Below are 144,179 nucleotides of genomic sequence, written 5' to 3'. Positions count from 1 at the left end.
CTGGTGTGTGTGTTTTTTTTTACTGCGCACGTGCAGGGAGAGATGCAGAGACACTGAAGGGGAGGAAGGTACGTGCGTGTGTGCGAGTGCGCGCAGAGGACGTGCACGGCGGGTGTGCACGCGCGGTGGGCGGATGCACACGGCAGGCGTGCGGAGACAGGCCTAGCTCATTTTTAAACGGGCTAAGGTCACTAGTACTGTTATAATCTTGTAAGCTAGACACATACCCAGAATTGCTGTTATATAGCACACCTACAGTATGGCTCCTTCATTTCAGTCCAACCTACAGACAGCTGATCTGCGTGGTTTATGCTGTTTCGACCTTCATCGGTGCTAGGGATGGCCAATGGCATGTAAATAATTCTGAGTTAATGCAAATTGCCATGCTAATTTTATGCAACTTAAAAACTCACTATTTGCATCTTATTGATTATCCATAATCCATGCAAGGTATACATTGAATGTAACTCTAAGTATTGAGCTTGTAAACTGATGTTTCAGGGCATCAATGGTGACACAGAGCCACCAGGAATAAACCATAAAGAGAACCCCGACCTGCAACACAAGAGAGATACTAACTTAGGAATTGGGAAGCCTCTGCATCCGCCTTGCCGCCACTCACTGGGACCCTCTGGAAGTTCGTGGCCGCGCTCCTCTTTGTGCACAAGTACAGCTGTCGTGTGCAGTAGTGCGGAGCTCATGGATGACCTGCTCCGGCTTACTGTATAGGCATGGCCGTACCCATGCAGGTGCAGTACAGTGGCACTCGTACATGCGGGAAGCATGCACACTATAACATATCCGACAAGCTCTTGTCAGTTATGTTCCGGGCAGGGGTGTAACTAGAGGGGAACAGCCCCTGTGATCGCAGGGGGGGAGGGGGGCAGAGCTGTAAGGGGCTCCAACCAGTGCTGTGGAGTCGGAGTCGAGGAGCCGGAGCAGTTTTGGGTACCTGGAGTGGCCGTTGGAGTCTGAGTCGGTGGTTTCATAAACTGAGGAGTTGGGAGTCGGATGATTTTTGTACCAAATCCTTAGTTCTGGTAAGTATTAGACTAAGGTGTCTGAGTCGAGGAGTCAGAGCCATTTTAGGTACCTGGAGTCAGAGTCGGTGGTGTCAAAAAGTTGGAGTTGCAGTCGGATGATTTTTGTAACCACTCCAACGCCCTGGCTCCAACTACTAACCTTCCCTTCCTCCAGTATAGGGGACTACATTTCAGATCAGGTTTTTGTGGCTACACTTGTTATGGGTGTGAAGATCATGAAGGCTACACTTTTTTAATGACCCTTGTGAGATGGGCCCCAGGCCCGTGAAGGTCACCAATGGGAGGCAAGGAAAGGGGAGTGAACATTTGAGGGCCCTATCAAAGTTTTGCTGGGGGAAGTTCCATTAATTAGGCACAGGTTCAGGGTCTGCGTGTGGCAATGGTGGGGGCAAGGAGGACACTGGAAGCCTCTGCAGGATTCAGAGGCTTTCCTCTTCGTAGTTAGGTACCTATCTTTATTTCCTAGTTCCTCTCAGGTACACTTCTCACCTGAAAGTATTGCAAAGTCCAGATTTGCCTTCCTAGAACAGAATCTCTGAACAAGAACTCTGCGGTGGTTTTTAATAGAGGATGTTAAGTGGCTTTGACCAGCTACAAAAACAAAACAAAAATCTTTTTAACGCTACTTGTAAAATGTCTAATTAAATGCAAAATATCATGTAGGGCAGCCACCAGTTATCTGGGAGTTCCACATATCAGACAATCCCGAAGCCTCCCTCAGCAGATCAGGACAAGCCGTACGCGTATATTATCACACCATGCTGAGGTCTGAGAAATAACGAGTTGTGGGAGTCAAAAGCATCAGAAGAACGTGGAATCACACTCCCACTGCAATTATAAAATAATTTTAAAATAACTTTTAATTACAGGCGCTGGCGGGGCTCCATAACTGATCTGCTTTGTTGGTGCCTAAGTGTGCTTGACACATCCAGATCGGAAGCTGGTACAAACTGAACACAGTTGCTCTGTATTATACCTAGCTTGGTGATATCGAATGAGGGCTACTTCTCTTCCTTCGTTACATTGTAGGACTAAGGGTGGCATAGTTACATGAGCATAGAGCAGAAATGTGTTATCTTGAATGTTTGTTGTTCTGTGAATAACATGATCGCCAGTCTGCACATGTGTTGTGATGTGATGGAAGTGCTGCTGTTAGTGTTCTCAGTCTTTGCATTGGTGGCTTCGGAAACGAGCATGTATTCTGCACGTAGGCAGAGCAAGCATCTGGGTACACACACAAAAAGCAGCCTTTCCTCATCCGCTGATTAATAATTTCAGTACTAAACTTAACGCAACACGGCGTAACAAACTGGGAGTTCAAAAAGCCATAGCTTTATTAGAGTATCGTAACAATGCTTTTTTTGTTTTGTTGTTTACCCAGAACTCAAGAAAAATCAAACAAAACCTCAGTTAAGGCGATACTTACCTAGAGACACCTACGCCGCTCCCGAGTTTGCCGCATGATGTCACGTACGCTCCGTCGTCTCTCCGCCTCCCCTCCTAGCAGCAGAGCATGATGTCAGCTACAAAGCTGACACGCGTCTGTACAGGCTGGCCCAGAGATGTTGCCCAAGGGGATTGGTCCCAATCCCTGACGGGCAACACGAGTCAAATGTGTGTATGCACATTAACCCACTGCTTGCAGGATTTGTATTAAACTCTATGTCCAGTCTCCATTGCAGTTCATACTCCTTTTGACACGTGCATTATGCAACTGACCACTGTGAACCCAGCCTAACGCTAACCGCTGCTTTGCAATAATTCCCACCAATCACTTCTGTCAGATCATTCTCTAAATCTATTCTATGCCAATACTTTCACCTAGCATTATTCAAAAACCCTACGCTGACCGAACACTCTCAAAGACCCAGGAGGCACCATTACTCCCAAACATTCACTTGCTTTCCGATCCCTAAAACATTTTTATACAGTCACACTGATAATATCACTTCGACTAAGTGTCCGAATAAACAGGAACATTTTTTTGAGTACTGCCTATATCTTCTATCTACTTACCACTACAATCTGTCTATCCGCTATATGACTATATACCATTGCACCAGCAGGCATACTTTTGTTTAGTAGAAGCAAATGCTCACTCCCAGACAGCACTCTGCCACTTAAAGCGGACCCAAACCAAACATTTTTTTAATTCAAAATACTTAGTTGCACCACTCTCACACATGCAAAGATAAATAAACACTCCTTCAAGCCTATGAGCATTTCAGTGCCTGCTTTTCACCCTTCTCTTTTCATAACTAGGGTTAAACAGGTGGCAGCCATTAGCAATTCCTCCTTTGCTGGACACCATCTACTCCATCAGTTTGCCGGATTCTGTCCTGGCAATTTGAAAGGAAGGGAGGGGTTTCTCCAATAAATGTAAAATATTTGATATTTGTCATCATGCAGCTGAAAAAAGGCTGCTATTTATTATTATAATTTAGAAAATAGATTTCATTTCTGAAATCTTGTATTTTTAATTTGGGTCCACTTTAAATTGGTCTGCACACAGCTTGTCAGCACAACTTGCACTGGTGTCTGTAGAACCAAATCTATCAGAAGCTGCAAAGATTCAGCCATAGACAGGAGACAGAGTTCAGCCGCACATAATCGTAAATTACGTGACCAGCAGGGGGCACTCAGGGGCAAACCCAGGATTTTCAAGGGGGGTTCAGGAAAGGTTCCCTCAGCCCCGCACAATACATTATAATAATATGGTAGGATATCATGCTGGGTACACATAAATCACATAATGCTATTTCCGGTCCAACTGCCAGGATCTGACAATTACTTCCTAAATATCCGATCTCTTCCCAGTTCGACAACGGGATAGATCAGAAGCAGTTTGGATATAGGTAATAATGAGGACAGCTGACATTGGTAATGAATGGGAAAGTGAAACATTCACACAGCAGAACACAGCGCTGTGCTCATACCTGACTCTGTTAAGTTCCACAAAGCTGCACCGTGCTCTGTACACACACTGCTGCTCCATGCTCTGTGCACACGCTGCTGCTCCATGCTCTGTACACACACTGCTGCTCCATGCTCTGTACACACACTGCTGCTCCATGCTCTGTACACACACTGCTGCTCCATGCTCTGTACACATGCTGCTGCTCCATGCTCTGTACACACACTGCTGCTCCATGCTCTGTACCCCCACTGCTGCTCCATGCTCTGTACACACACTGCTGCTCCATGCTCTGTACACACAATGCTGCTCCATGCTCTGTACACACACTGCTGCTTCATGCTCTGTACACACACTAGTGCTTCATGCTCTGTACCCACACTGCTGCTCCATGCTCTGTACACACACTGCTGCTCCGTGCTCTGTGCACACGCTGCTGCTCCATGCTCTGTACACACACTGCTGCTCCATGCTCTGTACACACACTGCTGCTCCGTGCTCTGTACACACAATGCTGCTCCATGCTCTGTACACACCCTGCTGCTCCATGCTCTGTACACACACTGCTGCTCCATGCTCTGTGCACACGCTGCTGCTCCATGCTCTGTACACACACTGCTGCTCCATGCTCTGTACACACACTGCTGCTCCATGCTCTGTACACACACTGCTGCTCCATGCTCTGTACACATGCTGCTGCTCAATGCTCTGTACACACACTGCTGCTCCATGCTCTGTACCCCCACTGCTGCTCCATGCTCTGTACACACACTGCTGCTCCATGCTCTGTAAAGACAATGCTGCTCCATGCTCTGTACACACACTGCTGCTTCATGCTCTGTACACACACTAGTGCTTCATGCTCTGTACCCACACTGCTGCTCCATGCTCTGTACACACACTGCTGCTCCGTGCTCTGTACACACAATGCTGCTCCATGCTCTGTACACACCCTGCTGCTCCATGCTCTGTACACACCCTGCTGCTCCATGCTCTGTACACACCCTGCTGCTCCATGCTCTGTACACACCCTGCTGCTCCATGCTCTGTACACACGCTGCTGCTCCATCCAAAATCAATTGTAGATTGGAAGGGAGGGAGCAGTGCTGTGAGCTGCAGGATGCCTGCAGATATTCTGGTGTCTCAACTTGTGCCTGTCCCCAGACACTGCACTGGTCCTGGTCTGAGGGGGGATTCTGGGTAGCTGTAATCCCCCTGTGTTTGCCTATGGCACTGCATGCAGGTAACCTTCTCACGCCCCCCTCCTTATCACTGACCTGCGCACTAGGAGCTGCAAAAATGAAATTTTGCACATGACAGGTGAGGGCCCCGGGCACTGCCACCATTCGGGAACCCCAACCCCTTACGCAACACCATACATTTGTTTAGTAGCAATAATGCTGTAAACATTCTTGTATAATGCACATAAGAACAAAAGTGAAAAACACAATTGTAAACTGACTTTTACCTTGTGTATCAGTTTTATTTTCTTACATGATGTAATAAGTATAATATAATGTCAGCAACCAATACAAAAGTAGTAACACTGCTGCATGTTCTATGAACAGCATGGAGTCCCCGCTCTGCTGAACATCGAGCTGCTCAGAGCTATTGATTGGGTACATTACCACTTACCACAGAGTCAGTGTGACTGCACATAAGGTCAAGGGGAACACCGTGTTTACTGCCAGCCTCCTACATTAATGGGAGTAGGACAGGTCGGCTCTCCATAGAATTGATTATCTTTCAGCCATGGGTCTTTCTGCCAGATACTAATTGGTCTTCCTGCTTTTTACTTATTGAGATAGACAAGATGTCAGACGTTTGAAAGTGATGCCATCCTAATATAATTTATTAATGCATGTCCCAGCAGGAGGCTTAAGAATTCTAGACAATTTCAGAGAGCGACTTTCTACCCTATCTAATTCTTCAACCGCAACCTGTCTCTGGCTACAAAGTGTTGTCTAAGGGACTTTCTTAAAGAATACAGAAAGCAAGTCTAATGTACTCTCTGCAGAAGGCTGCCCAGCGCAGTGACGGTACTCAATGCAGGAGTCAGTTAAGCACAGTGATTGTACTCTCAGCAGGAGACTGCCCAGCACAGTGATTGTACTCTCTGTAGGAGTCTGTCCAGCACAGTTATTGCACTCACAGCAGAAATCTGTCCAGCACAGTGATTGTACTCCCTGCAGCAGTCTGTCCAGCACAGTGATTGTACCCTCTGCATGAGTCTGTCCAGCACAGTAATTGTTCTCTCTGCAGGTGTCTGTAGAGCATAATGATTGTATTCTCTGCAGGAGTCTGTCCAACACAGTGGTTAACTCACTGCAGGAGTCTGTCCAGCACAGTAATTGTATTCACTGCAGGAGTCTGTCCAGCACAGTAATTATACTCACTGCAGAAAACTGTCCAGCACAGTGACTGTACTTCCTTCAGTAGTTTGCCCAGCACAGTGAATGTACTCACTGCAGGAGTCTGTCCAGCACAGTAATTATACTCACTGCAGAAAACTGTCCAGCACAGTGACTGTACTTCCTGCAGTAGTTTGCCCAGCACAGTGAATGTACTCACTGCAGGAGTCTGCCCAGTCAGCGATTGTACTTCCTGCAGGAGTTTGCGCAGCACACTGATTGTACTATCTGCATGAGTCTGTCCAGCACAGTGATTGTACTATCTGCATGAGTCTGTCCAGCACAGTGATTGTACTCACTGCATAAATCTGTCCAGCACAGTGATTGTACTCACTGCAGAAATCTGTCCAGCACAGTGATTGTACTCTCTGCATGAGTCTGTCCAGCACAGTGATTGTACTCCATGCAGGAGTCTGCCCAGCACAGTGATTGTACTCCCTGCATAAATCTGTCCAGCACAGTTATTGTACTCTCTGCATGAGTCTGTCCAGCACAGGGAATGTACTCACTGCCTAAATCTGTCCAGCACAGTGATTGTACTCACTGCATGAGTCTGTCCAGCACAGTGATTGTACTCCCTGCAGGAGTCTGTCCAGAACAGTGATTGTACTCACTGCAGGAGTCTGTCCAGCACAGTGATTGTACTCCCTGCAGAAGTCTGCCCAGCACAGTGATTGTATTCACTGCAGGAATGTGTCCAGAACAGTGATTGTACACTCTGCAGGAGTCTGTCCAGCACAGTGTTTGTACACTCTGCAGGAGTCTGTCCAGCACAGTGATTGTACTCTTTGTAGGAGTCTGTCCAGCATAGGGATTGTACTCAGTGCCTAAATCTGTCCAGCACAGTGATTGTACTATCTGCATGAGTCTGTCCAGCACAGTGACTGTACTCACTGCAGAAATCTGTCCAGCACAGTGATTGTACTCCCTGCAGGAGTCTGTGCAGCACAGTGATTGTACACTCTGCAGGAGTCTGTCCAGCTCAGTGATTGTACACTCTGCAGGAGTCTGTCCAGCACAGTGATTGTACACTCTGCAGGAGTCTGTCCAGCACAGTGATTGTACACTCTGCAGGAGTCTGTCCAGCACAGTGATTGTACACTCTGCAGGAGTCTGTCCAGCACAGTGATTGTACACTCTGCAGGAGTCTGTCCAGCACAGTGATTGTACACTCTGCAGGAGTCTGACAAGCACAGTGATTGCACACTCTGCAGGAGTCTGTCCAGCACAGTGATTGTATTCACTGCTGGAGTCTGTCCAGCACAGTGATTGTTTTTTTTTGTAGGAGTCTGTCCAGCATAGGGATTGTACTCACTGCCTAAATCTTTCCAGCACAGTGATTGTACTCTCTACAGGAGTCTGTCCAGCACAGTGATTGTATTCTCTACAGGAGTCTGTCCAGCACAGTGATTGTATTCTCTACAGGAGTCTGTCCAGCACAGTGATTGTACACTCTGCAGGAGTCTGTCCAGCACAGTGATTGTACTCTTTGCATGAGTCTGTCCAGTACAGTGATTGTACTCTCTGCATGAGTCTGTCCAGTACAGTGATTGTACTCACTGCATACATCTGTCCAGCACAGTGATTGTACTCTCTGCATGAGTCTGTCCAGTACAGTGATTGTACTCACTGCATAAATCTGTCCAGCACAGTGATTGTACTCACTGCAGAAATCTGTCCAGCACAGTGATTGTACTTCCTGCAGGAGTCTGTCCAGCACAGTGATTGTACTCCATGCATGAGTCTGTCCAGTAGAGTGATTGTACTCACTGCATACATCTGTCCAGCACAGTGATTGTACTCTCTGCATGAGTCTTTTCAGCACAGTGATTGTACTCTCTGCATGAGTCTGTCCAGCACAGTGATTGTACTCTCTGCATGAGTCTTACCAGCACAGTGATTGTACTCTTTGTAGGAGTCTGTCCAGCATAGGGATTGTACTCACTGCCTAAATCTGTCCAGCACAGTGATTGTACTCTCTGCATGAGTCTGTCCAGCACAGTGATTGTACTCCATGCAGGAGTCTGCCCAGCACAGTGATTGTACTCTATGCATGAGTCTGTCCAGTACAGTGATTGTACACTCTGCAGGAGTCTGTTCAGCACAGTGATTGTACTCTATGCAGGAGTCTGTCCAGCACAGTGATTGTACTCTATGCATGAGTCTGCCAAGTACAGTGATTGTACTCTATGCATGAGTCTGTCCAGTACAGTGATTGTACCCCATGCATGAGTCTGTCCAGTACAGTGATTGTACACTCTGCAGGAGTCTGACCAGCACAGTGATTGTACACACTGCAGGAGTCTGTCCAGCACAGTGATTGTATTCACTGCTGGAGTCTGTCCAGCACAGTGATTGCAGTGGCGTACCTAGGGCATTTGGCACCCAGTGCTGGGTATTAAAAGACACCCCCTCCCCTAAAAAAAGGGCGTGGCCACAACCTGCGGCATGCTTCTCAGCAAAAATGGGCGTGGTCATGACCGGATGAGGGCGGGGCTAACTGTAATTTAAAGTATTAGCTAGTATAGTTGCCCCAGTATAGCTAGTATAGTTGCCCCCAGTATAGCTAGTAGTTTCAGAAGATCTAAGAGAGGGAGGAGCGCTCTAAGTGCGTTAACCAGGTAGGACTTTATTTGCGCATAACAAGTGAATACTTACAGAAAGTGGTATTAAAAAGCGCTTATCTGCGGGTGGGCCACCCGCTCTACCCCTCTGCGGCAGGCTGCACTGTTATGCGCAAATAAAGTCCTACCTGGTTAACGCACTTAGAGCGCTCCTCCCTCTCTTAGATCTTCTTGCACATACACCCTGATTTGGAGCAGCACATCGTGTGGTTACCTGGTCCTGGACCATTGACACATTTGGATCTGACTGGTTTGGAGGTCCAGAGTTTGAGCGCAAGGAACACACTTTTTTAGCTAGTAGTTTCCCCCAGTATAGCTGCCCCCAGTGAAGCTAGTATAGTTGCCCCCAGTGAAACTAGTTGCCCCAATGAAGTTAGTATAGTTGCCCCCAGTATAGCTAACTTAGTTGCCCCCAGTATAGCTAGTATAGCTGCCCCCAGTATAGCTAGTATAGCTGCCCCCAGTATAGCTAGTATAGCTGCCCCCAGTATAGCTAGTATAGCTGCCCACAGTATAGCTAGTTTAGCTGCCCCCAGTATAGCTAGTTTAGTTGCCCCCAGTATAGCTGGTATAATTGCCCCCAGTATAGCTGGCCTGGTATAGCTGCACCCCAGTATAGCTAGTTAGTTGCCCTAGTATAGCTAGTTTAGTTGCCCCAGTATAGCTAGTTTAGTTGCCCCCAGTATAGGTAGTTTAGTTGCCCCCAGTATAGCTAGTATAGCTGCCCCAGTATAGTTGCCCCCAGTATAGCTGCCCCCAGTATAGCTGGTATAGTTGCCCCCAGTATAGCTGGTATAGTTTTCCCCAGTATAGCTAGTTTAGTTGCCCCCAGTATAGTTGCCCCCAGTATAGCTGCCCCCAGTATAGCTGGTATAGTTGCCCCCAGTATAGATGCCCCAGGAGGGGGAAGCAGTGCTAGAAGGAGGGGCAGTGGCGGCAGCGGTGGGGAGGGGGGAAATATCCCCCCCTCCCTCACCTGGGACCCCTCCTTCTGCCTCTCTACCCCTCCATAGAGTAGCGGTGGCAACTGCGGGCTCGGCGGCGGGGAGACATGCACAGAATTACTCACCACTTTTGCGTTCCAAGTACCGGCAGCGTCATGTCGTCACAGATCTCCACCTTTAAAGCCGCCCACTTTGCTTCCTGATTAGCGGAAGCACAGTGGGCGGCATTGAAGGCGGAGATCTGTGACGACATGACGCTGTCGGCACTTAGAACGTGGAAGTGGTGAGTAATTCTGTGCATGTCTCCCCGCCGCCGAGCCCGCACTTGCCACCGCTACTCTATGGAGGGGTAGAGAGGCAGAAGGAGGGGTCCCAGGTGAGGGAGGGGGGGGGGATATTTCCCCCCTCCCCACCGCTGCCGCCACTGCCCCTCCTTCTAGCGTGCTTCCCCCCTCCTGCTCTGCTGCTGTGGGGGGTCGTGGCGACACCCCCCTAGCAGTCTGTCACCCGGTGCGCCACGCCCCCCTGCGCACTACAGTAGGAACCCCACTGAGTGATTGTACTCTTTGTAGGAGTCTATCCAGCATAGGGATTGTACTCACTGCCTAAATCTGTCCAGCACAGTGATTGTACTCTCTACAGGAGTCTGTCCAGCACAGCGATTGTACACTCTACAGGACTCTGTCCAGCACAGTGATTGTACTCTATGCATGAGTCTGTCCAGTACAGTGATTATACACTCTACAGGAGTCTGTCCAGCACAGCGATTGTACACTCTACAGGACTCTGTCCAGTACAGTGATTGTACTCTATGCATGAGTCTGTCCAGTACAGTGATTGTACACTCTGCAGGAGTCTGTCCAGCACAGTGATTGCACTCCATGCAGGAGTCTGACCAGCACAGTGATTGTACTATATGCATGAGTCTGTCCAGTACAGTGATTGTACTCACTGCATACATCTGTCCAGCACAGTGATTGTACTCTCTGCATGAGTCTGTTCAGCACAGTGATTGTACTCTCTGCATGAGTCTGTCCAGCACAGTGATTGTACTCCATGCAGGAGTCTGCCCAGCACAGTGATTGTACTTTATGCATGACTCTGTCCAGTATAGTGATTGTACTCCATGCATGAGTCTGTCTAGTACAGTGATTGTACTCACTGCATGAGTCTGTTCAGCACAGTGATTGTACTCTCTGCATGAGTCTGCCCAGCACAGTGATTGTACTCCATGCAGGAGTCTGCCCAGCACAGTGATTGTACTCTATGCATGAGTCTGTCCAGTACAGTGATTGTACACTCTGCAGGAGTCTGTCCAGCACAGTGATTGTACTCCATGCATGAGTCTGTCCAGCACAGTGATTGTACTCTCTACAGGAGTCTGTCCAGCACAGCGATTGTACACTCTACAGGACTCTGTCCAGTACAGTGATTGTACTCTATGCATGAGTCTGTCCAGTACAGTGATTGTACACTCTGCAGGAGTCTGTCCAGCACAGTGATTGCACTCCATGCAGGAGTCTGACCAGCACAGTGATTGTACTATATGCATGAGTCTGTCCAGTACAGTGATTGTACTCACTGCATACATCTGTCCAGCACAGTGATTGTACTCTCTGCATGAGTCTGTTCAGCACAGTGATTGTACTCTCTGCATGAGTCTGTCCAGCACAGTGATTGTACTCCATGCAGGAGTCTGCCCAGCACAGTGATTGTACTTTATGCATGACTCTGTCCAGTATAGTGATTGTACTCCATGCATGAGTCTGTCTAGTACAGTGATTGTACTCACTGCATGAGTCTGTTCAGCACAGTGATTGTACTCTCTGCATGAGTCTGCCCAGCACAGTGATTGTACTCCATGCAGGAGTCTGCCCAGCACAGTGATTGTACTCTATGCATGAGTCTGTCCAGTACAGTGATTGTACTCCATGCAGGAGTCTGCCCAGCACAGTGATTGTACTCCATGCATGAGTCTGTCCAGTACAGTGATTGTACTCTATGCATGAGTCTGCCCAGCACAGTGATTGTACTCTCTGCATGACTCTGTCCAGCACAGTGATTGTACTCCATGCAGGAGTCTGCCCAGCACAGTGATTGTACTCTATGCATGAGTCTGTCCAGTACAGTGATTGCACTCCATGCATGAGTCTGTTCAGTACAGTGATTGTACTCACTGCATACATCTGCCCAGCACAGTGATTGTACTCTCTGCATGAGTCTGTTCAGCACAGTGATTGTACTCTCTGCATGAGTCTGCCCAGCACAGTGATTGTACTCCATGCAGGAGTCTGCCTAGCACAGTGATTGTACTCCATGCATGAGTCTGTCCAGTACAGTGATTGTACTCACTGTATACATCTGTCCAGTACAGTGATTGCACTCCATGCATGAGTCTGTCCAGTACAGTGATTGTACTCCATGCAGGAGTCTGCCCAGCACAGTGATTGTACTCACTGCATACATCTGTCCAGTACAGTGATTGCACTCCATGCATGAGTCTGTCCAGTACAGTGATTGTACTCACTGCATGAGTCTGTTCAGCACAGTGATTGTACTCTCTGCATGAGTCTGCCCAGCACAGTGATTGTACTCCATGCAGGAGTCTGCCCAGCACAGTGATTGTACTCTATGCATGAGTCTGTCCAGTACAGTGATTGTACTCCATGCAGGAGTCTGCCCAGCACAGTGATTGTACTCCATGCATGAGTCTGTCCAGTACAGTGATTGTACTCTATGCATGAGTCTGCCCAGCACAGTGATTGTACTCCATGCATGAGTCTGTCCAGTACAGTGATTGTACTCCCTGCAGGAGTCTGTCTAGCACAGTGATTGTACTCACTGCATAAATCTGTCCAGCACAATGATTGTACTCACTGCATGAGTCTGTCCAGCACAGTTATTGTACTCTCTACAGGAGTCTGTCCAACACAGTGATTATACTCAATAACTGCAGCATGTCTGACCGATTAATGCGACCAATTTCGTCCCGTTTTTCTTCCAATTCGAATTTAATATCCAAATCAGATGGTCGAACAGTCGGCTGATGTATGGCCAGCCTAAGTCAACCAAGTTGGCCAAGTAGCTCAGAGAAGCTCATTTGGTTAGATAACAACTCAAGTGTTTTAACTCTTCCTGTACTAGAAAACATCATGAGACCTTTTTTTTTTATTGCTGCTAAAGGTGGCCATACATCATGCCCGACCGACAATGCAACCATTTTAGCTTCAGATTTGCTTTAAGGTAAGTTATGGCAGGACAGGTTGCTTGCTAGGCTGGCCACTGAAGAAAATTAGAATGGCAGTGAGGCTGGTATTTGTTTAGCTCCAATACAATAAAACTTGCTCTCTGAGTGGAGTTTTGGGGTTAAACAAGCATTCACAGGAACACAACCCCACCGGTCTCCTGGCTTTTTCCTTTTTCTCTTACCTTTAAAAAGCTTCAGCCTTTCTATTTTGACAGAATAGCTAATTTTAGGAAGGCTAAGCAGTAAGGTGATAGTTATCTACTCTCCAGTTCTCTGTAGCATACTGGCTGTGGTACCACAGCGGAAGTACAAGTCTCAGATTGCGGTGAGAAGCTAACTGGATGCTATTGATCCATGTGAAAAGTGTTACTTAGAGATTTCCTGTTGCTCAGCTGTGCTCGCCTTCAGTAAGTTACCTCACCCAAAATCTATATCCCCCTATGGACCATGTTGTGGATGCACTGATGCTTTTTTTTGTAATCTCACATTATTCCGTCCTGAATTTTATTTTATTTAAAATCTTTCAGATGTTTAACACAGACCTTTTCTTTCTAGGTCACTTTAAATAGCTGTGAAATAAATTGTGAAATGTTCTGCTCCCTGAAATTGCTACACACAGCTGGTGGTTCAAGCACACAAATAACTATGCTGTGTCTTCCTTTTTTTCTATCTCTCTTTCTCTGCCTGAAAGAGTTAAACATCAGGAATATAAGTGACAGTTGCTGTCCAGTCTGGACCTATAGCCTCACTGATAAGAAATTACAACCATAAAACACTTTCATAGCAGAAAATGGCTTCTGAGAGCAGGAAATAGATAAAAAGGTCAATAGTATTTGTATGGTATAGTTCATAAATTTTAGCTCTAATATACTTCAATGAATGTATAATTGAGCAGAGACAATGAAACAGTAAAAACTAAAAAGTAGATTTAAATATAAAATAAAACTGGGATATCAACAAAAGTCATTTTTAGAAGAAGGAGGATAGATACAAGTGTTTTTATCATCAGAAAAATCATCATCATCATCATCATTTATTTTCACCTGGTTTCCTTTAAAGCGGGCCTAAACTCAGAACTACCTCTCTGCTCTAAAAGATAAGCAACAGCATAAGAACCGTTAAAGAAAAACATTACTTTGTTACAGCTTGCAGAACTCCTGCAATAAATCTGCAGTGTGTCTACTTCTTGCTTTTATGGAAGCAGAGAAAAGGTTAACAATCTTTGTTTACATATTAGCTGTGTGTCTGCTGAGGACTGCAGAATTCCTGAGCTGACACAGCTGAGAAATCATATAACACTTGTGATTACTTATTATTATTTTTTATTTATATAGCGCCAACATATTCCGCAGCGCTTTACAAAGCACAATAAGACAAGGGGAACATAGATACACTAACAAAATGTACAACAGAGTTTCAAGCAGCACAAATATTGTGACAAAACCAGTAAACATTAAGAGGAGGACCCTGCCCTTGCGAGCTTACAATCTAATGGGTAGTGGGTGACATACTAGGTAAGGGGGTGGAGGATGGAGGAGGCAGTGACCTTTTGCCTCTGATTACATTGTGTCAGATAAGTAAATAAAGGCTATAGAATGTTATAGGCTTGTCTGAAAAGGTGTGTTTTAAGAGTGCGTTTGAAGATGTCCAGGTTTGGAGCATGACGTACAGGCTGTGGAAGAGAGTTCCAGATAAGGGATGATGCCCGTGTAAAGTCTTGGATGCGAGCATGAGAGGAGGGGGAATTAGGCAGGCTCTTCTCTCTAAAAACACACAGGCTGCATTTCTCTCGGTTTTCCTTGTGTCCTCTGCAAGAGTTCAGGTCTACCTTAAGTACACCAGTTTTTTGATAGGCAGTACAGCAGCCATTAAAAAAGATCATGTTGTGATAAGCGTGCACTTGGCTTAATACACAATCATCTCATGGATGTTTCCAAATTATTTTATGCAATTCTACTTTGCCAAATTTTACCATGTTATATTTAGTACCATTAGTATCAATATCTACCGTTTAGCACCAATATTTACAGTACACTACAATTTAATTCCATCCTTTCCATGATTTTTAATTCCAAAATGAATAGTGTATTTGGCATGGTTCTACACTGCCCCCTCCAACAGGTTGTGCTTCAGACAACTGCCTTGTTTGCCTACACCTAACAGTCTTATCTATGTAAATTGCAGAATGCCAGTGCATCTGATCCTTGTAAAACTGCCTCTCTTTTTTTCAGGAGGTGTGTGAAGGAATGGGAGGAACCTCACGACAGTGTCTTGTATTGCATGCAGAGTGATGGGAACCACATGATTGCCACTGGTTCCTCTCACTATGGAGTGGTGAGATTGTGGGACAAGAGAATGAGCCACTGTTTACAGGTACATGTACAGCTCCTTGTACTATATACTTTACTTTATAATGCATGATGCAGTAAATTCCACTTTCATTAAAAAAACAAAAACCCTATATACATTTATTAGGATCGCGAAGGTAATTCTATTAAAACATGTTTCCATTTCAGTTTGCATGGCATCTCTACTCTAGTTTGAGTACGAACTGCACAGAAATCCCCATCTTGCTGCATGAGTTATGAATTGTACAGGTCAGGAGTTCATCTGAACTAATCCATTGATTGGCAGATGGACGTTCCAAAGCCTAATGACAGTTTCTGTTAGAAACACTGGGTCGGATTTATCAAATCCAGTGCAAAAAGAATTGGAGCAAATTTGGTGCAAAGCATGCAAAAGTGAAGCAATTGTGCAGAGCGGCCAATCACATTTCTTGATCTGGGCATCTGCTTAATTTTTGCATCAATTTTACTCCAGGAAAACATGTATGCAAGCTGAAACAATGTTTGTTATTACATACTATTATATTATTTATTATATACAGTTATTATATACAGTTAAGCTGAAGCAATTGCATTTTTTGGTACAAAAGTAGACTTTTGCTTTAAAGCACATCTGACCCCAGGCAAAGTTACTTACAGGGAACCTAAACTGGGAAGCATATGGATTTTTCCTTTTAAAATAATACCAGTTGCCCAACTATCCTACTGATCCTGTGTCTCTAATACTTTTAGCCACAGCCCCTCAACAAGCATGCAGATCAGGTGCTCTGACTGAAGTCAGGCTGGATTAGCTGCATGCTTGTTTCAGGGTGTGATTCAGCCACTACAGCAGCCTTAAGGTGGCCACACACCATACAATTTTTTAAATATCTGTTCAATTTAAGAATTGCAATCAATTTTTCTGACTGATTGTAACATTTCAAAAATATGACCAATGTACCACACACCTATGTTCAATTTTTTCCTCAATTATGATAAAAATGATTGGATACTCTGACAAAATTGTTAGGGTGTGTATATTAATAAATTGGCAATCTAACACACACCATACAATCTTTAGAAAGATTGAAGAAAAATATCTGGCATTCCGGATTGATACAAATCGAAGAAAACGGGAAATCCGATCAGATTTTTCAGTCGAATGAAAAAAAAGCTTTCGATTTTTTCAGGAGATCCGATCGTTTTTATCGAATTACTGTAAAATCGGATCATTTTATTGTATCGTGTGGTCCTGGCAAAGCAACAAATGGATGGGGGTAGCCTCCCTAGGATCCAGAGGCTTCCCCATCCTGAGGTAAGTATCCCCCGAGGTTTTTGTTTTAATTACAGATCCTAGCACACAGGTATGTTCATGCTGGATCCTCATACCTCTGTGCATTATCTGTTCCTCTCCTCATTCCCCCTGGTCCATGCAATCACTCCTCCGCCACTTACATTTTGAGACAGGAAGAGGCCGGCTTGCTATGATGTTCCCTCCCATTCCCCTCTCTTCCCCGCCCCATACATGCCAACATGAACAGACTTCTGTGCTTGCTTTAGGTAAGAATGTCCTCATATCGGGTATCCTTTAATGTGAAATCCTCTGTATTTTTATACATATAAGGCAAATACAGAGGGTAAAACTTGCAGATAGCACAAAGAGCTGGGTTTCTGCCCTACCTACTGTGTGCCTACTGTGCTGAATGAGCTCTGCTCTGCATCAGTGCTCCTCCCACAGAGTTTTCTGCTGTAGAGGTCACAGCCAAGGATAAACATAACACATATTCCAAACAGATTTTGAAGAGACATACTTAGAAAATTAAACAGTTTCATATTTAAAGTGCTGATGTAGAGGCCTTTAACAAATTTTGTATGAGCTTTGATGCCTGTCATAACTTTTTTCCCGCTTTTTTTCTTATTCTAGTCCTACTCCTTGTCTTCTCCAACAAGCAGCCCAGTGTATTGCCTCCATTTTAATACATCTCGACTGTATGCTGCCTTGGCCACCTCACTTCAAGTTTTGGACTTCACTGTCTCCAGCCAGCAGTTCAGACCCTTATAGCCGTTCATGTCATTGTATTGCACAAAATCACATGGGGCCCTTTTATTCTATATTAGACATCCCACTTTTAAAGAAAAGTAAAATGGGAAGATGAGGATTTCTTTAGAATGTAAAAATGACCTTATATTATATTGCACAAGAGATGTTTAAGGATGAACAGGTTATAAAACCAAATAAAATGTCACTTTCTTTCTGGATGTATTTAAATTACAAAAATTGTACTGATTGAAAAATGCTGTAAAAGTGAGCCCACCTTTATGTAGTGTATCTGAGGGAGGGGTCATGTGGTGATGTTATCACTCTCTGCTCAGGTCCACAAGCATGCAAAGGGCGTGTCTGAAACCTCACTTGAGGCACATACAAGCTGTGAAAAAAGTCTCCAGGCTGATGACGGCAGCCACAATTGAAAGGCATATTTATGGCATATTTTTGCCTGGATTTTAATTTTAAAATCATGTACATCCTTTATATAATGTATTCAGTTTTAGCATTTTCCTGAAACATGCATAAATGTATACAGGCCAGACCATTTAGGACCACTAAGGCAAAAATAATTAAATTTTAGAAGCAAATTAAACATATATACAAGATAAAACAGAGAAACCGAGAGCACAGTATAGTGTAGTACGTATTGGAAACCGGAGAAGAAAATGACAAGTTAAGTATTATACTCACAAACATGGGTTACCGCATAGGCAACCACTGTATAGGCAGGTGGGGAGATTAGACCTGTCCACACTCAGGATTAAGATGTCGCTCTCTGAAGTAGAAGAAGAGGGTGTATCACCCTTCCACCAGGGTGGATAATTTTGATCATAAGATGTACAGAGGCGCCAAAAGGATAAAAGTATGCTAAAAGGTTAAAATATTCGGGTGGCGGTGGTGGACCGGTCACTCCAAAAAGGACACAACGTTGTCACTTGAGCTAAAGACAATTTAATCAAATACTCCACGAACAATTCGCAACGCGTTTCACGGGCACAGTCCCGCTTCATCAGGCAATAAACATACGGAGTATCACACTGCTACAGGTCCCATACACGCTTGGCACCTCTTTAGCATACTTTTATCCTTTTGGCGCCTCTGTACATCTTATGATACATACAAGATGGTTTTGTCTTACACAGTTCTGAGCCAAGTTAAAGGGAACCTGAGGTGACAGGGATATGGATGCCGCTATATTTATTTCCTGTTAAACAATACCAGTTGCCTGGCAGTCCTCCTGATCCTGTGTCTCTAAAACATTTAGCCATAGACCCAGAACAAGCATGCAGCAGATTAGGTACTCTGACTCAGCTGACACAGGTTTTACTGGATTAGCTATAAGGTGCATACACACCCACTACTAAGGAACGACTGGTCCGAGACACAGGATCAGGAGGACTGCCAAGCAACTGGTGAGCTGAGCGGATCGTTCAGAAACCATGTTATCAGTCTGCCGACCGACTGTTCACACGCTCTACTGTCGCTGGAACGCCCGCCTAGCCGGAGGGTCTTACAGACCCGTCGTGCCTTATAGTAGTGCGTGTGTACGCACCTATATGTTTGTTTCAGAGTTTTGACTCAGACATTACTTATGCCAGAAGATCAACAGGGCTGGCAAGCAAATGGCATTGTTTACAAGGAAATAAATATGGCAGCCTCCATTTCCCTCTCACCTCGGGTTCCCTTTAAAGTGTACACGAACCAAAGCTCAGGTACAAAATGACATACTCCTCTTCATGCAGCATGGCCATGTGAGCCAGAGCCGTGGGCTTTTGTGCTATTGCGCATGCATGGATGGGCTCGCGCAGCTACTGCGTGGCCACACTGCACGAAGAGTAGCTGTGTGACCCCGATGTGGAGGGGGCTGCGCTCAGCAACAGGGGCAATTGGACCACCGAAGGAATACTCCATAAGATCCTGAAGCTTCCCTCTCTTCAAGTCCGTATCCTATTTTGAACCCGAGCTTCAGCTCGAGATTGCTTTAGGGCTACAACCCACTGAGCATTCATAACGCTAGCGATTTCCCTAAATGCTCAGCTAATGTTAATGGATGGGCCAAATTGCACTGGAGAGATTGCGATTAGCAAAATCGCTAACGCAGGACATGCAGCATTTTTTGAGCGTTAGCGTTTGTGTTGGCGTTTCTGCAAAGTAAAGTATATAAACGCTGGCATAATCGCTCATGAATCGCTATACAGAACAATTTGCTACCGTTTTTAAATTACTGCACACTGTAAAAACATTTTTAATTAATTGAAAGGACCAATCAGAATTAAAAACGCTTATTGCAAATCGCTACACAATCGCTGGCAAAAAGCTTACACTTTTTAAAATCGTCAGAAACGGCTCATGTAATCGCTTACAAAACGCTGATTAAAAATGCTGCGATGGCGATAACGATTTGCGCTTTGTAATGGGTTCCAGGCCTCAAAGAGGTCCCTGTGAGGAGCTGCCACTTACTACATGTGCTGGTAATCTGCTGGTTAATCAACTAGCTAATGGACTGAGGACTATTACATTTCCTCATAGGAGAAGTTCAATGCCAGACTCATTTACCTCCTTTAAAAATCCTGCAAGGCAGTGACATAAGAGCTTAAATGTGGCCTATACTTGTTAGACATATACAGCCTGTATGTATGTGTGAATATATTTGAAGGTTTGCCTTTTTTTGCCACGATGGTCGATTAATCCCTGTATAATGCTCCAGCCGTATGTCTACATCCTAAATAAAATATTTGAGTGTTTCTACCTCTCTAAAGCTACCTAGATTTTTGAAGATCGGGTGTTCATCATGCAGTCATATAACAATTGAGGCATTTTATAACAGCAAATATTTCTCAGGCAAATAAGACTGTTTCACCTTAAACCCTTATTGGCTATTTAGGCTGCATTTGATCTGACTGATGATCATGTTGTATATAGTCATTCATCCGTATTGGCCAATGTTCCTCATACCTGTACTTACGGGGGACTAGCAAGGCGAGTTTCTTGCTCAGTGATCACTGAGGACAGTTGTGATAAATATGGGTTATCAAGTGTATACCGCTTGTTCACACATCAAAAAATGGGAAAGCAGTGTAGGACTTTTGCGGTGAGTAGAATGAGAAACCGATTAAAGCAAACCTGATGTCAATTTAAAAAAAAAAGTAAGACAGTAGAGGAAAAGGTTCTCCAGAGGCATCCGTGTTCTTCCATGACATTTTCATCCTAGCATAGCAGCCACGCTCTCCTCCGTGTATGAGCACAGCCCCGCTGCACAGGTGCCAGTAGAGTTTGCGTCTGTGCAATAGCACAGAGCCGCCCAAGCATGGAAGAAGAAGCAGTGCATGAGCTGATCTGCACTACTGCGCAGGAGTGAGCTGTACTTTGCGCAGCGTAGCCGCACTCATACACCGAGGGAAGCACGGCTGCAAGCAATGTTTGACATTAATGTTGAATATTGTAAAGAGGGTCCCAGCTAGAGTTGATCATCCATGAGATGCACATACTTCTGAGTTTATGCAACTTTATGTATATTTTTATGCAACTATATGCAGATTGAAAATGGGCCAATCAAGTCCTACCCAGGTTTAAATTAATTGGTCCAATTTCAAGTGTTGATTTGCATAAAAAATTATACATTTGCATAATCTCATAAGTATTTGTATATCATTGATCATCCCTAGTCCCAGCACAGGAACAGAGGGGTGTAGGAATATCAGAGAAGCCTCTGGATGATCCTGAGCATTTCCTCTACTGAGGTATGTTTTTTTTTTTGTCTTTAAATGCTTGCTGCAGGTACCTTTTAAGGTGAAATTGTTGAGGTAGTAGCGTGAGCTCCTTCAGCTTTGCACCCAGCCATTTTGGTAAAGTCAGGTGGGGAGAGGAGATAACAGTGAGTCCCCTAGGCTCCACCAGGCCTGGCTCTGAGTAGAATGGGTCTTTTTAGCACTGCATCTGGAAGAGCTTTTGTTGTTGCCCAAAGCAACCAATAATATTCTACCTTTATAATGCACTGTGCGAAAATAACTGAGTGTCTTGTAGGCTTTCGTGGACAAGGACAGGTCTCCCTTCAGACACTTTGATATGTCCCACTGTTCTGAATCCTTACTGTAAAACTGTCACAGCATTTAAAGGGCAGGTACATTCAAACTTTTAGTGTGTTAAGTCCTATGTCAGAGCATTGATAATATTATTAATTTAAACATTATGGGCCCGATCCAATTCACTTTTTCTCCAAGTTTTCTCCTAGGTGATATTTTTATCAATAACATGCCTTTTAACCACTTAACCTCGCAGGCTATTTTACCGTTCCTGCCAAGAGCCATTTTCATCTGTCAGGGCTCGTTCCATTCATTTGACCATAACATTCTCAATGCTTATCACACCTAAATTATCTATATATTGTTGTTTTTTTGCCACACATTAGGCTTTTTGTAGGCAATACTTGTTTTCAGTAATTACTTTATTTTCTATGCATTTTATAGTGAAAAACAGGGGAAAAAATAATCTCCTAGTAGAAACTTAGAAGGAAAGGTGAAGTGGATTAGGCCCTTTATTTCTTATTAACCACTTTTTTATTTTTCTCATTTTCCTAAAAGTATTTCTACAAAAAATGTAATAATAATACCCCGCATACGATTGATTCTAGTACAGTTTTTTTTTACTTTTGGATTTTTAAAGGGAACCCAAGGTGAGAGGGATGTGGAAGCTGACATATTTATTTCATTGTAAAACATCCCAGCTGCCTGGCAGAGCTGCTGAACCTCTGCCTCTAATACTTTTAGCCATAGACCCTGAACAAGCATGCAGCAAATCAGGTACTTTAACTAAGCAGACTGAAGTTTTACTGGATTAGCCATATGCTTGTCAACAGGGCTGCCAGGTTCCATTTTAAGGGAACCTGAGGTCAGAGGGATAAGGAGGCTGCTATATTTATTTCCTTTTAAACAATACTAGTTGCCTGGCAGTCCTCCTGATCCTGTGTCTCTTAATACTTTTAGCCATAGACCCTGATCAAGCATATGTAGATCAGGTACTCTGACTCAGCTGACTCAGGTTTTACTGGATTAGCCATATGCTTGTTCCAGAGTTTTTACTAAGACACTACTTATGTCAGAAGATCAGCAGGGCTGCCAGGCAACTGGCATTGTTTACAAGGAAATAAATATGGCTGCCTCCATATCCCTCTCACCTCTGGTTCCCGTTAAGGGCCCATTTCCACTATCGCGGTTTACGCCGTGATTCCGCAGTGTTTCCCTGCACATGAATCGCATGGGGAAACTCTGCCATAGGGGATAACGGCGCCGCAGCCGATTCGCTTGCGGGAGCGATTCGGCCGGAACCCCCCGCCGAATTCGCGGCGGAGGCTGTGAATCCCATAGCCGTGCATGGCACGGCTCATGGGATTCGACTGCGATACCGCCCACCCGCTCAGTGCCGGCGTGCGTCTGCGAGACGCACGCCGCACTAGTGGAAACGAGCCCTTAACTGTGTCTTGTGTCCTAATCTGGAGCATTCCTTTACTTGCTGTTCAGATGGGAAGTGTTGAAATATCTCCAAAAATGTGTGTCCGTAATAAAAGCTTTCCTACCAACTAAAAAAATAAAATCTTCCTCCGCAGAAGCCCACCAAAAATGTTCTGATTATATGTTTAGCAATGCTTGTGACACTGACAGTTTCATCCAAAAATCCTTGTTTACCCGTGTGGTGCCTCCTACAGACATTAGCCTAGGCCAGTGTTTTCCATTTGTATGCTCAAGTTCCTGCAGTAGAGCATGCTTTGCAGGTAGCTTCACAGATGAACTTTTCAACATGGATTTACGCCACCTGTGGTATTAGTGATCCACAAAGCATGTTGGTGTGACTTGAGGCCAGGTTTGGGAAAGATTGGCCCAAGCAATGTGGCATTGTCTCTGTCTTCTTAAAGCGGATCCAAGATGAAAAACTAACTATAACAAGTAACTTGTCTATATATATCTTATCTAAAGTTTAGATAGTTTACACAGCAAATCTAGCTGCAAACAGCTTTAATGGAAAATTATTATTTCTTCCTGTGGTACAATGACAGCAGCCATGTTGTTTGTAAGCATCAGACAGAGGCAGGCTTATCTGTATCTTCAGCACTCAGCCTGTGAAAAAAACGAATCCCCCCTCCTCCCCTCTGCCTCTGAAATCAATGGCTAGTAACACCTCCTCCTCCTGCCCAGACTGAGCTCCCATGAGCCCTTGCTACTGCCAAGGCTCTCTGAAAACCTGTGGGCGTGGTTTATTTAATTTATAGGGAATTAGAGTATTAAAACAAAACAAAAAAGTATTTGGCTTGAGGAATGCCCTATAAATAATAGGAAAGGAACACAATTATGCAATGAGTAAAAGTTCACCTCGGATCCACTTTAAGGTAGTATGGGTAAGGCTCATTTCCCCACTTTCGAGAGTCCATTCGGCTCAGAGCGATGCAGACTGGTTCAGTGTCTGCTCTGCTCCATTTTCTCATCACTTTCGCAGAAGATGCATTTACACCTTAGGTCTTTAACCCTTTCTGGACCAGCACCCTCTGCCCCCTTAAGGACCAGAGGGTGCTGGTCCAGCAAACCACCGCTTCCCGACGAATCGCTGCAAGATACCATCGCTCCCGCCGGACACACCGCTCTGTCCCCGCCGCAGGCTGCTCTCTCTGCCGTCGCTATGACGGCAGAGCGCTGTGCGCCGGTCAGGTGCCGCTTTCATTGGCTCCTGACCCTGTCATTCCATGTAAGCCAATGGGAACGGCTTACATGAATGACAGGGCCAGGAGCCAATGAAAACGGCTCCTGTCCGGCTCACAGTGCTCTGCCGTCATAGAGGCGGCAGGGCATCACATTGCAGCGGGGGCAGAGCGGACCAAGCGACGGGGACGGGCGGGGGCACGCGCTCAATGGGACATAGAGCTTACGTCCGGTCAGGACCGCAGCACCCCCTGCCCACCGTAGATTTATACTCGCTCGGTCCGCAGGTAGTTAAGGAAAACCTATAGGCTATCTGTAAAAAGCTATTTTTAACACTAGATCCCTTTGCATGTCCGTCGCCGGGCTGCAGAAAACGTACCGAATGGGTACGCCTTCTTTATAAGTGGAACCGAGCCTTACTACCATTATCACTGCCTCCAAAGTGAACCTGTATTGTTCCAAAGTGCCAATAATGAGGAGACCTTTTTTCCCTGCATGGGATGAATCAACAGTGAGCAAGTAAATAAAAAAAAGCAGCCACTGACTGATTGGTACCGTAGAAAATATGGCCCAATTTATCTATGTGGCAGGCCACACATCTACGTAGCCCAGGAACTCTGAAAATGAACGAACACAAAACCAGTGTATAGCTATATAGGTGGCCAAGATCAAAAAGTAAACAAATTTAGCACAGTTACGAATGCTAAATTTGTTTTTGTAGCTATACTTGTGAAGATCCTGATGGCCACACTTGTTTTATGACCCTTGTGAGATGGGCCCCAAGACCATGAAGGGCTTCAAAGGGAGGAAAGGGAAGGGGTGTGAACATTGGGGGGTGGGCCCATCAAAGTTTAGATGGGAGGGCCCAATAATTGTAGTTACGCCACTGACATTACCCCTTTGCCTGGCTTGTGTTCTGTGGAAAAAGACAAAAATGTACGAGACTAAAGAAAGGAACTACTGTAAATTCTCCAAGTATGTGATTATGGGTGCATATGACCAAATATCTTCTATGTGAACTGACTGAACCTAAGAAAGACTTAAGAAAACCTAAGAAAATGTTCTTCTCGTATGTTTATGCAGAATCCACCACCATCAGTGTGATGACATCAAATAAAAACACAGTAAAACATTAGTGACCGAAGTCTCGATACATAGGTGCTGTACAAATTCATTGTTTCATTATACTTGTCCTAAATTAAATTCACATTGATTGTAATATACAATGCATTCTATGTGTTTCCTGCATATTTTCTAGAACATTTATCCTACTTCTAAGAGATGTTTAATTTTTAAGAGAATCTGTTAAGAAAAAAAACTCTGCTATTTAAAGCCAGCTGTACTTATTTTCATACACATTAAAAAAAATATGTCTTTGCATGAAAAGTGTCAGTAGATTTTCTTTTGTTGTTTGCTGTTGGTGTATTGGAGAATTATCTATCATTTAATTCATATAGACTGGAAATGTCAGTTATTTGTCTTGGAAAGTGAACAGTGGATTGTGTACAACCAAAAGATCTCTAGGTGGCAACAACTTACTAACACAGTGAATGGACCGCTTGACTATATGGGGTAAAACCTCATCTGGTCAAGCGGTCCATCCACTGTTGATGCAGTGAACAAATTAAAGCGGGCCCAAACCAAACATTTTTTTTAATTCAAAATATTTAGTTGCACCACTCTGACACATACAAAGATAAATAAACACTCCTTCAAGCCTATGAGCATTTCAGTGAATGCTTTTCACCCTTCTCTTTTCACAACTAGGGTTATAGAGGTGGCAGCCATTAGCAATTCCTCCTTTGCCGGACACCTCCTACTCCACCAGTTTGCCGGATTCTGTCCCGGCAATATGAAAGGAAGGGAGGGGTTCCTCCAATAAATGTAAAATATTTAATATTTGTCATCATGCAGCTGAAAAAAGGCTGCTATTTATTATTATAATTTAGAAAATAGATTTTATTTCTGAAATCTTGTATTTTTAATTTGGGTCCGCAGATTTTACATAGTGGTGGAACATATATATGCACAACTAAATATACATTTGAAATAGATGTACAGTATGTATACTTTTTCCAGTGCATTTATATTCTTGTAAATCCAGTCTTTTCATTCACGCAACCCTTCTGCAATGCATAACCAAATGACAACACTATTGCTATCTGCACCTGCACACTGAAGCATCCTGCATGCCTTTCTGGATCATTGGAGAGTATATCCGAATTTCAATGGTGCTGGTCAATTTTGTGATGAACAGGCAGATGACATAAGAAGCAGCAAAGTAGATATAAAAAGCAGTATTGTCGCAGCCATGCACAGATGTGACATGATGCATGTTGGGGTTTTATTGCCAGCGAGTAACGCTTACACAAGTCAGATTACAAATGATGTCAGAAGACTGCATCTTAAAGAGGAACTTTAATCCAGGATTGAACTTCATCCCTATCAGTAGCCGATATCCCCTTTCTCACAATAAATCTTTTATTTTTCTTGAATAGATAATCAGGGACATCTTTATTGTTGATATAGTGGTAAAACCCCTCCCACAGTGTGATGTCAGGACCATGGTCCTGACAGTTTACTATATAACCTTGTTGCATTGTGGGAAATAACCTCTGTTTCCAGTTGCCAAGCAAACCCTATCTCCCCCTGCAGAACGTTTGTTTACTGAGAGTTCTATGCACAGAGATCACCTGGCAGTACTAAAGATGTTGCCACCTGTGATCCATTTCAGAATGTAAATCGGGGAGAGGAAGGATTTTACAATGGGCAAACACTGACTAAATGAATTATAAATTACTATTGTAAACAATAAGCAATTTTATCAATGATGTTATTTTCACTACAGTTCCTCTTTAAAGAGGAACTTTAACCAAAGAACTTTATTCCAGTCAATAGCTGATACTCCCTTTTCCACGAGAAATCTTTTACCTTTTTCTCGAATAGATCAGGGGGGTCTGTATGGCTGATATTGTGGTGAAACCCCTCCCACAGTGTGATGTCATGACCATGGTCAGTGTGCTGTCTGTGAACCTCATTGCATTGTGGGAAATAATGTCTTTTTCCAACTGCCAAGCGAGCAATATCTCCCTCTGTGCATAGAGCTCTCAGTAACAAACATTTCGCACAGATCGCATGGCAGAACTAAAGCTGTCACCACCAGTGGTAAATTTTAGCATGTGTATCAGGGAGAGGAAAGATTTTACAATAGGCAAACACTGATTAAAGACACAGAAATGAATATTGTAAAAAAATGAGCTATTTTATTTTCACCACAGTTCCTCTTTTATTGCACCAAAAGGCGCTCATGACCAGCAAACAGGATTCTAAACTGCTCAACAAGTGCACAGTTCAGCTGTCCGTCTGAAAGAGGCCTTAGGCCCAATTTACACTTGAGCGTTTTGCCGGCGATTTTGGCAAAACGCTCAAACGCTAGCACTTTTGAAAGCGCTAGTGTAATAAAACCCTGTAGACCAGTTCTTTCTTGGGCGATTTGCGCTAATCACCGCAAATCGCCCAACGCAAACGCGTAGCCTGCACCATATTCAGGCGATTGCCCGGCGATCGCGTTTCAGTGCTATAGAAGCACTAAATGCGATCGCGGAGAAATCGCTGCACTGTCCAGTGATTTTTCCGCGTGAAATCACTGCCACAAAACGCCAGCAAAAATCGCCGGGCGTTTTGCGCTTCTAAGTGTGAATGGGGCCTTAGGTAACAAAACTCGGGGGGTATTTCAGCTGCAAATGAACACTCCCAGTCAATAGATCCAGAGATGAGGCCAGGCTGGATTTTACCAGCCAGTAGCTGTTGTTCCCCTGAGATGGTATGTCTAAAGTGCATGCTGAGTACAGAGACCTTAAAAACGCTTGTGTTCTTGAACTGAGTTAGGAGTCAGGTGAGTGGAGAGTCTGTGCAGACATGAAACCAATACTGTAACTTAAACATTTGTGCATAAAAGGTGTAAATTCAAATGCTTGCACTTATGGTACACTACTCCATACCATACCCACCCTACTTGTTTTATATTTATATATATTTGTTATGTATATAATTTTTTTTTTGCGGGTGTTCATATTTGCTGTATATTAATGTTATTCCTACTAAATGCCCAGTTCATTATAGCAGCATAAGATCGCACACCATGCGTGATTCCTATGATGGGAGATGTGCATTGAGGGCCCGTTTCCACTTGTGCGAATCTGCATGCATTTTCTGCATGTAGATTCGCATAACCAATAAAAGTGGATGGGCCTGTTTTCACTTGCCAGAAATCCTGTGCGGTTTTGTGTGCAGGAAAAATCTGCACCGTGAATTTTACCGCAAATTCGCGGGCGTTTTCGCATAAAATCAATGTAACAGCACACAGGCACTGATATGGTTAAATTCGCATACTTACTAACGTATGCGAAAACGCCCGTGAATGTGGTAAAATTTGCATCCGCGTGCGATTTCCTTTTAGCGTTTTCCGCTACTTATTTGCACCGCACAAGTGGAAACGAGCCCTGACGCACGCAATAAATGTGACAAATCATATGCGGAACCCCTGGCATTTTTCATGGACACAAGTGTGGTCCCAGCCTTGGTCATTTCAACACCTGCACTAATCTATTGACTGGCAGCAAATGTTGTCATGTCTGTCTCCGTTTGTGTTATGGCCCGTACTCACGGGCTGCAAATGTTGCCTGTCGCCAGCACACATGAGCGTGTGGGCGACAGGCCGGCGACAGCTCCTCGCCAGGTCCCTCCGCGTACACACGCGGAAGAGGGACCAGCGGCGAGGCGGAAGCTGTCGCCGACGTTCCTCCTCCCTCCGCCGGAAGCTCCATATACTTTAATAGAGGTTGCTGTCGCTAGTCCGCGTACTCACGCGAACTAGCGACAGTTGCGGCGGATGTGCGGCGGCGACTGTCGCCATGCGATTGAAACTTTCAATTGCATCGCGACATGAGCGACGGGCGACAGTTCGGGGTGCGCGTGCGTGCAACGGCCCATACTCACGGGCGACCTGTCGCCGCAACACGCGCGCGCCGCGTGTTGAGGCGACAAAAGTCCCTCGTGAGTATGGGCCATTAGATACACTGTGGAATGTGTGTTTTATATGCAAAACATGGTAAGCAAGCTGAATATAATGTTTGCCATTAATCCTTGTACCATATGGAGCTGAAATGAAATTTTTTCTCATCAAATAGGTAATTTCCCTTCACATCAGTCTCTGCCAGAAACCCAACAGCTATTGTGATGAAGAGGCAGACACAGCTGTGCAACATGAGATGCCAGAGCTGTACTAACCTACTAGTCTATGGGTTGCTCTTTTTTTTATATTTCTGTTGGTAAAACATTATTGTTCACACTATGTCATCGCAACAGACAATATCATCACAGCGCAGATGCAATAATATTCTTATGGGGCTATTTCAGTGATTGCGGTGCAGCGGGTTCCGTCGGCATAATGTACTGCATGCAGGGTGATGTGTGTTTACACTTCCAATGAGTTTAATGGTACTATGGTTACACCGCCCTGTTGGCAGGCGATCCCATCGCCATGTATCCTTCCTAATTATTATTATTATTTATTGTAGTTATAAAGCGCCATCATATTACGCAGTGCTGGACATTAATTTAGGTTACAGACAATATTTAGGGGTGACAAACAGCAATATGACAATACAGGAATACAAGAAAACCAGATCACACACCACAGTATGAGTACAAGGTAATGCTTAGTCAGTCACTGGAGGGGAGCATGGAGATTAGGCAAGTTAGGTTCACTCAAATGCATAGCATGGTTTCACAGTAATGGAGGTGCATGATCAGGTAGGACACAAAAGGAGGAGGACCCTGCCCAAAGGCTTACAATCTAGAGGGAGAGGTAGGGACACGAGAGGTAAGGGACCAGAGTTCAGCTGTGGGTTTAGAGCAATTGTGAGGGGTAGTAGGCCAGAGTGAAAAGGTGAGTTTTGAGGGCCTTCTTAAGGGTGTTGAAGGAGGGGCTGCCATAATGGGTGGAGGTAGGGAGTTCCATAGTGTTGGAGCGGCTCTTGAGAAGTCTTGGAGGCGTGCATGGGACTGGGTGATGCAGAGGACGGTCAGGCGAAGTTCATTGGAGGAGCGGAGTGAGCGGCTTGGTGTGTATCTCTGAGTAAGATTAGAAATGTAGGTTGGACAGGTTTTGTGGACGGATTTGTAGGTCAGACACAATATCTTGAATCTGATTCTGGACTGGATATGAAGCCAGTGGAGGGATTCACAGAGGGGAGCTGCCCTGGTGGAGCGATCGGAGCAGTGGATAATTCTGGCTGCCGCATTCATGATGGACTGCAGTGGGGCTATTCGGGTCATAGGGAGACCAGACAGAAGGGCATTGCAGTAGTTGAGGCGGGAAATTATGAGGGCATGGATGAGGAGTTTGGTGGTGGCAGAGGTCAGGAAAGGGTGAATCTTACAGATGTTACGAAGGTGGAAGTTGCAGGGCTTTGTGAGGTTTTGGATGTGGGGAGTGAAGAAGAGTGCGGAGTCCAGGGTGACACTCAGACAGCGGGCTTGAGAGGTAGGGCGAATGGTAGTGTGGTTAACAGTGACCTGCACATCTAGGAGGTCCAAGGATGACCGGGGTGGAAAGATCCTAAATTCCGTTTTGTCTAGATTTAGTTTAAGGAACCTAGCGGACATCCAGGAGGAGATGGCAGATAGGCAGAAGGAGACCCTTGTCCATGGTAGTGCTGGATATGTCAGGGGTGTGGAGGTAGATTTCGATGTCATCTGCATACAGATGATAGTTAAAACCCATGGAGGAGATAACCTTGCCAATGGAGGATGTGTATAGGGAAAACAGTAGGGGGCCAAGGACCAAGCCTTGGGGGACTCCCATTGAGAGTTGGTTGGGGGTGGACGAGGACTCATTGAAGGAGGTCATGAAGGAGCGGTTGGAGAGGTAGGATGAAAGCCAGGTCAGGGCGAGACCGTAAATGCCCATGGATTGGAGGGACTGAAGGAGTAGGGGATGATCTACTGTATCAAAAGCTGCTGAAAGGTGAAGGAGGAGGAGAATGGAGTATTTACCTTCAGCTTTAGCGAAGGCAAGGTCATTGACTACTTTGGTGAGAGCCGTTTCGGTTGAGTGGGCAGGCCGAAATCCAGATTGCAGTGGGTCTAGTAGTGAGTTGGCATTGAGGTACTGGGTCAGGCGTTTGTGAACCAGACGCTCAAGGAGTTTTGAGGCGAAGGGGAGGAGGGAGATCGGGCGGTAGTTGGAGGGTAGCGAGTGGTCGAGGGAGGGTTTCTTGAGCAGGGGCAGTACTGTGGCCTGCTTGAAGTCTGAGGGGAAGGTGCCTGTGGATAGGGATAGGTTACACAGGGTAGTGAGGACTGGGGCCAGATCCATGAAGTGAGGCTAAAGTAGATCAGAAGGGATAGGGTCAAGGGGGGAGGTAGTGGTATGGGAAGTCTGCAGTAGGTGGTTGACTTCCTCAGTGGTAGTAGGAGTGAAGGAGGTGAGGGGAGGATAGGGTGGAGGAGGAGTTGGTTGTGAGCGGGTAGGAGGTGAAGATTGGATATTTCCTGATGGATGGAGACTATTTTGTTGGTGAAGTGGGTGGCTAAATCTGTGGCAGAGAGGGAGGAAACAGAAGGTGTGGGGGGGGGGGGGGTGTTAAGCAGGGAGTTGAAGGTGCCAAAAAGACGGCAGGGATTGGAAGCTTGTTCTCCGATGAGCTTGGTAAAGTGCATGGGCAGTGTGGAACTGCAGCAGGTTAGTCTTGTACTGTAAGAAATTCTGGTTTAGTCGAGTTTTCCTCCATTTTCGTTCAGTGGCACGTGTTTCCCTATGGAGGTTGCAAGTATGGGTAGTGCGCCAGGGCTGGGGGTTAGGGGGTCGGTTGCGGCGGAATATTGGTGGAGCAGCTTTCTCTAGGGCTGATGAGAGAGTTTGGTGATACTGAGCTGCAGCAAGATTAGGACAGGTTAGGGTGGGGAGAGTGGAGGAGAGGCCATGGAGGGAGTCAGCAAGGATGCTATGGTTGAGCTTGCGTAGGTCTCGCTGCCATCGACCAGGTGGGTGGGCGGGTAGTTTGGAGGTGCCTTTTGTGAGGAGGTTGAAGGTGAGAAGGTAATGGTCTGAGGGTGGAAATGGTGCGATGTCGAGGTCTGCAATGGTGGTGGATTTAGTGAATATAAGGTCGAGAGTGTGACGTGCAGTGTGAGTGGGGGCGTTGGTGTGTTGTACTAGGCCATGTGAGTTGGCTATAGTGAGTAGCCGGGTCACAACAGAGTTCTTGGGTTCATTGATGGGAATATTGAAATCCCTGAGGATGATGGTGGGGAGGTCAGAGAAGAGGATGTGTGGGAGCCAGGAGGCAAGGTTGTCGAGAAATTGTCGTGTGGAGCCCGGAGGGCGGTATAAGACTGCAACAATGGCTGGGAGGGGATTGTAGAAGCGGATAGTGTGGGCCTCAAATGATGTGAATTGTAGGGAGGAAGGTGGAGTGAGGACACGGAATGTGCAGGATGGGGAGAGGAGCAGACCCACCCCTCCCCTTGGCCTGTTGACTGGTCTGAGTGTGTGACTGAGGTGAAGCCCCCCGTAGGAGAGGGCAGCCTCTGCGGCAGAGTCAGAGGGGGTGAGTCATGTCTCAGTGAGTGCGAGGATGGTGAGGGATTTGGAGAGGAAGAGGTCGTGGACCGCTGTAAGTTTATTGCGGATGGATCTGGCATTCCAGAGACCACAGGGTAGGGGGAGCATGTGTTTGTGAGTGGAATGGATGGAAATAAGGTTGGGGCGAGGATGGATGTTGAGGTTATTTGTGGACAGAGAGCTGTGAAGTGGGTCAGCAGGGGATGCTTGTCTGGCAGCAGGCTGTGGCCCAGGGTTAGGTGATATATCACCAGCAGCAAGTAAGAGTAGGAGGGAGAGAGTAAGCAAATGTGAATAGGATTGAAATGTTTGTGAGGTTTTTGAGCTGCTGGAGGGAGAGAGAGATTTCAGGAGAGCTAACAGTTCATGAGAAGCTGAGTAAGGTGAGGAAAGCAGAGCAGGTGAAATGAATATGGAGTGTGGTACATTGGGAGGATGCATATTGCAATGCAACTTGTAGATGTTTGCAGACAGGCAGAACATAAGAAAAAGTGCAGTAAACATGGTAAGTGTCAATGATTATCAGCAGGAAATTTCCAACCCCTAAACAGTTTATATGAGTATGCAGTTAGTGCAAGCAAACCTGTGTACATAAACAGTCTACTTGGTTGTGCAACATATGTCCAGCAGTGGCATTTTAAGCAACAGCATTGGAGGCAGTTCTGGATGCAGAGTAGTCGCAGGGCCGTATCTCTTAAGAGGCACCCGTGGGCCGGTGCCATGGGCGGCCCCTCGGGGGGGGGCAATCTAATGCCAATTCATTTTATTTTTTTATTATTATTTTTTTATTAAAAAAAAAAAATTAAAAAAAGTGACCTTATTTTCCCAGGGGGGGGGGGGGGGGGGATATGGGTGCCGGCTGAGAGCGCGCACACAATGAGGGGAACCTGCTCCCCCCCTCCAGCAGAGTGGTTATATATCTCCTACCTAACTGGGGGACCCCTATATACCTACTACCTAAACTGGGGGACACCTATATATCTACTTCCTAAACTGGGGGACACCTATATACCTACTACCTAAACTGGGGGACACCTATATAAATACTACCTAAACTGGGGGACACTTATATATCTACTTCCTAAACTGGGGGACACCTATATGCCTATTACCTAAACTGGGAGACACCTACTACCTAAACTGGGGGACACCTACATACTGACTTCCTAAACTGGGGGACACACATATCTATCTATCTATCTATCTATCTATCTATATATATATATATATATATATATATACTACCTAAACTGGGGGGACACCTATATACCTTTTTCCTAAACTGGGGGACACCTATATACCTACTACCTAAACGTTGCGATTAATTTCTGGTGAAATGCTGCCCACTGTACGATTATTTTGTAATGAAATGCTGCCCAGGGTGCGATTATTTTCTGGTGAAATGTTAGCCAGGGTGCGATTATTTTGTGGTAAAATGCTGCCCACTGTACGATTATTATCTGGTAAAATGATGCACTCATTGCGATTATTCTCTAATGAAATGCTGCACTCATTGCGATTATTCTCTGGTGAAATGGTGCACTCATTGCGATTATTCTCTGGTGAAATGCTGCCCACTGTATGATTATTATCTGGTGCATGTTGCTGAAATGTTGCACTCATTGCCTTTATTTTCTGCTGGAATGATGCACTCATTGCATTTATTTTCTGGTGAAATGTTGCCCACATTGCGATTATTTTATGGTGAAATATTGCTGCATTACGATTTTATGGTGAAATACTGCCCCATTCCAATTATTTTATAGTGAAACGCTGCCCCATTACGATTATTTGGCACCTATGGGGGGGCCCCATCCAAATTTTTGCAAGGGGGCCCAGTGATTTCTAGTTACGCCCCTGACTACTACCTAAACTGGGGATACCTATAGACTTGGCTATCTATACTGGGGACACCTATAGTATGTCTATATTGGGGACACCTATAGACCTGGCTACTTTATACTGATACTAATTATTTAGCGCCAACATATTACGCAGCGCTGTACAGAGTATGTATTGTCTTGTCACTAACTGTCTCACAGGGGGGCTCACAATCTAATCCCTACCATAGTCATATGTGTATGTATGTATCGTAGTCTAGGGCCAATTTTTAGGGGGAAGTCAATTAACTTATCTGTATCGTATGGTATTGGGATGTGGGAGGAAACCAGAGTGTCTGAAGGAAACCCACACAGACAAAGGGAGAACATACAAACTCCTTGCAGATGTTGACCTGGCTGGGATTCAAACCGGGAACCCAGCGCTGCAATGCGAGAGCGCTAACCACTACGCCACCATGCTGCCATACTACTGTACTACATTGTACTGCCATCTTCAGCAGTACTTCACAGAGTATGTAGTCATGTCACTGACGATCCTCTGAGGAGCTTACAATCTAATCCTGCCATAGTCTATTGTCCTACCATATTATTCTGTAGTTATATAGCATCCTCGACTCAAACTCCGACTCCACAGCTCTGCTGGCATCTTCTGCAGCACTTTGCAGAGAACATAGTCATGTAACTGACTTTTCTCAGGGGCGCTCACATTCTAATACCTACCACTATTTTGTGCGAGAGAACACTGGCTAATGTGTGTTTTTTTGGGGGAACATTTCCTACTTGCTTTTTTAGGGTCACTTTACTCATACCCGGGGAGAAAACATGGCCCCACAGACTTTGAGCTGCACTCTTACTAGGAATTTTGAATTGGCCACACCCACTGTAGGTTATGGACACGCCCACGGCATTCTGTGGCCACGCCCATATTTTCGCCACGACGCAACTCCCTCCCATGGGGGGGGGGGGGCGCCATAGGTTTGGGGTGCCTAGGGGAGCCCAAACCCTAAATACAGCCCTGAGTAGTCGTTTCCAGCAGAGTCCTTTGGCTGTTGAATCCTGTTTGAATTCCTGGGTGAATTCTTGGTAAGTTGTTGCAAACACTTTGTAATAAATAGCACTTAGGAAATAAATGGCACCTAATGACCTAGGCCACAACTGACCTTCTTGCAGCGTTTAAATAGGTATGATAGCTGCCATGGCTGAAATGGAAGTGATTCTAAATTAGAAATTGAGAAAACATTTCAGCTAGGGATGGGAGTGGCTACCAAAAAACAGGTCTGTAATAAATAATTGGTGGTCACTGGGCTGGAACACAAGGATTCACAGGATGTAATATGGGAATTTACAAACATTCCTGAACGACTTAAATTTATATTAACCTCCTCAGCGGTAACCCCGTGCTGGACACTCGGTAAGCCGCGCAGGAGGATTTCTAAGGCCCCGCTGGGCCGATTTGCATAATTTTTTTTTTTTATACTCGCAGCTAGCACTTTTCCAGCTGCGTGTTACTTACAATCGCCGCCGCCCCGCGCCGATTCACCGCTAACCGCCGCATCAGAGGGTGCCCCGCCCGAGATCCGTGCGCTGCCTGGCCAATCAGTGCCAGGCTGCGCTGAGGGGTGGATGGGGACTCCCTCTGACGTCACGACGTCGGTGACGTCATCGCGCCCGGCGCCATGGCGACGGGGGAAGCCCTCATGGAAATCCCGTTCAGAACAGGATTTCCGGATGGGCATACGCGCCGGCGGCGATTGGTGCATACGGGGGGACGTCGCAGGGAGGGGGGGGGAAGCATGTAGCTAGCTCTAGGCTAGCTACTTGCTAAAAAAAAAAAAAAAAAGGTTAAAAAAACCCTCCCGCGGCCGCAAGGCCACGGGAATCATGCCACCAGGGAGGTTAAACAATCTTAGTAGCAATGTATGCAGCAAGCGTACCAATTAAACGTGAAGATAATGATTGCAGTCACAAATTGTAAGGCAGACTTTTGCAAGGAAGCAGCAAACGTACAATGTGAAAGGAATCAAAGATTACTACATCTCCCTGTAATGAATTCATGTGGTAGCATGCAGCAAAGGGGGCAATAGCCCCAGGCCCCCAGCATCCACAGGGGCCCCCAAGTGGGCGCTAGTCTACTTTAGGGCAGAGTTCCCCAACCCTGTCCTCAAGGCCCACCAACAGTACATGTTTTGCAGAAAACCACAAACATGCACAGGTGAGGTAATTCGCATCTCAGCAGTGCTCATTAACTACCTCTGTGGATTTCCACAAAACATGCACTGTTGGTGGGCCTTGAGTACAGGGTTGGGGGACACTACTTTAGGGGACCCAGCAGGAAACCTCAAAGGGAAATTCTGCTAAAGTAATAGGATGGACAGCACCCTCTTGAACAGCTAGGTTTGTGATATGTTGTCGTAAACTACAACCACAATATTTGGCCAATCGCAATGCTTTGTGCTCTAAGAGGGTGCTGTGATTGGAGAACCGTTCCCTATGAGGTTTCCTGCTGGGTCCCCTAAAGTAGACTTGCCCCCCCCCCCCCAAGTGTCCCCATAACCCCACTAAATGATGTTGCCAATTCCCCCCTGCACTCTCCCTCTTACCACTGCAGCAATATGGAGGCAGTGTAGACAGGCACACATTCACCTTGTCCAAGTTCAGGGGGCCCCCAGGTTATCTTTGCTCCTGGGCTTAATTGTTGGTGGAACCAGCCCTGACAGCACACATTGATGGCTTCCTAACCTTCACATTGCAATCCCTGTAAAAACAGGAATGCAACGGAGGGGAAAAGTCAGATTGTATGTTATGCGAGCATTGCATGGCATACAGCATAGTCCCCAACCGTCCCGTTTTCTTCGGGACTGACCCGATTTGGGAGGGCTCTACCGCTATCCCGCTATGACCCCCCAGTGTCCCGGCTGGCTGAGGGGTCAGATGCAGGGGCGGACTGTTTGCGCAGGAAGGGAGGCAGCCAGTGAAAGGGAGCTGGTGGCAAAGCGGCGGAGAAGGGGGGAAGTCCCCCCCCCCTTCCCTTACCTTGGGGCTCCCTTTCCTGGTTCTCCCTTCCGGATTTATGCGTCTCCGATGGCGCAGAGGCTGACAGCGGGTGGGGAGGACTTACCGCTGTTTCCAGCCACTACCTACCCTTTGTAGACTCTCTGTAATCTCTAATATCTCCCCGTCTGGAAGTGAATGTGGGTGAATTTTAAACAGATCCAGAGATGAGCTTTCTAAAAACAGGATACCGCTGACAGGGCCAAGTAGATTTAGACTCAAGATCCATCATGTACCTTCGTAGACGTTTGTCAGAAAAGGTCAGCTGCATGGGAACAAGCAGTCACCTGAAACAGGAGCTAATCACATCACCTTTGAATAAAGACAGTTTGCCGACGTAAAAAGAGACTTGTTGCCTCCTTTATCTTAGCTGAGCTTGTCACATGACTTAAACTGAACTGCATGTTTAGATGCCTGGCCTCTTTAGCTTTGGGGCAATATAAACATTGTAAGAAAGATTAATTTCAGGTATTTTGGTGTTTTTTAGCGAGGTGTTTAATGCATTAGGGCCAGCGTGTTGCCATTGTGTCAGCCAAAGCCGTGCTGTAGACTAAAGCCTTTTGTGCAGACAGTCAAGAGTTGGTCACCCATCGCGTCGTTTGTCAGTCTTGCCATCAAGATATTTGGGGATTCTGTTCCCTGTGAATGTAGATGCATTGCTTAATGGTCTGCTGCTCACCAGAGGATTTTTTTTTGGACACATAAGAAAAAAGAAAGCATATAGTGGATAGAAATGGGACAGCATTGAACAGAGATCAAAGGATGGCACATATCTCATAGAAAGGAATGGAGTGCTAATTGGCAAACAAAAATGCAACACTCTGACATTCTTTAAATTCAGGCAGTGGGAAACAACATATTCTTCGCGTCACGGTAAAGTGTTGATTCTTTTGGCAATGTTAATTTAATAATAGACCTCTTCTTTTCTTTTTTTTTTACTTCTCAGACAGCCATTGAATTTAGTTTGGGATCAGCCAATCATGTCCCCAGCTTTGTAAATGCCGCAACCTGAGTTGGGCAATGGCAGTTTCCATTATCCTTGTGAGTGGTGCTTTCAGTTGTGGCTTTGATCTTGGTGTAGGAAACAAATTGACCTGACACCCTGTAAAAGACCTCATTCACAATATATGCATAGCGTAATGTGCACATCGCAACAAACAATTCATCGTAGCCCAGTCAATGAGCATGTTCTCTGCATATTTCTGTGTGCATTATCCAGACATTGGCGTTAGGCAGTGCATCAGGAAAATGGAATACATTACAATGCAAATCTATGCACCTGCCCACTGAAAACCAAGGGCAGTGTGCTTGTATGTGCAGTACTATTGCAATATTACAAAAGACAACACACGTTCATGACTTTAACCCATCCTTGCCACACCCCTCTCAGCCCTGCTCACATCATCGCCTGGTCTTTGCACCAGTACTGAGTATAGGCAGAGATTACATGGGGAGAGAACAGTCTTCCCTGATCTACTGTTTCTGACAAATGAATGTGCACTCATCCATCAAAGGCATAAACAGGTTGCATGGTGCATAGTACTAGATGGATGTGGCAGATACGTAGTCTTATGCAAGATGTGGTCTGGTTTACTAAACTCTGAGCTTGCTACTATCTCTGTTCCATAATGTGCATAATACTGCACCAACTTGAAATTATTTGCATCTCATTGACCATCCCTACTAGGGAAGCAATCCCCATCAGCTAGCCAAGATTCCTTCACTCTGTAATCCAGGGGCCTTTTCTCTGGTGTTTCCTCAGTAGGGATGGCCAATGAGATGCAAAAATTCCAAGTTTATACAGGATTATGCAAAATTTAGCAGATTGACCCATTTTCAAGCTGCATACATTTGCATACAAAATTTACATAAACCTGCATCAACTCAGAACAATTTGTATCTCATTAACCCTCCCTATTTAGGGTAGGCACACACTAGGCAGAATCGCATATGCATTTTCCATAGCACATAGTGGAAAATACATATGTGATTCTGCCTAGTGTGTTCCTACCCTCATTCATCTGCAGCTGCTGTCTCACCTCCCCATCCTCTTGCAGACAGAGGTGGAGTAAACTTCAGCCAGTACACTACTATCTGCATGGCGGTGGTTTCATTCGAACACTAGGAATCCAGTGCAGGAGATTTGGGCGCAGCCGGCGCCACCATAGACCATAATAGGAATTACAGGTATAGCAGCGCTCAGTGAGTAACTTCAGCGCAGTCAGAAGACTGAGCTGAAGTTACTTTTAAAACACTGTAATTTGGCCGCCAGCAATAGTGGGAAGCCGAATTACATCATTCCCTACCATCCATGGACCTGGAGGGGGAAAAGTAATTAACGCCGCCGGGACTTGTGCAGCAGCAGGATAAGTCATTTATCGGCTGTCTCCTGTGCCCAAGTCTCCCGGCACCGATTTCTCTTGTACGCGTTTTTATTTGGCACTCTGTTTTCTTCCACAGGCCAAAGCCTAGAAAGTTGCTGACGGAAGTTGTTTAATTTAATCTGTAATGTTCAATGGTAACCTCCAGCAATGTATCAATCCATAATAATATGATTATATATATATATATATATATATATATATATATATATATATATAGTGTTTAACACTTTACTACTCTAAGCTAGTACCTATTCAGTAAGGAGACCTTGGGCAATATTCCCTAACACTGCTACTGCCTACTGAGCATGCCCTGGTGGCTGCAGCTCTGGCATATTGAGTCCACCAGGAGAAAAATTCAATATAAATGTTCAGTGTCTTGTCTTGCCTTTTTTGTGCTTATTTTTCTTGCTTTGTGGCAACATTGTTGAGCCTGGGAGAGAGCGAGGGGGAATGGGGACTTTGAATGATATTATAGTCCTGTAATAAAGCAGCTCACAGTCTAGCAGTATGAGGGATATACAAGAGCTTAGCACTGTCACACTTGTAATAGAGAGTGCTGTGGTTCACCTGCTGCTCTGTATGTCTCTCAGAGTGCATCGCCCAGCTCACCAGCACTGCTACAAGCTACCGACAGTTTCACAGATAACAGCCTAGATTTTCACTCTATTAGGCCTGGAACTATAGGACACAAATAGGAAAATAAATCCTGGTGAGTCATCTAAAGTCTTGTTCCAAAACATTTTTCTTGCCTCCTGCTTGTCCACAGATCATCATCAATCTGCCCTGGCCTATAAGGATGGTCTGTTCAATGTCATCATAATCTGCAATCCATATTTTATGTAAATTGTGATCCGTTAAGTTTTCCTGGCAGCAACTCTACAAATGTTTAATCCATTCCCATACAACCACCCCTCGGCCCACCACCTTTTAGCAGTTCATGGCATCCATTAACAGGCAAAATTATACTTAAGTTCTGTTTTTAACCCTGTCTGAACTAGGGATGGTCGATGAGATGCAAAGAATTCCATGCTGATGCAGGAATATGCAAATTTTGTATGCAGCTTGAAAACAGACCAATTGAATTCTACCTAGGCTAGTTTAGGGGACCAAGCAGGACACCAGGGAAATTCTGGTGATGTGATTGGGTGGACAGCACCCTCTTAAACTTTTAGGTTTTAGATTGGTTGTAGGGCCACACTTTTCGGTCAATCACTACCCTTTATGCTGTAGAGAGTGCAGTGATTGGAGAACTGTTCCCTATAAGGTTTCCTGCTGGGTCCCCTAAACTAGACTAGCGCTAGATTTTATTGGTGCATTTTCAAGCTGCATACATTTCCATTATCCCACATTAACTCTGATTTTTTTTTGCATCTCTTTGATCATCTTTAGTTTTAACTTGGAGTTTTTTCACTGTTCTTTACTAGGGATGATCAATGAGATGCAAATTTATCTATGTAAATTATGTGCAGCTTGAAAATGAATCAATCATAATAACCTGCCCCTCCCTCCTTTTTATGGTTAGGTGCTCCCAGGTCACATTTGCATGCAAGTTCCCAGATCTTTGGGTCATTTTAAACTAAGCTTATGGTGGGGACCTGAAAGAAGCCTGCATGAGGCATCCCTGCTAACATGCATTGCAACATGTGGATCTGATGTGTCTCTCTTAAAGAGAGTCTGAAGCGAGAATAAATCTCGCTTCAGACGTCATATATAGCAGGGGCACGTGTGCCCCTGCTAAACCGCCGCTATCTCGCGGCTTAACGGGGGTCCCTGATCCCCCAAATCCTCTCCGTAATGCAGGGGAGTGCTTCCTGGTTGGGGCAGGGCTAACCGCCGCAGCCCTGCCCCACGCGCGTCTGTCAGCGCGTATCTCCGCCTCTCCCCCGCCCCTCTCAGTCTTCCTTCACTGAGAGGGGCGGGGGAGAGGCCGCGATGCGCGGCTGATAGACGCGAATGGAGGCAGGGCTGCAGCCGTTAGCCCTGCCTCCAGGAGCGACCAAGCCAGAGACCAAGTGTCGCAGTGGGGGGTTTGGGGGTGAAGGGACCCCGTTTAGCAAATACAGAACACCTCCACAGTACAGAACCATCTATTGGTTGCATACAGTCACAGTAGGTTACCTAAATAACCACCAGTAAACAATGGGCTCTATTCACAATCACAAATGCGGTAAGAGATTTTCTACCGCTATAATACCGCCAGTGATAATTTCCGCATGCGGGAACAATGCGTGAAAAAATTGGGGAAACATGCGTAATTACATAGTAAACATGCTGAAACCATGCGTAAAAAAGTGGCATAAAAAAAAACTTGTAAAAAAATTAAGTCCAGCAAACATGGCTCCAGACTCCATTTAAGTCAGTGGGAAGCAAAATATATCATCAAATACTTGTAGGTGATATAAAATTGGTAGTTAAGCCAGAAATAATACGCCCCTTTTTGTTTATGAATCTCGTTTTTTTGCGGGAATTACCGTCTTTTGCTAATTTTTACCGCACTTTTTACACATGCGGGTACACAATGCGTAATTTTATACATGCGGTAAATAATCATGCGTAAAATTTTGTGAATGTCAAAATGGTCTTATTTCAGTCAGGAATTTACCGCAAGTGCATTTCCGCATGCGGAAAATGATTGTGAATAGAGCCCAATGTGGTCCCAATGGTTAAGGAGGTTTTATAGAGTAATGCCTGGTACACACATTCAATTTTGATTGTCCAATTTTACCACCTCCATGAAGTATGAGCGTTTACTTACACACTCATAGGGGTTGATTCATGCGGTAATGCTGAAACCAGCTGACTTTACCGAGCACTTAGCAAAATGTCAATTCATAAAAGCAGTTAAAAAAAAATTCCCGAGCAGTGAGGTAAATTACCGCCTTGTGCGGTTAACACCTCCAGCACGTCAGTAAATGTCAATTCATAAAGATTAGAGCAGGCGGTAATGGCACACCACAAAGAATATCACCTGCTTTGAAGAGGTGATAAGAGAGCGATAAGAGCGCGATAAGAGCAAAGTTAATGGAGAAGCAGTGAGATCTTCCCAGGCAGCAGCAGCGAGAGCGGAACAAACAAGGCTTCCCTGGAATACCACAGGCTGTGTGATTAACCTCTTGTGTTCCTGCTTTTAAGATGTGTATTTCACATCAGAGAGCCTGGCATGTGTAAAGTTTCTTGAAGTTCTTCTAAGCTGTGGCAATTAAATAAATTGTTAAGAACGACTAATAGATTCAGCGCAGATCCAGGGCAAACAGAGGCAGTATAACAAAACATGTACATCTAAAGGGAAGTTGGGAATGCCTCTTAATGCTGTATCTGTACGGAGAACAAGAATGTAACAAAACTCTTCTCATTACCGACAGTTTACTTCGTTCAAACACCTCACTTCTATCGCAGCTGTGAAGATTTTTATGAATTAGCACACAAAACTCTAAAATACCGAATGCAGTATTTTCCCGACAAGATTTGTTACCGCAAAGCCTATTATGAGTTAACCCCAATGTATTAAAAATCTGTTGATCCTCATATTACATAGAGGTGATTAAATTGGCCAATCAAAATTGAAACTATGTACCAGGCTTAAAGGGACTCTGAGCAGTGCAGAAACTATGTACCAGGCTTAAAGGGACTCCGAGCAGTGCAGAAACTATGTACCAGGCTTAAGACTCAGGCCTAAATCATAGAATGTTTCCAGCTCTTACTTAATTCTGCATTGGACATATTCGTAATATGTTGGCGCTTTATAAATACAATTAATAAATAATAAATTGAAATTCATCCCAGTTAGTAGCCGATACCCCCTTTCCCACAAGAATTCTTTCCCATTTCAAATATACAGTGGGATGCAAAAGTTTGGGCAACCTTGTTAATTGTCATTATTTTCCTGTATAAATCGTTGGTTGTTACGATAAAATGTTAGTTAAATATATCATATAGGAGACACACACATTGATATTTGAGAAGTGAAATGAAGTTTATTGGATTTACAGAAAGTGTGCAATAATTGTTTAAACAAAATTAGGCAGGTGCATAAATAAAAAAAAAATAAAATCAATATTTAGTAGATTCTCCTTCTCCAGAAATTACAGCCTCTAAACACTTCCTGTAGGTTCCAATGAGAGTCTGGATTCTGGTTGAAGGTTTTTTGGACCATTCCTCTTTACAAAACCTCTCTAGTTCATTCAGGTTTCATGGCTTCCGAGCATGGACAGTTCTCTTTAACTCACACCACAGATTTTCAATTATATTCAGGTATGGGGACTGAGATGGCCATTCCAGAACATTGTACTTGTTCCTCTGCATGAATGCCTTAGTGGATTTTGAGCAGTGTTTAGGGTCATTGTCTTGTCGAAAGATCCAGCCCCGGCACAGCTTCAGCTTTGTCACCGATTCCTGGACATTGGTCTCCAGAATCTGCTGATACTGAGTGCAATCCATGCATCCCTCAACTTTGACAAGGTTCCCCAGTCCCTGCACTGGCCACACAGCCACACAGCGTGATGGAACCACCACCATATTTTACTGTAGGTAGCAGGTGTTTTTCTTGGAATGCTGTGTTGGTTTTCCTCCATGCATAATGCCACATGTTATACCCAAATAACTAAATTTTAGTTTCATCAGTCCACAGCACCTTATTCCAAAATGAAGCTGGCTTGTCCAAATGTGCTTTAGCATAACTAAAGCAGCTCTGTTTGTGCTGTGGGCCGAGAAAAGGCTCCCTCTGCATCACTCTCGCATACAGCATCTCCTTGCGTAAAGTGTGCCAAATGGTTGAACGATGCACAGTGACTCCACCTGCAGCAATAAGATGTAGTAGGTCTTTGGTGCTGGTCTGTGAATTGACTCTGACTGTTCTCACCATTCATAGCTTCTGTCTATCCGAGATTTTTCTTGGTCCGCCACTTCGCGCCTTAGCTTGAACTGAGTCCGTGGTCTTCCCTTTCCTTTATATGCTCCTAACTATGGAAACAAGACAGCTGAAATCTCTGAGACAGCTTTCTGTATCCTTCCCCTAAACCATGATGGTGAACAATCTTTGTCTTCAAGGTAAAGGGGGAAGAGGCGCCCGGAGCAGATAAAATACGTTAAATACAAATAAAAAAAAAAAAAAAAAAATCAGGCGAGGCGCCTTATTTGTGGCTACAAGCACTATTAGGCACTGCTATTTGGCCTGAGGAAGTGGGTATGCACCCACGAAACGCGTTGCCAGTGCAATAAAATTCTATTAATACGTGAATTTGCCTTCATTGACATAAGCCAACTCACTTTTTTCATTTTATTTGTTTTTAACGTATTTTATCTGCTCCGGGCGCCTCTTCTCCCTTTACCTTGTGCCTTCACCCTCCTTTTGGAGGGGGATCAACCCTCTTTGACCAGTTAGGTCATTTGAGGTTTGCTTTTTATTAAGAGTGCGACCATCACCAGCTCCGTCTGGTCACCCGAGTGGAGTTGGGGTTAGACATCTCCACCTGCTTCTAGTGGTCGGTTGCCCTTCTGCAACCCACCTTTGTAGAGTAGAATACATTCGCATATTTTACATACTTCTGGTACTGTGACATACGGCACTATTTGGGCTCCTGTTGTCTCTGTTTTCTTTCTGCAGGGTGCAATTTTTATTATCCCTACTTTTTGTCCAATCTTTGTCTTCAGGTCATTTGAGAGAGTTGTTTTGAGACCCCCATGTTGCTACTCTTCAGAGAAAATTAAAATAGAAAGGGAACTTATAATTGACCCCCTTAAATACTCTCGAATAATTTGATTCACCTGTGTACATAGGTCAGGGGTCACTGAGCTTACCAAGCCAATTTGAGTTCCAATAATTAGTTCTAAAGGTTTTGGAATCAATAAAATGACAGTGCCCAAATTTATGCACATGCCTAATTTTATTTAAACAATTATTGTGCACTTTCTGTAAAATTAATAAACTTCATTTCACTTCTCAAATATCACTGTGTGCGTCTCCAATGTGATATATTTATCTGACATTTTTTATCATAACAGCCAACGATTTATACAGGAAAATCATGACGTTTAATAAGGCTGCCCAAACTTTTGCATCCCACTGTATGTATGTATATAATATTTTCTTTTTTAAAAAGCCTATCACATTGTAAGGGGGTGTGGTTATAGGTAATGGCAGTTGGTGCTGTCTAGGTTTTTTTCTTGTCTGCCAGTAGTAAAGACGATGACTTGCAGGCTCAATGTAGATTAAACAACATGAACAAATTACATGGTGAATATTAATCATTTCTTGAAGATTTTTTTTTTTAACTTATCACTTTGCAATGTTTTGAGTCATCACACTGTGGGAGGGGTTTCACCACAATATCAGCCATACAGATATCCATGATGATCTATTTGACAAAAGATAAAGATTTCATGTGAGAAATGGGGTACCGGCTACTGATTGGGATAAATCTTTAAGGTCGCATTTCCACTAAGTGCAAATCTTCGCTATGTGAATTTGCACGCACACTAATGCCATTTCAATGGATTTTTATAATCCGCTCCGATGATGAAAAAAGTCTGTTAGCTGCAGATTTTTCGCACCGCGCATTGTTCGCATGTAATGAAAGTCAGGCAGGGGGTCACTCTTGCTTAAAATTGCATACCTCTTTGCAATGCAAAAGTGCACATAATGCTTCTATATGCACGATCACAATGCACTGGGAGCAATGTGCGATTTTTCCCTCAGTGGTCCCGCATGGAAATGCAAATTTTCGTATCAGTTTTCCCCTCTAACATGCTTCTTTCTGATTAGTCACAATAATGTCATGTTGCTATGGCAACTAAAAATAAATAAAATGTGTAAACTTGCATTCAAAACATGCATAAATAAAGGCATGCTTTCACCCACACACTTGGAGATCTAGACCTTCGCTCACCGCTATTCAGCAGCACTGATGGGAGTGCAGGTTGTTGTAGTACACAAACCTGTCAGACTCATGTCACTGGATCGACTGAAGACACCACAGTTATGCATGCCACACTTCCTCTTTGCAGCATCCTTAAAAGCCAGTCAGTCGACTGACTACAGATCCTCATAGACCACCAGCAGGCTGTAAACTGCAAGTGTGGTGTATAGGTCTGTAATGGTCAGGAGATGCTACCAGACAAGAGTATAGCTCCACAAGCCTGCACTCCCTTCCATCTGTGCTGCCAGGTAACAGTGGGTGGAGTTCTTCTGTAACAAAGAACCTGTGTGTTCTTAGGGGAATCGCAGGCTATTTAAAGATACCTTTCTGAAGCCTAAAGCAGGTGAAAACAGCTTTTTAATGCCTAATCCACGCAGTGGACAAGAAGGTTAAAATGACTTTCTTTCACTATGCAACAAAACCCAAGCACAGGTGAAGGGATTCTAAATAAAGACATACACTACGTTTGCGTTTTATTGTTTAATACAAAACTTCAGGCATAAATAACTAACGCTTTTCCTTTTTGCATCACACGTCATTGGGTTTTGCACTCCACGTCACCTTCTGAGTTGGTCTTCATGGATTTTAATTCCTTCAGTAGGTCTTCTTCTACTAGAAGGATTTCCTTTGGTTTTTCATACTTTATAAAGAAAAGAGAAGAGTTACTTAAATGTTTAACTCCATATGATATACTCATAGAATTTATTTCACATTGAAAGAAGTACAATTCAGTCATCACTGTGTTCCCAGTTTACTATGGCTGGAGAACAATAGGTAATGAGAGAGAAATTAAGTCATGCAACAAATTGACTGCTATTGGGTGAGGTATCGCACCTAATTTGGACCGTCATGAATTTATTGAAAGAAAGTTCTTGAATAGCAGAAACTTCAACTCGTTAACTGTTTAGTCACCACCATTATGTTCTGATATACAGGTGAAACACGAAAAATTAGAATAATATGCAAAAGTTCATTTATTTCTGTTAGGGCTGGTGCACACCGAGAGCGCTTCTGAGCACTTTTATAAACGCTAACCCTTTGAAAAGCGCTTGGCTAATGTATTTAAATGGGATGGATCACACCAGAGCATGTGATTTTCTCCCAAACACAAAACGTGAGGCTGCAGCATTTCTGCTGATTTCTAAGGCGATTCAGCCTCAATGGAAAGTGATAGATCAAAGTGTTTTACAAGCGTTTGTTACAGAAGTTACAGCTTCTACTGTAACAAAAATAAAAGCTACACTAAAATGCACTACACTAAAATGCTCCAAAAATCGCTAGGCATGATTAGAAAATCGCTCTACACATGCCTAGAATCAACAAGAAAAATCACTTCAAAAAGCGTTTGAGTGTTTGTAATTACGCTAGTGCTTTTTGATGTGCACTGGCCCTAACTCTGAACCAGACTGAAGACTCAGGAACCCTTTTCAGGTGTTTTGGATGAAATAAGCTGATAAAGAGTCTGACACTTTGATGCCCAGGATATTGAACCTCTTCACAATATTCTAATGGTCTGAGATTTTGATGTTGGGGTTCTCATAAGCTGTAAATCATAATTGTCAAAATTATAACAAAGGCATGAAAATATCTCGCTTTGCGTGTATAGACTCCATTTCATATATTAGTGTCACCCTTTAAGTTGACTTACTGAAATAAATGAATTTTTGCACAATATTCTAATTTTTCAAGTTTCAACTGACGGCTATGCGTAGATTTAACTCAGCTGGTTTTGGCACAAAACAACTGCTGATAGTCTGGCAGTTTGGGTACTCCACATTTTCCAGCAGTCTTAGGGCTCAAATCCACTAGCAGCCTTTGTAACCGCTAGTAATTTGTAAAGCTCTTGCGAATGTAATGCTATGGGGGATTTTTAGAAAATCACATCGCTCAAGTGGGATCACACCCATAGCATTACATTAGCAAGAGCTTTTCAAACCACAATCGCTTAGTAACATACTGCTAGTGGGTTCTAGGCCTTACTGTTGCTTCTGCTCTGTCAATCAACTAAGCATAACACGCTTAGCAATGTGTAGCTTGAATCTTCAAATCAGACCCCAAATTTAAAAACTTTCTGACACCTAGGCACTGTGGTAGGGGTGGCTAGTACACCCTCTAGAAAAAAAAAAAAGGACACAGGAGACAAAAGAACGGAAGCCCAGTAGTGCAATATGTAAATGATCACAATGAATTTGAATAGAAATACTACTCACAAAAGAGGGTTGCATGGGGCAACCGACCACAAGAAGCAGGTGGAGACAATGAACCAGACTCCACTCGGGGTTGTCCTGACCAGGACCTAGAACTGGTCGCTCTCTTTGGAAAAACAAGGGGACAGGTGTCCACTGCGGTGGAACCCACCAGTGGTCTGTCACCATCCCTCGGACAAGGAATGTACGGGGGTATACTAAGCACAATTGGGGGAAAGAGGCGCCCTGGTTGGATAAAAGCGTCTAAAAACAGCTAAAAAGGAGGAAGTGGGCAGGGTCAGGTGATCAATTCTGTGCTCCCAGCTTCTCCCCAACTACCTCATGTGGTTAATGATGGAATCGGGGGAGGGTTTGGGGCAGCAACTAGACACCTGGTCTGTCCACTAAAATGTAATTGTCATCTCAACTGGAAAAGGAACTACAGGACCCAGGCAGCAAGTTACTTTCAGTAAATTAATTGCAAAAATACAGGTGTGCAAGTTTACTGTGATATGCATTGATAAAACTGCAGGATGAACTTGAGCTTTAAGTTTAGTTAGTGTATGCCTTCAGACAGGATATAACCAGATTCAGTACCTACCGTTATAATTAAGGTGTTATTTGCATGGGCAAAACTTAAAGCATTATCGTCCAGCTCCAGCTGACATCGATCGAGGTCAGGAATGGTAAACTTTTTATAATACCTGCAACAGTATTAGAAGAGGTGGTGAGATCCAGCAAACATCATGAAAGTTGAACAGGCAGCAGTGTAATTAGTGACAAGATACATGTATCACCCACGGCTTCTCCACAAGACTAAACAGTAATCTGTGCTGGGACCGGTTGCTCCCGCACATTTGTGGTATCAGATATTTTAGACAGCTGACAGGTCTGTGAAGTCTCAAGCAGGAGGGAGGGGGGAGTGGTCGTGTGGCAGGAATGAGTACATAGTGATATAGCATTATACACAGGAGAGCAGGCAGCACAGCAGGAGGAAAAGGCAGACTGATGCCAGTTACATAGTCCTACTGTGGAAATACTGAAACTGGGACTTGTGACAACTTTGGTGAAAGCCACCCTAAAGTCAAGCACACATACGATAATTGTCGCCCTTTGGAATAGGGAAATGATCCGTAGGGCAAATTCAGGGAATGATGCTGTACAGACACATCCCTAGCCTTGAGACTAGTGATGTGTTCCGTTGCTATGGAGGGGGGCAGAGCAATGATAATCATAACCGATTGGCTTCCATCGGTCATGGGGAATGAAAATAAAATTGTGATTGGTCGTGCTTGGGCATTAGAAGCCATTAAAAATCTGACAGGATGGATCTGTAAGGCCAGGATCACACTTAGCAGAATTGCATGAGTTTTCCAATATGTTCTATGGGGAAAACTCATACAATTCTGCTAAGTGTGAATGGTATCATCCTGATTCAAAACTTCTTGCTTTTACTGGTGGCTAACTGGTACAATACCCTACTGCTACTTTCATATTGTACTTACAGATATATGTATGTAAGCAATCACTTATACTGCAGTACTGGTGCTACTTTGCACAGGAAAAAAAATACATATTAAAAAAAGCTAAAACCAAAAAAGGAGTCAAAATTCAGCGTAAATAAGCATGGATAAAGGCATTACGCACACACACTCCGCAAAAGGCATCCATTTAGCAAGAAAAAAAAAAGACAAATATGAAAGTATGCAAAGAGGGCTTACCCAGAGTTCCAGCAAGGTACAAGTAACAACTGACACCAGTGACAAAGCTGGTAGATCGGGCACGGGAGTGGTCATGACATGAATCATGTATACTTATAGACTGCTTACCACCCTTTTTTGATTTTTGTTTTTATTTATTTGAAGGATACGTCCCTAATAAAATTCTTCAGGATCAGAATAAAATGCAGTTCAATGTAGATGAAAATATGTAAAGCGGTCTTGCTCTGAGTTTCAGCAAGGTACAAGACACGACTGACACCTCTGACGAAGTGGAAAGGTCTGCGATACATGTGAGGTGGGCACTGGAGCGGCTGTGACTTGTCCCTTGCTGGAATTCGGGGTACGTCCTCTGCATATTATCATACTATTTGTATACTCAAGTTTTTTTTTATTATTTACTTGCTACATGGATGTCTTCTTCCAAGTGTGTGTACTTATTAAAGCATACTGAGGTTTCTAAAGACAAGTAGGTGACAAGACATAACCTTCCAATATTCCCAGAGGTTTTGGTATTAATAGGAGATAATTTGGCTATGCATTACATACAAGGAGGAAATAATGCACCTAGCGTGAAACTACAAGACATTCCTTAGAATGCACAGGAACCAATGCAGCCTCCCATCTGACAGAAATGTACACCCAGAGTTACCATATATAGCTGAAGTGACTTAAGAATGAAAGAGTGGAGAATGGGTGCAGAATGTGCTCTGACAGAGATTAAAGTCTTCTGTGATGTAGCTTCTTTTGGTATTTGGCAAAGGTGGCAGACGTGGATAATAAGGGAGATGTCAAAGGTTAAACAGCAGAGATTAGATGAACACAAAGACATGTTAAAGAAGTGTTAACTCCTCAATGATAGATAAAAAAAAAAAAAAAAAAAAGACTATACAAAACAGGGAACTCTGCTTGGGACAGGGAGGAACTGAGCAAGTAATCCAATGAATGAGTGTCTCTTACGAAATAATATATCCTATACATTGTTCCAACTGATAACGTGCAGCACAGTAGAGGTGCCGGGACATGCTCACATCCTCATGCTCAACCATTCTGTATAAGACCTGGCTTATTCTACTTTTAAAACGTGTTCCAGCAAGAGTGTAAAAGACTAAAGCCGCTTAATGGCAGAGCCCTGAGATACAAGGCTGCTGCTTCGCACTCCTGATAGGCAGGTTACATGACAGAGAGTGGAAACTAACAAGTGTAGGCTGTAAGAGATAGATACTTTATTTTTCATTTAACATGGTATTCTAGAATCAGACAGTTGGGCCCAAATGCAATTACAGTAACTCCCCTGAGTTTTCGCTTAGAAGAGAATTTTTCATATTCTTTTTAAGATAAATTTTCAGCACCCTGCAATTCACAAAGTACCGAAAGCAGGTGAAAAAGTACCATCAAGCTTATTTTGAGCACTTTCTGGCTTGCTGGTGGTTTCAAATGCATTCTATTGATAAGATGTGGACTTATCACCTGGGAGAAAACTCAGGAGAAAGTGAATTGTACATGGGCCTTTGTCTGATTTGCAGAAAAGAACAATGCTAAATTGTGGGGAACAGCGAAAACACAGGAGGTTGAGTTCACATTTGCTGTCGTTGCAACTTATCTATAAAGCATGGATAGGCTGTACTACTCCCGAGGTCTGCTGCACTTAGCAGAGGATGTGTCAGAGTGTGTGTGTTGTGTTTCATTGCTCTGAGAGACTTTGGGCCTTAAAAATATCTACCGACTGCATATTTGACCTGAGATATGCTCTGTTTAACATGTGTGTGTAAGAGGTGAAAGCTCTGGAAAACTATACATACACTTTAATATTTGAATGCCCCATACAAAACAGCGCCAAATTGCTGCACCGCAGCCTAATAAAAGTCTTAGGGGGAAGTTCATACTTCCCACGATGTAGTACACTGCGCCGGAAGTGCAATTTAACGCTTGCACATACCTACATTACCGCGTGGCTCCAGTGAATCTTGCGGGAATCAGCCTTGTGATGTTGCCTTGCCACCCCCCGCTGCTACCCTCTAATGTTTTATGTTCCCACCCCCACCCACCCCCGAGTACCCATGCAGTTATACTTTACCTGCCGCTGTCTGAGCGGAGTGTCCTCATACTTCCATATTTGCGCCCCCACGTTGAGGACGGCATTGTAACGGATGTGCTGTCACACGCCCCACAAGCTATATGCCGGTAGTCACGTGGGGCCTGACTGTGAAAACAGAGCTCGGACACTCAGCTCGGTTAGTGGGACAGGTAAAGTAGAACTGCACCCCACAATACTGGGGGAGGGTGGCGAACAGAACACATTAGTTGGGACTGTGGCCTGAGGTTTCTGCCACGTTCGTCATTCGTGATTATTGCACGCCTTCACCGCCGCACACCCAATCGAGCAGGTCAGTCTGAGATTTTTCAGCATGTCAGATCAATCCATGCAACCAACTTCCACCCAAAATTGGTTGAATTGTCAATCGGGCATGCTTTTGGTGGCACCGATTTTCCTCAGATAAAATAATTATCGAATTTGATGGTCGATCAGCCACTAAGTCTATAGATATATGGCCACCTTTAGCCATAGACCCTAAACAAGCATGCAGATCAGGGGTTTCTGACTGAAATTTGACTAGATTAGCTGCTTGCTTGTTTTAGGTGTGTGATTCAGACACTGCTGCATCCAAAGAGATCAGCAGGATGCCAGGCAACTGGTATTGTTAAAAAGGAATAAGGCAGCCTCCATGTGTGTATTTCAGGTGTACTATAAGTGAAAGGGAAATCCCTAGTGAACTGTGACAGGAAAGGCAGGGATATATTTACAATATTATTCACTGACTTGTGACAAGTTAGAGTAGCGCCAGCTTAATGAATGGACAAAATAGAGTCCCAACAGCAAATAAATGGTAGGGGTAGTCTCCAATCATATGCCGTGTGAAAAGAATAGATTTCATTGGGCATTTAATGGTCCAAAAACCTCTCACCAAAATATAATTGTGCACCTTGACTAAAGATCACCATAAGAAGTCTGGTAGCGCTATTAGGCACCGACTCATTTCTAAAATCATTTTGTACAAGTATAAGTAATTGTATTCATTGTTATTTTCACTGCAGTTCCTCTTTAAATCTGTTAGGTAGCAATGTGGAGTATAGCAAACTGCAGTTATCTTTTTCAATATTTATACAGTACTTCTACACGGGCCTGTTCTATACATTTGACTTTTTTTTTCTTATTTTTTGTTATTTGTTTATTGTTTGCTTTTTTAAATAGAGAAAATTAATTTTGCTAATGGTTTTATGTTCACTAACCTAGCTTTCCCCAGAGCTGTCACCTGGATTAGCGTAGGAAAGAATTCAGTGCTGTTGTTGCAGTTTTTATCAGAATGTCTGTGGAATGACAATGTGTTAATGTGACTTATCTCCTTCAATGCTGGTTGTGTGTGAGCCTCTCCAAGAGCGCCCTCTGTTGGTCCACAACACATCCTGAACTTGTGCAGAGCAGCTAGACCAAGAAAATGCAAACACGACATGTGAATATATTTTAATGAGGATTTGTAAAACAGGAATGCTGAAAGGGGTTCTGTGGAGAGGTTAAATAAACAAAAAACGACACTTACCTGGGCCTTCTATCAGCCCCCTGCAGCTGTCATATCCTGCGCCTTCCTCCTACGATCCTCTGTTCGCCGCCGCCGGTCCCGGTCTAATCAGGCGTCTCATTAGACTGCAGCTGCACAGCCGTGCGCGTCATCGGGAGCTTACTGCGCAAGCGCAGAACAAGAAAACGGCATACTGCACCTGCGCAGTAAGCTTCCGATGACGCACAGGAGCGAGCATTATTAGTCTTGATAGACGAATATTAGACCGGGACGGGCGGCGGGGAATGGAGGATCGTAGAGGATGCGTGGGAAATGACAGCTGCAGGGGGGGGGGAGGCAATAGAAGCCCCAGGTAAGTGTCAGTTTTTGTTTATTTAACCTCTCCACAGAACCCCTTTTATTGTGGGACCTATGACTGCATTACGAGAAAATGGCAATTATATTTTCTAATGAGTAGCAGTAGGGTATTTTCTAATGAGCTGAACTTCTCATACCACTCTAGTGGTGGTCAAAAAATTCTGCTAGCGTGCAAAAAAAAAAAAAAAGTGCTTGCGTGCAAAACCCTAATGTACCAGGGAGGTAATTACATTTAGCCAATCAAAGCCTCATGCTGTGTACATAAAATCTAACACCATATAAAAAGGTATACTTACAGTATTTCTACCTGACAAAAAAAAAAAAAGGTAGAAAAAGGCTGCTACCATGCCATGATGTCTGGCTTATGCAATTCTCAGGCCATATACACAGGTGCTGAGAACTGCATTTGTATATGTGCTGAGAACTGCATTTGTATATGGGCTGAGAACTGCATAAGCTTAGTCAGTGCATTTGCAGGAGGCAGGAGTCTTTTGTCCACCCACATACAGGACAGGGGTTGCTTGGTGAAGAGCACTTGCGCTATATTTACCTATGTGAGAAACAAGCATGCGGCTAATCTTGTCAGAGGTCTTGTCCATGGTCTAGGGCTAAAAGCATTACAGGCAGAGGATAGCCAGGCAACTGGTATTGCTTAAAAGGAAATAAATATGGTAGCCTCCATATACCTCTCACTTTAGGTTCCTTTTAACTATGGGGGTTTCTCCCTAACCCTTCATCTGTATGCGGTCCTCCATCTTCTCCAGAAAGACCCGTATCTGTGGCAGTTTGGGGCACCCATGGCAGTAACGCGCACCTCCAGCCACCTCACTGCATGCCGAGAGATGTAGTGTCCTCCCCTCCCAACACTAGGAACCTCTCTTAGGAGGAGGTTTGGTTTATAAACAGTATAATCTCATAATTAACTCTGATATAGTAAATAACTCTGATATAGTACTACTACAACTTTGCAATCACCAATAAAAGTATTATCACAGTCCTCCCATGGGATTGTACGCACTCACAGGTGTTTCTTTCCTTATTAGCAATGATGCTCCTGGTAGCGTGTGGAGCGCAGTACAGGTTACTTTCACTTGCAGTGCAGATCAGAGCAAGCCTGCTCGCTGCAAAACTGAGGAAAGTGGAGAGTAGAGTGCTAAGTCCTGCCCACAGAGGTATCTGAGCCATTCGTATTACAGACGAGAGTGGCTTCTGATTGGCTGCATTTTGAAGAGAGGCTTCATGATTGACTCAAGTGTGAGCAGAAAGTTTTGCAGGACATGTGCTGCAAGTTCCACCCACGGAGGTAATGGAGCCACTTACAGGAAGCGAGTGGCTGCCACTATTCAGTGATGGCTGTAATTTAAGGAGCCTGGATACTATACCAGCAACTTATCCACCCTTAGGTATACTTTACATTTGAGGTACACATTTGGTGGACTTCAAGATTCTGTACCTCAAAAGGGAGGACAGAGCTGGTCCTTTGCAGCAGAGAATGTACCAGGGCATGCTGGGCCATTTCTAGGACAATTTCTGATATAGTAAACCACTTTTCCAGGTCCCTTTGAGTTGACTATAAGGAGATTATACTGTATTTTTAATAAATCACTGCTCAGATCCAGTTAGTATGAAAACTGGTGGTCTCTCAACAGGAGCAGCAATATAAAAAAAAAAAAAAAAAAAAAAAAAAATTGTATTTGTAAAGTCTTGCCTTTACAAACATGCGGCTCTTTCTCCTAACACAATCTGTACAACCTTCAGTTACTGAACTGAGACATGCTGAGTCCAACAGGAGAAAAAAAAGCTCTAGAACGTGTGTTGCAGTAATACTAGCTAAATATAAAGCACATTTATTGCGCCTTTTAATGAATAGGTTACTGGATTAAATGGTATTTATGATTCCCTCGAGTTTAGGCTTAAACTGACTCAGTGAAATTGGTCTACCCACTGAGTGACTCACTTCCACCCTGGCATTCATCTAGTCCAGCTATTCTGTTAGACCAGTGTTTCCCAACCTTTTCCGGCCCGGGGAACACTGTCTGACCAAATTTTTCTCCGGGGAACGGCGCGCGCGCGGTGGGGGCGATGCGGCCCCCGGTTGTTTGCGCGACCTAGTGGACAGTGCCGCTATGGGGGGGGGGGGGCTGGGGTGCGGCTGCATAGCTGGCATAGTTGCCCCAGTGTAGGGAGTTTAGTTGCCTCAGTATAGTGCCCCAGTATAGCCAGTATAGTGCCCCAGTATAGCCAGTATAGTACCCCAGTATAGCCCCCCAGTATAGCCAGTATTGTGCCCCAGTATAGCTAGTATAGTGCCCCAGAATACTGCCCCAGTATAGCCAGTTTAGTGCCCCAGTATAGTGCCCCAGTATAGCCAGTATAGTGCCCCAGTATAGCCCCCCAGTATAGCTAGTATAGTGCCCCAGTATAGCCAGAATAGTGCCCCAGTATAGCTAGAATAGTGCCCCAGTATAGCCAGTTTAGTGCCCCAGTATAGTGCCCCAGTATAGCCAGTATAGTGCCCCAGTATAGCCCCCCAGTATAGCTAGTATAGTGCCCCAGTATAGCCAGTATAGTGCCCCAGTATAGCCAGTATAGTACCCCAGTATAGCCCCCCCAGTATAGCCAGTATTGTGCCCCAGTATAGCTAGTATAGTGCCCCAGAATAGTGCCCCAGTATAGCCAGTTTAGTGCCCCAGTATAGTGCCCCAGTATAGCCAGTATAGTGCCCCAGTATAGCCCCCCAGTATAGCTAGTATAGTGCCCAAGTATAGCCAGAATAGTGCCCCAGTATAGCTAGAATAGTGCCCCAGTATAGCCAGTTTAGTGCCCCAGTATAGTGCCCCAGGATAGCCAGTATAGTACCCCAGAATAGTGCCCCAGTATAGCCAGTTTAGTGCCTCCCGCCCGACCCCGCGGCCGCCACTGTTATTACCTTGTTAACAGCGGCCGCTCTCCCCTCTCCGGCGCGTGTATATTCAAGCAGCGTATCTCCGGCTGCTCTGTGTGATGCACTGATGCGGAAGAAAGGAGGGCAGCGGCTTCCTGTAACGGCGATATGTATCGCCGTTACTATGGTAACCGAGCCCTGCCTCCTTCCGCATCAGTGCATCACACAGAGCAGCCGGAGATACGCTGCTAGCATATACATGGTCTGGAGAGGGGAGAGCGGCCGCTGCTAAGGTAATAACAGCGGCGGCCGCAGGGACGGGCGGGAGGGGGGATAAGAGCACGGCACACCAGGCAACGTTCCGCGGCACACTAGTGTGCCGCGGAACAGCGGTTGGGAAACACTGTGTTAGACAAACTCCTGATGGGCCAGAGTCTTATTTACTATAACCGGAGGCTGGGAATATGCAGCCAGTGTGTTCCTACGTTCAGCGCCTTGTGATGCAAGAAGGCAGGTGAAGGAGGCACTGAGCACAAGGTCTTCAGCGCATTAACCATTTTAATGCTGCTTCCTAAACTCACGCCTAAACTGTGCTGGAGCAGCAGGTGCTGAAATGACACACCATTCATGCAATCTGTTATTCCTGTTTCAGTGCCAGGTGGCTTCAGGACTGGAAAAGTTTGGCACCGATTTCCTCAATAGGGGATGATGTGGAGCATTTTGTTACTTTCATAGTGGTGCTCAGGGCTGTGGGTTCGGTACAAAAATCATCCAACTCCGACTCCTCAGTTAATGAAACCACCGCCTCCAACTCCAGGTACCAAGTAATCGGTAAGTAATGTACCGATTCATGTTTTTTACTGGACGTCTCGCTGCGGCCAAATGTTTCAAAAGTGAGTTAATTAAATTAAGCCGGCAGCAATGCAACAGATGAAGCCGCCAGCTTCGGCTCCCTCTCCTCCCCCTGCCTCTCTCCTATACAATACTGGCAGCCGGGGGACATGCGTGTCACCCCAGAGTCGTTCGTCGCGGCAGGGAATCCTACCGTTCGTTCTTGCAGAGTGGGTGCTGGCAGAAGCAATGTCTGCAGCCTCCCTGCTCTGCTTGTTTCTCGGGGCCTCGGCTGCCAGTGTTCTATAGGAGAGAGGCAGGGGGAGGAGAGGAGGCAGAGCTGAAGCCGGCGGCTTCATCTGTTACATTGCTGCCGGCTGCATTTACGTATATACTGGCGTATAAGACGACTTTTTAACCCCTAAAAATCTTCTGAAAAGTCGGGGGTCGTCTTATACGCCGGATGTCAGTCAGGAGGGTGCCGGATGCCAGGCAGAGTTGTAAATACCGTACTTATGGTGCAGTCCCCTGGTTAATAGATCGCATTCTCCGCCTAATTGCTCCTTGCGAGCAGCCGCTCGCACGGGTGCAGTGCCTCTTCCGGGGTCACCTGACTGGTGATGCGTGCGCTCCACTGATGACGCTCATAGAAGAGATTGCCGGGCTCTTCCATGAGCGTCATCAGTGGAGCGCACACATCACCAGTCAGGTGACCCCGGATGAGGCACTGCACCCGTGCGAGCGGCTGCTCGCAAGGAGCAATTAGGCGGAGAATGCGATCTATTAACCAGGGGACTGCACCATAAGTACGGTATTTACAACTCTGCCTGGCACATGCTCGCTCACAGACAGGGGTAGTCTTATACGGCGAGTATACCCCAAACTGTATATTGTAAGAGGAAAAGTTGGGGGGTCGTCTTATACGCCCAGTCGCCTTATACGCCAGTATATACGGTAACTCACTTTTGATACATTTGGCCGCAGCGAGACGGCCAGTAAAAACATGAATCAGTACATTACTTAGCTCAGTTGCGCCCGGCTCACGGAATAGTACCCAAATTAGTAAGGGAATTCGATTTTAAGTGGGGTAACTTGGAGGCGGTGGTGGTGGGGGGTATGATTTAATTTTGGAGAGGAGTGTGGGGTTATGGTGGATGGGGTGGAAACTAACTGGTACAATGCATTGAACTCTGCAGTGTGCTAGTAGATCCAGTGCCAGAAATATTGGTGGCCAAGCTGAATATATCCACACTATGCAAAGTACACTGAAGCACAAGTGGAAATGTGCATACAATACAGCTATGTGGAATGAGGCTGGAGTAGCTTTGTAAGCAGCCTGTGCTCAGGTAAAGTAAACCTTTAAACGCAATAGATATGAGGGGTTATCGTAAAGTTTTAAAGTTATGGTATGTTGATGACATTTTTGTCCTTGTCATCATTGGTCCCTGAGTGCATGATGTTGAGAAAATCAGCTCATTGTATCCTTTATTTCTTTTACAGATTATGCCAGAAATGACTAGAGTGAGAAATGGTAAATCCAGAGGCTTGCAGCATGATAAAGTCCCTGCATTTGAAGGGTGATAGTGGCCGGCAAATCCACGACGAGATGATAGCAGTTTGTGGAAATGGAGGCGAAAAAAGGAAATTCCAAAGTGGTCACATGTCCCTCACAGATGGGTCAAGTAGGGATGGCCCAGCATTGGAGAACTCATGGAGAAGCACATGATCAGTTTGATCAGCTGATAAAGTTCTAAGGCTCTGATTTGCTGGTTATGATCATGTGTTAAACCAGGAAGTCATCACAGCAAATCAGAGGCTTACAAATCTATCAGCTGATCAAACTGATCACATGCTTCCCCATGAGTTCTCCAAGGCTGGGCCATCTCTAGTCAAGACCTGGAAGACCATCACGAATGGACGATGCAGCCACAGTGAAGAAAGTGGAGGGCTAAATCCTGGAAGACAGAATAACAACCATCCAAATGATCATGAGTGAAACTGGCCTCAGTTATGATACTGTGTGGAAAATGATTCATGATGTCCTGCACATGTCTGCACGCTGGGTTCCATGTTTGCTAACCCTTTTTCAGAAACAAACATGGCGTGGCCCCTCAAGACAGAGGTTGCTGCAGCTGGAACAGGATAAAGAGGATTTTTTTGGCCCAGGTACAGTGATGTAACTACAAACCATGGGGACCCCCAAGCAAAAAGAAAAAAAAATATTTGATGGTGCTCCTGTGTTCCCACCTCTTCCCTACCACTGGAGACCCTCATAGCCTGAGGCCCATGTGGACATCATAATCTTTAAATACACAAGTGTAGCCACAAAAACACCTGACCTGAAGGATGGACCCCTTTATCAGAGAGAGAGAAGTAGAAGTTGGGTCCCCCTTACAGCTCTGGGCCCCGCTGCGGTCGCAAGGACTGCTGCCCTGTAGTTATGCCCCTGACCAAGTACTATTACACTTCAAATGCAAGAAATGTATCGCGCTGCTAGTCTCACTCTTTTCATCTCATGCTTTAGTTACATTTGACACAATCTGTAAAAGAAATAAAGGATACAATTACCTGATTTTCTCAACATCATGCACTTACGGACCAATGATGACACCGACAAAGCAGAAACTTTTTTGTTTTAATCCTTCAGTTAAGATTCCCTTTAATATACCACAATTACTTCTAGGCCTTGTATGCCGAGATAAGCAAGTTGGGTGCCACTGACCCAGTTGAGGCTGCAATCTTTAATTACAAAAGTGCAAACAATTCTTGAAAAAAAAATTCAGTTCAGGTTTGTTGGTTGGCTAATGGAATTCTGACTGGAGATGCGTTAGGATATACGGCCTATAGTTTGCCCACTTACTTTTTATTGCTAGTCCGTACAATGCAGCAGCGCTCAGTCTTGTTCACAGTTACACTGTACACATCTTTTGGGTACGGTAGATTGCGGATTCTCCACTGAAAACTTGTTTTGGTGTCCTTCCTCATAAATACAGGCTGGAAAAACAAAAGCATAGATCTATGAATTAAAAAAAAAAAAAATGGAACCTTGTTAAAGCCAATAGGAGCAGCTTAATGAGAGGAGGGGCAGGAACAATTTATAACGCTCGCGATCCTTGCACTAATAGCATAACTCGCGGTATATGCTTTTTGTATTAGGCCCACTGACACGTAGGATTTGGGTATTCGTTCTTTAACTGCTTCCGGACCGTGGTAATTTAAATCTACATCTTTATGGCTGCTCACTCCTGCTAGGGCGTAGATTTCAATTACCGCACAGAGCGTAGCCGCCACTCATGCCAATCTCTCCCTTGCCGCAGTCCCCTCGTTCTGTCGGCTCTATGACAGCAGAGCTCTGTGAGCCAGTCAGAGGCGATTTCATTGGCTCCTGACTCCATAATTACTGTGAGCCAATCCGATCATAATGACTGCAGAGCTAGGGGCATGCAGCGATGGGTAAGCAGTGTGACCAACGAGAGCAGCGGATCCATGCAGCGATTCGTCGGTAAGCCCCATTTTTTGGTACCAGCAGTCTCAGGTCCTTAAGTGCAAGTGGTTAACCTCTCTAGCGTTCTGGACGAGCTGAGCTCGTCCAGAGACGCCGGAGGTCACCGCTTAGGCCCTGCTGGGCCGATTTGAATACATTTTTTTTTTCAAACACGCAGCTAGCACTTTGCTAGCTGCGATCGCCACCGATCCACCGCTACCCAACGCAAAAGAGGGGCCCCCCCTGCAGACTCCGTGCGCAGCCTGGCCAATCAGTGCCAGGCAGCGCTGAGGGGTGGATCGGGACTCCCTATGACGTCACAATGTCATTACGTTCGTCGCCATGGCGATGGGGAAAGCCCTGAAGGAAATCCCGTTCAGAACGGGATTTCCTGATAGGCATAGGCGCCGGCGGCGATTGGAAGGCTGGGTGGGAATCGGAAGGGAAGGGGGTATCATGTAGCTAGCGCTAGGCTAGCTACATGATTAAAAAAAAAAAAAAATTAGGTTTAAAAAAAAAAAAAAAAAACCATGCGCAGCCGTGCGGCTGCGCATAATCAAAATGCCAGGGAGGTTAAGCAGCAAGACAATACAGAACGTTTATTTACAATAAGGTTTTCATTGCTCATTACTACGGTTATCACCGTGCCAAAAAAAACATTAAATTTATCTATCAGACAGAAAATCTTAATCGATTGGGGCAGCAGATGACTGAATTTCATGGTTAAATCTTTAGAAATTCTGTTTGCAGTGTGTAGAGGGATTTGATCCCTTGTCCCTTGTTTTAAGTCAAAACATATTGCACCCCCCCCCCCCCCCCCCCCCCCCACACACACACACACACACACACACACACACACACACACACTTAATTGCTGATGCTCCCCAACACAGCTGGACTTAGCTGGCAGAATTTAAGATGTGGTTTGTATATGGACTATCTGCACAAGAGCCACAACTAAACACACAAACTTATCTCAGTGGTGACTGAGGACCTGTTTAAGGAATTACCCTATAAAAGAAAAGGTCTTAAAGCAAACCTGAAGTGAAATGATGAGATAAAATACACATATAATACTAGCACTACTAAGCAATGATCTGAAGTCCCTCTCTGTGTTCCAGTGTAGCAACAACAAAAACCTTGGGTTGTTATTTATGCTAGAGAGCTTGTCAAATTCAGTCTGGTTTCGTGAACTGTAAAAATAAGCTTAAAGGCTGATATCTGTCAGAGGAAATGCAGATAAAAAGGTTTTACTGCAGGAAAGTTCAATGGGTAATTACTATATCTCTGTGTGGATTCTAAACCGCAGCTCTGAAAGTCTGATACAATCTTAAAAATAAAGGTATAAAACTGAAAATAAAAATATAAGAGGCTCTTTTCTATACTACTAATGTTCTATTTATCATCCACACTACCAATGCAATTTATTAGCTCACAAGTTTATTATCACTTCACGTTCACTTTACATAGCAATAAACCCGATGTAGCTCATAGTCGTGCGGAATACATACATTTGAACTGTTTTCTTTTAGGAAGTCAGTTTGTAGCACACCGACCACTGGTGCTTGAGTTTCTCCAACTTCAATCTCCCACTGACCACCTGCCCCCAAGGTGGACTTCTGTCTCCACTTCCTCACTGGAAACAGAGGTGATTGAATATAGTTAATGACGTTTAGGTGTAGGACGACTCACGGAGAAGAATGTGATCAGTTTGATCAGCTGATAAATTAGTAAGGCTTATGAAGCAAAGAGAAAGAAAGTCATTTTATTCTGTCTTAATAAAGACCACAAAAGACCAAAACGCATAGAAAATGTATCAACACAACAAAATCTCAATACAAGTTAGTGACTCAGATTCTAGGTTGCAACCAAAGAAGTGATCGCAGCTCTGTTGAAGTCATCCTCTCTGAACTCCAAACTAGTCACATGCAGAATTTGCTATGCACAGTGTTTTGACAAGACAAAGGCAATCCTAGATGATTTTCTTAAGAAATTTGAGAGAACCTGGAATCCCCTGTACACTTCCTACCTTCATTGGGCTCTCAAGGACATCTGGAGTACTTAGTGATGATGGTTGGGCCGGGACTGATTAAAATGTTGGACCACAATCTTCCAATAGCTGGATCGTGTACTGGTTAAGGGCTTTACCTCTGATACAGGAGACCTAGGTTTGGATCTTGGCTCTTCCTAGTCAGTAATTCTGCACCTATTCAGTGAGGAAACCTTGAGCAAAACCCCCTGACACTGTTACTGCCTATAGTGGCTGCAGTTCTGGCCGCCAGGAGAAAAGTGTGATACAAATGTTCTGTGTCTTGTCTGTTACCCTCACCTACTATTCTTTTTTCCTTCTTTCATATTCTTCTCAATGCTCTCCTCTCTCTCTGTTTAAGATGGAAGCGGACCACCTCCCTTCCCTCTACAGATCCATGTGAAGGAACTGCCCCTTGGGGTACTGGAAATTTCCCATGTTACATAGTTACTTTGGTTGAAAAAAGACATATGTCCATCGAGTTCAACCAGAGAACAAAGTACAACTCCAGCCTGCTCCCTCACATATCCCTGTTGATCCAGATGAAGGCGAAAAAACCCTTACAAGGCATGGTCCAATTAGCCCCAAAAGGGAAAAAAAATTCCTTCCCGACTCCAGATGGCAATCAGATAAAATCCCTGGATCAACATCATTAGGCATTACCTAGTAATTGTAGCCATGGATGTCTTTCCAAGCAAGGAAAGCATCTAAGCCCCCTTTAAAAGCAGGTATAGAGTTTGCCATAACGTCTTCCTGTGGCAATGCATTCCACATGTTAATCACTCTTACTGTAAACACCTTTTTCCTCAATAAATGGCTAAAACGTTTTTTCCTCCATGCGCAGATCATGTCCTCTAGTCCTTTGAGAAGGCCTAGGGACAAAAAGCTCATCCGCCAAACTATTTTATTGCCCTCTGATGTATTTATACAGGTTAATTAGATCCCCTCTAAGGCGTCTTTTCTCTAGACTAAATAAACCCAGTTTATCTAACCTTTCTTGGTAAGTGAGACCTTCCATCCCACGTATCAATTTTGTTCCTCTTCTCTGCACCTGCTCTAAAACTGCAATATCTTTTTTGTAATGTGGTGCCCAGAACTGAATTCCATATTCCAGATGTGGCCTTTCTAGAGAGTTAAACGGGCAATATTATGCTAGCATCTCGAGTTTTTATTTCCCTTTTAATGCATCCCAAAATTTTGTTAGCTTTAGCTGCAGCGGCTTGACATTGAGTATGATTATTTAACTTGTTGTCGATGAATACTCCTAAGTCCTTCTCCAAGTTTGATGTCCCCAACTTTATCCCATTTATTTTGTATGGTGCTAGACCATTAGTACGACCAAAATGCATGACTTTACATGTTTCAACATTGAATTTCATCTGCCATGTATGTGCCCATATAGCCATCCTATCCAGATCCTGTTGCAATATGACACTATCTTCCTGAGAGTTGATGATTCTGCACAATTTTGTATCATCTGCAAAAATAGCAACATTGCTCACTACTGAATCTACTAGGTCATTAATAAATAAATTGAAGAGCACTGGACCCAGTACAGACCCCTGTGGGACCCCACTGCTAACAGTCACCCATTTTGAGTATGATCCATTGACTACAACTCTTTGTTTTCTGTCCATTAGCCAGTTCCCTATCCATGAACACAGACTCTTCCCCAGTCCTTGCATCCTCAACTTTCAGACTTTTGTGGGGAACAGTGTCGGAGGCCTTTGCAAAGTCCAAGTATATCACATCTGCAGCATTCCCAATATCCACATTAGCGTTCACTACCTCATAAAAGCTGAGCATGTTAGTCAAACAGGACCTGTCTTTAGTAAACCCATGTTGATGCTGAGAAAAAGGGGTTCATCTATAACTGAACTTGATTCCGTTAGGACCCGAGGATGCATGCCATCCAGGCCAGGTGCCTTGTCTATTTTTAATTTATTTAGTCTTGCCTTCACTTCTTCCTGCGTTAAGTATTTAATATTACAATTGGAAGATTGAGACTCTTCTGCATCTGTCATTTGCAACAGTGCTGTTTCCTTTGTGAAGACAGAAGCAAAGAAAGCATTTAATAACTCTGCCTTACCTTGGTCATCCACCATTGAGTTCCCACCCTTTTTCATGTGTTTATACAGACTTGCTTTTCATTGGAGGTTTGAAAGACGAGGTTGGGGGAGGATGATGGCTGCAGAGGCTGCTGCCCCTGTAGTTGCCCCCTGCGGAGGAGAGGTATATTCCACAGGTGTGTGTGTGTGTGTGTGTGTGTGTGTGTGTGTGTGTGTGTGTGTGTGTGTGTGTGGGGGGGGGGGGGTACAGGTAGAATTTTAGCCATTTGTTACTATTGGTACATGTGTTTTATAATGAAAATGTCTTATGTGGCCTTAAGAAATTCTAATGGACAATTAAATATCTTTTTTGTGAATTTCCTTCAGAGTGAAACACACTCTAAAGCCATGAACGGTATACATACTAGTCTGAACTCATCCCTTTAAATACGGACACAATAATTATACAGGTCTTGTGGTTAGTTAGATGCAGTTTAGGCACTGATTATGTGCAAGCAGCCCCAGAGCATGCATACCTTAGATGTGTGAGTAAATAAAGGGTTGATTTGGCAACCCTGACCAGCATGTGTACAGCTGGACGACGCCTGCAAAAGGTCTTGCATGCCAGATCTTTAGCAATCTCTGCAGCCCAAGCACCGCATTGCATTGCATTTTTCTCCCTGCACACTGCTTGTCGTCCCTCCACCCCCCACCGGCATAACAGACATGTCACTAGCCAGGAGGCTGATGACGCATCTGCCCAACGTCAGCAATGGTTTGTCACCTGGCAGGGATCAATACATGATGCTTCAGGCAACAGAGATACCATGAAGATTTCCCCATGTGTACAGGGCTGAAGATTATGTTCAGGTAAAGGCCTTCACTTTCCTTACCCAGCAGTTCATGTTTCTTGTGGTCATACTCCTCAACCATTTCCTTGCCATCTGAAAACAGGTAGTGCACTTTTCTTCTGCCTAAATAAATAAAAAGAAAATGTTGAGGAGAGATTCTGCATTTTAATAATGTTAGCAATAACTACATGACTTTATGACTCTAAGGCAGGCATGGGCAAATTTGGCCCTCCAGCTGTTAAGTAACTACAAGTCCCACAATGCTTTGCAGGAGTCTTACAGCCACAGTCATGACTCAAAGGCAAATGCATTGTGGGACTTGTAGTTCCTTAACAACTGGAGGGCCAAGTTTGCTCATGCCTGCTCTAAGGCAACTGGGTACCCTGTAACACTACTCTCACAAGCCCAGCCCACAAAGCCACATCCAATCCACATCTTGCCCTGACAGCTGGATTGTATGGCTCTGTACAATTAAAGTACGGGTGGGATAAAACAATTGTTCTGGATAAACTAAAGGAAACACTTCCCACACCACACGTGTCTGTGTCTCTAGACCAGGAAGCCGGTACCAGACCCCTGCAGGGACACCACTCCTGCACGCCAATGCACTGTAAGAGACGGCACACAACAGGCTTCTTCAAGTAGACTGAATTAACAGCATACAGAGCAGACAAAGGCACACAACATGTTTCGGGCATAGCCCTTCCTCAGGTGAGGAAGGGCTACGCCCAAAACATGTTATGTGCCTTTATTTGCTCTGTATGCTGTTATACAGTCTACTTGAAGAAGTCTGTTGTGTGCCTGTTCTAGATAAACCCCTGATTTACAATGTTATAAAGAAGGGGTGTCAAACTCAACTACAAAGTGGACTGAAATTGAAAACTGGGACCAAGTTGTGGGCCAACCTCAATGTCTAGCGACCCCCTCCCTCCCTTATAAAGTTTTCTGGTGTCTAATGGCCCCCTTCCCAGTGTACATGTAACTAAGGCACCGGGAAATGTGGGCGCAGGGTAAAGCCGAAAAACGGCTCAACCTGCTCCTGCAAAAGTCCTGGTGGTATTAATAATTATTCCCCCTCCAGGCTGCCGTGGACTGTGGAATAAGACATAATTCGTCTGGCAGCTATTGCTGGTGGCTGAATTCAGCTGTTTTTTAAAGTACTTTGGGCTCCGTATTTTGACAGCCCCAAATTATAGCATATATAGATAGATATAGCAATAATTCATATTACAGCGCCCGGTGGGCCCAAATTTCTAGCGTCATTTTTGCCCATCTCTCTCCCCTCCCTCCCCTATACTGTTCCCTGTCGTCTAGTTTCTCTCATCCCTACCCAAATACAGTTTCCTGGTGTCTAATGCCTCCCCCTATAGAGTTCCCTGGTGTCTAGCGGCCCCCTCCCTTATAAAGTTCCCTAGTGTATAATGCGCCACCCCCGTACAGTTCCCTGGTGTCTAAGGGCCCTCCCTTATACAGTTCCCTAGTGTCTAATGCCACCTCCCTCCTGCATACAGTTACCTGGTGTTGAATGCCACCTCCCTCTATAAAGTTCCCTGGTATTTAGTGGTCCTCCCTCCTCTATAGTTACTTGGTGTATAGTGGCCCCCTCCATCCCCTATAAAGTTCACTGGTGTCTAGTGATCCCTCTCCCTCCCCTATACAGTTCCCTGGTGTCTTGTGCTTTCCCCTCCCCCCTCCAAATGGATTCCTTGGCGTTCTAGTATTCACTTCCAATATAGCTTGCTTGGTGGTCTAGAGTGGGCCAAACATAGTACCAAGTGGGGAAACCACTTGGGGGCCAAATTTGATGGCTCTGTGGGCCACAACAAGCCAAAAACCACGAATAGTGGAAGATAGGGACAAAAAGAGGAACTATCCTTACAAACAAAGCCAGGCACAATGTTGTAAAGATAGAGATTTGGGTTCAAAAGGGAATATAAATCCATCATGGATATAATTGTGATTGATAACATCAACTTAAAAGGACACCAATACCGTGAGGAACATGGAGGCTACCATATTTATTTCCTTATAAACCATATCAGTTTCCCGGTCGACCTGCAGATCTCTTTGGCTGCAGAAGTGTCTGAATCACACACCTAAAACAAGCAAGCAGCTAATCTAGTCAAACTTCAGTCGGAAACACCTGATCTGCATGCTTGTTTAGGGTCTATGGCTAAAGGTGGCCATATATCTATAGACTTAGTGGCTGATCGACCATCAAATTCGATAATCATTTAATCTGAAGAAAATCTGTGCCACCACAAGCATGCCCGATTGACAATTCAACCAATTTTGGATGGATGCTGGTTGCATGTATCGATCGGACATGCTGAAAAATCTCAGATCGACATGCGCGGCGGTGAAGGCGTGCGATAATCACGAATTACGAACGTGGCAGAAACCTCAGGCCACTGTCCCAACGAATGTGTTCTGTTCGCCACCCTCCCCCAGCGCCCCGTGCAGTTATACTTTACCTGTCACACTAACCGTGCTCAGAGCGTACCTGTTGTTCCATCGCTAGTGATTTGAGCACAGGGAGTGTATGAAATTAATGTACCTAATGATTACCTAGTTTCACCCTCAGAATCGTAATTTGGGGTCCAGCTATTGGTGGCACCAGAATTATAGCGGGGGAACAAGTACACGACTCATGTAGCTATAGCATTACAGGTATAGCAGCGCCCACATCAGGCACTGCGCGGCAGCCAGCGACCACCAACATCACCTGCTTCATGTTCAGGGTCTATGGCTAAAAGTATTAGAGGTAGAGTATCAGAAGGTCAACCTGGCAACTGGAATTGTTTAACAAGAAATAAATATGACCACTTCCATATCCTTCTTAGTTCAGGTATCCTTTAAGCAGGACAGGGAAAGCAATTGCATCATTTCAGACAGAAGAGAAGGATTTGGTTTCAGAAGACAAACTGTCCATTAAGAGCAGGACCGATGGGAACTATACTTTCAGTTTAGGACTGTCCCTCAAGGCTGTAGCAGTTGGAAAATAGGACAACAGCAGCAACTCAAAACAAAAAGGGCTACATGGGTCAAGGGCAGATGGAGCAACGTCATCAGCACAAGCATAAGACCAAGGGCTCGAAATAAGGCATATTCCTCCAGAACATGAGCAGCAGAAAACAAATCCATCTCTTGTGATGGGCTATGGGAATCTTCTGGGTTGTCTCCCCCAGACGGCAGGTGGAAGCAGCATGGCGTGTGGTTACAGCCTGGGCGAAAGTCACATTACCGTCCTGCAGGATACAGGTCTTCTTAGACGCCTTCAAGCTCTCCAGCCAGTGCTGCACCGCCATCTTGCCAGGACCACTTTGCAATCTCTCGTTACTACGGCAACCCGCTCGTTACCATAACAACACATGCACCGGCCGCTGCTATGACAACCCGAGCCGCACTAGGGCTCCACCTAGTTATATACGGCACTGACCCTCCCTAGCAGCCAGCCAGAGTGCCCAGCCAATAATAAGATGCTGCCCAGCGTGGACTGCAAAAACATCCGGGTCAACCGGAAGCGGCTGTGACTCATGTAAATCCGGGCTGTGTGGGGCAGTAAGTAGTCTAGCTGATAATAGAATTGAATGTTTGAGGAGGTGCTGAAATCAGTCAACCATTCTTCCTCCCCACTTCTGATCCCGTTTGCACGAAACTGTCAGGGGGAAAGGGGATGCTGGGACTGGCTGCACTGCAGCTGCACATTTCCCTTCTGCCCCTCTTCTGCATGTATATTACTCTGTACTTCCTCCCTCAGCTGCCCCTCTTCTGCACGCATATTCCTCTATATTTCCTATCTCAGCTGCCCCACTTCTGCACACAGATACCTCTATCCTAACAGCCTCAGCTGCCCCTCCTGTGCACCCAGATGCCTCTTTCCTTCCTGCCTCAGCTGCTCCTCTCCTGCCCCAGTTTCCTCTGTTCTTCCTGCTTTGGCTGTCCCTCTTCTATATCCAGATCCCTCCATCTTTGCCTCAGTTGCTCCTCTCCTGCACCCAGGTCCTTTTTCTCCTTCTTGCATCAGCTGTCCTTCTGCACTCAGATGCTCCTGTCATATCTGCCTCAGCTGCCCCTTCTCTTATTTCTGCCTTATCTGTCTTTCTGCAACCAGATTCCTCTGTTCTTCTTGTCTCAGCTATAACTCTGTATAAGTACAACTGTACAGCGATAACTGTTGTGTTGATGAATAAATACATGCACTAGTCAAAAAAGTTTGATTTCTCTTGCGCTCGATAAAGTGAGAGGGATATGGAGACTGACCTATCTATTTCCTTTTAAACAATGCAGATTGCCTGGCTGTCCTGCTGATTACCTGCCTCTAATATTTTCAGCCATAGACCCTGAACAAGCATGCAGAGCTGATGTTTCTGTTTGCAGTTTGACTGGATTACCCACTTGTTTAAGATGTTTGATTCAGACACTACTGATGCCAGAAACATCAACAGGAATGCCAGGTAATTGGTATTGTTCAAAATGAAATGTGGCAGTATCCATATACCTCTCACATCAGGTGTCCTTTAGAAGGTGTTTCAGTTTGATAAAGATTTGCAGCCAATGACTTATTAGTTTAGGACACCTCACATGAGTGATGAAGTCGTTGTCTGAACACAGTTTAACTTCTTAGCGGCAAGCCGCCACATTCATAGTCCTTCTTGAGCCTCTTAATGGCTCCAAGACGTTGTAATGTGTGGTTTACCCCCACCGCCATGCGTGCCTGCCTGCAACTTGTTCCCGTCGGGACACGTTGCCCATCTGTCTTCCAAATCTGCCATTCTTCCATTAGCAGTATACACGCCACTGTCGTGGTGCATGTGTGACGCCACACATTCACGATATGTGCTATGCGCCAGCGGCGTGTATACTGCTAATGGAAGAGCAGCGGATTCCAAATACAGGTGAGCCCCGTGAAACAGAACAGGTAGTGTATAAATGTACATTTACAGTGGCTTGCAAAAGTATTCGGCCCCAATGAACTTTTCCACATTTTGTCACATTACTGCCACAAACATGAATCAATTTTATTGGAATTCCATGTGAAAGACCAATACAAAGTGGTGTACACATGAGAAGTGGAACAAAAATCCTGCATGATTACAAACATTTTTCACAATTCAATAACTGCAAAGTGGTGTGTGCATAATTATTCAGCCCCCTGAGTCAACACTTTGTAGAACCACCTTTTGCTGCAATTACAGCTGCCAGTCTTTTAGGGAATGTCTCTACCAGCTTTGCACATCTAGAGACTGAAATCCTTGCCCATTCTTCTTTGCAAAACAGCTCCAGCTCAGTCAGATTAGATGGAGAGTGTTTGTGAACAGCAGTTTTCAGATCTTGCCACAAATTCTCGATTGGATTTAGATCTGGACTTTGACTGGGCCATTCTAACACATGAATATGTTTTGTTTTAAACCATTCCATTGTTTCCCTGGCTTTATGTTTAGGGTCATTGTCCTGCTGGAAGGTGAACCTCCGCCCCACTCTCAAGTCTTTTGCAAACTCCAAGAGGTTTTCTTCCAAGTTTGCCCTGTATTTGGCTCCATCCATCTTCCCATCAACTCTGACCAGCTTCCCTGACCCTGCTGAAGAGAAGCATCCCCTGAGCATGATGCTGCCACCACCATATTTGACAGTGGAGATGGTGCATTCTGAGTGATGTGCAGTGTTAGTTTTCCGCCACACATAGCGTTTTGCATTTTGGCCAAAAAAGTTCCATTTTGGTCTCATCTGACCAGAGCACCTTCTTCCACATGTTTGCTGTGTCCCCACATGGCTTGTGGCAAACTGCAAACAAAACTTCTTATGCTTTTCTGTTCACAATGGCTTTCTTGCCACTCTTCCATAAAGGCCAACTTTGTGCAGTGCACGACTAATAGTTGTCCTATCGACAGATTCCCCCACCTGAGCTGTAGATCTCTGCAGCTCGTCCAGAGTCACCATGGGTCTCTTGACTGCATTTCTGATCAGCGCTCTCCTTGTTTGGCCTGTGAGTTTAGGTGGACGGCCTTGTCTTGGTAGGTTTACAGTTGTGCCATACTCCTTCCATTTCTGAATGATCGCTTGAACAGTGCTCCGTGGGATGTTCAAGGCTTTGGAAATCTTTTTGTAGCCTAAGCCTGCTTTAAATTTCTCAATAACTTTATCCCTGACCTGTCTGGTGTGTTCTTTGGACTTCATGGTGTTGTTGCTCCTAATATTATCTTAGACAACCTCTAAAGCCATCATAGAACAGTTGTATTTGTACTGACATTAGATTACACACAGGTGCACTCTATTTAGTCATTAGCACTCATCAGGCAATGTCTATGGTCAACTGACTGCACTCAGACCAAAGGGGGCTGAATAATTACGCACACCACACTTTGCAGTTATTTATTTGTAAAAAATGTTTGGAATCATGTAGGATTTGCGTTCCAATTCTCACGTGTACACCACTTTCTATTGGTCTTTCACATGGAATTCCAATAAAATTGATTGTGGCAGTAATATGACAAAATGTGGAAAACTTCAAGGGGGCCGAATACTTTTGCTAGCCACTGTATACACTGGGGGAACAGCGCCAGAGATTTAATCGCTCCTCCTGATGTCGCTCGTCGTTACCGCCGTGCACCCGATCAACCATAACGGCACATCTTGCAGCATGTCTGATCGAAAGCCCTTTAGGCATGCTAATGGCCTTTTCACAGGCATGCTAAGACTTGGCACGCTTTTGTACCCCTGGTATGGTAAAGTATTCGGCCCCCTTGAAGTTTTCCACATTTTGTCATATTACTGCCACAATCAATTTTATTGGAATTCCATGTGAAAGACCAATAGAAAGTGGTGTACACGTGAGAATTGGAACGCAAATCCTACATGATTCCAAACATTTTTTACAAATAAATAACTGCAAAGTGTGGTGTGCGTAATTATTCAGCCCCCTTTGGTCTGAGTGCAGTCAGTTGACCATAGACATTGCCTGATGAGTGCTAATGACTAAATAGAGTGCAACTGTGTGTAATCTAATGTCAGTACAAATACAACTGCTATATGATGGCCTGAGAGGTTGTCTAAGATAATATTAGGAGCAACAACACCATGAAGTCCAAAGAACACACCAGACAGGTCAGGGATAAAGTTATTGAGAAATTTAAAGCAGGCTTAGGCTACAAAAAGATTTCCAAAACCTTGAACATCCCACGGAGCACTGTTCAAGCGATCATTCTGAAATGGAAGGAGTATGGCACAACTGTAAACTTACCAAGACAAGGCCGTCCACCTAAACTCACAGGCCAAACAAGGAGAGCACTGATCAGAAATGCAGTCAAGAGACCCATGGTGACTCTGGACGAGCTGCAGAGATCTACAGCTCAGGTGGGGGAATCTGTCGATAGGACAACTATTAGTCGTGCACTGCACAAAGTTGGCCTTTATGGAAGAGTGGCAAGAAAGCCATTGTGAACAGAAAAGCATAAGAAGTTTTGTTTGCAGTTTGCCACAAGCCATGTGGGGACACAGCAAACATGTGGAAGAAGGTGCTCTGGTCAGATGAGACCAAATTGGAACTTTTTTGGCCAAAATGTAAAACGCTATGTGTGGCGGAAAACTAACACTGCACATCACTCAGAATGCACCATCTCAACTGTCAAATATGGTGGTGGCAGCATCATGCTCAGGGGGTACTTCTCTTCAGCAGGGACAGGGAAGCTGGTCAGAGTTGATGGAAAGATGGATGGAGCCAAATACAGGGCAATCTTGGAAGAAAACCTCTTGGAGTCTGCAAAAAACTTGAGAGTGGGGCGGAGGTTCACCTTCCAGCAGGACAATGACCTTAAAAATAAAGCCAGGGCAACAATGGAATGGTTTAAAACAAAACATATTCATGTGTTAGAATGGCCCAGTCAAAGTCCAGATCTAAATCCAATCGATGATTTGTGGCAAGATCTGAAAACTGCTGTTCACAAACACTGTCCATCTAATCTGACTGAGCTGGAGCCGTTTTGCAAAGAAGAATGGGCAAGGATTTCAGTCTCTAGATGTGCAAAGCTGGTAGAGACATTCCCTAAAAGACTGGCAGCTGTAATTGCAGCAAAAGGTGGTTCTACAAAGTGTTGACTCAGGGGGCTGAATAATTATGCACACACCTCTTTGCAGTTATTGAATTGTAAAAAATGTTTGTAATCATGCAGGATTTTTGTTCCACTTCTCCCGTATACATCACTTTGTGTTGGTCTTTCACGTGGAATTCCAATAAAATTGATTCATGTTTGTGGCAGTAATATGACAAAATGTGGAAAACTTCAAGGGGGCCGAATACTTTTGCTAGCCACTGTATACACTGGGGGAACAGCGCCAGAGATTTAATCGCTCCTCCTGATGTCGCTCGTCGTTACCGCCGTGCACCCGATCAACCATAACGGCACATCTTGCAGCATGTCTGATCGATACATGCGATCAATTTCAGCCTGAAATTGGGAGTTTCATCAATCGGGCATGCTCTTGGCAGCGCCGTTTTTCAACCGATTCTTTGATAAATATGGGATGGTGGATCGGTTGCCAAGTCAAGAGATGTATGGCCACCTTTAGACCAGGGCTTTTCAACCTGTGGTACGCGTACCACCAGTGGTACTTTGCTGTTGGCCAGGTGGTACACACCAGGTTTGTCTGCCACTTGTCATCATACCATCTTGCCTCCACAAAGCTCAGCTCCCCTCGTTCTCTCCCCGCTGTGCCTCCCTGCGGCATACTTCAGACCTCAGATCAGTGGTGAAGAGACAGCCAGGCAGTCTGTGCACAGTGACAGTCGGGTTACTGCTGATGTGAGGTCTGAACTATTCTGCAGGGCAGCACAGCGAGGACCTCGGGGGGCTAAAGAGGCTTCCACCTTCCTCCACAGTAGATGGGATCCAGCAAAAGGACGCCCAAAGATCTCCTTGTCTGCATACCCGCATACGCCGTAGCAGGTCTCCGCTTTGATTTTGGTGGAAACAGCCGAGCCTGATCGGGTCCACTCTACTGTGCAGGCCCACGGGTGGTACTTCTACATTTTCAGGTGATAAAAGTGGTACAATTAGTGAAAAGATTGAAAAGCCCTGCTTTAGACAATAGGCTCTGCCACTGAGAACCTACAGAGGACTAGGAAAACATCTGTGTCTGAAGCTGGACTTTAAAGAACTAATTGGCATTTGGAGGGTGGAGGAAAAGCTTGACTTCCAATGGAGTAGTTTATTTTTTTGCTATTCTGTAATTAACTACTGATCATTTTTGAGATGCAATTTTAAAGCAGGTACCCCATGGTCATGTATGTTTCTTTATTGTAAAGGTTACAGTTTATTATTATTATTCACATATCGGCCTCGATTCACAAAAGTGTGCTAACTTAATTAGCACGCCTAAAAGCTTTGGGGCGTGCTACCTACAGTGATAAGAAGTTAGCACGCCCACCGCTTTTGCTCATCGCACGCAAAGTTTAGCGCCACGCAGGGCGCGCGGAACGTCGCACCAGGTGTGCCGAAAACATTGCACCATGTGTGCCCGAATCATCGCACCATGCGAAGTTTCGGGGGCACCCGGTGCAACGTTATAGGCTAAGTTAGCGCGCGAAGCTTAGCGAAACCTAAAGCCCTTTAGGCATGCTAAGGGCCTTTTCACAGGCATGCTAAGACTTAGCACGCTTTTGTACCCCTGGTATGGTAAATTTAGAGCCCTGATACTTGTGAAAGCAGAGCTCGAATCACCTTGTAGTAACACTTTGGAAATGTTCATCATGTCTCTAAATTGCCATTATCTCTGATCTTTTTCTAAAGGAATAGTGAATGGAACCGCGAGGAATTGTGAAAGCGTTCCCCAAGGTAAAGCGGCTGAGGGAAAATAGCAGTTCAACACATGATGCAAAAAAGATCAAGACAGATGTTGATGTTCAAGGTAAGATGAATGTAGAAAAAAGCAAAATAAGAGGAAGGTTTGGGTTATCTCCCAACTACAAAGCAATTTTGGTTGTTAATGTAATTTCATCACTTATTTTCTGAAGAACTATCAGCTGTACTTTTATTCTGTGAATATTCCATTCAGATCACATTCTTCTAAACCACCACCGACCTGAACTGCTGGCACAAGGCAAGTTGGGTCTCTGGATTCATGCAATTTGTGCCTAATTCCATCCCCACCACCTGTGTCCCAAAGGGCCCTTTTACACTTAATGCATTGGTATGCGTTAGTGTGTGTTGGTATGCGTTAGTGTGTGTTGGTATTAGTTAGTATCTGTTTTTTGCAGGGCTGTGGAGTCGGTACAAAAATCTTCCGACTAAGACTCCTCAGTTTATGAAATCACGACTCCAACTCCGACTCCGGGTACCCAAAATGGCTCCGACTCCTCGACTCCTACTCCTTAAGGTGGCCATACATGGTACAATTTTTCAATTAGATAATTTAGTTCGATTATTCTGTTTGATCGAATATAAAGATTTTTCCAGCATGTCCGATCATTTTTTCCCGAAAAAACGGGATAATCGTTTGAATTTCTTGATCGAAAAAAAAAAACATTTTCAACTTTCATTCAATTCGATCATTTAGATCGAATAAACGGTAAAATCGAACGTTTTTATTGTATCGTGTATGGGCACCATTAGTCTAATACTTAACAGGATCGTGGATTTTATACAAAAATCAGCCGACTCCGACTCCCGACTCCTCAGTTTATGAAATCAACGACTCCAACTCTGACTCCGAGTGCCCAAAATTACTCCGACTCCGACCCCAACTCCGACTCCACAGCCCTGTTTTTTTGCATTGCATTGTGAAAAAGCTTTCAGTTAATGGACCACTATCGCGAAAAAAGTAGGCAGCTAAAATCTGACAGAACCGACAGGTTTTGGGCCAGTCCATCTCCTCATGGGGGATTCTCAGGGTTTTCTTTGTTTTCAACAGCATTTCCTGAACAGCAGTTTAACTGCCAAAATAGTAAGATACCAACCAGAATCTGTACTCACTTGCACACTATTTTGTCAGTTAGACTTTGCAACCCCCACACAGGGCCATTTTGGGGGGCAGGAGGGGTCACAGCATGAGGTGAGAGCATTGGCTTCACATCGGCGGGGAGGGGGGCCACTTCCCCCCCCCCCCCCTTCCACCTCGGGCTTTCCCCTCAGCGCGCTCCCCTCCTGCATTATTAGGTGGCAGGAGCGGCGGCAGGAACACGGGCATACCTCTTTGTTCCACCACTGAGGTCCGATCTCTAAGTGCCACACTTCTTCATGATAAGCAGGAAGTTGCGTGTAGCACTTTGAGATTGGACCTCTGTGGTGAAACACATAGAGGTATGCCTGTGTTCCTGCCGCAGCTCCTGCCACCTAATAATGCAGGAGGGGAGCGCGCTGACGGGCGTGCCCAAGTAGAGGGGGGGGGGGAGGTAGTGGCCCCCCTCCCTGCCGATGTAGGGGCCAATGCTCTCCCCTCATCCTGCGACTCCCTCCTGCACCCCAAAACGGCCCTAAGCGGGCCCAAGGAGGGGAGGGGGCATCCAAATTTTTGCAGTGGGGCCCAGTGATTTCTAGTTACGCCCCTGGTTACAGGAATGCTCTTTTGGCCCTTATTCAATTAACTTTTTCTCCTAAGTTTTTTTTTCTTGGATATAATTTTTCATCTTCTTAAAATAAATTTTTCGCACTTTACAATGTAAAAGTTGGTGAAAAGGTACTATCAACATTATTTTTAGTATTTTAAAGTGTACCTGAGGCGACATGATGACATAAACATGTGTGTGTACAGTGCAAAACATATTTATAACCAGGTTATGTTTCTTACTTTCTTTTACTTCCTGAAAGAGTTCACCTTCAGGCATGCATGAGACAGCTTCTCTCTTGTGTTAGCTTAACCCTCACTGATATGGAATTACAGCCATAAAACTTTTCCTGGCAAAATACAACTTCTGAGAGCAGTGTATAGATTAAAAAAAAGGCGACGAGACGATAAAACATAAATCTACTTTGTAAATCTATAAATATAAAATAAAACCATGGGATATCTAAATAAGATGCAGTTTTAAGTGGACCTAGCAGCTCAGCAGGAAAAGACTGATCTGGCAGTAAGGTTACCGCAATCTCGCTGTCCTCTCTCCATTGCTGGTTGATGGCTTCAGGGTTCCTGTTCTCTGTGTTCCAGCAGGTCTCGTGCTTGTGCTCATTCACATACAATCAGGGCTGTGTTGTTGGTACAAAAATCATCCAATTTCTCCGATTATGAAACCACCAACTCCGACTCCAAGTACCCAAAATTACTCCGACTTCTTGACTCCCACTCCTTAGTCTAATACTTACCAAAGCTGTGGAGTTGGTACAAAAATCATCCGACTTCTCCATTAACCTCCCTGGCGGTATGATCATTTCCAAATTTATTGTCCAAAAGAGGTGCAATTTTTTTCTCATGCTTTTCGACCCTAATACTCCTACCGGTAGATAGATCTGCAGCAGCCCTGCACATTCCACACCTTTGATGGATCCAATTCGGAATTACCGCTCTGAGCTGCTGCTTTCCGGCCCGAGCCTGACTTGGGGTTACCGCTAAAGATTTAATGAAACTGCCGACTCCAGGTACCCAAAAATGACTCCCACTCCACAGCCCTGAATACAATGAGGGATAAGGACTGCTAGGCAATTTGCCACTCAGCCTCTACACCAATGATTACAGTTCAGGTCATTTGGGTGCCGCAAGGTAAATTTTACTGAAAATGGCATTATCAAATGACATTAGTTAGTGCCATCTAAATAACTGCTTCAAAAGTTTTAGAGACTTTACTTAGCGGTAGGATTGTAGTGGGAGCTGTCCTCATCGTAAGCAACATGTAGGTGAAGCAGACACCTGTATCATCAGGCTGGTTGTGGATAAACATGTGCATTTTAAGTACAAAAAAAAAAAAAAAAAAAAAAAAAACAGAAAATGTGGACTGGCGCTATATAACATTTTCATACCACTTTATTCAGTTTCTGTAAACAAAATATACAGTGAAAAGGGTATTATAACTAATAATTATAAGGATATACTGGTAATTTACACCATACTCCAGTAATATCCATCCAAGCCAGTGTCGCCTGGGTGATGTTTTGCAATCTTTCCCTTTCTCAAGACTCTGTGCTAGACTGTCATAATTTTAAGTTATGTCTATTTCTAGAATACCTCTTTTTATAAGAGTCAGGGATGTAATGGACTTGCTGTATTGCCATGTATTGTGCATTCTTTAGTGAATCTGGTCCTCTAAGAGTACATTCACACTGAATCAGTTGCTGTCAGTTATGACTGAATGGACCACTGATTAGCAAGGTAATATCCAGTTTTCCCTATGGGTCAGTTCACATTAGATGTGTTTTAACTGAAGCTTTTTCACAATGCGCTGCTATGGAACAACTGATCAATTAAAACGCATCTGTTTTTCATTGTGCAGTGTGAATAGGCCCTTAGTCAGGTTGACCAGAGTAAATGCAAGTTAGTATCAAATTGTGCTGCACGGGGCAATACAAATAAGAATAGTGTTAATATTCCTTTTTTTATTATTTATGTTTTCATTCAGGAGAGTGTTTTGCTGGCGTCAAGGCTTACATCCTGCAGGCGGGAATTGGCCAGGCCAGAGCTGGGATCTTCCAGACGCAGATTATCCAGAATGGTGGGCAGGTCTCTCCGCAGTTCAGTTCAGAGGTGACCCATGTTATAGTGGATGATGGAATGGACTGTGACCGCGCTTTCCGGCTGCTGAAGCTGCAGAAGTTGCCCACAGGGGTTCAGCTTGTGAAATCTAGCTGGCTGAGCCTGTGCATCCAGGAGAAGAAGATTGTGAACACAGCAGGGTACAGCATCTTTATCCCAGACAGGTACTCACTAATTCATCTCAGGGATTGTTGTGAATGGGGATTGACAAGAATCTTCATCCCCATTCTTAAAGCGGACCTAAACTGTATTTTATATATCATATTGCGTTTTCTTTTCCATGGTTTATGCCTACAAATTGGCTTATGTGATTGTCTACCCATTTGTTCCAGTTCAGGATACCTCATTTCATACTGATGAAAACAGGGCAAAGCTGGTATGTATTTGCCCTCCCACCAGCCTGCCCAGGTATTGTGGAGGTCCCATTGTGGTGTCAATGCAGTTCTCTAATTGGTTAACAGTCCCGAAATGCAACCCTCCAATAGGTTACACTCAAGTCTGAATATCTCTGTGACCACTCATTACGTGCCCTCCCAACCACTTCCATGCTGCATGCATGGAAGTGGTTGGGAGGGCCCTTCTGGTTCACAAGATATGGTGCTCAAACCTATCTCAGGAACCAACAGGTTTAGGTCTGCAAGTCGGCACTGTTTGGGGAGGTCCCCTCTTATAGGACCTCTGTCGCGGAAATCTTAAAATTTTAAATACATGTAAACGTATACAAATAAGAAATACATTTCTTCCAGAGTAAAATGAGCCATAAATTACTTTTCTCCTATGTTGTTGTCACTTACAAGAGGTAGTAGAAATCTGACAGAACTGACAGGTTTTGAACTAGCCCATCTCTTCATGGGGGGTTCTCAGGGTTTTCTTTATTTTCAAAAGCACTCAGTGAATGGCAGTTGCTCCGTCCAACTGCCAAAAAAGTGTGCAGTGAGCAGGGAGGCTGGCCAGCATCTTTGTATAAGTATTTTTCAGGGAATGTCTTTATAAAGAATAAAGGCCATGCTGAGAATCCCCCATGAAGAGATAGACTAACCCAAAACCTGTCGGTAATGTCCGATTTCTACTACCTACTGTAAGTGACAGCAACATAGGAGAAAAGTAATTTCTGGCTCATTTTACTCTGGAAGAAAAACAAAAGTTTGCTTTCCTAAAACAGAAAGAATTTGCGATAATTCAGGTTGGAGTGAGCTCGAGATGTCTCCCAGGCACCACTGCTGAATATATGCAAATTAACCATTGTATACTCTGGAAGAAATGTACTTCTTATTTGTATGTGTTTTAAATTTTAAGATTTTTGCGACAGTTCCTCTTTAACCACTACAGTATATCTATGTCCTCTGTGACTTCATCTAAGCCACGAGGACGTAGATATACGTCTTGTAGCTGGTTCTGTGCACATCTTCGGCATAATCTCATGCAGCACTAATTGGTGAAAGGGAATAGATGTTCCCTGAACCAATAAGGTTGATTTTTACCATTGAAAACCTAACACTTAACCATCCCCGCACCTCCTAGCCTTAACTGCACCAGCCGCAATGCCACAATTTGTGGCAAAGAAGGTATATTTCGGCGCCCAGTGGATCGGCCATTATAAAAGCCGCAATTCGCGTCAAAGGGGGGAAATTTGGGTGCACGCCGGTGCCCGCTATCTAGGTGCCGGCGTGCGCCCATATTTCCCTTATTTGCCGCACATCACTTCCTTTATAATAAGCCCCTATGGCTGCGCCCCTTTTTTTGGCAAGGGCTCCTGCTCCTTTTTTTCTTGATTTCTAGTGCTGACCTCTTCCCCCATCTTGTGCCTCAATGCAGAGGGCCTTCTTGGCCTCACGTGGGTAGTGGTAGTGAACACAGCCAGTATCACAGTCACATAGGAAGAGTGGGCAGGGCCAGAGGCTCAATTCAGAACAGCCACTTCCACGGCACCAAAACTTTTGGACTTGTGGAAGGAACCACAACTAAAACCTTGATGTGTACTAGGTATGCATTTTTTTTTATTTTTTTTTTTGTAGGCTTTTTATTTTTTACCTATAAACAAACTTGGCGAGCCGTAAGAGTACAGGTCCCCTTTACTAGCTGTTCTATATAGGTTGGTATGACGGGAAGAGCAGTAGTGTGGCTCTGCACTATAAATAATGCAGTTATGGTGTCAGTGATGGCTTTCATACTGACAGTTGTAACTGTTCCTAAATTATTTCCTGCACAATCCTTTCTTCTGCATTAACAATTTCCTAGAATTAGCTCTGGAGATCTCCTGTAATCGCGTAATAGCTATGTTCCTGCTTCCCCCTATTTACAAGTATTCGCCCTGCAGGCATGAAAGCTGTGTGTCTGAGACATCAATGGAACCACATGTAAAGGTGAATGCTGAAATAACTATAATCGTGTGGCAGGTACCTGGATGTGAAGGACCAAGCACAGCCAGAACAAAGGCTAGAGGACGTTGTGGATGACAAGAAGGAGCATGATGAACAGCCACAAGCCGCAACCAGCTGCTCCCATACAGAAGAAGCTTGTGATGTGTCCAGGCTGAGTGATAGCAAGGTGCTGAAAGTACAGGTGAGGTGCATGGAGCTGGCTGCTTGGCCCTAAATTATGCAGCACATATCTGTCATTAGATGTTTAGAGGTTGTATTGCTGCTGTTTCAGTTCAAGACTCTGCAGTAAAGTGTACCTGATCCAAAGCTTGGGTACAAAAAGAGATACCTAGCTGCAGTAGGGGAAGCCTCAGGATCCTATTGAGGCTTCCCTTGACTTTCTCTTGCCCCCCTTCGCTGAGCATGGACCCCAAAAAGATTGGCAACAACAGATTGTCAACTATTTTATTCAGGCCCGATCACCTCCTCAGGCATCATCGCGGCTGCACTGCAGCTATGCAAGCGAGGCCACACAGGTGCAGTATGCCAGAGCTGCACTTGTTACTGCACCTGCATGGCCGGGCTCGTCAGAGAAGAGGAGTGCGACCCTGATATGCAGGGGGTCCGCGCTCGTCAAGGAGGGTCTGTAGAACACGGAGGAAGGCTGCAGTAGGATCCTGGGGCATCCTTGACTGCAGCTAGGTGTGTCTTTTTGAACCCAAGCTTCAGCTCGCGTTCTCTTTTAAAGCATAACTCTGGGCCGGATAGCTTAGTAACCTGAGCAGGGCCGTGGAGTCGAGGAGTCAGAGCAATTTTGGGTACCTGGAGTCTGAGTCGGAGTCAGTGTTTTTAATAAAGTGAGGAATCGGGAGTCAGGTGATTTTTTTAAACCAAATCTATAGCTTTTGTAAAAATTAGACTAAGGAGTCTGGGTCGAGGATTCGGAGCAATTTTGGGTACCTGGAATCTGATTCAGTAGTTTTATAAACTGAGGAGTGGGAAGATTTTTGTACCGACTCAACAGCCCTGAACCTGAGTACTCAAATATTACCGCTGGTGGCATTACACAGAATTACTACAGCTGCAAATCCTGTTTTGAAAACTTTGATAATTTTACACATTGTTTGATCAGCCGTTTTGCAAATTTAAAGAAGTGAAGTGAAGTCTCTGGATCCCAAAGAGTCTTCCCGGTCTTCTCTCTGTGCCCTCGTTTCACTACTGTTCCCCCGTTGAAATTCCACACCTTCGGGACTCGTCAGAATACTTCAAACCACTGCTGTCCCCAAGTGCTTCAGAACATGGGTGGCTCTGTACTGTGGGCGTACGCAGTATGGACTCGCTTGTCTTTGGGAGCAAGTACGAATCTGCTCGTTTTCAGACGCACTCAGGGACATGAGTGCTTCTGAAGACTTCCGAAGGTGTATTTGACTATCTGGTCGAATAATTTCAGTGGGTACAGACCGCAGTGGACCGAGGGTACGGAGAGAGGGCCGGGAAAACTCTATGGGGTCCAGAGCCTTCCCTCTCCAAGAGAGTGTCTAACTTAATTTCAGTTGCATTGTTTTACTTTAATGCTGTTAAAAGCAATATTTTCTTTTCAGTTTTCAGGCAGCTTAGGAATTCCAAATCTAACCGCTCAAATCACTTTTCTCTAGAACCATGGCAACAGGTCTGTGTTCAGACTATCCAGAAGCTCCCATCTGGAGGTGCTGTTCATTTTCAGCACCTGCACAAATCCATCCACTGGTAGCAAATGTTGACAGTACTATCACTCTATTTTTGTTTTTGTTTTTTAGAACTAAACTAAACGGATTGCATGACGTGTGACTTAGGAATGCCATATCTTCAAGTGCCACATTGATGCCAACATTTTAGGAAAAATTGCTCCATTTTCCCTTCCCATCTGTAATGAGACCTGTGCAAAATGTGTGACAATCGGGCCTCCAAGGACTAGAGCTGGTCAACCCCAATATTATTTGCTATTTCTATAGCACTGACATCTTTCACAGTGCTTTACACAGTATATACCAGTAGTTACTAATTGTCCCTCTGAGGAGGTCACAATGTAATCCTAATGTAATCTCTACCATACTCATATGTCTGATAAACGCAAAGCAATTATCTGTCAGATTGACGGTCGAATCGATAATTTCAGACATGTCCGATCGAGAACGAGATTGGTTTTGTGCAGCACTGATCTGAAAACCATTCCTGTTCTCAATCAGGAGCAGAGCAGTCATGTTGGAAATTATCGATTTGACTTGTCGATCTGATGGGAAATTGCTTTGTGTGTACCAAGCATTAGGGTGCATACAAACATCCTATTTCGCTTGGCAAATTTTACCACCTCCACATAGCATGAAGGCCAACAGATTTTCAATACTATGAACAGATTGTGCAGGTAAGCACTCAAATTACATGGAAGTGGTAAAATTGTCCAATGTTTGGCCAATCGGAATTGGATTTGGGTTCACAATCACTTGTTGACTGAGGCCAGTTTTTTTTCTTTGGGGATTGGCCATTAACTTCTTTATGTTTTTGAGATGTGGGCAGAAATCCGCACTAACACTGGGAAGCCTACACACTGTAATAATATAGTAACCTTGGTTTGCTTGCATTGTGTGACTTTTCCATATGTCAAATTGAGGCTTCTCTTTTTTTTATTATTATAACATGAGATAAAGCTTTTGGAGCCAGTGATATAGTTGGTCCCTTTGTGACCTGGCAAGATTGAACGCAGCAGAAATATTTCCTCATGTATGGAATAAGACCACACACAGACCTAGCACATGTGTGGTGATCTTTGTCAGTTTTGTAGTTCATGCTGTGTTTGTGGGTCATCCTTCTATGCCCATTCTAATCATCCAGGGTCCATCATGCCTCCTGCAGTGATGTGAGTAATGGGAGGACCACAGTTACTTCATAGGAGTGCAGAAAGACAACTGATTCACCAGTGTCCTTACTGTGAGCAGCAAGGCAAGAAACGTTTCTGTGTAGTACTAATGTGGTATCTTCTAAGTGCTGCTCATTCTAGTGCCAGAAGCTGCTGATGAGTCTGTGAGTGGTGGATGATCACAAACGGGTTGAAGTTCAGGCACAATTTTATATGCATTTAATAGGACACTATTTATTTTAGTGACTCCACTTTAACACCCCCTGCCCTTGTTATGCCCATGTGACCAAGTTGGGAGTGGTTCAGGCTAACTGGAGCTGAGTGGGCAGGTAACAGTCCATGCAAAGGCGGGTAACAGTCGGAGAGTCTCTAGACTGGTGGAGCCGGTTTTCACCTTTTTGTTTTTCAACAATTATAATGTTTGTTTGTTTTTTTACAAAACTTTATATACCTAATAATTGTAGATACTGTTTTGTTAAATGTGTGAACAAGCTGTGTATATGGGAATATAGAAAACTATATGTGGGGAGAAAAAGTGATACTTGGCTCCCCAGGAAAGCAGGTCAGTTAGGTGTTGGGAGAAGTTTATCTCTCAACATGTTAATTTGGTGCAGTCATCGTTACTGGCATGCTTATGATGATTAGGGTAAAGGTGCCCATACATCAGTTGATGTATGGGCAGATAGATTATGAGACAGATCGCTCTCTGATCGAATCTGATCAGAAAGGTATCTGTTGCCTGCCTATACAGCGCAGACCGATTTACGATAGATTTCAGCATGGCAAATTATTCTAGTGCTGCTGCCACTTGCCAGTTCCTTGGTGTCTAGTGCCTTCCCCCTCCCCCCGCCATATGGCTTCCCTGGTAATCTAGGGCTTCGTCTCTAATATAGCTTCCCTGGTGGTCTAGAGTGGGCCGAACATAATGCAAAGTGTGGAAACCACTTGCGTGCCAAATTTGATGGCTCCTCGGACCAGAGCTCGATATGTGTTCCTTAGAGCCTTCCTGTTCCTCTCTGCGTTCCACAGCCAGGCTCCCCATTCATATCTCGCCTGTTTGCCGCATCTTTGGGTCTCCTCAACTCTTCCAGTACTTCCAAAGATGAGCAGCTCCATACTGTGAATGCACAAGCTCGTGCCTGCACAGTACAGAGATTTTTGTCTTTGGACTACTTCTGAGGAGATCTGAAGGCCTCGACATGAACGTTGGTGATTTGAACGGGGGGCCTGGCAGTGGAATGAGGGGACATAGGACACCGTTTACCTTTTTAAGAGAGCATGAAAGGCCTAAGCACGTGTCTGCTTCACACCAGCCGAAATAACAGCTCAATATGGTGTTTTGTTTTGTTTTTATCAAGAAATGTTCATGGAAATATAAAAGGCTTAGAGCTTGATTATTGACAGTATTCTTCCTTTCTCTGTATGAAGGAAACTGAAGATGAAGGCAGTGATGGAGAGGATTCCACAGTAACGCAAGGTGACCTGGATGCATTGATGTCTGGCCAGCTAGTTGCAAAGAGTGCAGAGAGTGAGAAGGCCAGTAAGGAGCCACCAGCAGTAGCTGGAAAGTGGGTGTGTGCTCATTCCTCCGAGGCCAAGAACATGAATTACAACCAGTCCATTACTGACAAGCTGGAAGTGCTTGCAAAGGCTTACTCCATTCAGGGGGACCGCTGGAGATCTCTGGGATATTCAAAGGCCATAAATGCTCTAAAAAGCCATCCTAAAGCAGTCACGTCATCTCAGGTAATGTAACACTGAATTTCCAGCCGATTAATCATCTTACCAGTTAATTTGAAAAACGCTGCTTTCCTTAAACCATTTTACATTTCCTCCCGTACATGTTTAATGCAGAATACATGGAAAATGCAGGAGAACAGAGGCAGTTAGTACGGACCCGGACATCAAATGCTATATACTCCTTTCTGAATTACCTGAAGAAGTGGGGTCACGCCCGCGAAACTCGTTGTGATATTGTGGAGTGTATAAATACATTTATTTTGTGTTACACTATAAACATACTTACTGGGGCATCCGAGTTGCTATGGAGTTGTTGAGCGCCGCCAAGGAGGAAAGGCAGCTCCGCTCACACAGCACTAGGACCCCTCCAGTTTTTGTTGCTTTGTATATGCTTGTATATGCCTTGTTGCCTTGTATATGCCTACTCTTGTATACTATGCTGAATGTGTTATGCCTCTCAATCTACTGCATGTCTGATACTGTACCGTACCATCACCGACCCTGTATGGGCCAAAAATAATTCCGGGTACAACTCCCGTTGTACTTGGCGAAATAAAATGATTCTGATACTTGTTTTAATGTCCTTTAGAGTGGCTAGGTTTCCACCTCTACCACGTCCATGTTTTAAATCTTTTATTATATGGTTTTATTTTATTGGCGTCTCTGTTCTCCTGCATTTACCTTTAGTCCACCCTTGGTGGAAGGGCGGAAAACTTTCTACGTTTCTTCCTATCTACAGAGAGCGACTTCTTACTCCTGAGTGGGGACAGGCTTGTTCTCCCCACCTGCCGTCACAGTGGTTGCCTGTGTGGTAACCCTGGTTTGTGAGAATTTATACTTGCCTTACATCTCTCCTCCCTTGATCCTTACATACTACACCATATCAGGCTTTCGGTGTCACTCTCTCTTTTTTTGCAGAATACAAGGAAGTTAATTTCCTATTTAAAGCCCAACTTAACCTACAATTTAACAAGGCACAAAAGTGACTTTTCAAAATGAAAAATCATTAGTGTAGGTGTCCTTCCAGCAACTTTACAACTATCTATACAGGCATAAAGTGGAACTAAACTCAGAACTTCCTCTTTTGCGGTAAAAGATTAGCCAAAGCATGCTAACCTTTATGGGAAAAAATATTTATTACAATTTATGTAAATCCTAAAAAACCCTGAAGTTTTAACCACTTCACCACTGAGGGGTTTACCCCCTGACCACCAGAGCAATTTTCACCTTTCAGCGCTCCTTCCATTCATTCGTCTATAACTTTATCATTACTTATCCCAATTAAATGAACTATATCTTGTTTTTTTCGCCACCAATTAGGTTTTCTTTAGGTAGGACATTATGCCAAGAATTATTTTATTCTAAATGTGTTTTAATGGGGAAATAGGAAAAAATGTGGGAAAAAATTATTATTTTTCAGTTTCGGCCATTATAGTTTTTAAATAAAGCATGCTACTGTAATTAAAACCCATGAAATGTATTAACCCATTTGTCCCGGTTATAAAACCATTTAAATTATGTCCCTATCACAATGTTTGGCGACAATATTTTATTTGGAAATAAAGGTGCATTTTTTTCAGTTTTGCATCCATCCCTAATTACAAGCCCGCAGTTTATAAAGTAACAGTGTTAAACCCTCTTGACATAAATATTTAAAAAGTTCAGTCCCTAAGGTAACTATTTATGTTTTTTTTTTTATTGTATTTTTTTTTTTTTTTTAATTACAAAAAAAAAAAAATTTGGGGAGTGTGGGAGGTAATGAGGTAATTTATTGTGTAAATGTAATGTTTGAATATGTAAAATGCTTTTAGGGTGTAGTTTACTATTTGGCCACAAGATGGCCACAGAGTGTTTGTTTACATGCGACCTGTAAGCGTCCGGAAGGACGCTTACAGGAAGCAGTAGGAGGCTGGGAGACTCACAATGATCTCGCAGTTTCTGAAAGAAGCAGCAGATCATTGCGGGGGCTAGATCAACGAACGGGAATGGATTTTCCCGTTCATTGATCTCCGGGCGAGCGGGCGGCGGCGTGCACGAGCGGCGGGTGCGCGCGCACGAGCGGCGGGAGCGCGGACAGCGGCGGTAGCGCGGAAGGTACGGATTTCTCCGTCCCTGGTTTTTTAGGGGGGAAAAAAGGGGCGGGGAAATTCGTACCGCTGGGGGTAAAGTGGTTAAACTGTGTTTCACTGTCCAGGGAGCACTGAAAGGATTACGCCTCAGTGTTTACTGTATGGAGAGACACAAAGGCAGAGCTCCTCTGCAGTGTATTCACAGCTGCTGACAATAACTAATTAACCACTTAAGTACCAGCGGTCCCTGCCATTACCGACGCACGCCGGGATCCTCAGGACATACACTCTGCCGTCTCTATGACGGCAGAGTCATGTGAGCCGGTCAGGAGCCGCTTTTATTGGCTCCTGACCGTGTCTATTAATGTAAGTCTATGGGAGTTGCTTACATTGATAGACACAGACAGGAGCCAATTAAATGATATGAGATTTAGATCAGATTGTGTAAGAAATGCACACACAACCATGGATGATGATGGGGATGTAGAAGAATGAGGCAGTGGGATACAACAGGGGATAAGAGTCACCCAAAATGAATAAAACACTTTAAAACTAAAAGGAGATAGAGGTGTCTTACCTTAATGGAGAAACAATACTAGAGACAAGAAGAAATGTATTTGTAATAGGAAACACATTTCATGAGTTAAATCATCTAACTTCATCAGGCTAAGTTTCAAGGGAACCTAAACTGAGAAGGATATGGATGTTTCCTTATAAACAATACCAGTTGCCTGGCTGTCCTGCTGATTCCTTTGGCTGCAGTAGTGACTGAATCACAAACCTGAAACAAGCATGCAGCTAATCCAGTCTGACTTCAGTCAGAGCACCTGATCTGCATGCTTGTTCAGGGGCTGTGGCTAAAAGTATTAGAGACACAGGATCAGCAGGAGAGTCAGGGAACTGTAATTATTTAAAAATGAAAAATCCATATCCTTCTCAGTTTAGGTTCCCTTTCAGTGCCGGGTACGTGTGTATAGCCATGCTAGTGAGGTGCTCAATGTTCTGCTATACACACATACTTGGCACTGAAACTTTGCCTGATGAGGTGAGATTTTCGAACTGATGAAACATGTTGCCTAGTGCAAATAAATGTCTTCTTTTTTCTAATATTGTGTCATCATTGAAGTAAGCAGCCTCTATCTCTAAAGTGTTTTATTCACCTTGGGTGCTTTTTATTCCCCGTTGTGTATCTACCCCTCCTTGGAGGGGCGACCCTCATCAGCATTTACAGCTGACGGCCCCGGGCAAGTTTTTTTTTTTTTCCTGAGAGAACGACCGACGTACAGGAGAAGTCATATACCCGTGTGGAGACTGTAAGGCTAGGTCCACACTAGGCACGGTTGCAGGACGAAGCCTGTGGTCCGTGATCCTAGCCAAGGGAACGCAAACGGATCAGTGCTGCCTTTTTGCAGCTTACCTTTTTGATCCGTTGGCGGTTTTTATTTTATTTTTTGGCCGAGGGGGTAGCAGGCAGGACGGGGGTGGCAGCGGTCAGCGGGGAGGAGGGCATCCCCCCTCTCCTGCCCTCTACCACCTCCAGCTACATGCCGCAAAAATGTAAAGTATAGCAACGGGGATCTTACCTCCTTCTACTACTTCCTCCGCTCGCCGCGTCACTGCCTGCAATGCCGCCCTCTATACTTCGGAGGGCGGCATTGCAGGCAGTGACATGGTGAGCGGAGGAAGTAGGAGGAGAAGGTAAGCTCCCCGCTCGCCGCTGCTATACATTACATTTTTGCTGCATGTAGCTGGAGGGGGTGGCGGGGATGGGGGACCCAGGTGAGGGAGGAGGGGGGACATCCCCCCCCCCTCCCCGCTGACACTCCGTCCTGATGCTATACCACTCCAGCATGGCGGCTCGCTCTCCCCCCACAGGCTGGGACACCTAAACGGATCAGTTTCTGTGTCCAAATCTGCCTGTGTAGAGGGGAATCTGTTTTCCCATTGCCTGACACTACTCCTGCGTGTATCAGGTTCCAAAATCCGTTGCATGAAAATGCAGCAGATCCGGACCTTCCAGGACGGGTCCTGCACACGCAGACGGATCCGTTTTTTGCTTGGGTGAAGACCGCTGCAATTTTTAACATTGCTATCCGCGGCTCCGGTTTTGATTAGGTTTTGAAAACGGAGCCTCCGGCGCCCAGAATAAACAAGGAAGAACGCAGTGAGCGGCCTTCCTTGTTTTGCTAACATCGTCGCCATAGCGACGAGCGGAGTGACGTCATGGACGTCAGCCGACGTCCTGACGTCAGCCGCCTCCGATCCAGCCCTTAGCGCTGGCCGGAACTTTTTGTTCCGGCTACGCTGGGCTCAGGTGGCTGGGGGGACCCTCTTTCGCCACTGCTTGTGGCGGATCGCCGCAGAGCGGCGGCGATCGGGCAGCACACGCGGCTGGCAAAGTGCCGGCTGCGTGTGCTGCTCTTTATTTGATGAAAATCGGCCCAGCAGGGCCTGAGCGGCAGCCTCCGGCGGTGATGGACGAGCTGAGCTCGTCCATACCGCCCGGCTGGTTGGTCTTGAATGTATTACACTATCCGGGCTCCCAGTGTCTCCTGTGTTTATTTTTTAAGGTGTTTTCCTGATACCTACCAAAGCCCAAGGCAGAGAGAAACAGTCATACAGTGATACATTATATTTGCATTATTGCACAGGCAAATTGGAGGTGGTTCAATATATTCTAAGTTCAATAATCCTTTGAAAAGAAAAACAAATGTCCTTTGAATGCACTGCTCACTTTACAAAATGCTGCACATTTTTTTATTCAATTTTTTTTTTTTTTTTTTTTTTTTTTTTTTTTAGGAAGCTGCTAAAATTCCCGGCATTGGTAAGAAGATGGCTGAAAAGATTGAAGAAATACTTGACAGTGGACACCTGCGGAAAATCGATCACATTAGTGACAGTGTTGCCACCCTAGAGATCTTCTCTAACATCTGGGGAGCAGGAGTGAAGACAGCCCAGGGCTGGTACCAACAGGTGAGTGCCGTGCTCAAGAGATATTCAGCACGTAATCCCTCTTTCAACAATCACTTGTGATTGCTTGTTATGGGCAATTGCGCTTTGATTTCTGGATAAAGGCTTAAACTTAAAGAGTAACTGTATTGAACTTCATCCTAATCAGTAGCTGATACCCCTTTTGCCGTGAGAAATCTTCAAACAGTATCTCTCTCTTTGCATAAACATATAGGGGGGAACACACTCCTGAAAAACGCCCCTTCTGGCGTTAGGAACGCCTTTTAATACACCAGCTCTGCTTCTCCCCCTCCCTTCACTCCCTCTTCTCTTTGCTTTGTGGTTCATTACCTCGCATTACAGATTTCCTATATTAAAGCCTGATTTCAATGAACCTTTAGGCCCTCCCTCTCCTTCCACTATCAGTAATCGTCTAGTATTATAGTCACTGCTCATTGTACTTTCCCAATAAATCTAAATTGGGCTCCCTGTCCAAATTCCCTCTGCCCAACCCTCCCACATCACCTTTCTCAATAAACTTGGAGAAAGGAGTTGCAAGGAAGGCTGGCCACACCTCCTCCCACATCCTGGCTTGGAGGAGTGGTGAACAGCTCTGCGGCCGTGCCACCCTTCCCACAAGGCAGAGCAGCACTGTGAGACCCAGAATTCTAAATTCTTGGTGATCCATTTAGTACATCTAATGAAGGTATTTAGAAGGTTGTGCAATTTTAGACCACTACCGATAATGTAGTATTAGGAGGTGGTGGAGAGCATATAATTAATAAAAAATGGACACTGAACATGGGTTTTAAATCCAGACCAGGTTTCCTAGGTCACTTATAATTCTGAACTAGTGTATTTAGCAAAAAAAAAGTGTTACAAATTACAGCACTCACTTGCTAGTGCAAGTTATGGTGCGTATATACTTGATCCCTCTGCAGAAGTTAGGGCCGGTGAAGGGGGAGGAGGGAAGACGGCGGGGCACACGATGGAGCAGCTTCCAATAGGAGGGATAAGCAAGAGAACAATGGAGAGACGATCCAGCACTCTGATATTATCAGGGAGGCAGTACACATGATAGCATAGATTTCCCTGACCATCCATCTCAGCCGGGAACCCTTCTAGCATGTCTGATTGAGTTTAATCATCAGCACATGAATGTCTCCCTGGACACACTATGGCTATCATTCATAAAGCGTTCCTGCATGCGGAAATGCTAAGAACAGCCGACTTTACAGAGCGCTGAGCAAAATTTGTATTCATAAAGGCTGTTTTCGCATGCGAAGCGGACTTTTTTCCGAGCAGAGCGATAAATCACCGCATTTTGCGGTGATTCTATGCGGAAATGTAACAAAATGTAAATTCATAAAAACGAACGCAGGCGGTATGCGGACAGGAATTACCGCTCCCCTGGATGTACCAATAGGCATGCGGAGTACATGTAAGTGAATGGGACAGACCTCCCAAGCAGCAGCAGAGAGAACACCGCATGGAGGGACTCGGCCAGATTCTCCTGTTTCCGCATGCCTACCGACAGCCTAACGCCAGCCTACATCGGGATATCTCCGCACTCCTATCGCAACTAGAAACTTTTTTTTATGAATAACCACCCAGAAGGCTGAGATATCGTCAGCAGTGTTTCCCCGCATGGATTTACTTTTCTGACAGCACTTTTATGAATGATAGCCTATGCATATTTGAACTCTACTGTGTCAATGCACTGTTGGTTTTAGTAACATTAATCTGACTTTTGCAGGGATTTCGGACTCTGGAGGACATCCGATCCAAGGCCAACATGACCCACCAACAAGCCATTGGTCTAAAACATTATGAAGACTTCTTAGACCGCATGCCCAGAGAAGAAGCTGGAAAGATTGAGGAAACTGTAAGGCCATTTATATTACTGCTGAAAGCATAGGATGGTAGATAATTTATTTTTTGTATTTATTATTATTATTTTTTTAGTTCACTTACTTAAAAGGTAAGTAAGGGTGAGGACAAAGTAACACACTGCTGCACCCCGAGCTGTCTGTACACAGCGAGTTGGCTGAATGGCCGACACTTTTGCCTTGAAGTTACAGATTCATGTCCTGCCCAGGACACTCTGCATGGAAAGACAAAAGGGAAATCAAGAGCTCACAATAGCGTAGTATGCTATGACCTGTGTTGTGAAATTTTTTTCATGAAATAATACTCAGGTGGGTTACGGCTAAGGCAACCACTGTACAAGCAGGTGGGGAGCTCAGATCTGATCCCACTGGGGTTAAGAAGTTGCTGTCTTTAGTTGGAAAGAAAGCTGTGACACTCCTCCACCAACGGTGGACGAACAATGCAGATAATGCTGAAACAGAGGTGCCAAGAAGGATAATATACACTTAAAACTGTTTAAAAATGGGCGGTACTGGTGGACTTGCTTCTCAGTTGATGACTCCACGATGCTTTGTGGAGTATACAATATAGTGTCCTTACCTTAGTTAGTCCTAGTCTTAGATTCCTACCAAAGTCTAGGCTCAGTTTGAGGAGTAACCGATTAACCTACCAGCATATTTAGGAGGTGGCGGACACCTGAATGATTGGAGAAAACCAATGCAAGCATATATAAAAACTCCATGCAGACAGTGGTAAAACAGAGGCACCAACAAGGATAATCTACACTAATCCGTCTTAAAATGGGAGGTAGTGGTAGACTTACCTCTCAATTGATGATTCAAATTGTCTAATTCAAGTAAAAAAAAAAAAAAACTTTTATGAGCTGCTTTGAAAGCCAGTTTCATTAATTATTCAATGCGCTTTGCAAAGCACGCCAGGAGATGTCAGCACTATGCAAGTGCATAATGGCAATAATAGCATGATTGCTGTGTATTCTAGTGTACAAGACTACCTTTTAAGTCTTAAAAATCTGCAAAAAGTCAGGGGCCGTCTTATATGCTGGGCTTCATTGATGCCGGGTGATACGTCCTATCCTGTTAACGCCTCTCAGATCTCGCTGCTGAGGACTGTAGTGAAGCGGCGCTGGTGCACATGTGCGAGATCTGAGAGGCAGAAATGGAGGTAAATAGGATACAAGGGTGGGCCAGAAGAGTGATAGAGGCATGTTTTATGGGTACAGAGCGATCGATTCTTCCATACCGCTCTGATAAATAGGGAGACAAGGAGAGCTGACCAATCTGCTTAGGGAGAGTTGACCACTCCAACCAGTCAATCGCATATATACTGGGTACCACATACAGTACAGCACCAGTATCTGTTCATACATACAGTAGCACCAGTATATGATGTTTTATTAATTTTTATTTGGTGTGCGTTGGAAGAGGGGTAGTCTTATACGGCGAGTATATCCCAAACTCTATATTTTAACTGGAAGAGTTGGGGGGGTCGTCTTATACACCCAGTTGTCTTATACACTAGAATATACGGTATATCTTAGCATGTAGAGATGAGAATTTGAGTTGTTCTGTTCACCAATCACTATCGTATTGCCAATACAAGGAAGAATACTGTATAATCTCGTTATAGTAAACTATGATTTAGTAAAAGTTTGGGTATAGTGTACTAAATGTCCACGTAACGGCCAAGCACCATTATATGTATATAGGAGTAATGCCTGGTATACTAAACCTGGATATAATAGAACTTCTGTTATTGTAAACTGTTTTTTTTTTCCCTTGGCCCCTGTGGTATTCTGTATCTGACTATAGTAGAAAGTGGGCGGGAGCATGCGTCATACGTCAATCGGAGAGCCATGACCTGTGAGCAGGCTGGCAGCCACTTGTAGCCTGCTCTCTATTTGCACACAACCCTGTGCCTGCGGGGATTACCTCAAAAGCACCAGCCAGTGAGACTTATGTTTTCTGTTTAAGGGAGCAGGATCAGCCATACTATCCCAGGAAAAAAGCACATATATAAGTAGATAAATTCTTGTTCTGCTTACATACTGTTGTCCATGTTTTTGATTTTAGTGAATGTTATATAGTATATAATGAGAAAACTGTTTCAGGCATTTTCAGTGTTTGCTGCCTCTGACTGAAGCCAATCCTGATGTAATTCCTGGAAGCAGGAAAAAAGGGCGCATATGGCTAATAGACAAAAAGGACGCACCATAGGCTGCAATGCAAAATATCGCCTATTGGGCGCCAGAGAAGAAATTAGGGCGCCCGACAGATAGCGGTTGCAGGGATTGTGATAACAAAACTTTCCGTTTACAGAATAAGGTTTATGACAAATATTGTTTACAAATTTGTTTTGACTTTCGGTTTAACTTATTTTATTGCGCAAAAAAAGTGGGATCAGCGCATCACCAGGCCGCCTCCGAATGGCCTCAGCTCAGAGATGCGCTGAGCCCCCCCAGAAACTGCAAACGCACCTTGAACCCAAACAGAGGCCCTGCATATACACCAAAGGAAAACTATTAAGTGGGAGCAGCTGACCAGAAATAAATCAATCAAACATAGCAAAGAAATGAACAGCGCTACTTAAAAACAGATGAGTGCTTACCTGCAAAAAAGTGCACACCCCACTCATGGGATTCAAATACACAATGAGCATACACATGACCTGTCTACCACTTGGAGGATGTTAGTTTCACTAACAATTTGCAATTTGTTAGGTACTTGTCCCTCCCACTGTCGAAGAAGTCTTTCCTCCATGGGAGGGGACCTAACACTAACTAAATTCTACCTATGCATATGCATAGCCTGGGCGCGCTACCAGTAAAATTGAGAATTGCGCAAAAAAAGTGGGATCAGCGCATCACCAGGCCGCCTCTGAACTTATTTTATTGTTTTTAAATTTCGCTTTCAGGAGTCTAATAAGTACATTTTTCTTTTTCACTTATTTTATCGTTTTAAAATTCATTTTCATAAGAATAATGCTCAAGTATCATTTTCAAGCTTATTGTATTACAAATATATCGCTTTTGGAATTAACCTTGTTGTTCAGAATTATAATGCGTAAATTATAGTTTTCAGATTTATTATCTTACTAAGATATCGTTTTTAATATTACGGTTATTTTAAGATTTTTAATGTGTACGTGATTGTAAGGCTATTTCTTCTATTACAAATATATAACTTTTACTATAGATAATATTTTTAATGTGTACGTGATTGTAAGGCTATTTATTCTATTAAAAATATATAAATTATTCTATTCATGTATTTTGTAGTGAAGTATTTTACGGTATCAAATATATTATTGTTTCTATGTGTGTAAGGGTGTTTGTGCAGTAAGGATGGTTAGGCACCACTGGGGGAGGGTTTGGGTTAGGCACCACCAGGGGGGTGGTTAGGCACCACCAGGGGGATTTTAGGGTTAGGCACCACTAGGGGTGTTTTAGGTTTAGGCACCACCAGGGGAGTCTAGGGGTTAGGGATTGGTACAGGGAGGGTTCTGTGTGAGAGTGGGGTTAGGTATAGTTCCAGTACAATGTTTGTAATATATACAATTTATTAAAGCGGAATATAACCCAGCATTTCAACTTTGCTCTAAAACATTATTTACAGCATATTATATGCAACCAGCATTTTTTTTTTTTACTAGACCAGCATTCGAAGGGTTACACACAGAGTTTTAAAGTTCCATGGAGAGATATGCAGACACAATCCGAAGTTCAGATAGATACATTTAACTAAACAGAATGTAACAAGTGGTGAATGTTACACACTCTTTGGCTGTCCTCCAGCTCCTGCACAGTCAGAGAGAGTGAGTCACATTCCACACTTAGATGCATTTAAGTAAACAAAATGTATCTATCTGAACTTCCGATGCGTCTGCATATCTCTCCAGGAACTTTAAAGCTCTGTGTGTAACCCTTCCAATGCTGGTCTAGTAAAAAAAATGCTGGTTGAATATAATATACTGTAATTAATGTTTAAGAGCAAAGTTGAAATGCAGGGTTATATTCCGCTTTAACTATGCTTATTACCACCAAGGTGGGGGGTGTTCTAGGGGTTAGGGATAGGTATAGGGAGAGTTCTATGTGAGAGTATAGTTAGATATAGTTGCAGTAAAATACCTACAGTTGTATTGCTATGCTTAATACAAGTGTAAATATCGGGAGGGGTTATAGACGGTATTTTACTATTTCATTACAGTTAATACAACATATTTAGCTCTTGATTTTTGTTTATAATAAAGAAACGAAAAATATTGTTTTAGATAAAAACGTATAATTTCATCTATATCCTGTGCCCTTTTTTCCAGACTCCCATTTTGCATGTACGCATAATTCCCTACTTTTTTTATCTCCAAGAAACTGCACTGTCATATCTAGCTTGCTTTGTAAACACATGTGCGCACAGCATAGATTGGATTTCATCCCTTCTTAAGGTGCGTACACACGTCAGATAAAAATGAAAGATCACAGACCAATTTTACCCCCTTTCATGTAGTATGAGAGCCATACTCTACACAGTCTATTCTATGGAGCTGAACTCCCCATCAGATAGAAATCTTTGCAAGATGCTGCACACAAAGATGCTGTACAGACACAAAAGATCAGTATCTGCAAAAGATCTGTTCCTGCAAAAGATGCATTCCTGCAAAATGCATTCATAGTCTATGACATCTGCAGATCTCATACACACCTTGTTTAATGGACATTCATCTGCAGATCAGACAATTATCTGCCGATCTGAAGATCCAACCTGGTGGATCTGATCTACAGATAATTGTCCGTTAAACAAGGTGTGTATGAGATCTGCAGATATCATAGACTATGAATACATTTTGCAGGAATGGATCTTTTGCAGGAACAGATCTTTTGCAGATACTGATCTTTTGCATGTGTACAGCATCTGTGTGTGCAGCATCTTGCAAAGATTTCTGTCTGATGGGGAGTTCAGCTCCATAGAATAGACTGTGTAGGTATAGCTCTCATACTACATGGAAGGGGGTAAAATTGGTCTGTGATCTTTCATTTTTATCTGACGTGTGTACGCACCTTTAGTCTTGTGTTACACTGAACTCCCCTTAGCCAATCAGAGAGGAACAGGAATGGGGGGGGGGGGTGATAACAAGCTTCCCTCTCCCCAGCAATGTATTAAATAAATCCAGGCTGACTGAGATAAGATTTATTACAGCAGAAAAATGTATGATTATATTGCAGTGTTCTCCCCAGGCTCTTTTAGCCGGGTGCTCCACCCGGCTAGTTTTGGTGAGCACCCAGCTGTCATCTGCTCAACTCCTCCTCTGCTATAAGCAAAGAAGCACCAGCCCTGTATTCTCTCATCTTGCCCCACCCGGCTATTTTTCCATGCCACCCGGGTACTTTTTCATGCCACCAAGCTGTGAAAAAATTCTGGGGAGAACACTGTATTGGTATGATTGCAATGCAGGGTCAGGTTGTAGACTGCATAATAAATAGAGCAGTGGATAAATGGAATTTAATTTCTAAGGCTGGCAATCCCTTTTAAACCACTTAAAGAGTAACTGTCAGGCTGCAGAAGCTAATTTAAACCTCTATTCTCCTGTGTTAAACAGTTTAGAAGGAAGCCATAAAGGCATTATTGAAGATAAAAATCTCTTTTACCTTTGATGTGTTCTTATCAGAAAAGCTGTTAGACCTAAGAGGACGCAAGCCGCATACTATACTGCAAAGCATTCTGGGGCCCTCCCCTCGGCTGCTAATGAGACGTTAAAGAAGCTTGTAACTCAGTCCAGCGCCGTAGCACTGATAAATCTCCGGGGCAGAGTACACTGCAGGAGTCAGCTATTGTTCCTAGCCACATGGCTCATTAATATTCACTGCACACTGTGTTGTTCAAGTAGGAGCTTATCTGTGATCAGGAAGCAGGCAGGACATGAGGACACATTTGACAGAAAAACATGGAGCCTGCCATGAGCTGTCAGGAGCATCTATCTCTGCATATACTATATACAAATTCTGTGAAGTACAAACGTGGACAGTGAAATGCATATGTAATGTAAGTACAGCCAATCTTTAGCTACTGATATATGTGTTTATTTTCTCTGAGACCTTGTACCTAACAGCTCCTCTTTAACGACCGCCTAACGCTGATAGGCGGCGGCAGGTTGTAAGTGGAATCACATGGAAACAGCCGCTCGTTCGAGCAGCCTTTCCATGTCAGTTCACGGAGGGTGTCTCCGTGAACAGCCTGCAAGCCTCCGATCGCGGCTCGCAGGCTAATTGTAAACACGCGGGGAAGAAATCCCCGGTGTTTACATCATACAGCAGCGCCGTAAAGGAGAACGGCGATCCCCGGGCTCTGATTGGCCGGGGATTGCTGGCATCTGATAGGCTCAAGCCTATCAGAGGCAGTGCAGGACGGATCGCCGTCCTGCACTGCCCAGGGGAAGAAGGGGAGGGAGCGAAAGGCAGCGAGGCCTGAAATCGCTGCGTAGGGGGGCTTTGAGGAGCCCCCCCCCCCCCCGCTACACGCAGGTAGTCGGCGGCGATCAGACCCCCCCCAGCAGGACATCCCCCTAGTGGGGAATAAAGGGGGGGGAAGTATGGTCGCCCTGGCTATTACACGATCTGTGCTGTGGGCTGAATAGCCCACCCAGCACAAATCTTCCCAAAATAGCCCAGTCCTTTAGTGGTTAAGCTGCTGCCAGATTACTGAAGGGATTGCCTGTCTTCTGTGGCTTGCTTGTGCATGGTTGCAATGCTACAGTATCATCCAGGCTGCACAGAAATGTGGTCAGAGGAGCACACTATCAGTACTGTACCTGCATTATTTGCTGAGACGTGTTTCCTATGCAAGCTGTTGCGTTATTATATACAGTACATTCCTTCATATTGAGCACTGTGCATTTTGATCTAGCTTGGACACTGTCTGTGCTAACGTGCTGAAGCATTGAAAAGAAAAGATGACTCCAATTGATTGAAGATCCAGTACTATAACATTCTGTATGTGCTTGAGTATAACCACTTCTGATATAGTTAACTACTTTGCCAGATCCCTAGGAGTTTACTGTAAAGGAATTTAATGTAATTTGGAATTTTTGGCAAACCTCACTGCAGAATGAAAAATTCTGCAGCATGTAAAATTCCAGAGATGCTTGTGTATCCATATATGCATATAAAATCAATTTTTGCAATGGTTTAAAGGTTATTTACAGCATTAAAATCTACTACCACAAAATAAATTGTAGCAGAACAGCATTCAAACAGTTAAACACAGCACTTTGTTCTTCAGTGGAAAGCTCCTTGCTTCAGTGGGCAGCTTCTGGCCGCATCGGAAGAGGTGATAACATTATCTTTTGTTTATATTCCTTTGTCAGATTAATTTAGTAAACATTAGCAAAGTGCAGAAATTGAGCTCTCTGCTTCTAGTATGTGTGCAACTGAGAAGTGATCACTAGATCAATTTTAATATATAAATACAGCATCTTTGCAGCAGCAGATGAACCGTACTTTGGGAATTAGTAATTTGTAGAAAATATTAATTGTGGACAAAAGCAAATATGAGAACTGTATGGGTAAAAAAAAGTAGAAAACCACAAGTTTAATCCCACTTTAACAGAGTATGCAGCACACTAGTCCCATGCACTATGAAAGTTCCCATAAGTAAGCATACCTATGTTGTCAATCATGGAACTCTAGTCTAACGAGCTGAGAAGTGTGTGTCCCTCACATAGCGATCCTGAATACCTCACAATACAACCGAAGCACAGTCACTACAAACCACCGTTTGCAGCTGGAGCATAATGGCTTATCACATTGTCACTTTGTTAATAAATAGCTGGCAATCTATGAACAAATTCCTCTGTGCCTTCTTTTGCCAGAGCTAAAGTTGATTAAAGTAAAGTTAAGCCATATGTGAGATCTTTGGCCGCTGGGAATATAGCTGGAAGACCTGATCAAGCTGTGCAGATAAACTCTGCTTTTGTTTTCGGGGTATTTGTGCCTTTGCCTCCGAAATTTTCTTTCTCTTCTATTATTCAGGCACAACATTAATATATTCTGTTAAGAAAGGCTTCTCTCTCCCACAAGCTTCTATAAGAACACAGCTCTTTGTGAGGATCATCAGGACACACTATTTCAAAGACAGTCTTGCCTGAGAGAATGAAAAGCGGCGGAGTTGGAGAAATCGGTGTTGAGTGACAGGATCCCTTGGGGTGGGTTGGAACGAGTCGCTTTATGTTACACCTGCATACCCCCATCACCGTGGAAGCATCGGTCATTGCGACGCTGTCACTCAGCCACACAGCCTGACTTTAAAGAATGTGCACCAAACTGGACCCCACTGAGAATCTTGTTCCCATGCGTGTGATTAAAGGCCAAAGACTCATTCCACCCACTGCCACCCTCCCCTTTTTTGTTCAAACGCGGTTGTCACGTAAAAGATTTTCAAGAATGACTTTCCAATTTCAAGTACCTCTCTTCTCCCCTCCCCGTCTTTTGAAAAGTCAGCCAGGTTGTTGTGGCTGTGGCAGGGGTGGAGCCACGGACCATTGTAGTTGTTGATTGGATTACTTGTCCTGGGTCTCTAGGCCCCTGTGGGTGAAGCCCAGGAGAAAGAGGGGATTAAGGGATTAAGCACTGTCCTTGCTGTATGTGGCATCAAGAGCTTTGCACTCCGTAGCAGTGTAGCAGGTCTTCAGAAATCTTCATTAAAAAGAGACAAAATATGCATGAGAATAGAGCGCTGACCTTCTTAGGCATGTCACCGGCACACAAGACAGAATTAATGGGTTTATTCTGCTAATGGAAGATGATCCTTAATTGTTATAAGGAGATAAAAAGGAAAACAATACAGAGAAGGCGATATTCGGAAGCTGCGGACCTTTTAGTATGTCATTGTTTACAACATCTGGAAGCGGCTTACTGACGTATGTCACTCTGGCTTTGTGCGTCTACATTTCATTTAGTGGTGTTCTGCTCCACTTGCTGTAGTTCCGAGGTGCAGGAGATCAATTTAGATGGGAAATGCTATGGGCTGGAAAGTTCACACTTTGTATCCTTGCATTTGGTTTAAGAAAACAGATAAGTGAAAAAGTGAAATTTTCAACATAGTGATACATAAAGGTAATTTTTAAAAAATAATAAAAATCAAGCACAGTTTACCCAAATGTAAATTTCACATCAATAATTCAAACACCGGAAATTTGTATCATTGCTCCACATCAGGTGTAAATATTTCTAATGTAAGAGATTTACATCTTGGAGCTGCCGCTGTTAACGTAAACCAGAGACGAATCAATACAAAAGATTTCCACACACCTGGGACCTCCTCCAGCCCCCTCCGCATCAATCGCTCCCACAAAGTCTTCCTTCTCCTGGTCCAGGTAGAAGCCCCGTAAATTTGCCCTGTCGCGGTCAGTTGGCGAATGCGCAGTGCGGCTAGGTATGCCCCCTCCCTGTCTCGTTTCAGCGGCTGGGAGCATTCTGCGCAGGTGCAGTGCGTCCTGACTCACCAAACTTACGGGGCTTCTACTGTGGCACCAGAAGGCGGAGGAAGATGTTGTGGTAGCAATCAATGCGGAGGGGGCTGGAGGAAGCCCCAGCTATGTAGAAATCATTTATATTGATTTGTCTCTGGTTTACTTTAAAGAGACTCAGAGATGAGTCTCCCTACAGTTTTTTTTTTTTTTTTGTTTTTTTTTTTTTTTTTTTTTTACTTACCCGGGGCTTCCTCCAGGCCCATAAGCATGGATGTGTCCCTCGCCATCCTCCTCAGCCCCTCCATACAGTCGCAATCTGTCCCGGTAAGCGGATCAGTGACGTCAGCGGCGGACCTTCTGCGCAAGTCCGACTGAGCAGCTTACCAGGGGTTGACTGCGGGAGAATGGCGGCGCTGAGGAGGACGGCGAGGGACACATCCATGCTTATGGGGCTGGAAGACGCCCCGGGTAAGTAAAAAACTGCAGTGAGACTCATCTCTGATTCTCTGTAAGGCTCCTACACAGGGGTAAAAAAAAACACACAAATTGAACAATGAACAAAAAAAGTTAGTGAATGACAAGTTTAGATGAACAATCTATGATGATTCTCGTGTGATTTGAACGACCGTCATGACTGATAACTTCGGCAGATAATTGTTCATAGTCAGCAGTGTTTACAGAGTTATGAATGATTAATATTAATGTCCATGAAGTCTATGGTCAATGTACAGTTAGTACCTTGCCTACACCCACCATCATTTAATGTTGTTGTTTACTATATTGTTCGTAGTCTTTTACATCACGTGGATATCTTGAAAGATAGATTGTGGATCGATCATCCATTGGTCGTTTCACACAATATATCTTTCTTTGTGTATTTACAGTAGCTTAAAGCAAACCTGAACTGAAAAATGAAAGTCAAAATAAACATACACACATCATACTTACCTTCCGCGTAGTCTGCTCATCAATCTTTTTCTCCTCTCCTGGTCCTCGTCCTCCTCATCCTGTTTGTCCACTGATTGATGGAATTCTCTGTCCTCCATTTTAAAAATAGCAATGACCCCATAACAGCTTCTGGGTTGGCACTCCGTTAACCAGTAATATCACTTGAACCATAGGGAAATATGGACATTACCTTGCACATCAGTTGATTTTTCAGTTATAACTGACAGTAACTGATAAAGACAGAAGTGGCCATTAGGCTTTCAGCCTCCTGAGAGACAAGTCTCTCAAGATCTTGTCAGAACTGTAAGGATGTTTGCGCAAGAATTACTAATTACATAAACAAGTGATGAAATAGACAAGAATGAGAAAAAGTTTGTCTGAGCATCCTCTCTCTCTTCCAGGTAAGACAAGCAGCTAAGGCCATAAATGCAGAGATGATCAGCATGGCTTGTGGCTCATACCGGCGGCAGAAGGCAACATGTGGCGACGTAGATGTCTTGGTTACACACCCAGATGGAAGGTCTCATAAAGGAGTGTTTAGTAAGCTCATTGACAGCCTTAAATCACAAGGTAACATTCCCTTTGTGTCCTCTATGATATTATATAGAGCATCAGCTGACGCATGTGTAGATCGCAAATCATCTCTGAACAATGTCTGCTAATGCCGTCCTATACTTACTTATTAATCAAAGACCAGAAATCATTTCTGCCCAGTCCTGTAATTTAGATGTGCTAATGACAAAGTGCGGTACATTACAACTTTCTTTAAATGCTTCATTACATTCTGGACATTTGATTTTAAAGGGGCCCATTTGCAAGGAGGTGACTGTTTGCCAGAGATGTATTTCTTTAAAGCAAATGTGACGTGAAATTAGAATAAAAAATAGATTTTACTCTTACTGCAAGTGCCATTTTCACCTTTCACCTTAATTTGACGATAACTTTATCACTGTTTATCACACCTCACTCGGGTGGGCATTGTGGGATCTACCCAGAATTCCCTTGCAATTTACCCAAAGGGCACCCCTGCTCTACATAAGGGCCTGAGCCCACTAACGCAGGACAGCAGACAGAAGCGGACACAACTGCACTAGTGGGCTCAGACCCTCCATTTAAATGGAGCTGCAGAGTAAATTTTAAGCCCCATCTACACAATACAATTCTATTTACGATTCGATTACGATTCTATTAAATCCGACATGTCCGATCCTGATTCAATGCGATTCAATTCTATTTGCCGTTGTTTTGCAATGGCAAATTGAATTGAATCGAATCAGGATCGGACATGTCGGAGTTAATTGAATCGTAAATAGAATCTTATCGTGTAGATTGGGCTTTAGGGAAGTTACAGTATGGTGATCAAAGCACTGATTGCCACCATAATAAATCTGACCATGTTTTGATAAATCTAGATTTAGATATTCTAGTGTGATCAAAGATGGACAATGAAATACAAAATATTCTTGTGTGCAGATTTAATGTAAATTGTATGCAGCTTGGAAATGGGCAACTCAAGATAGGCAGAAAGTGCCCTTGATTTGCCCCAATTCCAAGCTGTATACTGTACAATAAACAATTTACATTAACCTTAAAGGGAACCCGAAGTAAGATGGATATGGAGTCCGACATGTTTTTTCTGTTAAATAAAGCACATTGCCTGGCTGTCCTGCTGACCCACTGCCTCTTATACTATAAGCCATACACCCTGAACAAGCATGTAGATCAGATGTCTATGACAAATCTGACAAGATTAGCTGCCTGCTTGTTTCAGGTGTGTGATTTAGCCCCTACTGACCAGAAAGATCAGCAGGACTGCCAGGCAACTGGTATCGTTTAACCCCCCTGGCGGTAAGCCCGTGCTGAGCACGGGGTATGCCGCGCAGGAGGATTTCTCAGGCCCTGCTGGGCCGATTCGCATACATTTTTTTGCAACATGCAGCCCTTCAGGAAATCCCGTTTTTTTAACGGGATTTCCTGATCAAAGATCGCCGGAGGTGATCGAAGCGGGGGGATACCGCTGCACGGTGGCTATCGTGTAGCGAGCCCTAGGCTCGCTACATGATTTAAAAGAAAAAAATTTACAAAAACACTGCTGCACTGCCCCCTGGCGATTTCTAATAGACCGCCAGGAGAGTTAAAAGGAAATAAATATGGCAGCTTCCATAGGTTTCACACCTCGGGTTCCCTTTAAGGTGAGAACATACACACCATACAATTTTTATTTTATTTATTTATTTATTTTTCCAATGCAAGAATTGCACTCATTTTTCACATTTGAAAATATGACCAATGTACCACACACGTGTGTTCAATATTTTATTATAAAGAAAAATTGCTTGGTTCTTTACATGAAAAAATTGACAATCTACTGTACACCATTACATTTTCATAAAAATGTATAAGAAAAATCCACTAATCCTTATTAAGTTTTATATAGAAAAAAATGTAAAAATGTGATCAGATTTCGCAAACGGATTAAAAAGATAAAATAAAAGCTTTTACATTTTCTGTACAACCGTTTTTTTTGTTTTGTTTGTTTTTTTTTTTTTTTTTTATCAAGTTGCTGCAAAATTGCATAATTTTATTGTATCATGTATGTGTGGCCACTTTAACACAGAAGTTGGAATTATTTGTATCTCATTGGCCATCTCTATATGAGATCAGATATAAAAAAAGTAGATAAGGCTCCGTAAACAGTGTCGTTGTAAAAGTGAATGATCCCCAAAAGTTTGCGACAAACAAACGATGTTGGTGCACCTATGAATTCAACAATGGCACAACAACGGTCTGCCAATTTACATGTTGTTGGAAGTGGTAAGCAATGGACCCAGAAGTGCGTGACTGGCTACATGCGAGTTGTTTGAATGTCGCGATCATTTCCGATTGTTCAATGTGAATGACTAAAACCGATTCATTATCCAAACTGATCTGCCAGGACGAATCAGTCTACATAGATGATAATCGTCTTTTACCGTCATTACTGCCTTTTTTTTTTTTTTTTTTTTGCTATTTCCGCCTTTTGTTCTTTGTTTGTCTCGGACGACGCAGTCAAGTGTGTATTAAAGAGCCTTATGGCCCATACTCAGGGGCTACAATTGTCGCTGCAACACGCGGCGCGCGCGTGTTGCGGCGACAGGTCACCCGTGAGTATGAGGCGCAACACAGGCGCGCACCCTGAACCGTCGCTCGCCGCTGCTGTCGCCAGGCGATTGGCACGGTCAATCGCCTGGCGACAGTTGCAGCCGAAACTTCGCCGCAACTGTCGCTAGTCCGCGTGAGTATGCGGACTAGCGACAGCAACCTCTACAGAGAACATGCAGCTTCCGGCGGGAGGAGGAGGAACGTCGGCGACAGCTTCAGTCGCACCGCTGATCCCTCTTTCGCGTGTGTACGCGGGGGACGTGGCGACGAGCTGTCGCCGAACTGTCGCGCACACGCTCCTGTGAGTATGAGCCATTAGAGGCGAAGAATACTTAAGCTCTGATACTTACCCGGGACTTCCTCCCGCCCCATAAACACGTCTAAGTCCAATGCCGTCCTCCCGCGTTCTGCCGTTCAGCCGCGGTGAGCCCCAGTAACAGACTCGGTGACGTCATTTTGGATCTACTGCGCATGCGTGGGAGGTCTGCACATGCGCAGTAGACCCTAACTGGCATCAACTGAGCCTGGTAACTGAGCTCACTGTGGCTGAACGGCACACTGCAGGAGGACTACATGTTTATGGGGTGGGAGAAAGCCCCAGGTTAGTATCAGAGCTTAAGTATTCTTCGTCTCTGAGTCTCTTTAAGAAAGAAGTGACGATCTGTTAATAAACTGCACTTCATTAGAAATTGGCTCCATAGATTTGGGGCTGTAGACACACATTACTATTTATTGTTAATTTATAAAGCTCCAACATATTCCGTGGCACTGTACAAAATAAGAAACAAACATGGAGTACAAAATAATACAGACAATGGTGTGCACCAGTAGACAAAATACAACATTGGTACAAAATACTGAAATTTTTAAGAACAGTGACAAAAGTAACATAAATAAAATGCATAACAAATTGCAAGGCACAAAGTGAATAACAAATTCCAAGACACACAAGGGTGAGAGAGCCTTGCCCTTCAGAGCTTACAATCTAAAGGATTTAGCATATACAGCTATGAGTTTTTTCAGAGGTTTGCAGAAGAGCTGGACTACTGTTAGTTTAAACAAAGATTTGAAATATAACTTGTAGTTTGGGAAAGTGTCCCAAAATGACAACGTGTCACAGATGCAAGTATTTGTAGATTACTAGTGTACCAATCTTTTGTCACCATGGTAATGGTTCAGGGTTTGGGATCAGGAGGGGTCAGCATGTCCACTGCCCTCCCTCAGCAGGAAGAGGCGGAGCAGGAACTTATATTCTTAGAGGTCTGCAATTTTCAATGGCTGTGATTAATCTTCATTTGAAGCATGAGGATACTGGCAGGTGTCAGCATTTAGCCAAATGCCCATTGTAAATGCTAAGATGAAAATGAAGTCACTGTCTTGTTCCGTTTCATATTCTTTATTTTCACTTGATGATGTAGAAAGTTTTCTGAAGGCTATTCTGATTTGTTTTGTTCTCTCTTATTATTTCTCTTACCTGTGTCTTTGCCCCTCCCAGGATTCCTCACAGACGACTTGGTGAGCCATGAAGAGAACGGAAACCAGAAGAAGTATATGGGAGTTTGCCGCCTACCTGGACCAGGCCAGAAGCATCGGAGGCTTGATATCATTGTTGTACCTTACTCAGAATTTGCCTGTGCACTGCTATATTTCACGGGATCGGCTCACTTTAATCGCTCTATGCGTGCTCTGGCCAAGACCAAGCACATGAGCCTGTCGGAGCACTCCCTTAACAAAGATGTAGTGCGCAATGGAAGCGTGAAAGTCAATGCTGGCTATCCTCTGCCAACGCCTACTGAGAAACATGTGTTTGAAATCCTTGGACTTCCTTTTAGAGAACCGCACGAGAGAGACTGGTAGATTGAGAGAAAAATACTTATTTATTTTTAATCTTCCATCTAATAACACTCATTGAGCTATTTTGATTAAATTAAAAAATATAGAAGCATTTATGATGGCTTGAGGAAAGAAAAATGTCTGATCAGACCTGCTGTCTGATTGGTTATCATTGGCATCATGTTTATTTTCTCTGTGATTTTCTGACCCTTATGATGTTTTTTACCTTTTGGAACTTTTGACATAATCAGGTTTTTTAACCCCTTTTGCAACTATAGAGGAGATATCTACCTGCTAATGGGATATCTTCCTGCAAAAGGGTTGTGGATCCTCTGCTATGTATATCGGAGGATGCTCCCTCTTCATGGATTGGGAGGTTTCTAACAGCCCAAGCAAAGGGAGACTCTCCAAGAATTTTGGCTGCTCAGCTCCTAGACATGGAGTACTCTGGCAATCATGAGACCGAGCGGCGTTATGAAATCATTGGTTTGTGTTTAAGATTGGAAACCGGCCCCGAGAAAAAGGAGTTAAAGAGACTCTGTAACAAAATTTTGAGCTTTATTTTTTCTATTCTATAAGTTCCTATACCTGTTCTGATGTGGTCTGTCTTACTACAACCTTTTCTAGTTGCACTGTCTCTGTAATAAATCTTATCTTCTTTCCTCTGTCGTGTCTGTCGGCAAGAGGCTGGAATGTGTGGAATGTGCAGCACTGCTTGTCATTGGCAGAAGCTTTACACACCCCCTCCAGGCTCTGCATGAATCACACATTAAGCTGTTCTCAGCCTATGATACTCTGGTTAGAAGCCATGTCATTTGTAAACACTGCCTAAAACTGTTAATTACAAGCCAGGATTGCAGCAGGGAGTGACAGAAACAGCACAGAGGGGCACAGGGGAACATAAGGAATAGAATGGTATGCTTTTTATTGTAAGAATATTAGAGTACAGATTCTCTTTAAGCGACAACGACCACACTATTGCCTGATTTACAGTTTCAGTGACTCCCAAATATCTCCAGCAGGGAGCAATAAGTAATTTTAAAAACCCAAACTGGATTTTTTTTAAACAAATACTTTGATTAGGTGGTAATAAATGACAGGCCTTGCCTTGGGTATATTGTAAAATAGTGGGGTTGCTGAAAATTTAGTGAATTAGGAGTCTTGTGGTCTCATTCAATTGGCCACAATGAGGACTTCTGTTGGCAATACAAGGTGGCCCCTGAATGTGGCACCACAGCTACGGGCTGCGGGCCAAATGGAATTAACTGTAGAGAGCCACCACAGAAGGCTCAGTGGGCCTCATTTGGCCCGCAGGCCCACCTTTGGACATGCCTGAAAACTTAGGAGAAATAGTAAATTGAGTAGGACCCGAAAGCTCTTTGGCTGATGTCAGATGATATGACGTGCAAAGTGCTTTCTATGGCAACTCTTGCAGTTTTTAAAATTTTTGGATAGATTGAGAGGTGTTAGGGTTAGTTTTTTAATGCTATCTGTATCTGCAGTGAAGGGATTTCTTGTTGCCAATGATGAATCAAGAATTAAGGGAAACCTTTTATTATTATGTTATCTGTGTTGCTGCTGGAGAAATTGATTTGCCTCCTGTCACTGGTGAAGTTTCTTTAATGTGGACATAACTGTGAAAAGGCATTTTGTAGACTGTAAGTACATGTTTTTCTCATAGGGAACACATTTTAGGTTTCCTACTAATGCGTTTGCATTTTTGGGTCGCACTGCTGTACACATTTTTGTGTTGAAACACATGCATTTATAGTCAAATGCCTTTGAGGCCTGCTGACAAGGAAATCAGAAACACATGGAAAACATAAGAATATGCATAAAAACTGTATGTGTCTGTCTATGCATTTTTATGCTTTTTTTGGGGGGGGGGGGAGGGGGGGGTATGAATGAGCCCTTGCAGACTACATTTCCACAGTTCCCAAAGCAATAACAAGTCATACTCCAGTTTACCATATATTCAACAGTTATATGGATAGTGTACTAGTTAAGAGCTCTGCCTCTGACACAGGAGACCTGGGTTGGAATCTTGTCTCTTCCTGTTCAGTGAGAAGACCTTAGGCAAGACTTCCTAACACTGCGGCTGCCTATAGAGCGCGTCCTAGTGGCTGCAGCTCTGGTGCTTTGAGTCCACCAGGAGAAAAGCGTGATATACAGTAAATGTTCTGTGTTTTATATATAGTGCAGAGTCTTAATCCTGCTCTACATTTTCTATAGCACCTAATTGTATAGCAAGCATTCAGTAACAAATCAGCAGTTACCGGTAACTTCTCTGGTTAATTGTTAGTTCTGAATATTAAAAGCCAAGCTTTTGGTCTTGGTGTGTCTTAACATGTATGGAAGTTAACATGCTAGCCCCCCCCAGTAGAACACCCAATGGTTTCCAGTCCTCCTCCTCTTCTGTGATCCTGGGTCTCTCCCCCCCTGGAAAATGTATATGAAGCCTCCAATGGACATCTCCAGTGGCCATCTGCCTCATATATTAGATCTTAGTAAATCTATGAGAGATGTCAATTAAAGCCATACCACTTGTCATCCAATGGGGCCTATTAATGGAAGGGCAAAAAGAGGCATCAGAGGATCTTCACTGCTTTTATGGTTGTACTGGGAGGTAGTGGGACCTGAGGAGGAAGGCAGAGAATCACTAGGGAACATCAGGAGTCCTCCTGGGTTAACGGGAATCTGAAGTGAGAATAAACATATGATATAATGATTTGTATGTGTAGTACAGCTAAGAAATAGAATATTAGTAGCACAGATATGAGTCTCATATTGTTTCCCGTACAGAAATAGTTGAGAAACTTCAGTTGTTATCTATGCAAAAGAGTTTCTCTGAGCTCTGCAACCAAACTTTGGTCACAGACAGCACTGTCTTCTGAAGCACTTATCTCAACTGTCTCTCATTGTTTCTTGTATGTTTATGGTTTGGCTGCAGAGGAAAGTTCGAAGGGTCATTAGCCTGCTCTGTTTCATCATTCATTTAAAATGCTGAGTATAGTGTGTAAACTGCAGTTATTAGAGAGTGATGCAATGTTATAAAAAAACAAAACGCTATATACCTGACATTAAAAATATGAGACGCTTTTCTTTGCTACTAATGTTCTATTAATGATCCGTTCTACACAACCAATTCATTATATCCTATGTTTTTTTTGCTTCAGTGTCACTTTAAGTATGTATTTTTGTCCTGTAAGTTACTGTACTCTCTACTAATTTACTTCTATCATGTCTAGAGGGTGACTTCTCCATGGGTATGAATGTATGGGACTGTGAACACAATATATATGTATATGATCGGATTGGCATTATTGGACCATGATGGTTGTTAACACTTTGCACTTGCTTCCAGGTAATATTGAATTGTGCTTATCTCATTAGCTCAGTAAATAATGGCTTGTTTTGTGATACACTAAAGTGATATTTTGTTGGGCTCTGTATAACTGAAGACAGACAGAATGTACCCTAATGTAGCCCCTCATACCCAGGAAAGGACCAGCAATCATGGACAAAAAGGCGGTATTTATTAAGGTTGCTTGTTATAGACTCGATGCCTCAGCTTCACTACGGTGTTTATTTCTCTTTTTTGAAGGATTATGTACTATAATGTTATTTAAAGTATTGGATGCTGTCTGCTATGGATTTTATCTGGAAACTATTAAAGGTGGTTTTTTTATGTACTTTTATTGAGTTTGTAATTTGTCACTCAGAAAATAAACGAAATCTGTATAAGCTCAACAAATGAATTCATGTCTGATATGTTGCTAAAGCATGTGTAGAACCGGGACTCAACCACTGGTAGAGATATCATTGCATATTCACTTTATTTAAAGCGGAGGACATAAAGCAACACTGGCACAACGTTTCGGACTAAGTCGCTCTTGATAAAGGGCGACTTAGCCCGAAACGTTGTGCTGGTGTTGCTTTATGTACGCCGCTTTAAATAACGTGAATATGCAGTGATATCTCTACTAGTGGTTGAGTCCCGGCTGTACACATGCTTTGGACTGTCTAGGGACTGGTGGACTGCTTGTTATCCGGTGACTCTCAAGAATAATGCCAGACGAGCCTGCAGGGGTTTCTCCCATTTCGATTGGTCTGGGGCTAAATCCACCTAAGAGAGATCTGTGGCTGCCATGAACCGCAGGCTGATTCACGATCAATTTCAGCATGAAATCTTTCAGGAATCAGCCTAGTGGCGTCGCCTCGCTGCTCCCGGCTGCTGTCCCCAAATGAAGATGTACCCACCTAGTGCCCGTTCCTGAATACTTAACCTTTCAGTGTCCGCCTCTGTCTCCGTCTCCGCAACTCTTACACACCACTTGTGCCCCACTTGGTTGCCAGCATATTCATGCATGAGCTCTGGGAGGGCACATTTTAAACCAAGGGGACAGCGCTGGGGGTTCCGTTGTGTTCGCTGCTCGTTCTGATATCGCACTGTTACCGCCATGCACCCGATCCAAGATGTTGGAGATTTTGCAGCATGTCCGAGCAATACTAGCGACCAATTTCGGCCCGTGTCTCTAGTGTTCACCCTCTAGTGTTTGTCACGGACTACAGCAATGAAGAGAACATATGGAGGAGCACTCGGAAACGATGGGGAGACGGGGCCTTGCAGCGCGCAACCCTAAGAATGTGACTGAACTGGAGGCTTTTGCCCATGAAGAATGGGCTAAGATACCCGTAGGTCGCTGCAAGACACTTGTGTCAAGCTATGCTTCATGTTTTAAAAGCTGTTATAACTGGAAAAGGATGTTGTACTAAGAATGAATGTCACTTGGGGGTTGAATAAAACTGATAATGATGTGAGCACAGAAAATACATTTGTGGTTATTTCATTATAAATGTTATTTTATATTTGTCTGACTAACAAGTGCCTCTTTGATTTAATTGTAAACCAAATGACTGAAATGATCAAAACCAATATCAAACTGGCCAAAACACTCAATTTCAGTGGGGGTTGAATAATTTTGAACACAACTGTATGTCTGGCTAACCTATACTTGAGGCACCTATGACTGACTAATTTATACTGGGAGCACCTATGTTTTGCTAACCTATACTGCGGACACCTATGCCTGGCTACAATACTGGGGGCACCTATACCTGACTACCTCTACTGGGGACAGTTATGCCTGGCTATCTATACTGGGGTCATCTATACCTGGCTACCTATACTGGGTGCACCTATACCTTTCTACCTATACTGGGGGGCTAAATACAGTACCACATAACAAATAACGTTATTGAGTCCACCGGGGGCACAATTTTTACACCTTTGCCCTTGGGGCAATTTAGCCTAGAAAGTGCCCTGTTTGACTTCCTCTAAGTTTGCAAGATAATACAATTTCAAGACAATATAATTTTTTTGTGGCAAAAATGAAGAACAAAGTTACTGTTGGACTTGATGCATCACAAATCTATGACTGCAGCATAGAGGAAGGAGTGTGTTAGCTGGAGAGGTGAGTGTCAGAGCGCTTTGCAGCACTAATACCAGGTCCGGATTTACATCACAGGAGCCTATAGGCACAGATGTCCTGGCACCTTAGACTTTGCTCTCCATGAACCTACAAACCCCAGCCGAACCACACCGCAAGTGTGCTGGCTGGCCAACTGTCACTGATCCCTTACTTCCTTTGCCCTTTATAGGCAGTTACATGTGTCCCTTAGCATTAGGTAGCCAGAGGTACCCTCAGTATTAAGTGTCAGCTACTAGTGCCACAGACTGAAAGCAGTGGCATAGCTAAGGAACTATAGGCCCCCCTAAGAACTCTATACATAACAATTGATACGGCGTACCAAAACCTGCCAAGGACATCCATAGTATGAGAGGTGCAAGAAGGGGATGGGGAACAGTTTGTTAATAATTACTGCTATTAAAAGCATCTAGAGAAGTGATTACCAGCAGAGGACCAATAAAGAGATAATACTGTAGTTGACGGAGGGCCCTAATGCGGTCGCAACCTCTGCAGCCCCTATTGCTACGCCACTGACTGAAGGGAAGTCTCGCCAGTGGAATTCCAAGAGATAGGTGAGTAACCTTTCATTTACTCCCTGCTTGGGACTTTGCATAAGGAAAGAGGGAGGCACTCAAGGAGGGGAGTGAGCCGCCTTTCCATCATCAGACGCCTGTAGGCACGTGCCTACCGTGCCTTATGGTAAATCCAGCCCTCACTAATACTCTGCATAAGGCCCTGGAAAGCGCCATTAGCAACAGGAACCCCTAGGGGCTGTCATGTAGCAGCAGTTTTATTGATGTTTAACCTTCCTGGCGGTAAGCCCGAGCTGAGCTGAGGCACCGCTCAGGCCCCGCTGGGCCGATTTGCATAATTTTTTTTTGCTGCACGCAGCTAGCACTTTGCTAGCTGCGTGCAGTGCCCGATCGCCGCCGATCCGCCGCTATCCGTCGCGCCGCAGCCGCCCCCCCCCGCCCCCCCCAAGACCCCGTGCGCTGCCTGGCCAATCAGTGCCAGGCAGCTCTATGGGGTGGATCGGAATCCCCTTTGACGTCACGACGTCGATGACTTCGGGACGTCATCCCGCCCCGTCGCCATGGCGACGGGGGAAGCCCTCCAGGAGATCCCGTTGTTTGAACGGGATCTCCCGATCGCCGGAGGCGATCGGAGGGGCTGGGGGGATGCCGCTGAGCAGCGGCTATCATGTAGCGAGACTTTTAAAAATTAAAAAAAAGATTTGCTGCCCCCTGGCGATTTTTTAGCAAACCGCCAGGAGGGTTAATAGATTTCATACTAAAATCTATTATAAATTGCATGGAAATGATATATTCTTCTCTGATTAGAAGTTGATCAGAGAAGAATCTATCTTTGGGCATGTCCAGAAAAAGTCTGCCAGTGTATGTCAGGCTTTAGTTTTCATGTTTTTATCTAACGCAATGTCTAATCTATTAAAAGACTCTTACAGTGTATGATGGGCCTATTTCCACTAGAATATTACATTTTGCATAAGTTTTCCTGGATGCGGATTTTCGGGTTTTTATGCAGATTTTATGTCAATTTTTGTATTTGCTTATCAATTAATTCATGGGAAACGGATGCATGGTGCAGAAATCTGCAGCATGCAATCCATGTTTTTTCTGTATTGGAAATGACTTCATTGACATGCATTGGTTTCATTTTTAATGTGAAAAATCGCATTACGAATTCTTACTAACTGCTACTGAAGTTCGGCATCTTTTGGAGAAGCCTCATCAGGGGGTGTTCAGCTGAAACAGGAAAAAAGGGCACAGGAGCCCTTACCGAAAAATGGGCGCTGCTAGAGGCACCTATTATTTTTTTTAAAAATTATTTGCGGCAAAGTAGGGAAATTTGGGTGCACAGCAGCGCCCACTATCTGGTTCCTTCAGGCTCTGAAACTTACCTTCTTTGCTGCAAATCGTTTTCATTATAAAAGCCGCAATTTGTGGCAAAGAGGGAAAACTGCGGATTCGGCTCAATTTCTGCAGTAGTGGAAACGGGCTCTTAGGGTTAGGCATCGGTAGAGAGAGAGTTCTGTGCGTCAGGTTAAGATATAGTTAAATATCGGTAAAGATTACTGAAAATGTATTATTGGACTTAAGTAGTAGAATATCTGTAATTTTACCGGCAATCCCCTGCGCCCTTTTTTCCAGGTGCCTTTTTTACATGTATGCTGTTCAGCTTTACACTGATAAAAACCTAGTGATTTCAATACTTTTGAACTGGAAGCTGCCATTGTAAGCAGGTGAGACATGACAGTAAGTGATAAGTAAGAATCGCACAGTAAAGCTTCATACGCACTGAAAACGAAATCTTGTGAAACTACTGATGAACGATCATTTTAAGATATCCATATGATGTGATTTGAACATTTTTAAAAGACTACAGGCGAGGTGCTGAAGACTTTGCAGTCACATCATTTAATAATCGTTCCTAGCTCTGTACAGTGTGTATGTGCATCGTTCTGACTATGAACGATTATCTGCTGAAGTGATCTGTCACTCAGATCACACGAGAATAATCGTGGATCGTTCCTCTAACCCATCAGTTGATTAGTTACTGCACAATATCTGAACTATGAGTTGTTGAAGCGCATCAGTTTTTCAGCGTATAGTATAAAGAGGCCTTAAGGTGCCCATACATGGTACAATTTTTATTTTTTTCGATTAGATAATTTAGTTTGATTATTCTGTTAGATCAAATATAAAGATTTTTCCAGCATGTCCGATCAGATTTTTCTCGAAAAAACGGGATAATCGTTTGAATTTCTTGATCGAAAAAAATATATATTTTCAACTTTCATTCGATTCGATCATTTAGATCAATTTCATGGGAAAATCGACCGTTTTTATTGTATCTTGTATGGAGTGGAGTAGTGGAGAGTGGAGTAGTGGACTAGCAAGAGAACCTTGCTGTTTTTGATCCTGTGTCTGGCAGAGCATTTTATATTTAATTCCCTTATTCATGACTTTATTTCTCTTTGTATCAGTTTGAGTATGTGACTCAGGCTGTCTTCCAGTCATGAGGATGATGTTTGGGTGAGCAGTGTGGTGATTAGTTGTGTCACAGCACCCTCTTCATGTCTTTCTCCTTTAAACCTCCCCCCCCCCCCCCCCCCCCCCCTGCGGTATGTATAGGTGTGTGTACATAGAAGTGCTTTTCAAAAATGTCTGGACAACAGGGCTGAACAGTGGTGAGGAGAAGGAACAATAAGCCAGAGACAGTAAGCATTGTGAAGGCCAGCTAGGAGTAAAAAAAATGTAATTCGCAGGACAGTGTTAAACCTCAAAACAATAGTTCAAAGACTAAAAGTTTCAACCAATAAACCTTTTATAAGTAACACAAAGAGCAGGCCCAGGTGCATAAATTGACACGTAGGTGGCAGCCCCATTGCAGCTGTCACATGTTAACTTGATATCACACACTCTTCACACGATTGGCCCATAAAACTGGAATATTTTATGGATCTCTGACCCTCCTGCAGCAGAATGCTGGGCTGGCCATTCTTTTGTGATGGAGTCTGTGAGAAAGGTGGGCTTGTCCCTGCTACCCTGGGGTGCCTAATAAGCATTAATAAAAAACCCAATTGGAGTTGTATGAAGGACCTGATCACACTTGCACAACAATAAGCCTGCCATGATGAGTGTTCTCACACCAAGGAGTCACCTTGTTGACTAAACGGCTCTAATTGTGAACTTTACATGGAGATTAAATGTTTTCCAAAGCCATTCAGTAGTAATTGGCTCCCTGACTGGTACAAAAGTGTAGAGCGCTGATTAAGGTAAGCTCTAGTTTGGTTGTAATACACATTCAGTGTGATTTAGAGGTCTGGAAGGACAACTATGATGCTTCACTTTGTATCACTGAGCAGTTATGCAGTTGTGAGTCATAGCAGTGTGCGGAGTTCCTAAACTATTATTATTATCGATTTATAGAGTGCCATCATCTTCCATGGTGCTGTACAGAGTGAGAAACAAACATGGGTACATAAAAACACAGACGTTGGTATCCATAAAACACAAACACTGGTACATAATGCAGAAATGGTAGACAATATAATAAGTTACAGTGTAAATATCATATTTCCCATTATTTCTATTTTGTGGCGAAAGTGTTCAAGTGGACCTGAACTCTTGTACAGGACAGAAGGAAAACATAGAGAACTGCACCCTGTGGCTAGGTTCACAGTGGGATGTTATGGTCATCATGTGTAATAAAGTCTTTATAATGCTGCTTACCGCACTGCAATGATAAGTCTATGCAACGCTCACAGTGCGGCATTTAACGTTACGGTGAAATGTGTTGCGCTGTGGTAACACAACGGAATGCAGGCGTTACCTCTAAATGAGGCTTGGGTAAGAAAAACAAAGGTCTGATGCTGTGAAACACCAAGCCTTTTCAGTGCTGTGCTGAGTAGATTTTTAGTCTGGAGGTTCACTTTAACTTTCTCTGTACTGGAAACAGTATGAGACTCGTATTTGTGCTACTAATGCTATATTTCTATTTATGCCAGAGCGCATAGCATAGCCATTGCATTGTACCTGCTCCTATAATCTGTAAAAGTTGTTCCCTCTGCCTGTGGTGTGGAAATGAGCCCCATCTTCAGATATCGCAGTGCCTTGGCTACTTGCTGATTGTTATGCAGGTTAAAGTGACACTGAAGGCGAAAAAAAAAACGTATGATATAATGAATTGTATATGTTGTACGGATAATTAATAAAACATTAGTAGCAAAGGAAAGCGTCTCATATTTTTATTTTCAGTTACTGTAACTTTTTTTCTGTAACATTGGATCATTCACTAATATTTGCAATATTTGTTTACAAATTACACTCTGTGTTTTAACCACTTGAGGACCGTAGGCTTACACTCCCTAGTGACCATGTATGGGGTACTGGGGAAAAACAAACCACAGACAACGGAGGCCCAAATGGTGCAGTATGTCACGAAAGGTGAAGGTTTAGAAAGGGGGGTGGGGCAGTTCGACAAAGGAATACTCACAAAGGTGGGTTGCATGAGGCAACCAACCACTTTAGGCAGGTAGAGTGTCTTAACCTGACTCCACTCAGGTAAACCAGCAATCCTGGAGGCGGTCGCTCTCTTGGAAAAATCCCATACACTCTGAACCTATGGGGTGGTGGAATTCCACCTTGGGCTAGGTGTGTGGGACACCCCTCACTAAGGAGCAGGGGGAGTAAGGTACAACAGGAGTTGCGCCTCTTCACCTCCTGTTGTCCCTAGTGACAAGGCTATTTTTTACAATTCAGGCCACTGCAGCTTTAAAGGGAACCTAAATTGAGAGGGATATGGATGTTTCCTTTTAAACAATACCAGTTGCCTGGCAGTCCTGCTGATCTTTGTATATAGTAGTGGCTGAATCACAGACCTGAAACAAGCATGCAGCTATTCCAGTCTGACTTCAGTCCGAGCACCTGATCTGCATGCTTGTTGAGGGGCTGTGGCTAAAAGTATTAGATACACAGGATCAGCAGGAGAGTCAGGCAACTGGTATTATTTTAAAAGGAAAAATCCATATCCATCTCAGTTTAGGTTCCCTTTAAGGGCTCGCTGCAGGACCGTACAACTCGGCACACAAGAGATTTCCCCCTCCCCTTTTCTGCCCACCAACAGAGCTTTCTGTTGGTGGGCTGTGATCCCTGCTGGCTTGTTTAATTATTTTATATATTTATTTGTGTGTTTGTTTTGTTTTAAATAAATCATCATATCATAAGTTTATTTTCACTTCAGAATCCCTTTAAGCATGTCTATGGTGATATTACAACGTACATTCCCGTATCCAATGTAAACAGAAAAACAGTAAAGCATGGGTCCATGTTACATGTACATTGGTCTGCTGTTACTTGTTTCAGAAAACTGTCAGCTAGACTACTGTGAACCAGCACCAAAGCATTTTTTTATTCTTTTAAAATGTTATGCTTATTTTTCACAAAATAAATTTTCTTTCTAAATTTGACAAAAAAAATCACTGATGCTTAAAGGACAACCAAGGTGATATTTGACATAATGAGATAGACATGTGTATGTACAGTGCCAAGCACACAAATAACTACGCTGTGTTCCTTTTTTTCTTTCTCTGCCTGAAAGAGTTAAACATCAGGTATGCAAATGGCAGTTTCTATCTGGGTCAGGACCGGGTCGGACTGGGTCAGATAATAGCATAACCCTAACTGATAAGGAATTACAACCATAAAACACTTTCCTGGCAGGAAATGGCTTCCTGGAGCAGGAAAGAGATAAAAAGGTTCAGTAATTCATAGATTTGGGCTCTAGCATACTTCAATGAAGATGTCATTGAGCAATGACAATGAAACAGTAGACATGTAACACTAGATTTTAATATAAAATAAAACTGTGTGATATCTAAAAAAGTAATTTTTAGGAGAAGGAGGATAGATACAATTGTTTTTCTCATCAGTTTATTTTCACCTCGGATGTCCTTTAAATGGGAAATAATGAATTGATAAACGTGATGATTAGATACAGCTGTAAAAGCTGTTTCCAGAAAATTATAGATAATCATTTTCTAAACATATAATTACTGCTTAATAATATTTCTATATCAAGATTACAATTATTTTAGGTTAGCAGCAACGCTTGAAGAAGGACCACCGGCTTTTTGCTGGTACAAGGTATGCAGGCATCGCCCGGGACATAGATGATTGCAATAGCTGGTAAGGCCCGGTTCACATTAGCGTTCGCTATCAGGATTTTCCGCATCGGATCCGGAACGCATACTGTACAAACGGAACGTACGTTTCAATACATTTACAGCGTGAAGTTTTCTACAACACGAATGTATGAGATTTGTTTGAGGGCATTTTGTCTAATTACTTAGAATCGCATATTTAGTAAGGGCTACTCGTAATGCAAATCGTGATTTTTGCATTTTGATTTTGCCTCGATTTGCTTTGTGATTCCATTTCAATTGAACAAAAATCACATTGCAATCTCTCCCAAAGCTCTGCATGCAGCACGTTTGCAATTTATGCAAATCACAATTACTGCAGTGAGAATGATCCCATAAGAATACATTTTTCATTTGCTTTAGGGCTCGTTTTCATATCGCACGCTTGCAGGTGAGCTTATGGAAACGCAATTGCAGGGACAGCAGACCGTGCATAGACTGCACTGTCTACCGTTTCCACCCATGCACAGCGATTCACCCATGCAAGCTCCGCCCACCGGCATATGACACGCAAGGCAGAGCCGTGTGGCTCTGTGTTGAGTGGAAACAAGCCCTTAGTGTGCTTCTTTCCGCTTCAATGTTACAGATTGATATGGGTTGCTGAAAAGCGGACAGAAGTGCACTAATGTCAATGAGACCTAGGTTCCCTTTGATCTGAGTGTCGGGACTGTACAGTGTCACATTTCCATGACATTCTTAAAAGTAGGCAAAAGCATTGGATAAGTAACTTGTTAAAGCCACATGCACACAAAAAAAAAAGGTTGGGGTGAGCCAACAAATAGCAATAATTAATTTAGTTATAGTGAAAGACTTTTTTTTTTTTTTGCATTTTTTTACTTCATACAGTACAGTACTTTGTATTAAATATTTTTTTCCATAAATGTTTTTGGACTGTGAAACAAAACATCTGAGTTTCCATTAATCCTTATGGCGAAATCTGCTTTGCCATAAGAGTGCTTTGGATTACAAGCATCTTTCTGAAACAAATTATGCTCACAAACCAAGAGTCCATTGTGCTTATATGTATCTATGGTAGATCAGCTGACACAGCTTGGGGAACCCTGATGCTGGGATTACACGATACGTTTTTTGTAAGAATCGTTCCGATAGATGCCTTCCATGATAAAATTCCGACATGTCCGCTCGATTCGATTTCTTATAGAAGTCAATGGAAATAAGGTAAGAATCGAGCAGAAAATCGAATGGCTAATCGTGCGCCGAATCAAATGCAAAAAACGTATCGTGTAATCCCAGCATGACATACCTCCCAACATTTCAAGATCAGAAAGAGGGACACTTAACCTTTAGCAGCCCCAGGACCGCCTAACGCCGATCAGTGTAAAGTCCTGGGGCTCTGTTTTGCAGGAGATGGCGCGCAGGCTGCGAGCGCATCTCCTGCTTGGCGGTTGCCGCTCGGGAGACTGTTAGACAGCGAAACTGCCATCTAATCACTGGTACAGCGCTGCGATCTGCAGCAGCGCTGTACTCGGGACAGCCGTGTGACATGGCTGTCCCCTCCAGAGGCACAGGGGTGATCGGCTGTCATACGCTGAAGCCTATGATAGCTGATCACTAGAGTTGGGCCGAACCTCCGATTTTAGGTTCGCGATCTTTCGCGGAACGTTCGGTTCGCGTTAAAGTTCGCGAACCGCAATAGACTTCAATGGGGATGCAAACTTTGAAAAAAAAAAAAAATTATGCTGGCCACAAAAGTGATGGAAAAGATGTTTCAAGGGGTCTAACGCCTGGAGGGGGGCATGGCGGAGTGGGATAGATGCCAAAAGTCCCCGGGAAAAATCTGGATTTGACGCAAAGCAGCGTTTTAAGGGCAGAAATCACATTGAATGCTAAATGACAGGCCTAAAGTGCTTTAAAACATCTTGCATGTGTATACATCAATCAGGTAGTGTAATTAAGGTACTGCTTCACACTGACACACCAAACTCACCGTGTAACGCACCGCAAACAGCTGTTTGTGTAGTGACAGCCGTGCTGGACTGGTGCGCACCATGGCGAGAGTGCAGGTTTTGGTGGCTTTACAGCCCATATGGTCGGCCTGGCTGATGTAGCTGAATGACAGAACAGTGTGGCGTGTTCACTAAACAGGTATACAGTGGCGGGTCCACTGAACAGGTATGCAGTGGCGGGTTCACTGAACAGGTATACAGTGGCGGGTCCACTGAACAGAACAGGTATACAGTGGCGGGTTCACAGAACAGGTATGCAGTGGCGGGTTCACTGAACAGGTATACAGTGGCGGGTCCACTGAACAGAACAGGTATACAGTGGCGGGTTCACAGAACAGGTATACAGTGGCGGGTCCACTGAACAGAACAGGTATACAGTGGCGGGTTCACAGAACAGGTATGCAGTGGCGGGTTCACTGAACAGGTATACAGTGGCGGGTCCACTGAACAGAACAGGTATACAGTGGCGGGTCCACTGAACAGAACAGGTATACAGTGGCGGGTTCACAGAACAGGTATACAGTGGCAGGATCACTGAACAGGTATGCAGTGGCAGGATCACTGAACAGGTATACAGTGGCGGGTCCACTGAACAGAACAGGTATACAGTGGCGGGTTCACAGAACAGGTATACAGTGGCGGGTCCACTGAACAGAACAGGTATACAGTGGCGGGTTCACAGAACAGGTATACAGTGGCAGGATCACTGAACAGGTATGCAGTGGCAGGATCACTGAACAGGTATGCAGTGGCAGGATCACTGAACAGGTATGCAGTGGCGGGTTCACAGAACAGGTATATAGTGGCGGGTCCACTGAACAGAACAGGTATACAGTGGCGGGTTCACAGAACAGGTATACAGTGGCAGGATCACTGAACAGGTATGCAGTGGCAGGATCACTGAACAGGTATACAGTGGCGGGTCCACTGAACAGAACAGGTATACAGTGGCGGGTTCACAGAACAGGTATACAGTGGCGGGTCCACTGAACAGAACAGGTATACAGTGGCGGGTTCACAGAACAGGTATACAGTGGCAGGATCACTGAACAGGTATGCAGTGGCAGGATCACTGAACAGGTATGCACTGGCAGGATCACTGAACAGGTATGCAGTGGCAGGATCACTGAACAGGTGTGCACTGGCAGGATCACTGAACAGGTATGCAGTGGCAGGATCACTGAACAGGTATGCACTGGCAGGATCACTGAACAGGTATGCAGTGGCAGGATCACAGTACAGGTATGCAGTGGGCTGAGGGCTCACTGAACAGAACAGGTATGCAGCCAGGAAAAGCTAAGCCTAACTAATCTTTCCCTAGAGACAGACAGCAGCTCGCCCTACTCTCTCTAATGCAGGCACACGAGTGGCCGTAATGGCCGCCGCTGCCTGCCTTATATAAGGGGGGGTGGGGCTCCAGGGGCTAGTGTAGCCTTATTGGCTACACTGGGCCTGCTGACTGTGATGTAGAGGGTCAAAGTTGACCCTCAGGTGCATTATGGGGCGAACCGAACTTCCGCAAAACGTTCGCGTGCGGCACCCGCACCTAAGTTCGCGGAACCACGTTCGCCGGCGAACCGTTCGGCCCAACTCTACTGATCACGGGGATTGGCTGGCGGAAGAAGGGAGGGAGGGGGAATATATTAGTTTAAAAAAAAATGACAAACAAAAACAAACAAACAAACATCTGGGGGGCGATCAGACCTCACCAACAGGAAGCTCTGTTGGTGGGGAGAAAAGGGGGGGGGGGATCACTAGTGTGCTGTGTCGTGTGGCCCTGCAGCTTGGCCTTAAAGCTCCAGTGACCAATTTCTCAAAAAATGGCCTGGTCTTTAGGGGGGTTCAATACTGCAGTCCTCAAGAGGTTAAAGAAACGTTGAAGTAAAAAAAAATGATGACATAATGGATTGGTTGCATAGTACAGATAATTACTAGAACATTAGTAGCAAAGAAAATATTCTCATATTTTTATTTTCCGTTATATACAGTAGTTTTTTTTTTTTCTTTTATAACATTGCATCATTCTCTAATATTTGCAGTTTACACACTACTCAGCATTATAAATGATTTCACAGAGCAGGCTAGTGAACTTTTGAACTGTCCTCTGCAGGAAAAAAAATAATACAGTGCCAGACACTTGAGATAATAAGCTTCAGAAGACAGTGCTCTCTGTGACTTTGAAAGTCGTGGAGCTCAATGGCTTTTTTTGCATATATAACAACTGGAGTTTCTTACACTTACTGTACTGGTAACAATATTAGACTTATGTCTCTGCTCCTAATGTTTTATTTCTTAGCTGTACTACACATACAAATCATTATATCATATATTTTTTTCGCTTCAGTGTCTCTTTAAGCCATACTCCTGCTACACCTCCAACCATGCCTCTGGCACACCCCTAGTCATGCATACCATAACGATTTCATAAGGAAAATATGTTGTTTTATAATTCAAACACCACTGGTTCTTTCTAGCCTGGTTCAGCTTCCTTCATATTAACATTTGAAAATAAGAAATATATCAATTTAATTGATGGGAATAACATTTAGAGTCAGATAAACACATTGTTCAGTAGAAAAAAATACATACATTTTCACAGATTCTCTACATAAGTTCTGAAAGAAAGAGGAACAGGGTTCCCAAACAGGGACTGTCCCTCCAAAAGAGGGACAGTTGAAAGCTATGGATGTAACAAGTCCCCATTAACATTTAAAATACAGCCTATCAGCATGTTTGATGAATATTGTTTTAATCAGCCTTTGTTTGTTTTTTTTGACATGCATAAGTTTACCAAAGTTGAATATTAACAAACAGAATGTATTGGATAAATCCTCTAGCCCACAGGCCGCCAGGTCCTGTGAGGACTAAAGGAGGCCGGACCACATTTAGGGCCCTTTTCCACTAGCAATCGCTAGCGTTCGCGCTAAACGCTAGCGATTGCTGAATCGCAAGTGCAGGAAACTTCCCGGCGATTGCGTTCACGATTTTGCTATGCAATGCACTGCATAGCAAAATCGCGGCAAAGATCGCTCCGCGGTGCGATATCGTTTGAGTCAAAAACGAATCGCGGTAGTGGAAATTACCTACCGCGATTCCTATGTTAAAAAGCAACCCGTAGCGATTTCAAAATCACTAGCGGTTTGCGATTTTGCGATTCAGCATCGCAAACGCCGCTAGTGGAAAAGGGCCCTTAGTATTGCTTTTTTGAAAAGACATTCTGTGACTGCTCTTGCATACTTTGCCAACACAAGTCCTGAGAACCTTTTTTGGTGAAAAAGTGCCCTCTGCTGGCCAGATTGATTAAGAACAGAATGACAAGAAACCCAAGAGCTCTGGATAAATAATCATTTTGTACAGTGACGTAGCAATAGGGGTTGCAGAGGTAGCCACCTCATCGGGGCCCTTGGGTCAGAGGACCCATTGCTCAAGCACAATATTAGCTCTCTATTGGCCCTGTGTTGGTAATAATCACTCCTATAGATGCTTTAAATAGTACTAATCATTAGCAAACTGCTCCCCATCCCCTACTTGCATCTCTGTGGAAATCCTTGGCAGGTTTTGGTGCGCTGTATGAATTGTTATGTATAGAGTGCTTGGGGGCCCCATGTAAAATTTGCTCCGGGGCCCATAGCTCCTTAGCTACGCCACTGATTTTGTATACATGGTTTCTAAACTTCTTGTTTAATATGTTAAGCGGGCCACAATCGTAATTATGAGCAATATCATCATTGACATTACGATCGACCGACCAAAAACAAACATTGCGGTTTAGTGTTTCGATGTAATATAAATCACAAATACTTAAAGGAGTCGTCCGTCACTTTGGGCTACCCCATGAAATACTTACTCGGGGATTCCTCCAGCCCCTTGCAGCCAACATGTCCCACACATTATCTCCGCGCGCAGCTGCCAGCCCGGGGTCCCTGCTGGTGCAGTGGCTGACCTCGAGATCGTCCGTACTGCGCCTGCGTGAAGCTCCGCTGTCAATCAAGTCCATGTTGTCCGCAGAAATACTGCGCCTGCACAGTACACTGCGGACATTGTGGATTTGATTGACAGCAGCGCAGGTGCAGTAGAGGAGGTCGGCCTCTGCACTGGCGGGAACCCGGGGCTGGCGGCTGCAAGGGGCTGCAGATGCTGCATAGGATGTGTTGGCTGCAAGGGGCTGGAGGAAGCCCTGGGTAAGTATTTCATGGGGTAGCACAAAGTGACTGATGACTCCTTTAAAGAGGATCTTTAACCAAGGAATGGGCTTCATTCCAATCAGTAGCTGATACCCCCTTTCCCACCAGAAACTTCTACCTTTTCTCAAATAGGTCATCAGGGGTGCTGTTTGGCTGATATTGTGGTGAAACCCCTCCCACAGTGTGATGTCATGACCATGGTGCTGACTGTTTGCTGTTGCATTGTGAGAAATGATGGCTTTTCCAACTGCTAAGCAAGCAGTATCTCCTGCTGTGCATAGAACTCTCAGTAATGAAGATTCCGTACAGATCACCCGGCAGAACTAAAGCTGTCACCACCAGTGATAAATTTCAGAATGTAAATCTGAGAGAGGAAAGATTTTACAATGGGCAACACTAATTAAATAATGTATAAATTAATATTGTAAACAATAAGCAATTGTATTTATTATTTTATTTTCACTACAGTTCCTCTTTAAACTCACTTCAATTTACTATCAATTAGATGTTTATGTCTGATTGAGCGTCTAATTAGACAAACAAATTGTACAGTGTATGGCTACCTTTACAGTCAGTACTGAAAAGCCATAGCAGGCTAGGTTTATAGTAGCAAATCAATAGTAACCCTTGCACTCTAAGGCCTCTTTTACACTATACGCTGAAAAACTGATGCTTTTTATCCACCGCGCCCGACTGGTTTCACTAATATAGTTTCCTTAGTAGCCCCTGAGAAAACTATATTAGTGAAACCGGTCGGGCGCGGTGGATGTTTGGCTGGATAGCATCCTGGTATTGATACGCTTGTAAATCTTTGGGGTCCCTGTCGCAAGGGCCCTTATGTGAGTTACATTTTGATTTTATTATTTTAACTTTTGGAAAATAAAGTAGTATATAAGATTGATAAGCTTAGATGAGCCTTTTGTATCTTTTTTTATGCACACTGCGAGCTATGGTGGATCTGATTGTCTAAGATAACATCTGACAGCGACCATATGTGTGGAGATTGGCAGGGAGGAAACCATCTGCTGGTCTGATTATTATTATTATTATTATTTAGTATTTATATAGCGCCGACATATTACGCAGCGCTGTACAGTGTATATATATATATATATATATATATATATATATAAATATAAATATAAATATATATATATATATATATATATATATATATATATATATATATATCTTGTCACTAACTGTCCCTCAAGATCACAATCTAATCCCTACCAATACCATATGTCTATATTATGTAGTGTAAGTACTGTAGTCTAGGGCCATTTTTTTAGGGGGAGCCAATTAACTTATCCGTATGTTTTCGGAATGTGGGAGGAAACCGGAGTGCCCGGAGGAAACCCACGCAGACACGGAGAGAACATACAAACTCTTTGCAGATAGTGCCCTGGCTGGGATTCGAACCAGGGACCCAGTGCTGCAAGGCGAGAGAGCTGCCCATAATGAGGCTGATGAGGCTCTATCTTGGACACTGTAATTAAGGTCCATGAGAATCCGGTAAGCGCCTCTTTGTAATTGGTGCTACTGGTGGTGGAATATTGAAAATAGCGCTCAAGATTTTATTGTATTCTTTTTGAAGACACTGCACTGGAGTGCTGGACTTTAGCTGCTTATTTCTCTCTCATTAGGACTTATGTCTTTTATATTTGGTTGTGCTGATATAGTTGACGATTGTAACATGCCTAACACTAACCTTCGCTCTACCTACACCTAACACTACCCACCCCCACCTAATCCTAACACTACTTACGTGTGAAAGGGCGCCCGGGTAATTATGGCGCCAGTTAACCACAGTAACAGCATTCAGGTCTTACAGCTGCTCACCACCTTCTCCTTCCTGTGAACATGTGGACATAGGGCTTGTTGCGTTGTTGGCAACAAAGCTGCCTTCGCCCAGCAATGCCACCTGAAGCCCCTGTAGTTTCTATCTCCCTGCATGTGAGAGCCTGTGGTCATTATTGGCCACCTCAGTTGAGTTTATTATAGCATGTGTACAAGGCTAAAGAGGCTTACACATATTCAATCTTGATTGGCCAACTTTACCACTTCAAAGTAGCAAGAGAGTTTACTTACATAATCTGTTCAAAGGATTCAAAATCTTTTAGTCTTCATACTACATGGAAGTGGTAAAACTGGCCTATTGAGATTGCATGTGTATATCAGGCTCTTGGGGGGGACCAAATAATCAGTCTGTATCTATGTGGGAGGAAACTCAGGGCCCGTTCACACTGCACGCGTTTCCAGCCGCGTTTTGGAAACGCGTGCAGGTGGCCGATACGCACGACATCAGACATTGCATAGAGTGCAATGTCTGATGTTCACACTGCATGCGTTCCGGACCTGTGCGGTCCGGGAACGCATGCTGCACGCAGATTTTGCAAAAACGCGTGGCTGTCCCATTCACTTTTCAGTGATGGGATCAGCCACGCAACGCACACAAACGCGGATGGCCATGCGTTCGTACGCGTTGCGGTCCGCACGCGTTCTGCACGCATGGCCATCCGCATTTCTGATCTGAACGGGCCCTCAGTGTTCTCCCAGTGTCCATGTGGGTTTCCTCTAGGCACAGATTATATACTAGGCACTCTAGCGCTGCACGGCACAGTGTTTGGGTTTTTTCCCTATCCACAAAATGTGTTTTCTAACACCTGTACACAAAAGAAAATTACACAAAATAATATGATTCTTGTTAGTTTAACTTCCATATTACTTTTCTCAACTAATATTAAGTATGTTTTGGCTTGCTCGGCATAGATAATGGGTAAGACTATATTTTACAGTATGTATCAAGACCATAGTGTGCATGGTGATATATTTTTATAGTTCTCATGTTATACGGTTTTCATGTACCTCTTATTTAATTATTGCATTTTAGTATAGTATAGTGCTGCAGTTCAGGTGGTCCCCTGCTTACAAACAAGTTCCGTTCTGGGAAATTGTAAGTTGAATTTGTTTGTAAGTAAAGTCCTATATTAAACATGGTGAAACGTGGATAAATGATTTACTTTCGGACAACTGTGGATTTGGATGTACAGTATCAACTATGTTTTTTTTCTTATTGTTTATGTGCTTTTTAAACTGTTTTAAACTACTTACAACAGTTTATACAATACTGTAACATTTAACAGCAAAATATGTAATAACAAATAACAGTATTGTATATTTTGTAGATGGAGGCAACTTTGTTTGTTTCTCTGAAACATTGTGACTTGAGTTATTTGTAAGCAGATTACTGTCTGTACTATCTTATTATTGTTTTTTCTGCAACATGTACAGCGAATTTGTTCAAGCTAGTGTTTTAAATGCTATTTTATTTGCCATGACGATGAGATGCCACCAGGTGGCATCTGTTCACAGTTTTTAGGCCAGTAATCAGAAACTAGGTTTGATGGTGTCTTGTTTATTGAGCATGCTGGAATAAAAGTTACCCCTACGCTTCAGTAGTAGGTAGTCGTTCTTCTTTCCTTATATCTAACGGGAAATGTAACAGATTGTTTCTGAATTATTGAGAAAATGAAGATTGTCAACCAGAATCTCTCTCTCTTTCTCTCCCTCCTCTTTTTCTGTTCTAGAATGTTAGCTGACTGACACCACCATGCAGATCTTACTAGTTTAGATACCTGGCTACGGTAATTGGTAGTCAGGTGCTGCAACACATTATGTTGCCATGGAAGGGGCAGGGTGGACGATTGCTCAGTGGAATACCTCCCAACATTTTGAGTTACGAAAGAGGGACACTTAAAGAGGAACTTCAGCCTAAACAAACCTACTGTCATTAAGTTACATTAGTTATGTTAATTAAAATAGGTAATATAATCTCTCACCCGCCCTGTTTTAAAAGATCAGGCAAATGTTTGATTTCATGAGGGCAGCCATCTTTTTGGTTGAAAGGAGGTGACAGGGAGCATGAGACACAGTTCCAACTGTCCTGTGTGCTGATCACCCCTCCCAGTTGCTAGGCAACGTGAATAACAACATAGGAAATCCCATCATGCTTTGCACAGCATCAGGGGAAAAAAACCCGGGCAGTTTTCTTTGATGGGTGGAGCTTAGCTAAAAATGCAGCTAAAAATGATGCTTTGGTAAGAAAAACAAAGTTCTGATGCTGTGAAACACCAAGCCTTTTCAGTTCTGCTGAGTAGATTTTTAGTCCGGAGGTTCACTTTAACCTATTTTGGTTCCTGGACGTAGAAACTACGTCCAGGAACCATACGCGCTCCCGCGGCCGATCGCGCGCGTGCACGCGCACTCCCGGCCGCGGATTCGGTAGCCAGAGAATCAATGTATCGGGCTATGGTGCCCGATCACCGATTCCTCTCCCCCGCTGAAAGAGGGACAGCTTCTCTCAGAAGCTGCGCCTTTTCTGGCCGTTCCCTCCCCGATGCGTCACTCTAAGCGTGTATTACGCTTAGAGTGACGTCATGTAAACAAACTCATGGCCGCCATCTTGTGGCCAAAAAGTAATACTACAACTGAAAATAAAATTAAATTAAAATGAACACACATTTACATTATAAATCTATTGTTTACCCCCCACCCTCCCAAAACTACAGAAATAAAATGTTTACTATAAAAAAACAAAACATTACAATAAAAAAACAAACAAAAACATGTAAATATTTACCTAAGGGTCTAAACTTTTTAAATATCAATGTAAAGATGAAATATTTCTATATTTTTTTTATTTTACACTTGTTAATAGTGATAGATGCAAAATGGAAAAAATGCACCTTTATTTCCAAATAAAATATTGTCGCCATACATTGTGATAGGGACATAATTTTAATGGTGTAATAACTGGGACATATGGGCAAATACAATACGTGAGTTTTAATTATGGAGGCATGTATTATTTTAAAACTATAATGGCTGAAAACTGAGAAATAATGAATTTTTTCATTTTTTTCTTATTCTTCCTGTTAAAATGCGTTTACAGTAAAGTGGCTCTTAGCAAAATGTACCCCCCAAAGAAAGCCTAATTGGTGGCGGAAAAAACAAGATATAGATCAGTTCATTGTGATAAGTAGTGATAAAGTTATAGGCTAATGAATGGGAGGTGAACATTTCTCACGTGAAAACCACGGAACCTGAATGGGTTAAGCCACTCCCCTGCCACACCCCTAATCACGCCCCCAGCACAACCCTAGTCACCCATACCATAAAAGATTTCAAAAGAAAAATGTTTTATGCTGGTTAATTTTTCTTCATATCAACATATGAAAATAAGAAATATATCAATTCAAAGGATGGGAATGAAGTTTAGAGTCAATTAAACACATTTTTTCAGTAAACAAAATACATAGATTTCCACAGATCTATACACAAGTTCTGAAAGAGGGACAAATGAGGGAGAAAGAGGGACAGCAGGATTGGGTTCCCAAAGAGGGACTGTCCCTCCAAAAGAGGGACAGTTGGGAGCTATGCAGTGGATGAGGACAATCTATTCGGCTGAGATGATCCAGCCAGCCAGGCAGTCACCTCACCTGAGAATCCTCAAGAATTTGTATGAGGCTATTCTCAGTAAAGAGTGCATGCCAATTGCCAATGTATACAGCTTGAAAAGGGACAAATTGAATTCCACCCTATTTTATAACACGTTAACAGTACTGAACGGTTGGCCTTCTCTGTACCAGCTCTATCCCACTCTGGGCCTCCAGTGTCCCCCTGTGTGACACTCCTGTCCCCCTGTGTCTCTGCTGTACCGCTGTGCCTCCAGTTTCCATTCTATACTCTTGTTCCTCTACAGTCCCCATTGTGCCCCCCACATCCCCCTCTGCGTCTCTGCTACCAGCATATGCCCGCTCTGTGCCTCCTCCTGTCACTATAGTCCTGCTTAGTTGCTCCTGCTGCTGCCACTGTCCCCACCGTCACTGTGCCACCAGACAGTGACAGATTTCTGGGAAAGCCTTGGGCAGAAATAGCAGAGGGGTGGCGGGACTCAGGAGAGCATGGAGGGCTGCCCCACCTTGCTCTGCACATACTGTCTGCATCTGTGTGCTGCTGCAGGTAGCTACAGATGGGATGGACTGGGATGAGCACTTACCTTACACGCATCTGACCTTGATCGGTACCAGTGAGCAGCGGTTTCTATCACTGTCACTGTTTACAGGCTACAGTGGGAAACTGCCAAATCATTAGCAGCTGAGCCCCCTGTTATTCAGGTAGCATATCTACTCCCTCCTCACCAGCTGTAACCTATTAGCGAGGTGGAGTGGCAGGGCACTGAGGTGCAGGGAGGCCAGCCCAGGACACAAAGAAGGGGGGTCTCACTGCACCGCTGGTGCTGATGGATAGCAGGTCAGATGACCCAGGGCACAGGCACAGAATGAGGAAAATAAGCCCATGCCAGTGACTCCACAGATCAGTGATCCAGCCAGGCCCAGGAGAGAGGGAAATTAAAAAGGAACTGAACTCTTGCACAGGAGTCAGGACACAAGGAAAACAGAGAAATGCACTCTGTGTGTTTTTAGTGAGAAGAGCCTGTCTAATTCTACTTCATCTGTAAGTAATCCCAAATGTAATTTGATCTCTCAGCTGTGACAGAAATTTGTCAGTCCTTGGCAGACACTGCTAATGTGTAAACACAGGATGTTAACCCTTTGTCAATTTTAAATGTAAGATAATGTAATTCTTTAATTAAAACTGTGTGTGGGTGTAGTTTACTATTTGGCCACAAGATGGCCACCGTGAGAAAAGTCCTGGATGCGAACGATGTCGCATCCAGGAACTTAAATGCAGGGGAGTTGTTTCCTGGGGGGCAGAAATACCACGCTCTCTGGATAGAAAGCGTCGGTATTTCTGCGGGGAAGTTAGATCGGTGAATGGGAATTATATTCCCATTCACTGATCGGGGGGCTAGCAGCGGGCGGCGGGTGCGCGTGCCCGATCGCGCGCACCACGCAGGGAAAGTAGCAGTGCCTTTCTGGACGAGAAAGCTCGTCCAGAAAGGCCGAACTGGATAATAATAAATAGCAGCCTTTTTTCAGCTGCATGATGACAAATATAAAATATTTTACATTTATTGGAGGAACCCCTCCCTTCCTTTCAAATTGCCGGGATTTTTCTGGCAAACTGGTGGAGTAGATGGTGTCTAGCAATGGGAATTGCTAATGGCTGCCCCCAGTATAACCCTAGCTATGAAAAGAGAAGGGTGAAAAGCATGCACTGAAATGATCATAGGTTTGAAGGAGTGTTTATTTATCTTTGTATGTGTCAGAGTGGTGAAACTAAATATTCTTAATTAAAAAAATGTTTGGTTTGGGTCCGCTTTAAGCATTGTACAGCGGATTTATGGGTAAATAACCCCGTATGTCCCCGCCGCACACCTGCAGTAATTAATGCTCATTTAAATCACGAATTCGAGTGCTTAGGCACTCAAATTTACTCGTGAGAGCATCCCTAATTATCATCTCACTGTGGGTATCTTTTCAGTGCAGCAATGTGGGCCTCTTTCCCTTTAATGAAGTAATCCCAGTGAGGTTACAGCAAGAATAATCAGCAAATTTCAGAGAAGTGCACTGATGGGGCAAAATGTTTAAATTGAAAGAAAAATAAAGATACTTACCTGCCATAATTTTTTTCTTGGCTCCACCCACTGTTCTTTACATCTCCTATGCTGATCAGCCTTAACCATTCTAGGTTGTTCTCCTGCACAAAGGAACATGAGCTGACATATGGAAAGACCCATGCCAAATCCTCTCCACAAAGCCCAATCCATGATAGCAGGGGAGTAACAAGAGACCTTGCAAAAGATGCAGCCGCAGGGGGGCCCAGAAGCCACAGGTGGCCCCATCCGGAGAGACTGACCACTAAGGGCAAGGAGAGAAAAAAACGTTCTTCTCCCTGAAAAATTGTTCTAATGACTGCATCTGCTCAGCCACTGATAAGGAATCATACAAAGTTTTGCACACAAAGATTTGTAGACAGTCCCTATTCAGTGTGCAGCAAGCTCTTCTGTACAACATCCAGTCCCCAACCTCTCTACCCCTCCCCGAGTGCTCTGTCCTGGTGGGAGTGGGCCCCATCCCAAGTTTTGCAGGGGGCCCAGTGATTTCTAGTTATGGCCCTGCATGATAGATTAAATTATTGACCATGATGTATAAATCATTAAATGCAGCTGCTATGTATCAATCAGATGTAGGGGTATAAGGTAATGAATAAATCCCCAAGGTGCTCATGTATTGAGTCTTCACACCCATAACAAGTGTAGCCGCAAAAACACCTGATCTGAAGGATAGACCCCTTTACAAGAGGGAGGGATGTCGTAGTTGGGGCCCGCTTACAGCTTTGGGCACCTGCAGTTGCAGGGACTGCTACCCTGTAATTACGCTCCTGATCATGTGAACAGAAAATGGCCACCACTCTGCTCCTAAAGAGCATCTGTATGTTGGTCCTTTGTTGTGCTTGATTATGGGGAATGGGTGACAGTCACAGTGGAGAACGAGAGAGACATCCTCAAGGCACCTGAAACGGAAACTCATCAAGCTGTTGAAAGCGTGTGGATAACTAAAAGGTACAAATCAGCACCATCCAAGTCAAATCTCTGGCATCAGGTAGGTTAACGCTTGTGTCTTGAACATCTGCATTGTAAATAGACATTTCAGAAAAGGAAATATCTTACGAAGCAGAAGATTAACAGTGATTAATGCACTGCACCAGGGATATTGATTAATGAGCACAGCCTGCCGATAGCACAACTAAGCAGTAGCTGATGTGGGTGTCAGGTGACTGAGATTGCTTCATCCCAGAGAGATAAAACATGCAAGCTAATCAAGCTGCACCTAGTCTCCTTCCATCATCGCAGCTCCTTGTTGCAGCTGCTTAATGAACTAATGGAGAAACTTTCAAAGGTAACAGAAGTTCTTGTGTTCATTCACTCCACCGATGACAAATGGAGCAAACGCAGCATAACTACAACTTGCAGGTTGTGTATTATGTAATTTGGAAGATTTAGCAGAATACAGTCCATTCTGTGTCTGTGATAGCTCTACATCTATATGGAATGTACCCCGGGAAATGTTGGCCTTGACAGCAAAGCACCCAGATTGTCTGTTTGCTGCCACTGAATTGGCTTTTGCTGGCACCCCATGTTTCTCTTTCCTAAACCCTAGCCAAATTCCACCTGCAAATCTAGACCAGAGTAGCGGAGCACAGATCGCTCTACTCTTCTGGGAATAGGGTAAGTGTTCTGTTGCCCGCCCACCGCTCATATCTGGAGGGGGGAGCGAGGAAGGGGGAGCCCCAAGGTGAGGGAAGGGGGGGAGACGTCCCACCTTCCACGTTGTGCCCATCGCTCTCCCTCTTCTCTGCGCTCCCGCTGGGGGGACACCTGGCTACCTATTCTGGGGATTACTATACCCCTGGCTACATATACTGGGACATATACCCCTGGCTACATATACTGGGGACATATACCCCTGGCTACATATGCTGGGACATATACCCCTGGCTACATATACTGGGACATATAACCCTGCCTACATATGCTGGGACATATACCCCTGGCTACAAATGCTGGGACATATACCCCTGGCTACATATGCTGGGACATATACCCCTGGCTACATATACTGGGACATATACCCCTGGCTACATATGCTGGGGACATATACCCCTGGCTACATATACTGGGACATATACTCCTGGCTACATATGCTGGGGACATATACCCCTGGCTACATATACTGGGCACATATACCCCTGACTACTGTACATATACTGGGCGCATATACCCCTGGCTACATATGCTGGGGACATATACCCCTGGCTACATATGCTGGGGACATATACCCCTGGCTACATATACTGGGGACATATACTCCTGACTACTGTACATATACTGGCGACATATACCCCTGACTACTGTACATATACTGGGGACATATACCCCTGACTACTGTACATATACTGGGCACATATACTCCTGGCTACATATACTGGGACATATACCCCTGGCTACATATACTGGGACATATACCCCTGGCTACATATACTGGGGACAGCTATACACCTGGCTTCATATACTGGGACATATACACCTGACTACATATGCTGGGGACATATACCCCTGGCTACATATACTGGGCCCGTATACCCCTGGCTACATATACTGGAGACACCTATACCCCTGGCTACATATAATGGGCACATATATCCCTGGTTACATATACTGGGCACATATACCCCTGGCTACATGTACTGGGACATATACCCCTGGCTACATATGCTGGGACATATACCCCTGGCTACATATGCTGGGACATATATCCCTGGCTACATATACTGGGACATATACCCCTGGCTACATATGCTGGGGACATATACCCCTGGCTACATATACTGGGACATATACTCCTGGCTACATATGCTGGGGACATATACCCCTGGCTACATATGCTGGGGACATATACCCCTGGCTACATATACTGGGCACATATACCCCTGACTACTGTACATATACTGGGCGCATATACCCCTGGCTACATATACTGGGACATATACCCCTGGCTACATATGCTGGGGACATATACCCCTGGCTACATATGCTGGGGACATATACCCCTGGCTACATATACTGGGGACATATACTCCTGACTACTGTACATATGCTGGCGACATATACCCCTGACTACTGTACATATACTGGGGACATATACCCCTGACTACTGTACATATACTGGGCACATATACTCCTGGCTACATATACTGGGACATATACCCCTGGCTACATATACTGGGACATATACCCCTGGCTACATATACTGGGGACAGCTATACACCTGGCTTCATATACTGGGACATATACACCTGACTACATATGCTGGGGACATATACCCCTGGCTACATATACTGGGCCCGTATACCCCTGGCTACCTATACTGGGCACATATACCCCTGGCTACATGTACTGGGGACAGCTATACCCCTGGCTACATATACTGGGCACATATACCCCTGGCTACATATACTGGGCACATATACCCCTGGCTACATATACTGGGGACAGCTATACACCTGGCTACATATACTGGGCACATATACCCCTGGCTACATATACTGGGCACATATACCCCTGGCTACATATACTGGGTACATATACCCCTGGCTACATATACTGGGGACAGCTATACACCTGGCTACATATACTGGGCACATATACTCCTGGCTGCATATACTGGGCACATATACCCCTGGCTACATATACTGGGCACATACAACCCTGGCTACATATACTGGGATATATACCCCTGGCTACATAAACTGGGGACACCTATACCCCTGGCTACATATACCGGGCACATATACCCCTGGATACATATATTGGGCACATATACCCCTGGATACATATACTGGGGATAGCTATACCCCTGGCTACATATACTGGGCACATATACCCTTGGCTACATATACCCCTGGCTACACATACTGGGGACAGCTATACACCTGGCTACATATACTGGACACATATACCCCTGGCTACATATACTGGGGACAGCTATACACCTGGCTACATATACTGGGCACATATACTCCTGGCTGCATAAACTGGGCACATATACCCCTGGCTACATATACTGGGCACATATACCCCTGCCTACATATACTGGGGACATATATCCCTGGCTACATATACTGGACACATATACTCCTGGCTACAAATACTGGGCACATATACCCCTGGCTACATATACTGGGCAGCTATACCCCTGGCTACATGTATAGGGGACATATACACCTGGCTACATATACTGGGGACACATATATACCTGGTTACCTATTCTGGGGACACCTATAGGCCTGGTTACTTCCACTGGGGACACCTATAGACCTTGTTACCTATACTGGGGGCACCTATTTTGGGGGAACTGCTGCCAGATAAACTGTATTTTTGGGGAACCACTGCTGCCAGATTCAGTGTATTTTGGGGAACAGCTGCCAGATTATATGTATGTTGGGGTAATCACTGCTGCCAGATTATGTCCATTTTGGGGGAACCATTGCCATATTATATGTATTTTGGAGGAACCTCTGCCTAATTACATGTATTTTTGGTGAAATGCTGTCAGATTACATGTTTTTTGGGGTGCTCAAACCTTCCTGGCAGACCTTTTACACCACTGCTAAGGTCAAGTATATTTGGGCCCACCCATTGCCACGCCCACATTCTGTTGCATGGCCACACCCTTTTTTTTGGCGCTCTGCGCGCCGCAGGTTTAATAGTCTTTGTCCCTGGGAGCTGAAAGCCCTAGCTACGCCTCTGGTCTAAGTGGACTCCATCTTGGCTAATAAAGCCCAAGAGGACTCTATCTTGGCTAATGTAGCTTCCATCTTAGCTATATATATATATATATATATATATATATATATATATATATATTTGCATAGCACTTCTCTACTTTTAAAGTAAACCTGCGAAGAAAACAACACAAAGATTTATACTGACCTGGGGCTTCCTCCAGCCCCCTTTAGTCTATGGGTTCCCTCGGTGTTTGTCTGGTTCCATTCATTCTCCTGCTGTCAGCTCAGGTAGTTGGGGACTACTGTGCATCTGGTCAAAGAAAAATGGCGCCGCATTAAAAACATAGCCTTATATTATATAGCAAAATCAATGTTTAATTATGGCGCACAGACAAAAATCCACTGTAATTGAAAGGTTAAATTGTTAAGCAGCATATCACTAATTATCATTTTCTTGTCTTTAACGTTAATTAACCCACCGTGAGGAGGACGAGGAGGAGTGAGGAGTGGACGGGTGGAGAGCAGACATATTAGCTCTGCTACCTCTGCCTTCTAGAAAAAGCAGATCCTGGGGTGAGGATGGTTGGCACAGCGTGGGGATGATGCTGGCAGGAGAAGAGTGCAGGAGCCAGAATGCCACACAGGCAGCAGTGAGCTGGGTCACCCACCACGGGATCGGCTGCTTGACCCCTTCCAGCACCACTAGACTGCGGGCACTGCCTGCCAGCCACCAGCCATGCACAGGGTAAGAAAGTACTTTCAGGCCAGTGGCAGAGCCCTGGCATTTTTATTTGTAGCCTCTGTCATCTGGCTGTCTTTGACATGACAGCTTTGAGGTTCTCTTTTTTTTTTTTTTTTTTTAGATTCTTTATTTATACAACATTTTTTATACAAAAACCATCAATACATATCCATACATATCATATAGCTTAATGTCTACCAGATATAACAATCTATCCCTTTTCACAGGGACCATTTCCTCCCCAGGCAACATTTCTAGTAAACCGCTTAAAAAAAAAGAAGGAAGGAAATTAACCTTATATCTCTTGCATCCTATTACCCATTTATCCCCATTCCTACCAACACACAGACAGTCCCTCAAGTATTCTGCTGACCAATCATAGACCAACAATACTTCATACCCTCTAGCATCACAATCATTCAGTCAGTCATCTCCATACCGGGTGGCAAGGAGGGGCCCCGGGGGAGATAAGGAGGGAGAGCCCAGAGTGAAGGAGAACCAGAGTGCAACTCTCTATCCCTTATGAATGCCCGCTTCCTATATCCCTGCCACTCCACCTATCAGGGACGTATACTCTCCCGTTTCTACAAAAGCTCTCCATCCTTCCCACATCCTCTCTGTTAGCTGTTCTCCATCCCTATTTTCCTGTACCAGTTTTCCCATCTGGGAGATATAAGTTACCTCCCTCAGCCATCCCCCGACTGATGGAGTATCTACCGATTTCCAATACCTAGCTATAAGTAGCACTCCCAGAATATATGGAGTAGTGTTCCCTTCTCCGCCCAACATCTCCAGCACTTCGCATCCGCCCCTCCGAACATTTTATTTAATCTGTCCGGCGTGAGGTACCACCTACTTACCATCTTAACACCTGACTCCTGAATTCTTGTGGAGATCGAGCTTTTATGAGCGAAATATATTATCTTCTTCCATTCAATATCTGTGTATTCCTTCTGTAGATCCATTTGCCACTTATCCCTCCACTTCCTTGAATAATCCATTCCAGTATTTAATAAATTATAAATTTCGGAGATGGAGCCTCTGTTCTGTCCTTGCTCAATACACATCTTCTCAAAGGGTTTCAATTCGCTAGAAAATTCTGCCTTGGTACCTTGTGATCTTAAAAAAGACCTGATTTGTATCAGGATCCATTCCTCCAATCTGGGTTTCTGCAGTGTATCCCTAAGCACGGGGAGTGGAATCCAATCCCCGTCTTTAATTAACTTAGATGCTCTAATTTGCCCCGGGTCCCCCCCACTGTAGAAATGCCTTCTTATTATGCCCTGGAGCAAAATCAGGATTATATATTGTCGGAAGGAGTGGCGAAGGGCAATTAATTAATTGAACTCTGCGGGAGTATAGGGACAGTAATTCCAAGGAGCATTTAAGAAGACATCCCGCAGGATGTACAGTTGTGATTTTCCTATTTAACCACGGAGTCCCTATTAAAGTGTCTGTATAAAATTTTGCTCCAATCTCACCCATATTTTATCCATTTTTATGCCAATCTATTATCCTCTTTAGGGCCGCTGCCGCGGGATATACTTGAGGGTTGGGAACTGCTAGACCCCCCGCCTCTTTAGATTGTGTCATGAGCTTATAGCTGATATGTGGTGGCCTGGCGCGCCAGATGAATCTTAGGAAATCTCTTCTCAAAGAGTATCAAAAAAGAGCCTAGGTACCCTGAATGGCAGAGACTGAAAAACATGCAGCAGCCTCGGCATGACATTCATTTTTATAATATTTATTCGTCCGAACCAAGAGAATTCTGGTCTATTCCAACTAGTCAGGTCTTTTCTTATTTCTTGAGCTATCACTTTGTAATTGCTTTGGTATAGTACCTGTGAGTTCGGGGAGATATTTATCCCCAGATACTTCAATGTGGGCTTAACCCAGCTGAATGGGAAATTTCCCGTCAACTGGTTCATCTCCCCTTGTTCCATAGCTACCCCCATGGCTTCACACTTAGACCAATTGATCTTAAACTTAGACAGATAGCCGTATTGCTTAAATTCGACCATCAGACAGGGCAAGGACACCTTGGTCCCTGTAAGAAAAAACAAAAGGTCGTCTGCATAGGCAGCAACTTTATGTGTCTCAGTTCCCACTTCCAACCCCTTTATGTCTGGGTTTGTTCTGACCCTTCTCAGGAAGGGTTCCAATGTTAGTACAAATATCAATGGAGAGAGGGGACAACCCTGTCGAGTCCCGTTAGAAATCTGTATGGGCTCCGAAGGTACCCCGTTGACCCTCACTCTCGCTGAGGGGGAGGTGTATAATGCCAGAATTCTGCGCATCATATTCTCTCCTAGGCCCACATGCCTAAGGGTAACCTCTATAAATTCCCAGTCCACCCTGTCAAATGCCTTCTCGGCATCAGTCGAGAGGCACAGGACAGGGGTCCTAGATGTTTCAGCTGATTGCATCAACATAACTGCTCTTAAGACATTGTCTCTGGTCTCCCTTCCTGACAATAAAGCTGCTAATCGTGTCGCTAGGATATGGGCAAACCGCTTTAGATCTACATTAAGCAGCGCTATAGGTCTATAGCTAGTGCACTGCCCTGGGTCCTTACCTTTTTTCAGTAAAACAGAGACCAAGGATTGCAAGGAGTCCCTACCGAAGCCAGTTCGTTTGACCTCTCTCTCCGTCAACGAATACATTGCCTCCGCCAGATATGGCGCCAGAGCGTCCTTGTAGCATTTATAGTACTCGGCGCTAAACCCATCAGGGCCTGGTGCCTTACCCATTTTACAATGGGCTATAGCTTTCTTTACCTCTTCTAAAGTTATAGGTTCTTCCAGATTTTGAATATCGTCCTCATTCAATTTGGGCATCCCGGATTCCTGCATGTATTCCAG

General features: G+C 44.2%; 3 protein-coding genes across 5 annotated transcripts in view; 2 read left to right on the top strand and 1 right to left on the bottom strand.

The window, feature by feature from the left end:
* Nucleotides 1-20,312, top strand: part of FBXW4 (F-box and WD repeat domain containing 4) — a 257,632-nt gene extending 237,320 nt beyond the window's left edge. Inside the window, exons 8-9 of the mRNA XM_068255667.1 lie at nt 15,415-15,556; nt 17,432-20,312. Coding sequence (XP_068111768.1) covers nt 15,415-15,556; nt 17,432-17,569 — 280 coding nt within the window. The 3' untranslated portion in view covers nt 17,570-20,312. The remainder of the gene's footprint in view (nt 1-15,414; nt 15,557-17,431) is intronic.
* A 27,212-nt stretch (nt 20,313-47,524) lies between these two features.
* Nucleotides 47,525-70,578, bottom strand: DPCD (deleted in primary ciliary dyskinesia homolog (mouse)). 3 transcript variants are annotated; one of them, XM_068255661.1, is made up of 6 exons: nt 70,270-70,458; nt 67,068-67,148; nt 63,609-63,733; nt 61,474-61,607; nt 49,847-49,949; nt 47,525-47,699 (listed from the first exon to the last, which is right to left on the bottom strand). In XM_068255661.1, exons 1-6 carry the CDS (start codon nt 70,331-70,333, stop codon nt 47,595-47,597), a joined length of 612 nt encoding a protein of 203 aa, XP_068111762.1. In that variant the 5' UTR covers nt 70,334-70,458; the 3' UTR covers nt 47,525-47,594. The 3 variants fall into 3 exon arrangements, with proteins under 3 accessions (XP_068111762.1, XP_068111763.1, XP_068111764.1); XM_068255662.1 differs by lacking the exons at nt 63,609-63,733; nt 70,270-70,458 and adding an exon at nt 70,465-70,578; XM_068255663.1 differs by lacking the exons at nt 47,525-47,699; nt 49,847-49,949 and adding an exon at nt 54,270-54,447.
* On the top strand, nt 70,351-111,871 carry POLL (DNA polymerase lambda). Its single transcript, XM_068255660.1, has 9 exons — nt 70,351-70,586; nt 76,811-76,928; nt 80,566-80,863; nt 83,096-83,261; nt 87,381-87,698; nt 92,561-92,734; nt 94,467-94,595; nt 105,406-105,574; nt 109,641-111,871. The coding sequence occupies exons 2-9, from the start codon at nt 76,820-76,822 to the stop codon at nt 110,000-110,002; spliced, it is 1,725 nt and encodes a 574-aa protein (XP_068111761.1). The 5' UTR covers nt 70,351-70,586; nt 76,811-76,819; the 3' UTR covers nt 110,003-111,871.
* The last annotated feature ends 32,308 nt before the right edge of the window (nt 111,872-144,179 follow it).

The sequence above is a fragment of the Hyperolius riggenbachi genome, chromosome 10 (genome assembly GCF_040937935.1).
Source record: "Hyperolius riggenbachi isolate aHypRig1 chromosome 10, aHypRig1.pri, whole genome shotgun sequence".
In the NCBI taxonomy this organism is placed as follows: Eukaryota; Metazoa; Chordata; class Amphibia; order Anura; family Hyperoliidae; genus Hyperolius; species Hyperolius riggenbachi.
The sequence above is the reverse complement of the archived record's forward strand: the minus strand, read 5'-3'. Positions and strand labels throughout refer to the sequence as shown.

Excerpts from the sequence above, each read along its gene's own strand:
- DPCD (XM_068255661.1), bottom strand. The coding sequence starts at position 70,333 with ATGGCGGTGCAGCACTGGCTGGAGAGCTTGAAGGCGTCTAAGAAGACC. Across the intron at positions 49,950-61,473 it reads GTACGGACTAGCAATAAAAA|GTATTATAAAAAGTTTACCA; the intron begins GTAAGTGGGCAA and ends ATACTGTTGCAG. Across the intron at positions 47,700-49,846 it reads ATAACACCTTAATTATAACG|TATGAAAAACCAAAGGAAAT; the intron begins GTAGGTACTGAA and ends TTCTTTATAAAG.
- POLL (XM_068255660.1), top strand. The coding sequence starts at position 76,820 with ATGGAACCGCGAGGAATTGTGAAAGCGTTCCCCAAGGTAAAGCGGCTG. Across the intron at positions 80,864-83,095 it reads AGCATCTTTATCCCAGACAG|GTACCTGGATGTGAAGGACC; the intron begins GTACTCACTAAT and ends ATCGTGTGGCAG. Across the intron at positions 83,262-87,380 it reads GCAAGGTGCTGAAAGTACAG|GAAACTGAAGATGAAGGCAG; the intron begins GTGAGGTGCATG and ends CTCTGTATGAAG.